Raw genomic sequence first — 144,179 nt, 5'->3', positions numbered from 1 at the left:
CAGCTGCTGGTGTTGGTCCACTGTGTTTCATCAAGGGCAGGGTCAATGCAGCTAGCTATCAGGAGATTTTGGAGCACTTCATGCTTCCATCGGCTGAAATGCTTTATGGAGATGAAGATTTCCTTTTTCAGCACGACCTGGCACCTGCTCACAGTGCCAAAACCATTGGTAAATGGTTTACTGACCATGGTATTACTGTGCTCAATTGGCCTGCCAACTCTCCTGACCTGAACCCCATAGAGAATCTGTGGGATATTGTGAAGAGAAAGTTGAGAGACGCAAGACCCAACACTCTGGATGAGCTTAAGGCCGCTATTGAAGCATCCTGGGCCTCCATAACATCTCAGCAGTGTCACAGGCTGATTGCCTCCATGCCACGCCGCATTGAAGCAGTCATTTCTGCCAAAGGATTCCTGACCAAGTATTGAGTGCATAACTGAACATTATTATTTGATGGTTTTTTTGTTTGGTATTAAAAAACACTTTTATTTGATTGGTCGGGTGAAATATGCTAATTTATTGAGACAGGTTTTTTGGGTTATCAGGAGTTGTATGCCAAAATCATCAGTATTAAAACAATAAAAGACCTGACAAATTTCAGTTGGTGGATAATGAATCTATAGTATATGAAAGTTTAATTGTAATCATTACATTATGGTAAATAATGAAATTTAACACTATATGCTAATTTTTTGAGAAGGACCTGTACAGTAGGTTTTCTGTGGCAGAAAAAAAAAAAAGATGCCACACACAGGACTGGCACTAATGCAGATTTGCCAATCTTAATCTCCCACTTTTACTTTTTTTATGGGAGAATTGTGAAGAAATCAGGCCCACTGTTATACAGTAGGTTTTCTGTGGCAGAAAAAAAAAAAGATGCCACACACAGGACTGGCACTAATGCAGATTTGCCAATCTTAATCTCCCACTTTTACTTGTTTTTCTGGGAGAATTGTGAAGAAATCAGGCCCACTGTTATACAGTAGGTTTTCTGTGGCAGAAAAAAAAAAAAGATGCCACACACAGGACTGGCACTAATGCAGATTTGCCAATCTTAATCTCCCACTTTAACTTTTTTTTTCTGGGAGAATTGTGAAGAAATCAGGCCCACTGTTATACAGTAGGTTTTCTGTGGCAGAAAAAAAAAAGATGCCACACACAGGACTGGCACTAATGCAGATTTGCCAATCTTAATCTCCCACTTTTATTTTTTTTTTCTGGGAGAATTGTGAAGAAATCAGGCCCACTGTTAGACAGTAGGTTTTCTGTGGCAGAAAAACAAAGACAGATGCCACACACAGGACTGGCACTAATGCAGACTTGCCTATCTTAATCTCCCACTTTTATTTTTTTTTCTGGGATAATTGTGAATAAATCTGGGCCACTGTAGTAGAGTATATTTTCTGTGGCAAAAAGTGGCTTGAAGAGATATAACAAAAAAAAAAAAAAAAGGGACTGTACTACAATTACTATCTCCCTACAGTTATCTCAGAAAAGTATGTCAGGCAGCAATAAAAAGGACTGCTGCACACAAAAGTCAAAAGTGTGGACAAACAAACAAGATAGCTGTGCAGAAAGGAAGGAGCAACAGGATTTGTGCTTTGAAAAAAGCAGTTGGTTTGCACAGCGGCGTACACACAGCAACGCAGCTATCAGGGAGCTTATAACCTACAGAGCTGTTGCACAGAAATCGAGCCTCCACTGCCCCAAAAAGAAAAGGTGGTGTTGGACAGTGGAAATCGCTACAGCACAAGCGGTTTAGGGGTAATTTACCCTGCCTAACGCTATCCCTGCTTCTGACGAAGCGGCAGCAACCTCTCCCTATGCTCAGATCAGCAGCAGTAACATAGCGGTCGGCGGGAACGCCCCTTTATAGCCCCTGTGACGCCGCAGAAAGCAAGCCAATCACTGCCATGCCCTTCTCTAAGATGGTGGGGACCAGGACCTATGTCATCACGCTGCCAACACTCTGCGTGCACCGTCATTGGCTGAGAAATGGCGCTTTAAGCGTCATAGGAAACGCGACTTTGGCGCGAAGATCGTGTACCGCATGGCCGATGCCACGCTGGGATCGGGTCGGGTTTCATGAAACCCGACTTTGCCAAAAGTCAGCGACTTATGAAAATGACCGATCCATTTCGCTCAACCCTAACTGCAACACACTAGAGTACCATCTTGAGAAAAGTATGGAAGGAATTATTTAACCACTTTATGACCTGAGGTATTTTAGTTTTTGTGTTTTAGTTTGTTGCTCCCCTTTTTCCCAGAGCCATAACTTTTTTATATTTCTATAAATATAGCCGTGTGTGGGTTTATTTTTTGTAGAACAAGTTGCACTTTTGAATGACACCATTGGCTTTAACATATCATGTACTGAAAAGCAAGAAAAAAATTCCAAGGGCGGTGAACTTGCAAAAAAGTTCAATCCCACAGTTGTTTTTTGTTTTGCTTTTTTACTATGTTCACTAAATGCTAAAACTGACCTGCCATTATGATTCTCCAGGACATTACAAGTTCATAGACACTAAACATATATAGGTTCTTTTTTATCTAAATGGTGAAAAATATTTCCAAACTTTGTTAAAAAAATAATAATAAAATAGTGCGTCATTTTCTGATACCTGTAGCGTCTCCATTTTTTGTGATCTTGGGTTGCGTGAAGGCTTATTTTTTGCATGCCTAGCTGATGTTTTTTATTAAACTATTTTGGTGCAGATACGATCTTTTGATCACCTGTTATTGTATTTAAATGCAATGACCTGGCGACCAAAAGAATGTAATTATGGCATTTTGACTTTTTTCTCGCTACACCATTTAGCGATCAGGTTAATCCTTTTTTTTAATAAATCAGGCGATTCGTATCACGGTGATACCAAATATGTGCATGTTTGTTTTATTTTGAATGGGGCGAAAAGGGGGTGATTTGAACTTTTATGTTTTTTTATTTTTTTATATTTTTAAAAACTTTTTTTTACTTTTGGCATGCTTCAATAGTCTCTATGGGCGACAAGAAGCTGCCATAACCTGATTAGCTCTGCTACATACGGGCGATGATCTGTATGTAGAATTGCTGACTTGCTATGAGCGTCGACCACTGTGCGGTGATAAAGCATAGCAATCTGGCAGTGAAAACATAGAGGTCTGCAGGAGACCTCTGGTTGTCATGCCAACCCATTGGTGACCTTCGATCACGTCATTTTTAGGGGGCGGATTTCCGGTGCACTTGCCGTAAGCGCATGTTATGTACCACTGTCAGAGTTTGACAGCGGCATTTAATGGGTTAACAGCAGTGAGAGGATTGCGATTCCTTCTACATCTGTTAGTGGCACATGTCAGTTGGTCAAAACAGCTGATATGTGCTGGAAAAGATTTGGGCTCACTGCCGAAACCCACATCAAAGGGAGGGTGTCCGACATTGGCATCTTATTACGCCCAATGTCGGAAAGAGGTTAAAGAAATACAGGCTGACAAACATATCAGTTACATGTGACCCAAAAAGGGCCAATATACATCGTATTCAATAGAAACAGTAAAGAAGATCCAATTATCCAATGAGTAGGAAGTTACAACCATATCATCTAGACAAATACAAATACTAACTAAAGACAAAGGAAAGAAACCCATAAGGATATCTGATATATGGATTGTGAATGTTATGATCAAATCAACCATTAGATTGGGCCCAAAATTAGTCCCCAGGGAGCCGATATAGCCTTGGAAAGCTCTATTCTAGCATTTAATGGTGCTGTCATATGTTCCATTCTACGAACATCTGAGATTCTTTGAAGTAAATCACGTTAAGAAGGGGGCAGTATGCTTCCAATAGAGAGCAATAAGACACCTGGCTTCCATTAACAGATGTAAGAGCAGCTTAGCCAAACATCTTACCCATCCCTTATTGGTGAATATAGGATATACAGCTCTGGCAAAAATTAAGAGACCACCACATTAAAACCCTGTCATGGGCAGCCCAATATCTTGACCTGAACCCCAATGAAAACCTCTGGAATGTAATCAAGAGGATGATGGATAGTCACAAGCCATCAAACAAAGAAGTACGGCTTAAATATTTGTGTGTTGAGACTGGTGGAAAGCATGCCAGGACACATGAAAGCTGTGATTAAAAATCATGGTTATTCCACAAAATATTGATTTTTGAGAACTCTTCCTGAGTTAAATGATTTGTTTTTAAATGATTATGAACTTGTTTTCTTTGCATTATTCGAGGTCTGAAAGCACTGTTCATTTTTTTTTATTTTGAACTTTTCTCCTTTTCAGAAAAAAAATACAAAATGTATTGCTTGGAAATTCGGAGGCATGTTGTCATAAGTTTATAGAATAAAATAACAATTTACATTTTACTCAAAAGCATACCTATGAAGAGAAAAATCAGACAAACTGAACATTTTGCAGTGGTCTCTTAATTTTTGCCAGAGCTGTATATCAATGGGTCTTACTGCATGTCAGTATAAGTACCTTTTGAATCAGATTTTTGACCGAATCCCAAAACCCAATCAGACCGGAACAGGGCCAAAAGATGTGCGGCAGAGTAACCCAAAAGGATCCACATTGCCAACAAATATCTGATACCTGTGTATGGAGTTTATGTAATAAATCTGGTGTATGATACCTATACATAAAAATCTCGTATTGGTTATCTTTGTAAAGAGTACACATTGATGATTTTACCGCTTTATTCCATGCTGCCTGTCAGGAATGAGGTGGCAGTTCCTTACCCAGAAAAGATTCCCACTTGGCCATATATAAATGTTTTGGAGAATCAGCCCTCCATTGTACAATGTATCATCCTTTAAATGTCTGAAATCAAACTCTTGGTTATAGGCCCTTTCCGGCAAAGTTTTTCAAACTCTATAAATAAATAGTAAGTGTTGGTCTTGGGCAAGCTATTTATCCAAGGCAGACTTAAGAAAATCTGCTCTGGGCTTTTGTTTTTGAAACAGACTACAGTATGGTAGTGGGGCAGTTCTTTTCCTTCCAGGCCGGATTTTCTATGTGGCCTAAGGCCACAGGTTCCTTGTAAACACCCCTGACGCAGAGGGTTGGGTGTGTCAGTTTGGTTTTGCAAGCGTGCAGAGTAGAAGGCTCTGCAGAGCTCCACCTCTGTGATGTAACACAGGCAAGCGGAGCCAAAAGGCTAAGAGAAGCCAAAAAGCCTGGCACCCACAACGTACACGGTGGTGTACTCAACCATGGCAACCAGATAACGGATTTGGACTGTTTTGTTTCCCGGCTGCGATCCAGAGAATATCGTGTTCTGTGTATTTTCTGTGAATTGGACATTAAAGCACATTTTACTTTGAACTTTGCTGGGTCACTCACTACCTCATCACTGCACAGTGTGGATATCGCTGCACTACAACAGTTAGATATAGAGAATTTAGCTTAGGTTTAGTCAAACCTATGAAACTCCATGGTATTCCCATCTGACAAATCTTAATAAACCAGCCGTGATCCATGGATGAGCCGTGTGTGAGGAACTTGTCTGTGATGAGGCAAGAAAGAGCTGAATTCCTGAGGCCCAATGGCTCTCTAATGATAAAGGCGTCCGATTCTAAAGTAACACTACTTTAATACATTTAGCCATGTTTGGTTATAATAATAATCTTTATATATTCCGCAGCGCTTTACAGTTTGGCACACATTATCATCGCTGTCCCCGATGGGGCTCACAATCTAAATTCCCTATCAGTATGTCTTTGGAATGTGGGAGGAAACTCACGCAAACACGGAGAGAACATACAAACTCTTTGCAGATGTTGTCCTTGGTGGGGTTTGAACCCAGGACTCCAACGCTGCAAAGGCTGCAGTGCTAACCACTGAGCCACCGTCACATTAAGTTTTGCTTTGTAAAGCAAATATCTCTAAGTGTTTGTCCACTGTATATTATTGTAATCATTTCCTTTACTTGTTTATATTCTTCTATGTGCTTTGCAATAAATATATGGTTATGATCATTTTTTTTTTAATCGTATATCCTTATTTCCATGCATGGATTATCATTATTCATTGTATATTTATTATTCAATGTATATTTTATTACTGTTAAATAAAAAGAATAATGAAAGTAAAAAATACTAAACATGTTATAGTTTATGTATTTTAATTAAAGTGTGAAAATCTTTGTAGAAATTTGCACAAAAAAAAGAAAAAAAAATCGCTTCTAATCATTTTTTCCGAGAGCCATAACATTTTAAATTTTCAGGATATGGAATTGTGTGAGGGCTTATTTTGCACCCTGAACCAATGTTTTTATTGACATTATTTTGTAGTATATACAGTATGTTGATTTAATTGCCTCTGCTATATTTTTTTGTGTTATTGTGGCAGCCAAAAAACCACAATTCTGGCATTTTGATTTTTTCTCATTAGGCCACTTACTGATTGGATTAATATATGGTATATTTTCATAGATCGGACTTTTAGAAATGCAGCAGTGCTAAATGCAGTATGCATATCTTTTATTTCTTAATTTTTAATGAGGGGTAATTTCACCCTTTATTTTTCATATTTTTTAGCACTTTTTTTAGTGTTCACTTTATTTATTAGTCCCCTTAGTGAACTTGAACCTAGGATCATCCGATCACTTGTACTATACACAGCAATGCCACAGCACCGTATAGAACAAAAATCATGGCTTCCTGTGAATGCAAGCCACATGCTGGCATTCACAGGAGTGCTATAATGACACACAATGGGGTCTTAAGCAGACAATTGATTGTCATGGCAATCCATTGGCACCGAGTGACCAAATCACAAGCGCACCAATACAGTTACATTCTGCGGCAGAGCAGGGAGAATCGATCTCCCTGCTCTGCCGCTATGGGGCCCCTGAGAAGGTGGGGGGCCTGGTGCCAGCAGTGTGCCCCCCGCCCATATTCCCAAGGTCAGCTGTATCGATATTTAGCTGAAACAGCTGACTGCATTGATGAGGGAAGGAGCACTGCGCTGCTTCTCCCATCATCCCCCTGTCAGCGTCTGACGTCACCGATGCCAACACTGACAGCGGGCGCGATGATGTCACCACCCAGCGCCTGCTGTAAGGAGATGAGCGGGAGCTCAGAGAGCTGCGGGAACAAGGAGGAAGAGAGGTGAGTATTTTTTTTTATGTGGTGCTGCCTTATACCACAGGGTCTGCCAATGGGGTGCTGCCTTATACTACAGGGTCTGCCTATGGGGGTGCTGCCTTATACTACAGGGTCTGCCAATGGGGTGCTGCCTTATACTACAGAGTCTGCCTATGAGGGTGCTGCCTTATACTACAGGGTCTGCCTATAGGGGTGCTGCCTTATACTACAGGGTTTGCCTATGGTGTGCCGCCTTGTGCTACAGGGTCTGCCTATGGGGGTGCTGCCTTGTGTTATAGGGTATGCCTATGGGGGTGCTGCCTTGTGCTATAGAGTCTGCCTATGGGTGCTGCCTTATGCTATAGAGTCTGCCTATGGGGGCTGCTTTGCGCTATAGAGTCTGCCTATAGGGGTGCATTATATAATATAGACTAGGGCTATGGGGAGTGCATTATACTATATTTAGGATGATCTGGTGCATTTTACTCTATGGAGGCTATCTAGGGGCCATCATACAGTGTGGAGATTACAGTGAGGCAGCCATCATACAGTGTGGGGATTATAGTGAAGGAGCCATCATACAGCATTGGAGCCATCAAACAGTTTGGGGGCTACTAAGGGGTCAGTATACTGTGTGGGTGGTACTGTACAGTGAGGGGCATTATACTGTGTATAAAAGAGCATCATTCTGTGTATAGGGGATCTGTACATGGGAGACTCAGGAAATTATTAAATGTAAAGTGGGCACTTATTGTTGTAGGGGAACTCAGGTTACTGTGACTGTCAAAAGAGCACACAGGGCATTATTGCTTTCTAAGGAGCAAAATATAGGCACTGATTTCTAGGGCACTTGCACCCTGCATTACTATATTAGAGAGGGTTCCTTTAGAATTTAGAAGGCACAGAGAACCACAGCAGGTGCAGTAATAGCAACACGTAAGGCAGAAGTGGCTCAGCATTGGGGAATCAGCAGGATGAAGAGTTTGTGCAGGTTGGGAATAGATGGTGATGGCTGGAATATGAGAAGTGAAATGTGTCTTTGTTGTATTCTTTGCAGCCAAGTCCTGCCTGGAAGAAGTTGTCATGTCGGTCTGGGCCAGATGGAAAACACGGGAAAAATGAACGACTCCATCAGAAATAACATCAGCAGTAAGTCATTATCTATAAATGTGCTGTGATCTCTTATATGTTCTGTAGGACTGGTATCTACCACTGACCTTATGGCGGTAATATCTATGTTGGTCTTTATACAGAGATTATCTTCAGTAACAGCGCGGTCATCTGCTGAGGTTCTCCTCCACTATTAGGGTGCGTCACTCAGAAGTTTCGTCCCCCTGAACCAAAACCCTAGCTATGCCTCTGACCTGCAGGCAGAGCTCTGCTCCAGCATGCAGCTGTTGGAGGTAGATGATGGCTGATTAAATCAGGCATCATCTTTCAGGAAATATGTGGACTTGGCTTGAGAGCCCATATTGGAATCATGGAGATTGCATATAATGTACCCTGTATGTTATATGTCATTAATTGGTTAATGATTATTTGAGAAATGTATACTATGTTGAATGCACTGATATAATTCAGCTGTTGTCATGACTTTCCCTGGCTTTTTTCACCTCTCTTTCTTCATGTGCTCAATACTTTTTCCTTTTGTCATGTCTAATTATTACACATAACTAAATTTATAAACATCTATTGTTTGATTTATTTGAATATGTGGATTGGAAGGGTTGTTACTGACATCTGGTCACAATTTCATGTCAATTGCAGCTGTAAACTATTTACTTAGAAAATTGGTGATGTGTTTAATACTAATTTGACCCATTGTTTGTGAAATGTGTCTAGTGTAAGACCGGTGTCTACGATGTGTGTGCCCAGTGACTGAATGGCATTTTTGAGACATGACTATCTGTATCTTTGGTGGCACAAAAGGGAAGATGGCCTAAATTCTAGAAATAAGTGAACAAATTTGAGTGAAATAGAATTCTACTCAAATTTTCTAAAAATTCACATTTGCGAAAATGGGGCATCATTCGCACTGACGTCCTTGGCCGATGTATGAACAGAACCCTGCAGAGCATGAGGATTTTTATTATTTTTTACATATTACTTTTATAATGCTCTGGGATGTAGAGAGATCCAAGGATATAAGAAGGGAAAATACATCTCGATAGGAAAACATGTGAACAGGCAAATTCGAATTGTGATCTGGTCATCTTTCGTAGACACATTTCCAGCAGGCAGATGTCAAGTTGTCAGTATCACCTCTACTCATACTCTTTTGCCAAATGTAACCATTCTGCTACTTTGACAAGGGTGTCCCAACACTGGAAATTTTCCCTTACTTGCATGATTATCAGTTCCATATGTGTTCAATTTAAATAAACACAAGAGGATTAGAGTGACAGCTAGTGAAAGTATACAGTTGTGCTCAAAAGTTTACATACCCTAGCAGAATTTTTGCTTTCTTGGCCTTTTTTCAGATAATATGAATGATAACACCAAAACATTTTCATCGCTCATTGTTAGAGGTTGGGTGAAGCCATTTATTGTCATAATACTGTGTTTTCTATTTTTAAATCATTCTGACAACCCAAAGCATCCAAATTACCCTGATCAAAAGTTCACATACCCTGATGATTTTAGCCTGATAATATGCACAGAAAATAACACAAATGGGTTTGAATGGCTACTAAAGGTAACATCCTCACCTGTGACCTGTTTGCTTGTAATCAATATGTGTGCATAAAAGCGAGTGAGTTTCTGGGATCCAGACAGACTCCTGGATCTTTCATCAAGCCATTAACGTTTGTGAATTGTGAGTCATGGGTAAAGCAAAAGGATTGCCAATGGATCTATGGGAAAAGGTAGTTGAACTGTATAAAACAGGAAAGGGATACAAAAAGATATTCAATGAATTTATAATGCCAGTCAGCAGCGTTCAAACTGTGATTAACAAATGGAAAATCAGGGGCTCTGTAAAAACAAAACCACTGTCAGGTAGACCAACAAAAATGTCATCCATAACTGCCAGGAAAATTGTTCTGGATGCAAAGAAAGATCCATAAATAACATCAGCTGAAATGCAGGACTCTCTGAAAACTAGCGGTGTGGCTGTTTCAAGATGAACAATAAGGAGGCACTTGAAGAAAAATGTGCTGCATGGTCGAGTCGCCAGAAGAAAGCCATTACTGGGCAAATACCACAAAGTATCTCACCTACAACATGCAAAACAGCACAGAGACAAGCCTCAAAACTTCTGGAACAAGGTAATTTGGAGTGATGAGACCAAAACTGAACTTTTTGGCCACAATCATAACCGTTACATTTGGAGAGAGGACAACAAGACCTATGATGAAAGGAACACCATTCCTTCTGTAAAGCACGGAGGTGGATCGCTGATGTTTGGGGGATATGTGAGCTACAAAGCACAGGAATCTTGGTCAAAGTTGAAGAAAAGATGAATGCAGCATGCTATCAGCAAATACTGGAGGCAAATTTGCACTCATCAGCCCAGAAGCTGCTCATGGGATGCACTTGGACTTTCCAGCATGACAATGATACAAAACACAAGGCCAAGTCGACCTGTCTGGCAACAGCAGAACAAAGTGAAGGTTCTGGAGTAGCCATCTCAGTCTCCTGACCTCATTGTCATTGAGCCACTCTGAGGAGATATCAAGCATTCAGGTCATGCTAGACAGTCCACAAATTTAAAGGAACTGGAGGCTTTTTGCCAAGAAGAGTGAGCAGCTTTACCATCTGAGAACATGAAGAACCTCATCCACAGCTACCACAAAAGACTTCAAGCTGTTATTGATGTTAGAGTGGGCAGGGCACTGTATTAAGAAATTGGGTATGTGAACTTTTGATCAGTGTCATTTTAATGTTTTCGGTTGTCATCATGATTTAAAAATAGAAAGCACAGTAGATTGACAATAAATGGCTTCACTCAACCACTAACTGTGAGTGGCGAAAAAGTTTTGGTGTTATCATTCATATTCTCTGAAAAAAGGGCAAGAAAGCAAAAATTCTGCCAGAGTACATAAACTTTTGAGCAAAACTGTATTAAGTGATTACAGAAGATCAATAATGTTTGAAAGTTCCTGGTCAATAATTTCCCTCACTTTTTTTGCTGGGGAAGCATGATATGTAACACAAAGAATTAACATAGCTTTACTTGCGCATGCACACACATACACACACACACACATAGACACACATTCAAAACTACAAAATTTAAAAGGCTGTCAAGTAAAACTATATACCAATAAACCATGAGAAAGGGCACAACGGGTCCACTGCTAGATATATCACTGTGACAAACCCCCTCATTCCCAAATGTTTGATCTGCTACACCTCATACAAAAGTTATTGCAACCAGAGTCCTCAATCCCAATGCAGATGATGGAACGAGTTGTAATGCACTGGTTCGTGGACTCCTTTCTAAGGCCAAGGCAGACTTGGGTTGCCCAAGGAGAGCCTCAGAACGCGGAAGACTTGGTTGGGCAGGTCAAAACTTTTCAGAAGGTTGACATTTCCTTGGGGATGCAACCCACTCCATATTGGGGGGGGAGCAGAAGTTAAAAAAGGGTATGGTGTCAAAAGTCCAAGTAGGTGACAGAGGTCATGCCGGATGTCTCATCGGGGGATATAACTTGCTGACGATGTCATGGCCGAGGTCATATAACTGCCCATTGTCCCCTGATCACTGAGCAAATGTACTTTAGGAAGAATTCCTGTGATCATTTTATTCATATCCAGTTTGCAGGGTGGACTGTCCATCCAAGCTTGTCCTGTAAAAGTGAATGGTCTACAGATGACTAAACTACTAGACTCAGGGAGTTTGGGGACCCTCGTAAGGGCAACACTCTCTCTCCAAGTGATCCTTGGGAAGAAGGTGCAGCTGCATTGTTAGGGATGCTAAAGACTATCTGATGGCCAAAGAGAATATTGAGACAGCCTGAGGTAATGAGTTTATGAGGTTTGTGTGGTCCAGAATTTATTGCCTCAAAATATCATAGGCCAAGACATTTTTTTGGGTCATGTAGGGGAGAGGTGGACACCTCAATTACTTGGGTATTAGACAGGGTGCCCCTAAAGAAGTCTCACCAAACCCAGAGCATGAAGGGTTTTCCTTCTGTGTAACGGTGGGAAATAAGGAAGAAGTATCCTCTGAGGTAAATATTCCTGAGGTGGGGTGATTGGAGTAAAGTTTTGTTTGCCCTTCACAGGGACCATGTTCAATTATAAAATCAGCTTAGCACAGGATCCGGGAGCTGACGCCTGGTTTCCCTATCTCATTTTGAATGGGGGATTTATTGTACCAGGTTACTAAAGTCAAGGAGGAGAATGTGGAATAATTGTTGATACCAAGACCCAATAGACAGAGGGTGTTGGACATGGCTCACTCACAATTCTTGGGTAGTCATCTAGGGATGGACAATATTCAAGAACTGGTCATGTGCAGGTTCTATTGGCCTTGATGTCACCAGGAAAACATAAGGTATTAAAAGTCCTGTCCCACCTGCCAGATAATTGCTCTCACCTCTCACTTCTGAAATCGCCTCGTGCTGATACTCATAAAGGAATGAAGAGAGAGGGACCCCATTGAAACTCCATGTTTTCTGATAAAGCCAGAAGGGAACACTGAAGACGTCACAGTAGTGGAAACAGTGTGGAAGGTCCAAAAACAGTAATGTTGGGAATTGCTGCAGCAGAACCGGGAAATGTTCTCAGATTTGCCAGGGTGTACAGATGACATAGAACATGAGTTTCTGACAGAACTCCATGTGCAGGTGAATTTGAATCCCTACCGAATTCCAGAGGCCTGCTGAATACAGATCTCCAAGGAAGTGGAGCGCATGCTGAATCTCTTAGTAATTGAGGAGCCTAAGAGCAGGTGGTCTAACCTGATTGTCCTTGTTCCAAAACCCAATGGGGAATGGAGAATCGGTATTGATTTTCAGAAACTGAATAAAGTGTCCAAGTCCGGCGCATATCTGATGCCACATGTCAATGAGCTAATTGAGAGACATGAGCTGGCAAGATAAATAACCACATTATATCTGACCAAGGGATTTTGGCTAGTAATGAGAGAACATTAACCCTTTCATGATATGCGCCGTACATGTACTGCGCATGCCGTGTCTCCCCCTTTGATGTGGGCTCCGGCGGTGAGCCCACATCAAAGTCGCGACATGTCAGCTGTTTTGTACAGCTGACATGCGTGCGCAATAGCGGCGGGTGAAATCGCTATTCACCCGCCGCTATTAACCTGTTAAATTCCGCTGTCAAACGCAGACAGCGGCATTTAACCGGCGCTTCCGGCCGGGCGGCCTGAATTGACGTAATCGCCGACCCCTGTCACATGATCGGGGGTCGGCGATGTGTCAGGACAGTAACCATAGAGGTCCTTGAGACCTCTATGGTTACTGATGCCAGCCTGCTGTGAGCGCCCCCCTGTGGTCGGCGCTCACAGCACACCTGCATTTCAGCTACATAGCAGCGATCTGATGATCGCTGCTATGTAGCTGAGTCAATCGAGTGGTGCCAGCTTCTAGCTTCCCATGGAGGCTATTGGAGCATGGCACGAGTAAAAAAAAATGTTTTTAAAAATATGAAAAAAATATAAAAAATATAAAAGTTTAAATCACCCCCCTTTCGCCCCATCCTAAATAAAACAATAAAAAAATCAAACCTACACGTATTTGGTATCGCTGCGTTCAGAATTGCCCGATCTATCAATAAAAAAGAGCAATACCCTGATTGCTAAACAGCGTAGCGAGAAAAAAAATCGAAACACCAGAATTACGTTTTTTTGGTCTCCGCGACATTGCATTAAAATGCAATAACGGGTGATCAAAAGAACATATCTGCACAAAAGTGATATTATTAAAAATGTCAGCACGGCATGCAAAAAATAAGCCCTCACCTGACCCCAGATCACGAAAAATGGAGACGCTTCGAGTATCGGAATATGGCACTTTTTTTTTTTAAGCAAAGTTTTGAGTTTTTTTTCACCACTTGGATAAAAAATAACCTAGACATGTTAGGTGTCTATGAACTCGTAATGACCTAGATAATCACAATGGCAGGTTAGTTTTAGCATTTAGTGAACCTAGCAAAAAAGGCAAACAAAAAACAAGTGTGGGATTGCACTTTTTTTGCAATTTCACCGCACTTGGAATTTTTTTCCCGTTTTCTAGTAAACGACATGGTAAAACCAATGGTGTCATTCAAAAGTACAACTCGTCCCGCAAAAAATAAGCCCTCACATGACCATATTGACGGAAAAATAAAAAAGTTATGGCTCTGGGAAGGAGGGAAGTGAAAAACGAAAACGAAAAAACGAAAAAGGGCCGCGACTTGAAGGGGTTAAAATGCTCATGTACGAATTGCTTAAGTTGAGCAAATAATTATGCTCAGGTGCTCATCCTGAAAAACGAGGATAATGGAAGTCAATGGGAAACTCGGGCATGTGTGTGATGTGTGTGTTTGTTGTGCTCTCGCGGCAGGCACAGTTTCACTTTGTCCACATACTCGACCTCTGCACTCACCATTAGGATCACATCCACTTCTCCATACCTTACCTTGCACCTTGCAAAATGTTAAATTACATATGATACATCCCTGTTGAGAAAATATTGCAGACAGTATTACAATGCCAGCAAAATTTGCCCACTACAGACAGACATATAAGATTGCAGTATCAATATAGCAATGCTAATTGCAACCAAACAATTTTTTTCTGTGTTTTGAGGCTCAACTCTAGCATGATAAATTTCACTGCTCAAAAAAATTGCAGTTTAGCAATACAGGCAAAATGTACCTACTTCACATGAACGAATAAAACTGCATTATCAATATATCAATGCGATTTTTTAGCAAACAATTTTGGGGGGGGCAGTAGGTTTGAGGCCCAACTGCTTCATCTAAATGCCATAGAAGATTCCCCTACTCAAATGAAATTTCAGCATTACAATGGCAACGATGTTTGCTAAATTCAGATGGAGGTACAAGACTGTAGTAACAAAATAGAGCAACACAATTTTTTTTAACAAACTATTTCTGAGGGGGATTTTGAGGACTAACTCTAGCACGATAAGGGCCGTATAAAATTTCACACCTGAAAAAAATGCAGTATTATAAACAGGCAATCCCCACATGTATTCAAGCTGTCTAGCAGTCGCAAATCATGCAGCTGCGTCGACATAAACTAAATCTCCAAGCATGCCAAAATACTCGAAGACCACCCGAGCATGCTTGGGAAGACCCGAACAACGAGTATGCTCGCTCATGACTAGAAGATGGCTTTCTCTTGTTTCCTGTTGGGACTGCAGGGAGCTTCGGTCAGCTTCCAGAAGGCCTTGCATACCATGAGAATTAAACTGCAGCATACATGGATGAAAACGTAATCTTCAGCCTGGGAGGGTGAAGTAATTTGGGAAAGGTCTAGGAAGTGTTGGGTGCACTCAAGAAGGTGGAGATATCATTAAACTTAAAAAAGGACCATGGAGAAGGCCAAATACTTTGAATATGTAGTAGGTAGAGGTGAAATCAAACCCCAGATCAATAAAGTGGATGCAATCTAGAACTGGCCAAAACTATTCTCAAAGAAGCAAGTTAGTGTCTTTCTGGGAATTGCGGGGTACTAGAGGAAGTTCATTCCAAACTTTACCATGGTGGCTGCATGATCTCCTTAGGGGAGAAAATAATGCTGAACTGTCTGTCCTAGGTGGAGATGACCTTTCAAGAACTGAAAGTAGCTCTATGTAAGCAGCCAGTCCTGATTGCCCCTTATTTTAAGAAGACTTTTGTAATGCAGACTAATGCCTCAGAAGTCAAATTAGGAGTGGTCATTTCTCAGAATATACATGGAGAGGAACCTCCAGCTCTCTCAGTAGGAAAATGTCGGCATATGAGAAAAGGTATTCCATTGTAGAAAAGGAATGTTTGACCATAAAGTGGGCAGTGGACATGTTGTGATGCTGTTTCTTAGGGCAAAAACAGTAAATTAATGTCAGACAATGCCCCACTCAAGTAGATCAGGAAGTAAAAGGGAGAAAATGCTTGTGTTAACCACTGGTTTCTATCCCTACAGTATTTCCTCTTTCATGTAGAACATAGCGCTGGAAGTTACATGGTAATGCTGATGAACTCCTGAGAATCCCATGTCTAGAGGTAGAAGGTGCCAAGCCCAAGGCTTTAGGCAGAAGGGGAAGTACATAAGGTGGCTGTTGGATACATATTGGTTTGTAGATAAACTTGAAGTAATGCTTTGGAGCATGTAGGACTAACAGGGGTTAATTGGCCATGACAGATTGATTGTGAGCAGCTGTTGAGTTGGGAGAGACTGCTTCTCACCATATAATCACCATGGGTGTGATTTAATGTTTCAATTGAGAGCTGTTTATCTCTGTACTGAAGTGTGCAGATTTCCTGGACTGAATACCTTTGCTGAAGGACTAAGAAGCAGAGCTCTAAGCTTAGCAGGCTAACCAGCAGTATTGTATGGACTATAGGCTTTATGCTATACTTTGTCCATGATAAGTGTTGTATATCAGTTTATTGTGATGTTCTTTATGAAGACTGCAATAAACCAGACTTTAAATAGAAATGGTTCCAGTAATGCCTCAGATCTCTCAAACTGAGTAGCATTGTTATAGGGGTTAAAAAGTAATCTCTACATAACAAGGAATTTTGATCTATTATGTGTTAAGCCCCAGAATTATTCTACTGCAACAGGTGGATCCCAAGCCTTGTGTCCCATTATTCTTTGACAACAGTGTGGCCTGCTCAGCAGAGACGTCGGTCTCAGTGCCTTGCTCTGACTCACGCTGTTCATCTAGTTACTGCTGGCTCTCCAACTACAGCTATAATAACTAGCAATAGGTGGCAGCGAGCAGATGTTCCTGGGTCTAAGTCCAGGAATCACTCCACTGAGCATGCTCTTGTGGTGACCTCTCATTGGTGGTCGGCCATCAGCTGCTCAGGTCCTGTGCCGGCTCCTTATTGGTCCGTGAGCAAGGTCCTCTCTGATTGGCACAATCTATAAAACAATCTTTGGTGCACCCGTTGGTGCACTAAGATCATTTATGTTACATGCGTGTGTGGAACACTACGGTAGTGTTGACTTGTTTGCGTGTGCACAGGGCAGGCCAATAGCCTTTAAAATTTCGGCTTCTACAAAGAGGAGTTTGTGCGTGTGTCAGGCCGAGCGTATAGCCCTTAGAATTCTGGCACCTCCGGAGAGGAGTTCGTATGAGTGCATAAGCTGTGACTGTGTCCACTACCTGTTCCCTTGCCCCTGAGAGGGTAGCGCTCTTCTGTGCAATAACAGGAGATTTCACATAGCGTCATTTCAACTAGGGTGGCATACTGTTTCTACTACTCTGTGAAGCTAATAGAGGTGGGTAATTACTTTCTGTTTCACACAGGGCAACATTTAACCCAGTGTGCTCTCAAGATCGCTTGCCGCAAGCTTCCACCATTGTTCATTAGCTGCGGTTTTACATCTCCGCACGGTGGACCCCAGGTTGCGATTGCGCTTCATCTTTACTTATATTTAGTGCAATCCGCCAACCCTAACAGTATGAGGTTCTGTTTTAAAATGGGAATGGAAGATGTAAAATAAAATCACCAAAAAATCTTGAAAGCACCACTCCAGCATTTTGTTTGAATGCAAACCTAGACTAGTGCTTGTAATATAAAGCCCTGTCCCCAGTTTTACACTTACAATTTCTTCACTTTCTATTGCCTCCAATCCCGCTAGTCATCACCAGTTTGTGTCCTGCTGTATCACTCCAGTGTGCTGTTGGGGCGAGCAGGAGGTCACTTTCCAATGCAAGCCTATGAGATTCTCATTCTGACTCTCACTGATGTCCATGAGAACCTGTGACTATTATTTCTGACATCTGTTATGTGAGAAGTTACTATCACAAAATTGCCCTGCAGTACGGGAGCGGCACCAATAAAAGGTGAACACGATGGCATATAATTATAAGACTATGGGCATGGATATTAGAAAGCCTACTCTAGCACTGAAAAAAAACTTGCTGGCCTGGTGCTTTAAATATAGGTTTAACATTAAAACTTGATTTAAACAATTGGTCACTTTTTATTTTATATATCCTTTACATGTTTATGTTGTTTTTCTTTTAGTAGCAACACGATTTTACCAAAAATATTATATTTTACTAAATCTTATGACTTGTTAAAGTCAAGTGTTCTAGCACTGTCCACGATATTCTGAATCCAGACATCCCAGTTGTCTCATTAGTATTTTAGAGTAGAAGTAGTTTAAAAAAAAATAAATGGTCCCCTATGGCAATCTAAAAGCCCTAAGGAAAATTTATTCTTCACCCCAGTAGAAGAAAAACAGAATTTCTCCCTTAAACCACAAATAAATGAGATCCTGAGCAACGCGGTACATTGTTCAGCATTCCCCATGAGCTTACAAGATATATTTTGAAATTCAAATACTTTATTAAATAGTATCATTTCAACAAAAAACATGTTTCACACTTTAATTACTGCCCATAAACAAGATAGGTGTAACAGCACATTATTTATTTGTTGTGTGGTTCTTAAAAAAAAATAAGAGCAGTATACTTTTTTTTGCATTAGTTTAAGACACCAAAAATCTATGTTATTAAATTATTTTACACTTCTTCTTAAAACATAAAAAAAAATAATAAATAATGGAAAAGCATTTGCTATAGATCCATTTTGTAATGATTTACAATTAAAGGGAAATGTTTAATAATATGAGAGCATAAAAGAGAAATAAAATTATTATTGTTATTTATGTGTAGATATATATTATTTAAAAATAATTTCTATATAGCACCAACGTATTCTGCAGCACTTAAAACAAGAACAATCAGGCTTTTGAACTTCAGAGCAATTGAATTTATGTGAAAAAAGAGGTGTCACTAAAGCCATTACTAGTAGTCAAAGAGATATTACGCATAAAGCTGCATTAGCCAATCATGCAAACATTATTGATGGATTGTTGTATATCCATCCACTTAAAAGGGCTACCATTGACAATCATGACACTAGACATTCTACTTACCAGGTCATATGGGCCCTATGGTGCCCACCATTTCACTCATTTACAAGGATCTGGCCAACATTACTGAAGTATCTGTGAGGTATATGTTGAAGAGCTGCTGGTCCATTAAAGCACAGCTCCACTGTTTTCTTCTATTTCAGCACTGGAGTGGTGTGACTAACATAAGGTCCCTGGGCCTAGTGTTATATTTGCCAGATGCCATCTTCAGCTCTTCAGGCGCCAGTCTCATCCCGATCTACCATCTTGTGACAGAAGCTTCTAACTGATCAGACGTCAGAGGTAAAAGTTGCGTGCCCTGTATGTAAGTCTATGAGAGCTTTGTTCTATCTCTCATAGACTTACAATGTGTAGTGACTTCTGGCTGGTCCAGTAAACACTGGGGTGATCCGTAGGGAGCCTCACCCATAATAGATGAAGATGGTGGCTGCTGAGTATAATACTAGGAGCAGGAAACTCAAATTTGTGGCACCACCAGTGGTACATTTTAAAAAACAATAGAGTGGTGTAAAAGTGAGTTGAAGGAAGAAATGTAAGCAAGCCCAGAGAAAAACATAAGGGCCTGGAAACAATAAAATTCCAATAGCAGTTTGCAAATTTTCCCTTTCCCCTACGCTGACTTACTCACCGCCCAAGCCCCACAATGTGGTCTCCTGGCATGTTCCTTCTGCTTCCTGGTGTGCACACCACAGTTCTGGCTGCACGCCTAGTATGCATATGCACATTTTTTATAATGTAGTGCACTTGCAGAATGGCTCATAGCCCGTAGCTGAGATGCATGTTGCATAAAATACTCACTATCCACTAGGCCCTTTTCAATAGGGAGTCTTCAAGTAATGTGTAAAGTCATTAATGAGTAAGATGTATTACTAGTGAGTTGTGAGATCCCCTGATCCTGGTGCAGCCAGTGACCTGTACCTGTATACCTGGTCCTTGTGCCGACAGTTCTGTATTCATGGTCCTCTGGTCCAGGTGTGTCCAGTCCTATATCCGAAGTCCCTTAGGCCTGGTGTAGCAAGTTCTTTATCCATAATCCCTTAATCCTGGAGCTGCCTGCACCTTAATCTCGTTCCATGGTCACAAAGTAGTCAACGCCTGTACCTCATCCCCTGGTTTCAGAGTGGTCAGGGCTTGAACATTGTCCCTTGTCCCAGATCGGCCAGTGCCTGAACATTGTCTCCCGGTTCATTTCTCTGTTCCAGTATCCTAGACCAGAGTGACTGAACTTTGCCTTAGCCCTTATCCGTGTCAGGGTTAGCAGCTACAGTACCAGGTACTGCCCAGAAGTGGTACCTGGCAGCTACGTCTGTCTCCACCATCAGGATCTCCAGTGAACACCAGGTATCTCAGTTATGCCCTTTCCTGGGCAAGCCTGGCCATGTGGCGCAATTGATGCACAAATCCACATGCGAGACTCCCTCGTCAAAGCTGAAGCGAAACGCACGTTGGGCCGTGCGGGTCTATCACCCGCAGTATGGAAGATCATGGCAACAATATATTTTATTACAATCATGTTTAATGCAACAATTTGGTGCGCTTTGTAGTAATTAGGCTTTATATCATTTGTTATTCCCCATCTTTATATTTATTATTGCTTTATTTATTTATAATTGTTTGGGGTAATATAGTACTGATGCACGGCACTCACTTTATTCTGGGTACTTACCTGATATATGCACTTAAAGCTAGAAATGTGAATATTGAGTGCACTTTAGCCTTTTACTTACATCTAATCAATGTTTGATTTGTTGCATGGAATTAAATAACAATAGTGATCATCTCCATATCTATATTTATTAAAATTTATTATCAATTTGATGAACATATTTATTATCCATACCCCCTGATGGAACCTTGCACTCTATTGCCACCTGGTGGTCTGTTCCCTAATTTTAATATTGTGATTATTATGTAAACAATAAACTATATACCGTATATACTCGAGTATAAGCCGACCCGAGTATAAGCCGACCCCCCTAATTTTGCACAAAAAACTGGGAAAACTTAATGACTCGAGTATAAGCCTAGGGTGAAAAATGCAGCAGCTACCGGTAAATTTCAAAAGTAAAAATAGATACCAATAAAAGTAAAATTAATTGAGACATCAGTAGTTTAAGTGTTTTTGAATATCCATATTGAATCAGGAGCCCCATATAATGCTCCATAAAGTTTGATGGGCCCCATTAGATGCTCCATATTAAAATATGCCCCATATAATCCTGCATAAAGGGTAATAAGGGCCCCATAAGATGCTCCATAGAGATAATTGCCCTATATAGTGCTGCACAAGTGTTATGGCCCCATACAGATGCTCCATACAGCCACTTGCCCCTTATAGTGCTGCACAAGCGTTATGGCCCCATACAGATGCTCCGCACAGCCACTTGCCCCTTATAGTGCTGCACAAGTGTAATGGCCCCATACAGATGCTCCGCACAGCCACTTGCCCCATATAGTGCTGCACAAGTGTTATGGCCCCATACAGATGCTCCACACAGCTACTTGCCCCTTATAGTGCTGCACAAGTGTTATGGCCCCATAAGACGCTCCGCACAGCCACTTGCCCCATATAGTGCTGCACAAGTGTTATGGCCCCATAAGATGCTCCGCGCAGCCACTTGCCCCTTATAGTGCTGCACAAGTGTTATGGCCCCATACAGATGCTCTGCACAGCTACTTGCCCCATATAGTGCTGCACAAGTGTTATGGCCCCATACAGATGCTCTGCACAGCTACTTGTCCCATATAGTGCTGCACAAGTGTTATGGCCCCATAAGACCCTCCACACAGACACTTGCCCCATATAGTGCTGCACAAGTGTTATGGCCCCATAAGATGCTCCGCGCACCCACTTGCCCCTTATAGTGCTGCACAAGTGTTATGGCCCCATAAGACGCTCCGCACAGACACTTGCCCCTTATAGTGCTGCACAAGTGTTATGGCCCCATACAGATGCTCTAGACAGCTACTTGCCCCATATAGTGCTGCACAAGTGTTATGGCCCCATAAGATGCTCCGCACAGCCACTTGCCCCATTTGCTTTTGCTGCCATAAAAAAAATCACATGCTCACCTCTCCGTCGCTCAGGACCCCGGCACTTTTACCTGCTCCTCGTGCGGCTCCGTCTTCGGCACTGACGTTCAGCAGAGGGCACGAACTGACTACGTCACCGCGCCCTCTGACCTCAGTGTCACTGCCACAGGACGATGAAGACAGAGCCGCACTGGAATGAGGAGGGGTAAATATCGCGCTGCTCTGCGCTCCCCCTCCCCATATACTTACCTGCTCCTGGCGCTGTGTCCCTGCTTCTTCCCCGGCGCTGCATCTTCTTCCTGTACTGAGTGGTCACCGTTACCACTCATACATTAATGAATATGCGGCTCCACCTCTATGGGAGGTGGAGCCGCATATTCATTTCTGTAATGAGCGGGACCATGTGACCACTCAGTACAGGAAGAAGCTGCAGCGCTGGAAGAAGCAGGGACGCCCAGGGACCGCGCCGGGAGCAGTTAATTATAATTACACAGCCCCCGCCCCCCCTCACCTGCCGACCCCCGGGTATGACTCGAGTATAAGCCGAGAGGGGGACTTTCAGCCCAAAAAAATGGGCTGAAAATCTCGGCTTATACTCGAGTATACACTCACTGGCCACTTTAGGTATACCTGTCCAACTTCTTGTTAACACTTAATTTCTAATCAGCCAATCACATGGCGGCAACTCAGTGCATTTAGGCATGTAGACATGGTCAAGACAATCTCCTGCAGTTCAAACCGAGCATCAGTATGGGGAAGAAAGGTGATTTGAGTGCCTTTGAACGTGGCATGGTTGTTGGTGCCAGAAGGGCTGGTCTGAGCATTTCAGAAACTGCTGATCTACTGGGATTTTCACGCACAACCATCTCTAGGGTTTACAGAGAATGGTCCGAAAAAAGAAAAAAAATCAAGTGAGCGGCAGTTCTGTGGGCGGAAATGCCTTGTTGATGCCAGAGGTCAGAGGAGAATGGGCAGACTGGTTCGAGCTGATAGAAAGGCAACAGTGACTCAAATCGCCACCCGTTACAACCAAGGTAGGCCTAAGAGCATCTCTGAACGCACAGTGCATCGAACTTTGAGGCAGATGGGCTACAGCAGCAGAAGACCACACCGGGTACCACTCCTTTCAGCTAAGAACAGGAAACTGAGGCTACAATTTGTACAAGCTCATCGAAATTGGACAGTAGAAGATTGGAAAAACGTTGCTTGGTCTGATGAGTCTCGATTTCTGCTGCGACATTCGGATGGTAGGGTCAGAATTTGGCGTAAACAACATGAAAGCATGGATCCATCCTGCCTTGTATGGAGCATCTTTGGGATGTGCAGCCGACAAATCTGCGGCAACTGTGTGATGCCATCATGTCAATATGGACCAAAATCTCTGAGGAATGCTTCCAACACCTTGTTGAATCTATGCCACGAAGAATTGAGGCAGTTCTGAAGGCAAAAGGGGGTCCAACCCGTTACTAGCATGGTGTACCTAATAAAGTGGCCGGTGAGTGTATACGGTACTTTTTATGAAAATTCTTTGGTTTGTGTATCATATTTGTAGGTATTGCACTAGCCAACCCTGATAATTTTGCTGGTAAATAGTATTTTTTTTTACTTTTAATACATTTATTTTAATATTCTAGGCTAGGGGGCACACACACTACTCAGCAGAAGTCACAAGCAAAGCATTCTCGGTGATAACCAATACCAAAGCTCAACCCAAAAGTCCATATTACCTCTCCCAATGTCAGCTTCACCAACAGGAATGGTGTGTAACAGTTGAAGCATTCAGCAGAAAACAGAAAAGCATGTTACATGTGTGCAGCCTATTGTGCTGCAAAGAGTGCTATGGATATTGTTAATTGAAAGGATCGGGTATTGAAGAATAATGTAAAAGAGAAGGTAAATAGAAAGGCGTCTGATTGTTTAAGCTATTTGCCTGAAAATTGTGATGCCAAGCCCTGAGATGGGATAGTCGGTGAGTCCGAGATCAAAAGCCAGGAAGGTATATAATAAACAGAAGTAAGAGATGAATATTTGATCCCTCTGGCAAACAAGACTTAATACTTGGTGAAAAAAAGACTTGTTCGCAATCACTGCAGTCAGACTTTTTTTTGTAGTTGATGATGTGAGGAGGAATTTTGGTCCACTCTTCTTTGCAGATCATCTCTAAATCATTAAGATTTTGAGGCTGTCAATTGGCAACTCAGAGCTTCAACTTCCTCCATTAATTTTCTATGGGATTAAGTTCTGGAGACTGGCTAGGACACTCCTTGACCTTAATGTGCTTCTTTTGAGCCACTCCTTTGTTGCCTTAGCTGTAAGTTTTAAGTCATTGTCTTTTTGGAAGTAGAGATGAGCGACTTTGTTCAGAAAACATAAATTCGGCACAAATAAGGTACATTCAGATTCGTGATCAGTAATGCAAGCATTTTTCTTAAAATCAGAAAAAGTCGGTGACATTCGGTAACAGATAGAATAACAGCCATCAATTCATGTGCCGCGTTCACTAAAATCACAGTGTGACAGGTTAGAATAGAATAAATAGAATACATAAATCTGTAGATGTCAGTGACACATATGTGTGTGTATATACATATATATATATATATATATATATATTCACACACAGTACAGACCAAAAGTTTGGACACACCTTCTCATTTAAAGATTGTTCTGTATTTTCATGGCTATGAAAATTGTACATTCACACTGCAGGCATCAAAACTATGAATTAACACGTGTGGAATTATATACTTAACAAAAAAGTGTGAACCAACTGAAATTATGTCTTATATTCTAGGTTCTTTACAGTAGCCACCTTTTGCTTCGATGACTGCTTTGCACACTCTTGGCATTCTCTAGATGAGCTTCAAGAGGTAGTCACCGGGAATGGGCTTTCAACAATCTTGAAGAAGTTCCCAGAGATGTTTAGTACTTGTTGGCCCTTTTGCCTTCACTCTGCGGTCCAGCTCACCCCAAACCATCCCGATTGGGTTCAGGTCTGGTGACTGTGGAGGCTAGGTCATCTGGCATAGCCCTCCATCACTCTCCTTCTTGGTCAAATAGCCCTTATACAGCCTGGAGGTATGATTGGGGTCATTGTCCTGTTGAAAAATAAATGATAGTCCAACTAAACGCAAACCAGATGGAACAGCATGCCACTGCAAGATGCTGTGGTAGCCATGCTGGTTCAGTATGCCTTCAATTTTGAATAAATCCCCAACAGTGTCACCAGCACAGCACCCCCACACCATCACACCTCCTCCTCCATGGTTCACGGTGGGAACCAGTCATGTAGAGTCCATCCGTTCACCTTTTCTGCGTCACACAAAGACACAGTGGTTGGAGCCAAAGATCTCAAATTTGGACTCATCAGACCAAAGCACAGATTTAGACAAGTCTAATGTCCATTCCTTGTGTTCTTTAGCCCAACTAAGTCTCTTCTGCTTGTTGCCTGTCCTTAGCAGTGGTTAAGAGATTTGTGTTGTACAGTTGTTGTAGACTTGTGTCTGCTGCTAGAACTCTGTGTGGCATAGACCAGGGCTCTAATCTGAGCTGCTGTTAACCTGCAATTTCTGAGGCTGGTGACTCGGATAAACTTGTCCTCAGTAGCAGAGGTGACTCTTGGTCTTCCTTTCCTGGGGCAGTCCTCATGTGAGCCAGTTTCTTTGCAGCGCTTGATGGTTTTTGCCACTGCACTTGGGGACACTTTCAAAGTTTGCCCAATTTTTCAGACTGACTGACCTTCATTTCTTAAAGTAATCATGGCCACTCGTTTTTCTTTACTTAGCTGCTTTTTTCTTGCAATAATACAAATTCTAACAGTCTATTCAGTAGGACTATCAGCTGTGTATCCACCAGACTTCTGTACAACACAACTGATGGTCCCAACCCCATTTATAAGGCAAGAAATCCCACTTATTAAACCTGACAGGGCACACCTGTGAAGTGAAAACCATTCCCGGTGACTACCTCTTGAAGCTCATCAAGAGAATGCCAAGAGTGTGCAAAGCAGTCATCAAAGCAAAAGGTGGCTACTAGTGATGAGCAAACGTGCTCGCCACTACTTGTTACTTGCCCAAGTATCGCTATGCTCGGCATACTCGGCGAGCAGCTAGCATTTCCAGGATTATTCAGCGGTAAATGCAGTCTCCAGCCAGCAGTTTTCCTGGACTTTAGAGACCCAAACACAGTGCAGGGATTGTCTGCCAGGCCATGAAACACCACAGCCATCTTTGTTGTGGTCGTGCAGTGATTGGCTGGCCACACAGCATCATCCCAAGTATAAGAGATCTGGTGCCGCCCTGCTCAAAGCATTCTGTTCCTGTTTCAGGGAGAGTAGGGAGAGCTGCTGCCGAGATAGGGTCAGAATCGTGGTTTTAGAGTTAGTGTAGGTCTGCAACTCTTACATCCACAACTCCTCAGAAACCAAAAGTCCTTTTAGGGCTAATTTGTGGGTCCCGATAATGCAGCACTAGGTAGGCAGGGCACAGTATATCCACATCAGTGCAAGGCCTGCAGGCACTGTATGTGTGTCCATTGGTCCCACTGCATCCTTCCAAAAGCTCCATCACTGCCTGCTGCTGATGCTGCAGCTTATTTACTGTCTATACACTTTTTTTTCTCAAAAATTCCCCCCCCAAAAAAACCAAATATACAGTCTGTTCTGCCAGACTGAGGCCTGCTGAAAAATTATAGTTTGTCAGGCATACGCAGCATAGTTGTGTGTGCTACCCCTGTGCCCCTTTTTTTTTTTTTGCTGTTTTAAATTCACTGAAAAAGGCCTCATATATCTGCGAGCCCCAAGTTTGGTCATTGGAGGCCGGTGTATTTTTTTTTTTGGCTGTCTGATAGTCAAATTCTATACAGCAGTATTTTGCCTAAAAAAATTGAAAGGCCACAGATTTGCCAGTGTGGTATTTCTGTTACAGCCGTCATATATCTCTGCTCCAAGTTTTGGCATTGGAGGCCAGTGTACTTATTTTTGGCTGTGTGATACTCAAATTCTAGGCAGCGTTATTCAGACTAAACATTTTTTTAAAGGCCACAGATTTGCCAGTGTGGTATTTCTGTTATAGCCATCATATATCTCTGCTCCAAGTTTTGGCATTGGAGGCCGGTGTACTTATTTTTTGGCTGTGTGAACCTCAAATTCTATACAGAGCTATTTAGCCTAAAAAAAAATTGAAAGGCCACAGATTTGCCAGTGTGGTATTTCCGTTACAGCCATCATATATCTCTGCTCCAAGTTTTGGCATTGGAGGCCAGTGTACTTATTTTTTGGCTGTGTGATACTCAAATTCTAGGCAGCGCTATTTAGCCTAAAAAAATTTGAAAGGCCACAGACTTGCCAGTCTGGCATTTCTGTTACATCCATCATATATCTCTGCTCCAAATTTTGGCATTGGAGGCCGGTGTACTTATTTTGTGGCTGTATGATACAGGCCGCAGATTTGCCGGTGTGGTTTTTCCGTTACAGCCGTGAACTGTCATATATCTCTGTGCTCCAAGTTTGGTCATTGGAGGCCGCTGTACTTATTTTTTGGCTGTGTGATACTCTAATTCTATACAGCCCTATTTGGCATAAATTAGCTTTAAAAAAAATGAATACAGTCTGTTAGGTCAGGCTAAGGCCTGCCTGGTGTTTGGATTTGAAAAATCATAGATTTGTAGGCATACTGATCATATATTATTTCGCTAGTAATAAAGACATTTGTGTTGAGCATTTGAAATAGTGCAGTAATCCATTTAAAATGGTTAAGGCAAGGGGCAAGGGATGGGGAAGTGGACGTGATGCTGATGGTGCATCCGGAGGACGAGGCCATGGGCAAGTTGAAAGTGGGCAACAACAAAGACCCACATCTTCTCGCTCGACCTTCCTGTCCCAGTTTCTGGGGGACCACAGCACACCACTATTGAAGCCAGAACAGTGTGAAACGGTTGTTGCTTGGATAGCGGATGATGCTTCCAATCACTTAGCCACCACCACCAACTTGTCTTCCACACGTTCAAGTCTGAGTAGCCATGAGTGTGGCCAGGATATTACTCACCCTGATCCTCCTTCCTCCCACCATGCTGAGTGCCCTGAGACAACAGATCCCACACTTGGACACTCTGAGGAGCTGTTCAGTTTTCCATTTCAAGATTCAGAAATCTCTGCCGGTCAACTTGAAGTGGGGAAAGATGAGATCGCATGTCGAGCTGCCCAAAGCTTTGAACAGCCCCGGTCACATGAAGGCAATGGTGGGAAAGTGTCACAAGAGGTGGATGATGATGAGACACAATTGCCAGAAAGTCAGGAGGAGGAGCAGGGTGCGGATGTGGAAGACGAGGTGGAGGATGACATAGTGACTGACCCAACCTAGTAGGAGGACATTTTTTTTTTTTTTTTTATAACCCTGTTGAAAAAGCCACGCGAAACGCGCGTCCGGGGTGCCAAGTGAGGTGGGGGTACGAACCCTGACTACCAATGGGTAAGCAGCTATTGTATTTAACTATGTGACTGTTTATATGGTGGCCGTGATTTTGGTAGTATTGGATTTAATGTGTGATATATATAGTCATGGCCATATAGATAAGGATTAATGCTGCAACCAGAGGGGTACATCTCTGTGCTCCCCCTCTAAACTTGGCCACTGTCATGTTCTCCTTGTAATGCCTCCTGCTTTATGTTTGTGCTGACAGCATGCACATTTGTGTACTTTGTACTTTTGTATTTATGTGATTTATATATAATAAGGTGATTATAATAAACTTATCTGAATATTTTTATAAATATGTTGATGTGGACATTTTTGCTCCGTTTTTTAGTTTTGATAGTAGGAAGACATGCATAGCGAGGACAGCAGCACAAATGGGGAAAGAGGCAAATCCCCCCAACAGGCAGGAAGACACAGTGTGGTGGCCATAGACAGAAGGCATGCATCCTTTCCCCGTAACACCAACATGAGTGAAGTTGGCATTCCACCTGTGAGATTTTCCCAAGTTTGGCTATTTTTTAAAGACTCTGCTGATAACCCCAAACAGGCCATTTGCAGCACCTGCCATGCCCGCATCAGCAGGGGTAGCAAAACAACCAGCCTGACCACCAACAGCATGATCAGGCACATGCAAGCAAAGCACCTGACTTTGTTGGCCAAATCCCAGGCTCCAGGACCACTGCCTGCTGGTCACACCACTGCTTCTTCCACTGTTTTGTGCGAAAGCCAATCCCCAGTACACCGTGCATGTGAAGATTCCTGTAGCCTTGCACTTGTTGTGGCCCACAGTCAAGCAGCACCATCAGCAAGCGCGTCCACGTCCTTGTCCCAGCACAGCGCTTAGTTGTCTATATCTCAGTCTTTGGAATGCAAGCGGAAATACCCAGCCAACGCCCCACAGGCCACAGTCCTCAATTCTAATATTTCTCTTCTGCTTGCGCTAAAAATGCTGCCTTTTAGGCTTGTTGAGACAGAAGCTTTCCGCAACCTGATGGCGGTTGCCGTCCCAAGGTACTCGGTTCTCAGGCGTCACTATTTCTCCCGGTGTGCCGTACCGGCATTACACCAGCATGTGTCCCACAACATTACCTGTGCCCTCAACAATGCTGTTACAGAGAAAGTCCACCTAACCACGGACACGTGGACAAGTGCTTGTGGACAGGGATGGTACATCTCAATAACGGCACACTGGGTTAACATAGTGGAATCCGGGACCCAGTCAGACCTTGGGATGGAACACATCCTCCCCACGCCGAGGATGGCCCTACATCAATCAGGATTTCCCCCACAGTCTACAGCTCCTGCACCTTCTCCTCCTCTTCATCCTCCATGGCTGAAATCAACACATCAGTCAGAAGCTAGAAGCACTGCAGCACTGCCTCAGCCCAGCGGCAACAGGCTATGCTGAAGCTAATCTGCATAGGTGACAAACCGTACAATGTAGGAGAGTTGAGGACAACGCTGAAAGAGCAGTCAGATGTTTGGATGACACCGCTGAACCTACAGCCAGGCATGGTTGCATGTGACAATGGCCGTAACCTGGTGGTGGCTCTGAGGCAAGGTGAGCTCCCACACATACCTTGCTTGGCCCATGTGCTTAACCTCATGGTTCAATGTTTTCTGAAAAGCTACCTGGAGCTGCCGCATCTGCTAGTGAAAGTATGCCTGCCTGCTCATTTCAGAAAGTCAGCTATAGCTTTAGCTGCCCTTGCCGTGATTCATCAGTGGTTTCAGCTTCCAGCTCACCGACTGTTGTGTGATGTCCCCATGCACTGGAACTCTACGCTGCATATGTTGGAAAGGATTTGTGAGCAGAAGAGGGCCATTGTTGACTACCAACATCAACAAAGCCATCCAATTTCAGGTCAGACTCCACACATAAGACCTCGGGAGTGGACATAGATGTCAGGCATATGTAACATCCTCCAAAACTTTGAGGACTGCACCAAGATGGTGAGCAGCAATGACACCATCTCACTTCTCAGCATTCTGAAAAACTCTCTGCTCACAATCATAGAGGATGCATTGCAGGTGGAGCACGAGGACATGGACCAAGGAAACATACAGGGGGATTACACTCAGCCCAGCCTCATGTCTTCTCAATGTGGATTGGTTGGCAATGAGGAGGAGGAGGAAGAACAGGAGCTACTTTCATGCGCTATAGATGGTACTACAAACACTTAGATTCTGAGATTAGATTCTGTTCAGTGGGGATGGCCTGAGGACAGGGAGGAGGAGGAGGAGGATGAGGATGAGGAGGATGACAGCATGGTCAGTCGTCCTGTTGGTGAGGACACGGAAGTCTTTCCTGTTAGCAGTCTGGCATGCATGGCTGACTTTCTGTTGCGCTGCACTTCACATGACCCTCGGATTATCAAAATTTTGGGTGACACTCATTACTGGTTGGTGACTCTTCTAGACCCACGCTACAAGGAGAACTTTCAATCTCTTCTGCCTGAGGCAGAGAGGTGTACAAAAATGTTGCAGGCCCTTGTAGCGAAATTAGTTAGAAAATTCCCATGTGAGAACGCTGGCACCCGACGTTAGAGTTTTATGTAGAACCAAGGACTCCAAGCAAGAGAGACAGAAGTACAATCCAGCTCAGGCAGCGGAACAATTGCCAAGTTTTGGGACAGTTTTCTCAGACCCTTTCATTGTGGTGGCACAGAGGCAAGGGGTGCTGTCACAAGAAGTGGAATGTTTGGGAAGATGGTGAGGGAGTAACTTGCAGATTGTATAAACATCCTCTGTGATTCTTCTGTGCCTTTTAATTATTGGGTATCCAAGTTGGACACATGGTATGAACTGGCTCTCTATGCCTTGGAGGTCCAGGCCTGCCCTGCTGCTAGCATTCTGTCAGAGAGGTTTTTTAGTGCCGCTGGTGGAATTATAACAGATAAGTGCATCCTCCTATCAACTGAAAATGCTGACCGGCTGACTCTTATCAAAATGAGCAAGGCCTGGATTGGGAAAGACTTCTGTACACCACCAAGTGAAACAACGAAACATAACCTCAAATACATTCTCTCTTTTGGGGAGCTGTATTCTCATGCACCTCTTCACAACCACACATGGGTATACACTTCCAGATTTGGTCTGTTTGTTTTTATCATCCTCCTTATCCTCATCCTCCTCATCCAGAACCACTATATCACCAGGGTGAACGTGGTCTGTAGGGTGCATTTTGGCCAAGGGTGCTGTGATGGCACTCTTTTATTTTTTTAAAAAAGGACAACACATTGGGGAAATGGGCATGGCATTACTTTGGGCTGACTTCTTAACTCGGTCTCCTGCAATTTAAAATGTACCTGCCACTAGATCACCAGGTTGAACGTGTTCTGTAGGGTGCATTTTGGCCATAGGGGCTGTGATGGCGCTCTTTTATTTTTTAAAAAAAGGACAACACATTGGGGAATTGGGCATAGCATTACATTGGGCTGACTTCTTAACTGAGTCTCCTGCAATCTGTCCTGTACTTGCCAGTAGATCACCATGGTGAACGTGCTCTGTATGCTGCATGTTGGCCTAGGGGCCTGTGATGGCACTCTTTGATTTATTTAAAAAAGGATTCTACATTGGGGAATTGGGCATGACATTACATTGGGCCTACATCTTAACTCTGTCTCCTGCAAACTGTCCTGTTCCTACCAGTAGATCACCAGGGTGAACGTGCTCTGTACAGTGCATGTTAGCCAAGGGGCCTGTGATGGCACTGTTATTTTTTAAAAAAGGAATAACACATTGGGGAATTGGGCATTACATTGGGATGACTTCTTAAAGGGACTCTGTCACCTGAATTTGGAGGGAACAATTTTCAGTCATAGGGGCGGGGTTTTCGGGTGTTTGATTCACCCTTTCCTTACCCGCTGGCTGCATGCTGGCTGCAATATTGGATTGAAGTTCATTCTCTGTCCTCTGTAGTACATGCCTGCACAAAGCAATCTTGCCTTACGCAGGCGTGTACTATGGAGGACACAGAATGAACTTCAATCCAATATTGCAGCCAGCATGCAGCCAGCGGGTAAGGAAAGGGTGAATCAAACACTCGAAAATCCCGCCCTATGGCTGAAAATTGTTCCCTCCAAATTCAGGTGACAGAGTCCCTTTAACTCGGTCTCCTGCAAACTAAAATGCACCTGACACTAAATCACCAGGGTGAACGTGCTCTGTACGGTGCATTTTGGCCAAGGGGGCTGTGATGGCACTGATTTATTTTTTTTAAAATGGACCCCACATTGGGGAATTGGGCATGAGATTCCATTGGGCCAACTTCTTAACTCGGTCTCCTGCAATCTAAAATGTACCTGCCACTAGATCACCAGGGTGAACATGCCCAGTACTGTTATAGGCCATTGAAGTTTGGGCTAGAGGCATGCAATGACACTAGTGTATTTTTAAAAAAGGTACCCCCATTGGGGAATTGTTTGGCAGATCATGCACTGCATTAAAAGTCTGAGAGACCCACAACACTACATTGGCCCTAATTCTTAACTCTGTGTCCTGCAATGTTTCTTCCTTATCTCCAACAACATGACCAGGGTGCACGTGCTCAGTACTGGTATAGGCCGGTGATTTTTGGGCACATGGGCTGTGAAGGCACTATTTAATTTTGTAAAAACAGAACCTCACATTGGGGAATTGGGCATTACATTACATTGGGCCTACTTCTTAAGTCTGTCTCCTGCAATGTGTCCCTTAACTGCCACTAGATGACCAGGGTGCACGTGCTCAGTACTGTTATAGGCCGGTGAATTTTGGGCAAGTGGGCTCTGATGGCACTATATTTTTAAGTCCAAAAACGGCAACACATTGGGGAATTGGGCAAGACATTTCTTTGGGCCTACCTCTTAACTCGGTCTCCTGCAATCTGTCCTGTACCTGCCAGTAGATCACTAGGGTGAACGTGGTCTGTATGGGGCATTTAGGTCTAGTGGGCTGTGATGGCACTATTTTAATCAGTCCAAAAAGGACCCCACATTGGGGAATTGGGCCTGTCATTCCATTGGGCCTACTTCTTAACTCTTATGTAAAACCAGAACACATGAGCTGTGCGCACAGTGAACAAGCCAGTAGAAACATGTTCACACCACCAAGAGACTTGAAAACCCAAAAAAGCACAGTAAAACCAAAAACACTCTGTTGCAAAAAAAATCACAGTGGACAGCAAGTGCTAGTAAAAAGATGGAAAAAACAGGGTATTTGGTTGATAAGTTTTTTGCAAAAAATGTATATTAAGCCGCTCTACCAATCGCCAAGGTATACCCATATCAGAGCAGTCCTAACTAATATATGTAATCCCTATCTGATGTATTTAAAACCTGGTCATATGTACAATACCTGTATGAGCAGGATTCAGAAAAGGAATGTCCATGAGGACACCCTGGACAGAACGGCTGTGCGCACAGCTCAAAAAAAGAGGGGTGGAGGCCTCTCCAGTCTTGTGGAAACAAGAAAACAATTACTTCTTCTTACTACTTCTTAACTCTGTCTACTGCAATATCTCTTAAATAACTGCCACTAGATCACCAGGGTGAACGTGCTTTGTAGTGTTATAGGCCGGTGAAGTTTGGTCAAGGGGGGCTGTGATGGCACTAGTCTATTTTTACAAATGGTACCTCCCATTGGTGAAACCACATCCTTCTTGGAAAACAATTAACAACATTTGTGTACCTTAAAGATTTCACATGAAAAGCTCCATTTTGTGATGCCTGGTTGCTAACATTGGACACAATACACTTCATATAAATTTGATAAAGCAATGCTGTTACTTTGCCTCAGTAGTTCATTAAAAATATAGCTTTGTCCACTATATTTGTTTCTCTCCTTGTGAGCCTTAACTTTGTCTGCCTCAAATGTACAAATGGAGAATATACACTCACTGGCCACTTTATTAGGTACACCTGTCCAACTTCTTGTTAACACTTAATTTCTAATCAGCCAATCACATGGCGGCAACTCAGTGCATTTAGGCATGTAGACATGGTCAAGACAATCTCCTGCAGTTCAAACCGAGCATCAGTATGGGGAAGAAAGGTGATTTGAGTGCCTTTGAACGTGGCATGGTTGTTGGTGCCAGAAGGGCTGGTCTGAGTATTTCAGAAACTGCTGATCTACTGGGATTTTCATGCACAACCATCTCTAGGGTTTACAGAGAATGGTCCGAAAAAGAAAAAAAATCCAGTGAGCGGCAGTTCTGTGGGCGGAAATGCCTTGTTGATGCCAGAGGTCAGAGGAGAATGGGCAGACTGGTTCGAGCTGATAGAAAGGCAACAGTGACTCAATTCGCCACCCGTTACAACCAAGGTAGGCCTAAGAGCATCTCTGAACGCACAGTGCGTCGAACTTTGAGGCAGATGGGCTACAGCAGCAGAAGACCACACTGGGTACCACTCCTTTCAGCTAAGAACAGGAAACTGAGGCTACAATTTGTACAAGCTCATCGAAATTGGACAGTAGAAGATTGGAAAAACGTTGCTTGGTCTGATGAGTCTCGATTTCTGCTGCGACATTCGGATGGTAGGGTCAGAATTTGGCGTAAACAACATGAAAGCATGGATCCATCCTGCCTTGTATGGAGCATCTTTGGGATGTGCAGCCGACAAATCTGCGGCAACTGTGTGATGCCATCATGTCAATATGGACCAAAATCTCTGAGGAATGCTTCCAGCACCTTGTTGAATCTATGCCACGAAGAATTGAGGCAGTTCTGAAGGCAAAAGGGGGTCCAACCCGTTACTAGCATGGTGTACCTAATAAAGTGGCCGGTGAGTGTACAAATGGCTATTTGTAAAAAAGATTGAAATACTGTATACCGAATGCATTCAAACAATCACATAGCTGCATTTCTTGTAAAACATTTAGAGATATGACAGACAATGCTTATAATGATGCAATCTTGTTAACCCCTTCATGACCCATCCTATTTTGACCTTAATGACCTGGCCGTTTTTTGCAATTCTGACCAGTGTCCCATTATGAGGTAATAACTCAGGAACGCTTCAACGGATCCTAGCAGTTCTGAGACTGTTTTTTCGTGACATATTGGGCTTCATGTAAGTGGTAAATTTAGGTCGATAATTTCTGCGTTTATTTGTGAAAAAAATTGAAATTTGGCGAAAATTTTGAAAATTTCGCAATTTTCACATTTTTTATTTTTATTCTGTTAAACCAGAGAGTTATGTGACACAAAATAGTTAATAAATAACAATTCCCACATGTCTACTTTACATCAGCACCATTTTTGAAACAAAATTTTTTTTTGCTAGGAAGTTATAAAATTTGGTTAAAATTTGACCAGTGATTTCTCATTTTTATAACAAAATTTACAAAACCATTTTTTTAAGGACCACCTCACATTTGAAGTCAGTTTGAGGGTTTTATATGGCTGAAAATACCCAAAAGTGACACCATTCTAAAAACTGCTCCCCTGAAGGTGCTCAAAACCACATTCAAGAAGTTTATTAACCCTTCAGGTGTTTCACAGCAGCAGAAGCAACATGGAAGGAAAAAATGAACATTTAACTTTTTAGTCACAAAAATTATCTTTTAGCAACAATTTTTTTTATTTTACCAAGGGTAAAAGGAGAAACTGGACCACGAAGGTTATTTTTCAATTTGTCCTGAGTACGCTGGGAAGGAGCGCCAATTGACTTTTTGAATGAAAAATTGGCTCCAATCTTTTGGTGTCCCCATGTCGCGTTTGGAGAGCCCCCGTGTGCCTAAACATTAGAGCTCCCCCACAAGTGACCCCATTTTGGAAACTAGACACCCCAAGGAACTTATCTAGATGCATAGTGAGCACTTTAAACCCACAGGTGCTTCACATATTGATCCATAAAAATGAAAAAGTACTTTTTTTTCACATAAAAATTATTTTAGCCTCAATTTTTTCATCTTCACATAGGTAACAGGATAAAATGGATCCTAAAATTTGTTGTGCAATTTCTCCTGAGTACACTGATACCTCATATGTGGGGGTAAACTACTGTTTGGGCGCACGGCAAGGCTCGGAAGGGAAGGCGCGCCATTTGACTTTTTGAATTGAAAATTAGCTCCAATCGTTAGCGGACACCATGTCGCGTTTGGAGAGCCCCTGTGTGCCTAAACATTGGAGCTCACCCACAAGTTACCCCATTTTGGAAACTAGACCCCCCAAGGAACTTATCTAGTTGCATAGTGAGCACTTTAAATCCCCAGGTGCTTCACAGAAGTTTATAACACAGAGCAGCGAAAATAAAAAATAATTTTTCTTTCCTCAAAAATGATTTTTAGCCCAGAATTTTTTATTTTCCCAAGGGTAACAGGAGAAATTGGACCCCAAACGTTGTTGTCCAGTTTCTTCTGAGTACGTTGATACCCCATATATGGGGGTAAACCACTGTTTGGGCACACGTCGGGGTTCGGAAGGGAAGTAGTGATGTTTTGAAATGCAGACTTTGATGGAATGCTCTGCGGGCATCACGTTGTGTTTGCAGAGCCCCTGATGTGCCTAAACAGTAGAAACTCCCCACAAGTGACCCCATTTTGGAAAATAGACCCCCAAAGGAACTTATCTAGATGTGAGGTGAGCACTTTGATCCCCCAAGTGCTTCACAGAAGTTTATAACGCAGAGCCGTGAAAATAATAAATACGTTTTCTTTCATCAAAAATAATTTTTTAGCCCAGAATTTTTTAATGTTCCCAAGGGTAACAGGAGAAATTTGACCACAAGAGTTGTTGTCCAGTTTCTCCCGAGTATGCTGATACCCCGTATGTGGGGGTAAACCACTGTTTGGTCACACGTCAGGGATCGGAAGGGAGAGAGCACCATTTGACTCAAGATTGGCTGGAATCAATGGTGGCGCCATGTCGCGTTTGGAGACCCCCTGATATGCCTAAACAGTGGAAACCCCTCAAATCTAACTCCAACACTAACCCCAACACACCCCTAACCTTAATCCCAACCCTAACCACAACCCTAACCCCAACACACCCCTAACCCTAGTCTTAACTCTAATTCCAACCATAACTCTAATTCCAACCCTAACCCTAAGGCTATGTGCCGACATTGCGGATTTGTGTGCAGATTTTTCTGCACCGTTTTTGAAAAATCTGCAGGTAAAATGCACTGCGCTTTACCTGCGGATTTACTGCAGATTTCCAGTGTTTTTTGTGTGGATTTCACCTGCGGATTCCTAATATGAAGCAGGTGTGAAACGCTACTAAATCCGCACAAAGAATTGACATGCTGTGGAAAATACAACACAGCATTTCCGAGCTGTTTTCCACACCTGTGGCACAGCGGATTTGGTTTTCCATAGGTGTGCGTGGTACTGTAAATGTGATGGAAAACTGCTACGAATCCGCAGCGACCAATCCACTGCGGATCCGCAGCCAAATCTGCACCGTGTGCACATAGCCTAATTCTAACCCTAATTCCAGCCCTAGCCCTAATTCTAACCCTAACCCTAATTGTAACCCTAACCCTAATTCTAACCCTAACCCTAATTCTAACCCTAGCCCTAAGTGCAACCCTAGCCCTAAGTGCAACCCTAGCCCTAAGTGCAACCCTAGCCCTAAGTGCAACCCTAACCCTAAGTGCAGCCCTAATCCTACGTGCAACCCTAGCCCTAAGTGCAACCCTAGCCCTAAGTGCAACCCTAACCCTAAATGCAACCCAAACCCTAAGTGCAACCCTAACCCTAAGTGCAACCCAACCCTACCCTTAACCCTAACGGAAAAACCAAAATAAATAAATTTTCTGTATTTTATTATTGTTCCTACCTATGGGGGTGATAAAGGGGGGTTTATTTACTATTTTTTTATTTTGATCGCTGTGATAGGTTCTATCACAGCGATCAAAATGTACAGGGAACGAATCTGCCGGCCGGCAGATTCGGCCGGCGAACTGCGCATGAGCCCACCATTTTCCAAGATGGCGGCGCCCATGCGAGAAGATGGAGGACACCCGGAGGGACACCGGGACTAGGTAAGTATGGGGGGTGCGATCGGACAGTGGGGGGTGGAGGAGAGGATGGGGGAGGGTCAGAGGGGAGAGGAAGGCACTTAGGACAGGATGGAGGGGTAGGGAACACTGATGGCGGCTGCAGATCGCTGCCGTCAGTCGGTGGGGGGGCCAGATCGGGGTCTCCAGCCATGGCCCATGCTATTGCAGCATCGGCCATGGCTGGATTGTAATATTTCACCAATTTTCATAGGTGAAATATTACAGATTGCTCTGATTGGCTGTTTCACCTTCAACAGCCAATCAGAGCGATCGTAGCCACGGAGGGGCGAAGCCACCCCCCCTGGGCTGAAGTACCACTCCCCCTGTCCCTGTAGGTCAGGTGAAATTGGAGTTAACCCTTTCACCCAGCCTGCAGGAACGCGATCATTCTGTGACACAGCATATGCGTCACAGGTCGGATTGGCACCGACTTTCATGACACATACACTGTGTCACAGGTCGGGAAGGGGTTAAATGTTTGTTTATTCACTTCACAAACAGTTCTAAGCCTCTATATGTTTGCTGTTTGTCATTGTAAAACATTATGGTTTACTGAAACTATGCCGGTGGTGGTTTGATCTAAATCCTTGTGGCTTTTATTTTCTAGGGGTTTATGGCCCCTCGTCTGATGACTCCATGATATCTCAGTTTCATCCAACCTTGAAAACTGGCCACTTGAAGGTGTGGGTGAAACTAGAGTTACTACATAGTGTTATTCACTATGTAAGACCAGAGAAACATTACTTAGACAGATGCCAAAACTGGGGTACTTGTATATGTACAGTATGCTGATATCTGCATAATTGGGGACGCCCATGCAGTGTAGGTAATCTCCCAGGGGTTCTCTGTCTTGGTGTTGTTTCTCTGATATTCTAGACGGCTGATGTTTAAAAGCCTCTTGGTGATGATCTAACTATACTGTATGTAGTTAATCTTCATATATACATAATCACTATATTTATTTAATCCTTATATGTACTTATTAACCTGTGTATGTTAACACATACACAAGTGTACGCACTCACACTATTCAATCATACTATTCCTTGAATTTTGTAGCTTGCAATAAAATTGCCTTGCATTGCAAGTATTTGCCTTTTTTAAAGCCGTATCTGAACCTTAGTGTTAAAATCGTGTCAAATAAAATTACCAAATTCTCCTGTAAACAATTGTGCAAAGAGGGAACCATCATACCATTAAAAAATACGAGTGAATTTTCATGGGCCCTTCCAGTATGTGGGTTCCAAGGCCTAATGGGGTGCATATGACTGACTATGAAGCAGGGCTGGCCTTTGCCACCAATGTGTAAAACCAAGGAGTACGGGAGTGCAAAATGCATATTGTGAAGTGGATTTTCCTGGGCCCATCCAGTATGTGGGGGTTCCAAGGCCTAATGGGGTGCATATGACTATGCAGCAGGGCGCTCTTTCCTGCCAATGTATAAAACAAAGGAGTATGGAGCACAAAATGCATATTGTGAAGTGAATTTTCCTGCGCACAACCAGTATGTGGGTTCCAAGGCCTAATAGGGTGCTATATGACTATGCAGCAGGGCTCTCCTTCCTGCCAATGTATAAAACAAAGGAGTATGGAGCACAAAATGCATATTGTGAACTGGCTTTCCTTGGGCCCATCCACTATGTGGGTTCCAAGGCCTAATGGGGTGCATATGACTATGCAGCAGGGCTCACCTTCCTGCCAATGTATAAAACAAAGGAGTATGGAGCACAAAATGCATATTGTGATGTGGATTTACCTGGGCCCATCCACTATATGGGTTCCAAGGCCTAATGGGGTGCTATATGACTATGCAGCAGGGCTCGCCTTCCTGCCAAAGTATAAAAAAAAGGAGTGTGGAGTACAAAATGCATATTGTGAAGTGGATTTTCCTGGGCCCATCCACTATGTGGGTTCAAAGGCTTATTGGGGTGCATATGAATTGGTAGCAGGGCAGGCCTTGAATTCAATGCAACAGTTTTTCAGGATTCCCCCCTGGATATCTTATGACAGGGGTATTTTGGTACGTCTTAATTCTTGGCAGCCCATCCACTCACAGCATAGGCTACAACAGCTTAGGAGACCCACTGTTTCATAATGGCCCTTAAAGAAGATTAATGCCACCTGATGCACCAGTAAAAATAGGCTCTGTCACTTTAAGAGTCCCTCGTTCGTAAATGAAACAAGATAGGTCTGCTTATATGTCACACACCACATCACCAGCTGGGGGTGTTAAATGTTACAATGACATTTCCCAGTGAATGCATTTGTAGTGGTTGAAAGCAATGTTAAAGTTGAGAAACACTTCAAAAACGTTGCGTCTGAACTAAGCCTAAGTGGGAGAGGAAATTTTCAGTCTGGGGTTAAATATTTGGCCTTTCTGGCAACTCATTAACCTGCAAAGGATGTACCTTGTCATATTTCCAAGCAAAATCCGTTTTGGTTTCGTTTTCATGTGTTTTTTGTGGCACCGGGAAAAAATGGCATGAATCTCAGAAAAAAATTAATAAGGCTATGTGCACATGTTCAGGATTTCTTGCAGAAATTTCCTGAGCAAAACCAGACATTTTCTGCAAGAAATCCTTTTTTGTGCATTTTTTTGCGTGTTTTTACGCGTTTTTTCCGGAGCTTCCCAATGTATTAAATAGCGGGAAAAATGCGAAAAATCTGCAAAATTAATGAACATGCTGCATTTTTTACCGCAATGCATTTTTTTTTTGCGGAAAAAAATGCATCATGTGCACAAAAATTGCATTCTAAATGATGGGATGCATAATGTATGCTTTTTTATATCGAAAAAATGCAAAAAAAAATGCGAAAAATCCGCAACGTGTGCACGGCCTAAAGCTGTGAACTAGCAGTCTAGAATGCTTCCAGGGGCGATCCCCGTGAGGTCCCTGTGTCATTTCAGCAGTGTTTCCATCATTTTCAGACATTTTTAGACCTTAAAAGGACCCCCGGGGGGGGATCGCGGTAAAAATACTCGGGTCTCCCATAGACTTACATTGGGCTCGTTCTGGCCGAGTACCCGCGTATTCCAATTTGCTCGACCCAAGCAACGAGCACTGTTATGATCCTTAATGGCTGAGGATCACAAATAGACCAGCAAGTGAATAAACTAAGGACGAGCTCTAGGGAGATGGTAACTGGACTGATCGCAAATCTGAACCTATCCAACACAACTAGAGGTAGCCAGTGAACGTGCCTAAAAAATTCCTAGACGTCTCGAGCCAGCCTGAGGAACTAGCTACCCCTAAAGAGAAAGAAAAACCTCGCTTGCCTCCAGAGAAATAATCCCCAAAGATATAGAAGCCCCCAACAAATATTAACGGTGAAGTAAGAAGAAGGCACATACATAGGGATGAAATCAGATTCAGCAAAAGAGGCCCACTAGTACTAGAAAGCAGAAAATAGAGCACAGGTCTATGCGATCAGTAGAAAAACCCTTACAAAATATCCATCCTGAGATTTCAAGAACCCACACACCAACTAACGGTGTGTGGGGAGAAACTCAGCCCACTAGAGCAACCAGCAAGCGAGGGAATTACATTTTAGCAAGCTGGACAAGAAAACATGATAAACACTGCTGATCAAAAAATGAGCAAACAAAACTTAGCTTATCCTGGATGGACTGGGAGCAAGGTAGTCAGAAGGAATCTGAGTAGCACTGATTACATCGACAGCCGGCAACAAGTGAAAGAAAAACAGAGCTATATAGGAACCTCCCAGACGATAACGAACCAGCTGATGGCCAGAGACCAGCAGGATAACAGACAAAGCCACCAGGGGGAGCCCAAAGCAAAAGTCACACCATACCACCAGTGACCACAAGAGGGAGCCCGAACACAGAGTTCACAACAGTACCCCCCCTTGAGGAGGGGTCACCGAACCCTCATGAAAACCACCAGGGCGATCAGGATGAGCAACATGGAAGGCACGAACCAAATCGGCTGCATGAACATCAGAGGCGACAACCCAAGAATTATCCTCCTGACCATAGCCCTTCCATTTAACCAAATACTGGAGCCTCCGTCTAGAAATACGAGAATCCAAGATCTCCTCCACCACATATTCCAATTCTCCCTCAACCAGCACCGGGGCAGGAGGCTCAACCGGAGGAACCACAGGCACCACATACCTCCGCAACAACGAGCGATGGAACACATTATGAATAGCAAATGATGCTGGGAGGTCCAGACGAAATGACACAGGGCCAAGGACTTCCAGAATCTTATAAGGACCGATAAACTGAGGCTTGAACTTAGGAGAGGAGACCTTCATAGGAACGAAGCGAGACGACAACCACACCAAGTCCCCAACGCGAAGTCGGGGACCCACACAGCGACGGCGGTTGGCAAAGAGCTGAGCCTTCTCTTGAGACAGCTTCAAATTGTCCACCACATGATTCCAAATCTGATACAACCTATCAAGCACAACATCCACTCCAGGACAGTCAGAAGGCTCCACCTGACCCGAGGAAAAACGAGGATGAAACCCCGAATTACAAAAGAAAGGAGAAACCAAAGTAGCAGAACTAGCCCGATTGTTAAGGGCAAACTCGGCCAATGGCAAAAAAGTAACCCAGTCGTCCTGATCAGCAGAAACAAAACATCTTAAATAAGTCTCCAAGGTCTGATTAGTTTGCTCGGTTTGGCCATTTGTCTGAGGATGGAAGGCCGACGAAAAAGACAAATCAATGCCCAATTTAGCACAAAAGGTCCACCAAAATCTAGACACAAACTGGGATCCTCTGTCAGAAACAATGTTCTCAGGAATCCCGTGCAAACGAACCACATTTTGAAAAAACAGTGGAACCAACTCGGAGGAGGAAGGCAACTTAGGCAAGGGCACCAAATGGACCATCTTAGAAAAACGATCACACACCACCCAGATGACAGACATTCTCTGAGAGACAGGGAGATCTGAAATAAAATCCATGGAAATGTGCGTCCAAGGCCTCTTCGGGACAGGCAAAGGTAACAGCAAACCACTGGCTCGAGAACAGCAAGGCTTAGCCCGAGCACAAATTCCACAAGACTGCACAAAGGAACGCACATCCCGCGACAAGGAAGGCCACCAAAAAGACCTGGCCACCAAGTCTCTGGTACCAAATATTCCAGGATGGCCCGCCAACACCGAAGAATGAACCTCGGAGATGACTCTGTTGGTCCATCTATCCAGGACAAACAGTCTCTCCGGGGGACAGCGATCAGGTCTATCCGCCTGAAACTCTTGCAGCACACGTCACAAATCTGGGGAGATGGCAGACAAAATCACCCCTTCTCTAAGGATACCAGCCGGCTCTGAATCTCCAGGAGAGTCAGGCACAAAACTCCTAGAAAGAGCATCAGCCTTCACATTCTTCGAACCAGGCAGGTACGAAACCACGAAATCAAAACGAGAGAAAAACAACGACCAACGAGCCTGTCTGGGATTCAGCCTCTTTGCCGACTCGAGGTAAATCAAATTCTTGTGATCAGTCAAGACCACCACACGATGCTTAGCTCCCTCGAGCCAATGTCGCCACTCCTCAAATGCCACTTCATAGCCAACAACTCCCGATTACCGACATCATAATTCCGCTCGGCAGGCGAAAACTTTCTTGAAAAGAAAGCACATGGCTTCATCACAGAGTCATCGGAGCTTCTCTGCGACAAAACAGCCCCCGCTCCAATCTCGGAAGCATCAACCTCCACCTGGAAGGGAAGTGAGACATCTGGCTGACATAAGACCGGAGCCGAAGAAAACCGGCGCTTCAGCTCCCGAAAGGCCTCCACAGCCGCAGAGGACCAATTAGTCACATCAGAACCTTTCTTGGTCAAATCCGTCAAAGGCTTAACAACACCAGAAAAATTAGCTATGAAGCGACGGTAAAAATTAGCAAAACCCAAGAACTTCTGAAGACTCTTAACAGATGTAGGCTGCGTCCAGTCATGAATAGCCTGAGCTTTGACCGGGTCCATCTCATGTGTAGAAGGGGAAAAAATGAAACCCAAAAAAGAAATCTTCTGGACTCCAAAAAGACATTTTGAGCCCTTCACAAATAAAGCATTGTCACGCAGGACCTGAAAGACCATCCTGACCTGCTTAACATGAGACTCCCAATCATCCGAAAAAAACAGAATATCATCCAGATACACAATCATAAACTTATCCAGATATTCACGGAAGATGTCGTGCATAAAGGACTGAAAGACTGAAGGAGCATTAGAAAGTCCAAAAGGCATCACCAGGTACTCAAAATGGCCTTCAGGCGTATTAAATGCAGTTTTCCATTCATCACCCTGTTTTATACGCACAAGGTTATACGCACCACGAAGATCTATCTTGGTGAACCAACTGGACCCCCTAATGCGAGCAAACAAATCAGTTAACAATGGCAAAGGATACTGAAATTTGACCGTGATTTTATTCAAAAGGCGATAATCAATACAAGGTCTCAGGGAACGATCCTTCTTAGCCACAAAAAAGAATTCTGCACCAAGAGGGGAAGAGGATGGGCGAATATGTCCCTTCTCCAAAGACTCCTTTATATAACTCCGCATGGCAGCATGCTCCGGCACAGATAAATTGAAAAGTCGTCCCTTAGGAAACTTACTACCAGGAATCAAATTTATAGCACAATCACAGTCCCTATGAGGAGGTAGAGAATTGAGTTTGGGCTCCTCAAATACATCCTGGTAGCATGACAAAAACGTAGGGACTTCAGAAGGAGTGGACGAAGCAATTGACACCACAGGAGCGTCACCATGAATTCCCTGACAACCCCAACTTGACACAGACATAGCTTTCCAATCCAGGACTGGATTATGAGTCTGCAACCATGGTAGACCCAACACGACGACATCATGCAAATTATGCAATACAAGAAAGCGAATCACCTCCTGATGAACAGGAGTCATGCACATAGTCACTTGTGTCCAGTACTGAGGTCTATTCGTAGCCAATGGTGTAGAGTCAATTCCCCTTAGTGGAATAGGGAATTTTAAAGGCTCCAAATCAAAACCACAGCGCCTGGCAAATGACCAATCCATAAGACTCAGGGCAGCACCTGAATCTACAAAGGCATTAACCGGGTAAGATGACAGGGAACAAATCAGGGTAACAGACAAAATGAACTTAGGCTGTAAAGTACAAATGGTGACAGATTTATCAACCTTTTTTTTTGCGCTTAGAGCATGCTGAGATAACATGAGCTGAGTCACCACAGTAAAAGCACAACCCATTTTGCTGTCTATAATTTTGCCATTCACTTCTGGTCAGAATTCTGTCACATTGCATAGATTCAGGTGTCTGTTCAGAAGACACCGCCAAATGGTGCACAGGTTTGCGCTCCCGCAACCGCCGATCAATCTGAATGGCCAGAGTCATTGACTCATTCAGACCTGCAGGCGTAGGGAACCCCACCATGACATGCTTAATGGCTTCAGAAAGACCTTCTCTGAAATTAGCAGCCAGGGCACACTCATTCCACTGAGTAAGCACCGACCATTTCCAAAATTTCTGGCAGTACACCTCTGCTTCATCTTGCCCCTGCGAGAGGGCCAATAATGCTTTTTCAGCCTGGTTCTCAAGACTAGGTTCCTCATAGAGCAATCCAAGGGCCAGAAAAAACGCATCTACACTAAGCAATGCAGGATCCCCTGGCGCCAATGCGAAGGCCCAATCTTGTGGGTCACCATGCAAAAAGGAAATGATAATCTTAACTTGCTGAACGGCATCACCAGAGGAACGAGGTTTCAAAGAAAGAAACAACTTACAATTGTTCTTAAAATTCAGGAACCTAAATCTATCTCCAGAAAACAACTCCGGAATAGGTATTCTAGGCTCAGACATAGGACTGTGAACAACAAAATCCTGAATACCTTGAACCCTAGCAGCAAGATGATCCAGACTGGAAGCCAAGCTCTGGACATCCATGTCAACAGCTGAACTCAGAGCCACACCAAGATTAAGAGGAGGAGAGAAGCTAGCACAGCAGCTAGACACACGGCAACAACAAGAAAAAAAATAAATTCTCAAGGCTTCTTTTCTCCTGCTTCTGCCATGCAATTAACACTTTGTGGGCCGGCTGTACTGTTATGATCCTTAATGGCTGAGGATCACAAATAGACCAGCAAGTGAATAAACTAAGGACGAGCTCTAGGGAGATGGTAACTGGACTGATCGCAAATCTGAACCTATCCAACACAACTAGAGGTAGCCAGTGAACGTGCCTAAAAAATTCCTAGACGTCTCGAGCCAGCCTGAGGAACTAGCTACCCCTAAAGAGAAAGAAAAACCTCGCTTGCCTCCAGAGAAATAATCCCCAAAGATATAGAAGCCCCCAACAAATATTAACGGTGAAGTAAGAAGAAGGCACATACATAGGGATGAAATCAGATTCAGCAAAAGAGGCCCACTAGTACTAGAAAGCAGAAAATAGAGCACGGGTCTATGCGATCAGTAGAAAAACCCTTACAAAATATCCATCCTGAGATTTCAAGAACCCACACACCAACTAACGGTGTGTGGGGAGAAACTCAGCCCACTAGAGCAACCAGCAAGCGAGGGAATTACATTTTAGCAAGCTGGACAAGAAAACATGATAAACACTGCTGATCAAAAAATGAGCAAACAAAACTTAGCTTATCCTGGATGGACTGGGAGCAAGGTAGTCAGAAGGAATCTGAGTAGCACTGATTACATCGACAGCCGGCAACAAGTGAAAGAAAAACAGAGCTATATAGGAACCTCCCAGACGATAACGAACCAGCTGATGGCCAGAGACCAGCAGGATAACAGACAAAGCCACCAGGGGGAGCCCAAAGCAAAAGTCACACCATACCACCAGTGACCACAAGAGGGAGCCCGAACACAGAGTTCACAACAGAGCACCCATTGCAATAAAAAGTGTAAAGGTGATGTCCAAACCTCCAAAGTAGAAAATCAGAAAAAAACAGGCAGCACTCCAAAAATCAAAATGAAAAATCGTGGCTTTACTGATCCATTAGAAGCAACGTTTCAGCAGATTTCTCTGCCTTTCTCAAGCAGTGGACAAACATCAAGTGAACATTTAAATAGCGTTTCCATTGTATACCATCCATCAATTATGTTAAACAGTGTTAATTAATAAATCAGGTGCTCATACCAGCTCATTCATACATGTGAACAAGTCACACAGTTGATATACATCTGTTTATATAGTGCAGCAGTGTAATAAAGTGCCAATGAGCTCATATGAAGAAAGATACCATATTCATATGGGGGTACTAAAAACAGTCACATTACAGGAAAAAATCTTACTATACATCTATGTTGAAGACACCTCCATCACCCACACTGCATTCAGCTTATTCACTGCCTTAATGAGCATATCTGTGATGTCACCTCAGAACCAACCAATTGGTACAGTGTGCGTGAGCATGCACAATATTCATCTTCCATGGCCACCATTTTGCTAAAGGGCAAGTTTGCCCACAACATTCTGGCTCACAATACATGCATACTGAAGCTTAAATATAAATCAATTAGACCACATAGATCATATTAAGAGTGCAGCTAGCCCTTAGCAGTGCAGGATAGGATGTTATGGATGGATTACAATATTCCTAAAAAAAATATTCGTAAAAAAAGAAAGGACCTACCTGTACCTAAGTACTTTTGTTAAAAAGGTCATTTGGAAAAGGAATTGAGATTCCGTATTATTGATCATGTGCCCATACATAGGAGAGGTGGTAGCTGCACAGAGATTTTTTAAAACGTTAGAACTCAGGTGGATTTATGAGCTTAAGACTCAAGCCTGAAGGACTTAATATTGAATTTAAATTACATACAATAGTATATATCCCTCCTTGATATGGGCGCCATATGCTTTGGTTCTCTGCGTATGAGGTTGTTGAATATTTTATGTCAAATGTTTTATGATATATTTTATGATATATACTCACATATTTTTAGTTTTGTCTTTTTTCAGATATGTGAAAAAGAAAATATCCATGGAAGTATGGCTGGTACTAATATTATGTATATAATGTAATAATATTGAATAAAAATTACATTATAAAGTCTTTTTGGACACTCCCGTGCTGCCTTAAGCGGTTGCAGTTTTGTTGTCTAAAGGGCCATTATATATGGAAGGCTATGGAGTGGTGTATACTTGCTTTGGAGATTTTTGTTCATATGATTATACTGTACATAAGGCTTCTTTCACACTTGCGTCGGTACGCGGCCATCGCTAAGCGTCGGTGTGACGTACCGACGGACGTTGTGAAAATTCGGCACAACATGGGCAGCGGATGCAGTTTTTCATCGCATCCGCTGCCCATTCTAAAGTCCTGGGGAGGAGGGGGTGGAGTTCCGGCCGTGCATGCGTGGTAGGAAATGCAGGATCCGACGTACATATTTGCAGGATGCATTTTTTTTCCCAAAACGACGCATTGCGACGGAGGCCAAACGACGCAAGTGTGAAAGTAGCCTAAGGCTGCCTGGAGATGTGGAGGGAGTGTGGATGTAATCCATCCATAACATCCTATCCTGCGCTCCTAAGGGCTAGTTGCACTCTTAGGCCGGAGACACACTGGTGCGAGATACGGCCGAGTCTCGCTGGTTAAAAGCAAGCTATGGCACCTGCATTCTGGAGCGGAGCGTGCAGCTGCATAGCAATACATGGAGCCGCACGCTCCGCTCCGGAGTGCAGGTGCCATAGCTTGCTTTTAACCAGCGAGACTCGGCCGTCTCTCGCACCAGTGTGTCTCCGGCCTTAAAGGGAACCTGTTACCCCCCAGGGCATTTTTAAGTAAAAGAGCCACCTTCAGCAGCACTAAGGCTGCATTCTGTGAAGGTAACTTCTATGTTTCTTATCCATAGGAACGCAGAAATAATGACTTTTATAAATTTCCCACCATACCTCCCAGAGGCATGTCTTCTCCCCTGGTGTCACTCGCCTCAGAGCCATGAATCATGTCTCTCTTGCATCTGTGCGCCGCCTCCTGTGTGCCTTTTACATACCTGGCGCCTGTGCTCTGCAATCAGTTCTCGGGCATGCGCCGTGCACGCTACCTGTGAACGGACCCTTACCAATGCAAGGGTGAAAGAGGCCTTTATGAGCGTTGAATTTAAAAAAAAAAAAAACAGAAAAAAACGGCGTGGGCTCCCGCGCAATTTTCTGCGCCAGAGGGGGAAAGTCGACGGCCGGGGGCCAATATTTGTAGCCTGCTTAGAATATCAGCCCGCAGCTGTCTGCGTAGCCTTTACTGGCTATTAAAATAGGGGGACTCCCCCAAAAATGACGTGGGGTCCCCCTATATTTCATAGCCAGAAAGGCTACGCAGACAGCTGCGGGCTGATATTCATAGCCTAGAGAGGGGCCATGGATATTGCCCCCCCCGGCTACAAATACCAGTCCGCAGCCGCCCCAGAAATGGCGTATCTGTAAGATGTGCCAATTCCGGCACTTAGCCCCTCTCTTCCCACTCCCGTGTAGCGGTGGGATATGGGGTAATAAGGGGTTAATGTCACCTTGCTATTGTAAGGTGACATTAAGCCGGGTTAATAACGGAGAGGCGTCAATAAGACGCCTATCCGTTATTAATCCAATAGTAAGAAAAGGGTTAATAAAACACGCACACATTAGGAAAAAGTATTTTAATTTTCTTAATTTAACCATACTTACCATACTTCAGCGCCTGCAAAAAACGTAAAATAATAAACCGCATACTACCTGTCTGCCGTAGTCCAATTAATAACGAGTGTCCCACGACGATCTCCCCTATAGAACAGTGACATCGGGTGATGTCACTGCTCTATAGGACCCTCAGTGACACACTGACAGGAGACAATGGCTCCTGCAGTGCATCACTGAGGTTACCTGAGTTCAAAGTGTCACTTTATGGCAATTGCTGAATGGGAAAATGTCTCATACAGCAATGCCATAAAGTGAGACTAGGGACTTTTTTTTTTACAGCGGTGGAGAAATACAGTGGCAGAAGGATACCTTCCTCCCGTCATTGTGTTCCTGGAGCCCCTGGAGAGCAGTCAAATTATCTGATGCTGCTGCTCTCCACGGGAGATCGTCGTGGGACACTCGTGGATTTCTGCGGACAGGGAGTATGTTGGTTGCTTGTTTTTTTCACATTTTTTACAGCTGACACTGGCTTCGGGGAACAAAGTGACAAGTAATGGTGAGTATGAACTCTATGTTATATGTACTGTATGTCTATATGTATGTATTGTATGTATGTATGCAGTATGTATGCATGTAGTATGTATGTAGCATATATGTATGGATGTATGCATGTATGTAGTATGTATGTATGTATGTATGCATGTAGTATGTATGTAGCATGTATGTAGTATGTATGTATGTATGTAGTATGTATGGATGTAGCATGTATGTAGTATGTATGTAGCCTGTATGTAGTATGTATTTAGCATGTATGTATGTAGCATGTATGTATGAATGTAGCATGTATGTATGTAGCAGGTAGCATGTATGTATGTAGCATGTATGTATGTAGTATGTAGCATGTATGTATGTAGAATGTATGTATGTAGCAGGTAGCATGCATGTATGTATGTAGCATGTATGTATGTAGTATATAGCATGTATGTATGTATGTAGAATGCATGTATGTAGCATGTATGTAGTATGTAGCATGTATGTATGTAGCGTGTATGTATGTAGAATGTATGTATGTAGCATGTATGTAGTATGTAGCATGTATGTAGCATGTATGTATGTATGTAGCATGTATGTATGTATGTATGTAGAATGTATGTATGTAGCATGTATGGAGTATGTATGGAGTATTTTTTTTTTCATTCAACACATTAGCCGGATGATGGGACTACTACTGTCCCATCATTGGCTAATGTGTCAATCACTGTCAGTGTAGCAGGCATAGCCCGATGGGACTTGTAGTCCCATCGGATGATGGCCGCACTGAGACCCCCCATATGCCACAGAGACACCCCCCATGCCGCATAGACCCCCCCACGCTGCAGAGACCCCCCCAGCACGCCGGAGAGACCCTCCAGCATGCCACAGAGACCCCCCAGCAAGCTGCAGAGACCCCCCAGCACGCCGCAGACACCCCCCAGCACACCGCAGAGACTCCCCAGCACGCCGCAGAGAGCCCCCAGCATGCCGCAGAGACACCCCCCACGCCGCATCAAGCCCCGGCACGCCGCATAGAGCCTGGGCAGCCCGGATACAGCACCAGCCACATAGAATGAGATCCCTGGCAGGCCCGCACAGACCCTGCCCGCACACTCAGACACTCAGTGTCCACCCACGCACCGCCCACGCACCACCCACACTCTTCCCCCCTCCAGAACCTCATATAGAAGGACAGAAAGGGCTGATTTACATTCCGATACTTGTGTCCCATTCACTTGTATTGGTATCGGGTATCGGTATCGGCGATATCTGATATTTTTTGGGTATCGGCCGATACTATCCGATACTGATACTTTCAAGTATTGGAAGGTATCGCTCAACACTACTAGTTACTTATTTGGCCCTACTCACTGTGTCAGCCTCTCATTACAGTTGTCCTCCACTGAACAAAGCAATGCCGCCTGGTTAGTCCTGTTACCAATTTTGAACTGCATTTAGGCCACTTTATTATTTGGGCCTATATCTGTGTTTCCTCCTGATCCTGCCCATTGCCCAGCCACTGCTAGATTAGCCTGCTGGTACATTGACCCAGACCACTACATTCCCCTTGCACTCTACACAGCCTGAATCTGACCCTGCTGAAAGTCTGGTTCCTCCTCCCGCATACTATACCACCTTACACAGGGACAAAGAGGAAGGTGCAGGTGAAAGTGCAGGTTCCTTCATCAGGTGGGGGGGCCCACTCGTTGGCGACGTCACTGGCACAGGGCCCCTCATAGTATGCAAAAGTGTCGCTGCCGGTGGGAGGCACCCCCACCGTGCAAACACACCGCCAGACTGTGAGAGGCCCTGTGCCAGTGCCAATGCGAACGAGTGGGACCCCCTGCTTGCTCAGGATCACAGCACTTGCGACGTTGCAATACTTACCTCTAACTGCTCCACCGCCGTGACGTAGTCCACGTTTCCTGGGCCCACTAAAAACTTGAACCAGCCCTACCCCCCACAACTTTAGCCAAATGACCCCCCAATTTTCAATAGCTACCTATTATTGTAAGGTAAATTAAGATTGACAAGCTTAAGTAACAAGAATTGATGTTTTTGGCATTAAAATGGGCACTGTAGGTGTTTTCCTGGCCTCCACTCACTGCCGACTATGCTTCCCCATTGACTTGCATTGGGTTTCGTGTTTCGGCCGAACAACGACCCCGACTTTTCAAGAAGATCGGCCGATTTCACTCGACTTGACTTTTGACAAAGTCGGGTTTTGCAAAACCCGACTCGACCCCAAAAAAGTAAAAGTCGCTCAACCCTAGTCAGCACAAAAAGGGTCCTTGTTCATACCTGGGCTCAGTGGTGGGGATGGGACACTTATTACCGATTCACCGAGAATTCTAAGGATTTTGAGGGCCTTTTACACTAACTTGTATTTCTCTCATTTTGGGGCTTCCACGGAAGAGCTTGTGGACTTTTTAGAAGCCGCCAGGCTCCAGAAACTTTCTGATACGGATAGAGCTTTGTTAGATGAACCTTTGGGTTTAGATGAGCTTGAAGAGGCTCTGAACACTATATCTAATAACAAATCACCGGGGGTGGATGGCATACCAGTGGAGGTCTATAAAAATATAAGTCGGTTCTACTCCCAATATTATTGACTACAATTAACGATAGCCTCGGGCGTTGGGGTCCTTCCGCCTTCTATGCAGGAAGCTATTATTACTGTCTTACCAAAAAAAGATAAGGATCATACCCTCCAGGCCTCGTATAGACCAATCTCCCTTCTGACAGTGGATGTTAAGCTATTAGCAAAGGTGTTGGCCATTCGTCTTTCAAAAGTCGTGGAATCTCTAATACACTCGGATCAGACGGGATTCATGCCTCGTAAGTCAAAGGCCCTAAATGTTGGAAGACTATAACTCAATATGCAAGTGGGGGTGGACAATGTGGGGTGGAGGGCAGTTCTGTTCCTTGATGCCGATAAGGCGTTTGACAGCGTGGAATGGAAATAACTGTTTGCTACGCTTCAGTGCATGGGTTTTGGTCCAGGCTTTATTGGTTGGATTAAGCTTTTGTACTGAGCCCTTAAATCTGTATAGGGGTACAAGGCAGGGTTGTCCTCTGTCTCCACTACTTTTTGCCCTGGCGGTGGAGCCTTTTGCTTCGAGGATAAGACTTAGCCCAGAAATTGAGGGGTTTAGATACGGGACATTAGAGGAGAAAGTGGCTCTCTATGCCGATGACATTCTCCTGTTTTTGGCTGACTGACGAATCGCTCAATGGAGCAATGTCACTTTTTGCTGCGTTTGGGGCTATATCGGGTTTGGCCATAAATTGGGAAAAGTCTACTATTTTACCATTAGACCCAACTGTGGTTAGAGCTCCACAGGTGCCAGTAGTGCATTGTTTTAAATACCTGGGTATCAATGTATCAAACAACATATTAGATTATGAACGCTTAAATCTTTCCCCACTTGTGGCTAGGATTAAACAGAAGATTAAGGCCTGGACTAAGTTACATTTGTCAATAGTTTGGAGAGTAAACCTGTTGAAAATGGTGATTATGCCTCAGCTTTTATATGTTCTTCATAACTCTCCAATTTGGCTTCCCCAAAATAGGTTCTTTAAAATTAATGCACTGTTTAGGGAACTTATATGGTTGAAAAAGGGTGCGAGAATTAAGTTAGAGCACTTACAATGGAGTAAGGAGGAGGATGGGTTGGCATTGCCTAACCCTTGGCTATTTTTTTATCTTGCCAGTGTCAACATCTGGCAAGTAGAATGGAGGACACATCTGTGGAAATAGGGGGAGGTTGAGGGATTCATCAGTTTCTGGGGGGTCGGGGGTCCCCTATTGTCTAAGTTAGAGGCGAACAAATTTAAACCGTGGGTGTCTAAATTTCCGATGGTAATGCTTATGGTCAAAGTGTGGGGTAAAATTAAAAGTTTAACCCCTTAGTGACAGAGCCAATTTGGTACTTAATGACCGAGCCAATTTTTACAATTCTGACCAGTGTCACTTTATGAGGTTATAACTCTGGAACGCTTTATCGGACCCCGCTGATTCTGAGATTGTTTTTTCGTGACATGTTGTACTTCAAGTTAGTGGTAACATTTCTTCGATATTACTTGCGATTATTTATGAAAAAAATGGAAATATGGCAAAAATTTTTAAAATTTTGCAATTTTCAAACTTTGTATTTTTATGCCCTTAAATCAGAGAGATATGTCACAAAAAATAGTTAATAAATAACATTTCTCACATGTCTACTTTACATCAGCACAATTTTGGAAACAATTTTTTTTTTGTTAGGGAGTTATAAGGGTTAAAAGTTGACCAGCAATTTCTCATTTTTACAACACCATGTTTTTTTTAGGGACCACATCACCTTTGAAGTGATTTTGAGGGGTCTATATGATAGAAAATAACCAAGTGTGACACCATTCTAAAAACTGCACCCCTCAAGCTGCTCAAAACCACATTCAAGAAGTTTATTAACCCTTTACGTACTTCACAGGAACTAAAACAATGTGGAAGAAAAAAATGAACATTTTACTTTTTTTTGCAAACATTTTACTTCAGAACCATTTTTTTTTATTTTCACAAGTGTAAAAACAGAAATTTAACCACAAATTTTGTTGTGCAATTTTTCCTGAGTACACCGATACCCCATATGTGGAGGTAAACCACTGTTTGGGCGCACCGCAGAGCTTGGAAGTGAAGGAGCACCGTTTGACTGTTTCAATGCAGAATTGGCTGGAATTGAGATCGGACGCCATGTCGCGTTTGGAGAGTCCCTAATGTGCCTAAACAGTGGAAACCCCCCACAAGTGACACCATTTTGGAAACTAGACCCCCCAAGGAACTTATCTAGATGTGTGGTGAGCACTTTGAACCCCCAAGTGCTTCACAGAAGTTTATAACGTAGAGCCGTGAAAATAAAAAATCGCATTTGTTTTCACAAAAATGATTTTTTCGCCCACAAATTCTTATTTTCACAAGGGTAACAGGAGAAATTAGACCACAAAAGTTGTTGTGCAATTTCTCCTGAGTACGTCGATACCCCATATGTGGAGGTAAACCACTGTTTGGGCGCACCGCAGAGCTTGGAAGTGAAGGAGCACCGTTTGACTTTTTCAATGCAGAATTGGCTGGAATTGAGATCGGATGCCATGTCGCGTTTGGAGAGTCCCTGATGTGCCTAAACAGTGGAAACCCCCCACAAGTGATACCATTTTGGAAACTAGACCCCTTAAGGAACTTATCTAGATGTGTGGTGAGCACTTTGAACCCCCAAGTGCTTCACAGAAGTTTATAACGTAGAGCCGTGAAAATAAAAAATCTCATTTTTTCTACAAAAATGATCTTTTTGCCCCAAAATTTTTATTTTCACAAGGGTAACAGGAGAAATTAGGCCACAAAAGTTGTTGTGCAATTTCTTCTGAGTACGTCGATACCCCATATATGGGGGTAAACCACTGTTTGGGCGCACCGCAGAGCTTGGAAGAGAAGGAGTGTCGTTTTACTTTTTCAATGTAGAATTGGCTGGAATTGAGATCGGACGCCATGTCACGTTTGGAGAGCCGCTGATGTGCCTAAACAGTAGAGACCCCCCACATATGACACCATTTTGGAAACTAGACCCCTTAAGGAACTTATCTAGATGTGTGGTGAGCACTTTAAACCCCCAGGTGCTTCACAGACGTTTATAACGTAGAGCCGTGAAAATAAAAAAATCGCATTTTTTCTACAAAAATGATCTTTTTGCCTCCAAATTTTTATTTTACCAAGGGTAACAGGAGAAAATGGACCCCAGAAGCTGTTGTACAATTTGTCTTGAGTACGCCGACACCCCATATGTGGGGGTAAACCACTGTTTGGGCGCATGGCTGAGCTCGGAAGCAAAGGAGCGCCATTTGACTTTTCAATGCAAAATTGACTGGAATTGAGATCGGACGCCATGTCGCGTTTGGAGAGCCCCTGATGTGCCTAAACAGTAGAAACCCCCACAAGTGACCAAATTTTGGAAACTAGACCCCCTAAGGAACTTATGTAGATATGTGGTGAGAACTTTGAAAGCTCAAGTGCTTCACAGAAATTTATAATGCAGAGTAGTGAAAATAAAAAAAATATATTTTTTTCCAACAAAAAAGATTTTTAGCCCCCAAGTTTTTATTTTCACAAGGGTAACAAGAGAAATTGGACCCAAAAGTTGTTGTCCAATTTGTCCTGAGTATGCTGGTACCCCATATGTGGGGGTAAACCACTGTTTGGGCGCACGGCAGAGCTCGGAAGGGAAGGAGTGCCATTTTGGAATGCAGACTTTGATAGAATTGTCTGCGGGCGTTATGTTGCGTTTGCAGACCCCTAATGTACCTAAACAGTAGAAACCCCCACAAGTGACCAAATTTTGGAAACTAGACCCCCTAAGGAACTTATCTAGATATGTGGTGAGAACTTTGAAAGCTCAAGTGCTTCACAGAAATTTATAATGCAGAGTAGTGAAAATAAAAAAATATATTTTTTTCCAGCAAAAAAGATTTTTAGCCCCCAAGTTTTTATTTTCACAAGGGTAACAGGAGAAATTGGACCCCAATAGTTGTTGTCCAATTTATCCCGAGTACGCTGATGCCCCATATGTGGGGGTAAACCACTGTTTGGGCGCACGGCAGAGCTCAGAAGGGAGGGAGTACCATTTGACTTTTTTAGCGCAAAATTGGCTGTCGTGTTTGGAGACCCCCTGATGTACCTAAACAGTGGAAACCCCCCAATTCTAACTCCAACCCTAACCCCAACACAGCCCTAACCCTAATCTCAACCCGATCCATAATCCTAATCACAACCCTAACGATAATCACAACCCTAACCCCAAAACAGCCCTAATCTCAACCCTAACCATAACCCTAATCAAAACCCTAAATCCAACATACCCCTAACCCTAATCCCAACCCTAACCCTAATCCCAACCCTAATCCCAAACGTAACACTAATCCCAACCCTAATCCAAACCCTAACCCTAATCCCAACTCTAACCCTAACTTTAGCCCCAACCCTAACTTTAGCCCCAACCCTAACCATAACTTTAGCCCCCGTCGTCACAAAAAAAGTTCAATGTAACCTTTTTTTTGTACGTCGCGTCCGCCATTTCCGCGGATGCGTGGCCGTAACTCTGCCCCCTCCTCCCCAGGACATAGACTGGGCAGCGGATGCGTTGAAAAACTGCATCCGCTGCCCACGTTGTGCACAATTTTCACAACGTGCGTCGGTACATCGGGCCGACGCATTGCGACCGCCCCGTACCGACGCAAGTGTGAAAGAAGCCTAAGGCTACTTTCACACTAGCGTCGTACTCGGCCCATCGCAGTGTGTCGGGCCGACGTACCGACGCTAGCGTTGTAAGCGCCGCACAACGGGTGCAGCGGATGCTGTTTTTTCAACGCATCCGCTGCCCCATTGTGAGGTGCGGGGAGGCGGGGGCGGAGTTCCGGCCACACATGCACGGTCGGAAATGGCGGACACGTCGCACAAAAAAGTTACATGTAGTTTTTTTTGTGTCGACGGTCCGCCGAAGCACGACGCATCCGTCGCACGACGGATGCGACATGTGGCAATCCGTCGCAATGCGTCGCTAATGCAAGCCAATGGAGAAAAAACGCATCCTGCAAGCACTTTTGCAGGATGCGTTTTTTCTCCAACGACGCATTGCGACGGAAGCCAAAAAACGCTAGTGTGAAAGTAGCCTAACCCTAACCCTAGCCCTAACCCTAACCCTAAATTTAGCCCCAACCCTAACCCTAACTCTAACCCTAACTCTAACCCTAACCCTAACCCTAACCCTAACTCTAACCCTAACCCTAACCCTAACTCTAACCCTAACCCTAACCCTAACCCTAACTCTAACCCTAACCCTAACCCTAACTCTAACCCTAACCCTAACCCTAACCCTAACCCTAATTTTAGCCCCAACTTGTCTTCTCCTGCCGGCCGGCAGATGGCAGCAGATGGCGGGCGCACTGCGCATGCGCCCGCCATGATGAAAAAGCCGGCTGGCAGGAGAAGACAGAAGAGGACCCAGGGACCCCGGGTGAGTATGATAGGGTCCCCGAATCCCCCTATTTCTCTGTCCTCTGATGTGCGATCACATCAGAGGGCAGAGAAATAACTGATCGCTTTTTTTTTTTTTTTGCGGTCGCCGGTAAACTGTTAATTACCGGCGATCGCAAAGCAGGGGTCGGTGCAAACCGACCCCGATCATGTTCTTTGGGGTCTCGGCTACCCCCGGCAGCCGAGACCCCAAAGAACATCCGGGTGCCGGGCGGCGGGCATTTTTTCCCGGAAGAAAGATGGCGGCGCCCATGGGGAGACACGAGGAGCACCGGGGGAGGTAGGTAAGTATCGGGGGGCTATTGGGGGCCATCGGGGACCACATTTCTCTGTCCTCCGATGTGCGATCACATCGGAGGACAGAGAAATTAAACGGCAAATCGCGTTTTTTTTTTTTTGTTGCGACCGCCGGTAAACGGTTAATTACCGGCGATCGCAACTCGGGGGTCGGTAAAACCCCCCCGAATCATGTTCTCTGGGGTCTCGGCTACCCTCGGCAACCGAGACCCCAGAGAAAATCCGACTCTGGGGGGCGCTATTCACTTTTTCCACAGCGCCGTTAATTAACGGCGCTGTGGATTAAGTACCCTTAGCAGCCGCCGTTAAAAGGCGTATCGGCGGTCGTTAAGGGGTTAAGGGAATTACTGGGCTCACGAGGTATACCCCTATATGGGATAATCCATATCTGCCGCAATTGAGGACATTGAAGGGGTTTGCGCAATGGCGACGAGTGGGTATCTGGTGGCTCTCACAGCTGAAAGATGGGGGTGTCTTTAAATCATTTGAGGACTTACGAAAGGAGTTCTCTCTTCAGCATTCTATATTTTATCAGTATTTACAAGTAAGACACGCTTATATAATGCAGACTCATATACACCCTATTATTATACGTCATGATACTGTTATTAATAGGCTCGGTTTACAGGCATCTACAAGGGGACTAATTTAATTCGTGTACGGGGAGCTTCTCCTGAGGGTGCTATTAGGTCACCCGGTGACTGCATTAGCGAAATGGGAACAACAAGTGGGGGGGATTTTGGTCGATCAATCGGAGTCAATAATGCAAATGATCCCTAAGTTGTTCCTCAGTGAGCCTAACCGTCTGTCTCAACTATATATCTTTTATAGGGTTTATAAGACTCCTAAGTGGCTGTTTGATTTGGGTCTAAGGCCAAATTCAAAATGTCCCAAGTGTACGCTCGATAATGCAGATATCCTACATATGTTCTGGACGTGTCACTGTATACAAATATTCTGGATTATAGTTCTCAGCTTAATATATACGGCCACAGAGCAGGATATTCCCAGAGATCCTATTGTCTGTGTGCTTGGATATGTTGAGGAGGACATGATTATTCACAAATAGCTGTTGCCAGAATGCTTTTTACTGCTAGAAAATTAATAGCATATCACTGGATCTCAGATAAAGTTCCTATGAGGAAAGAATATGTAAATAAGCTAAACCTCATACTATGCAGAGAGAAGGCCATTTATCTTAAACGGCGTAGACCCGCAGTGTTTGAGAAAATTTGGGCAGGATGGTTGAATGTTCCGGGCTTACCATCTGTAAGTTTATTCTCGTGATACCATGTTTATATCACCCTGAAAGTGATTTAGTTGTACTCCATGACTGGTGCCTTGGGATACGTGCCTTACCTATGTCTGTATTTTTCTTCTGATATATTTTATCACTGGACCAGGGTTGGGTGGGGGGAAGCAATTGGGAATGGGGAAAAGATTGTGGGGTATTTTGGAAAAAATTCTGTTATGTTCTGAAAACTTTAACAAAAAATATCTGATTCAAAAAAATAAATAAATATTTTTACACATTCTAATACTTTTTTTTTACTTTTTTACATTGTCCAAGGATGTCACAGCTCTGCAGAGTATTAGATATGTGATCTGACAGGCAGGGAGGGAGGCATGCTGGTGCCTGCTCTCAGCTGGTGCTCACAAGCCACCTCCCTGCAGAACCTGGAAGGGCCCCATTTCCATCTTGGAGCCTGGGGTCACCATGGAGGCCATCATGGCCAATGCGATTGCCACCTCCCTGCGTGATGCTTCAATCGTAGACATTACTGCGAGGTGTCACATATAGCTGACACCAGCACCCGATCGACGCGGCAGTTAGCATGCGGCTGTGCGATTGGGGCACTGTGCTAGTACTGCTGTTTGCGGGAATGCAATTTCCGCAGAGCAGTAGTAGTCTGGAACATGTCAGGAAGGGGATAATGAGCTAGAGACTACTGCCTATGAGAAATGGTGCAAGATTCTTCAGGAAGGCTACAAGGGGATGATGTTGGACTATACATCATATTTGCAGCAAATGAAAGCAATCAAATGATCTCTAGAACTTGAGAGACTTGTCATGAAGGGACTGAATAATTCTGAGATTGCAGTCATCATTATGAGTGATATTTAGTGTTGAATTTGAATAAACCACTCTGCAGTGCTGATTATATTTTTCTTGGTTTATTGAATTCATACAAACAACAGTTTGTAAATGTTGCTAATAATCTAAATTTGCAACAGGGCTTCAATAATTTTGGTTGCAGCTGTGCGTTATTTTATACAGGTCACATATTTAAAAAGTTTTCTTTCCTGAAAATCAACAGTGCTTTACAATGATAACCTTGCAGATGAGATTTTTACAAAATTTCAATAACACACTACACAATCTACAGGTTAAAATTGACTGGCACTGTAGATTTGGTATTCATTATCAATTTGTTCTGTGGATTTTCATCAAGGGTTTTTACATTTTCACTATTTAATTTAGGCTATGTGCACATGTTGCGGATTTGTGTTCGGATTTTTCTGGCCATTTTTGAAAAATCCGCAGGTAAAACGCACTGCGGTTTACCTGCGGATTTCCATAGGATTTACAGCTGATTTCCAGCATTTTTTGTGCGGATTTCAACTGTGTTTTACCACCTGTGGATTCCTATACAAGAACAGGTATAAAACGCTGCAGAATCTGCACAAAGAATTGACATGCTGCGGAAAATACAACTTAGCGTTTCCGTGCGGTATTTTCCGCACCATGGGCACTGCGGATTCGGTGTTATTTAGGTTTATATGGTTAGTCACATTGCAGTTGCAAGTGTGACACCGGCCTAAAGATAATTCTTTTCATTGCAATTCCTACTGTTCTGCTACTTTTTTAAAACTCTCTAAAGGGAATCTGTCACCCCAAAAATCTTATATGAGCTAAGGCCACTGGCATGAGGGGCTTACCTACAGCATTCTGTAATGCTGTAGATAAGCCCCCGATGTAACCTGAAAGGTAAGAAAAACAGGTTATATTATACTCACCCAGGTACGGTCCCGCTGCGGTCCGGGACCGATGGGCGTCGCGGTCCGGGTCCGGCGCCTTCTATCTTCATACCATGAGGTCCTCTTCTTGTCTTCCTGCCATGGCTCCGGCACAGGCGTAATTTGTCTGCCCTGTTGAGGGCAGAGAAAAGTACTGCAGTGCACAGGTGCTGGGCCTCTCTGACATCTTAACTCATTCCAAAGTTTTATTTGCCTAGCATAGCTACACACCTGATCTATAACCTTTATCTTATAAAGAATACTGAAATTTGATATTTATTTCATCTATGTATTAACTTTAACAAAGTCTTAAAAATTGTTTAAAGGTATTGACAAAATAAACTTATCCATGTTTTTACAAAAGTAATTTCCATTAATTCATGTTCATGTTAAGCTGCCAGATTCCGGCAAATCTTTTGTTCTTCCGATTTGCAATGTTAGTGATAGTCATATGATATTTCTAAGGAATAATAAAGTATCCCCTTTCCAAAACAAACGCACAGCAAACATTTATACTTTGTATTCTAAAGCATATTTACTCCTCCACAAGTTATTCAGTGAGATCACAAAATTATATTAACTGGTAAATGGAATTCTGTCTCCTGTACAACACTTCACTATTGTCTAGACTTTCATCTACTTATGAGGTTTAGATGAATTAGAAACGCTGCTATGGAATTTCCCTCTCATATCAGCAATATACACATAAAGCAAGTAACTATTTCAGCGGTTTATTAATCAATCGAAGTAAGCACATGTTATAGCTGGAACATATTTACACCCAGTGCAAGCACAAATTGTGAATTATTATTCACAAGAACTAATATTGTGTAATTATTTTAATGTCACTGCAGCACTTACTTAACCATGTATTCAGTTCAGCAGTGCCATTAATATAACACACACGGCTAATCATATAGTGTGTAATATATTCACTGTAATCGTGCCCAAATGTATCAAAAATAGAAGAATATGTGTAAATAGAAATATAGCAATAGCTTTGAACATCCGCTTGAATCTGTGCCCCGCAAAAAAAATATAATAAATCAAAATGTCATATGTACCCAAAATTCCTCCACCTGTAAAAATCATGCCATGTCTATATTGATGAAAAAATGAGAAACCACGACAATTTTTTAATTGGTGAAAAAAATGTTGGCAGCGTGTACAGGAAAGCCAGGTAGGAAAAGGTGAAATTCTGGCACTTGTGTCCTGATTACATGCACCTGGCTATCTATATCTAGAGCCAGACCATGTGTTCATTTTGTGGACAATCAGCTGAAGGAGCTGAGGAGAATGGGTTGTGTTGGAGCAGCAGATTGACAAGCCAGAATCTCTAACAGAGGAGACTGCACAGGTCATAGGTAGTGTTGAGCATTCCGATACCGCAAGTATCGGGTATCGGCCGATACTTGCGGTATCGGAATTCCGATACCGAGTTCCTATATTTTTGTGATATCGGAAATCAGAATCAGAAGTTCCCAGTGTATGGTTCCCAGGGTCTGGAGGAGAGGAGACTCTCCTTCAGGCCCTGGGATCCATATTCATGTAAAAAATAAAGAATTAAAATAAAAAATATGGATATACTCACCCATCCGGCGGCCCCTGGACCTTACCGATGTAACCGGCAGCCTCCGTTCCTAAGACTTAGGAGTTTAGGACCTGCGATGATGTCGCGGCTTGTGATTGGTCGCATGAGCGGTCACGCGACCAATCACAAGCCGCGACGTCATCGAAGGTCCTAAACTCCTCATTCTTAGGAACGGAGGCTGCCGGTTACATCGGTAAGGTCCAGGGGCCGCCGGACGGGTGAGTATATCCATATTTTTTTATTTTAATTATTTATTTTTTACATGAATATGGATCCCATGGCCTGAAGGAGAGTTTCCTCTCCTTCAGACCCTGGGAACCTTCCAGGATAGCTTCCGATACTTGTGTCCCATTGACTTTTATTGGTATCGGGTATCGGTATCGGCGATATCCGATATTTTTCGGGTATCAGCCGATATTATCCGATACCGATACTTTCAAGTAAGGAAGGTATCGTTCAACACTAGTCGTAGGCACAAAACTGCAAGTATCACTGGTTGCTGTGAACAATAGCCAATTTGTTTGACTAAACTGGGACTAGCTCAGATGTGTCTGAGTCACCAGTGAATGTGAGCTGTTGTGAATTTGGATTCTGGGCTCCCCCGGTGGCTACTGGTGGAATTGAACTGGTGTCTTCATCTTCTCTGTTCACCTGTTCCCATCAAGATGTGGGAGTCGCTATATAACCTTGCTGCTCTGTTAGTTGCTTGCCGGTCAACAATGTTATCAGAAGCCTCTCTGTGCTTGTTCCTGCTCCTAGACAACTACTAGATAAGTTGGACTCTTGTCCATGTTTGTTTTTGCATTTTGGTTCCAGTTCACAGCTGTAGTTTCGTTACTGTGTCTGGAAAGCTCTTGTGAACAGGAATTGCCACTCTGGTGTTATGAGTTAATGCCAGAGTTTTAAAGTAATTTCTGGATGGTGTTTTGATTAGGGTTTTTAGCTGACCATGAAAGTGTCCTTTCTGTCTTCTGCTATGTAGTAAGTGGACCTCAAATTTGCTAAACCTATTTTCATACTACGTTTGTTATTTCATCTTAATTCACCGCCAATACATGTGGGGGGCCTCTGTCTCCTTTTGGGGTATTTCTCTAGAGGTGAGCTAGGACTAATATTTTCCTCTGCTAGCATTATTTAGTCCTCCGGCTGGTGCTGGGCATCTAGAATCAACATAGGCATGCTACCCGGCCACTGCTAGTTGTGTGTTAGGTTTAGTTCATGGTCAGCTCAGTTCCCATCTTCCAAGAGCTAGTTCCTATATATGCTTATGCTATGATCTCTTGCCATTGAGATCATGACAGTTTGACCGGCCGCCTAAAGGGTTAAAATCCTTGGCTGAGAAAGGAGAGAAATAAGTAGTCTGCTGAAATTTTTTTTTTTTTTTTTTTCTCTCCTTTGAATGGCTCTGTGTCCACCTGTTTGTAATGGATCTTCAGAGTGTAACTGCAGGTTTGAATAATCTCGCCACGAAGGTACAAAATTTGCAAGATTTTGTTTGTCATGCACCTGAATCTGAGCCGAGAATTCCTTTGCCGGAATTTTTCTCGGGGAATAGATCTGGGTTTCAGAATTTTCGAAATAATTGCAAATTATTTTTGTCCCTGAAATCTCGCTCTGCCGGAGACCCTGCACAGCAGGTCAGGATTGTGATTTCCTTGCTCCGGGGCGACCCTCAAGACTGGGCTTTTTCATTGACACCAGGGGATCCTGCGTTGCTCAATGTGGATGCGTTTTTTCTGGCCTTGGGGTTGCTTTATGACGAACCTCATTTGGAGCTTCAGGCAGAAAAAACTTTGATGTCCCTATCTCAGGGGCAAGATGAAGCGGAAATTTACTGCCAAAGATTCCGTAAATGGTCTGTGCTTACTCAGTGGAATGAGTGCGCCCTGGCGGCGACTTTCAGAGAGGGTCTCTCTGATGCCATTAAGGATGTTATGGTGGGGTTCCCTGTGCCTGCGGGTCTGAATGAGTCCATGACAATGGCTATTCAGATCGATAGGCGTTTGCGGGAGCGCAAACCAGTGCACCATCTGGCGGTGTCCACTGAGAAATCGCCAGAGAGTATGCAGTGTGATAGAATTCTGTCCCGAAGCGAGCGGCAGAATTTTAGACGGAAAAATGGGTTGTGTTTCTATTCTGGTGATTCTACTCATGTTATATCAGCATGCTCTAAGCGCACTAAAAAACTTGGTAAATCTGTTTCCATTTGCACCTTACCGTCTAAGTTTATTCTATCTGTGACCCTGATTTGCTCTTTGTCATCTATTACCACGGACGCCTATGTCGACTCTGGCGCCGCTTTGAGTCTTATGGATTGGTCCTTTGCCAAACGCTGTGGGTATGATTTAGAGCCTTTGGAGACTCCTATTCCTCTGAAGGGGATTGACTCCACCCCATTGGCTAATAATAAACCACAATACTGGACACAAGTAACTATGCGTATTAATCCGGGTCACCAGGAGATTATTCGCTTTCTGGTGCTGTATAATCTACATGATGATTTGGTGCTAGGATTGCCTTGGCTCCAATCTCACAACCCAGTCCTCGACTGGAGAGCTATGTCTGTGTTGAGCTGGGGATGTAAGGGGGCTCATGGGGATGTACCTGTGGTTTCCATTTCATCATCTATTCCCTCTGAAATTCCTGAGTTCCTGTCTGACTATCGTGACGTCTTTGAAGAATCCAAGCTTGGTTCGTTACCTCCGCACCGAGAGTGCGATTGTGCCATAGATTTAATCCCGGGTAGTAAATACCCAAAGGGTCGTTTATTTAATCTGTCTGTGCCTGAACATGCTGCTATGCGAGAATATATAAAGGAGTCCTTGGAAAAGGGACATATTCGTCCATCGTCATCTCCCTTAGGAGCCGGTTTTTTCTTTGTGTCAAAAAAAGACGGCTCTTTGAGACCATGTATTGATTATCGGCTTTTGAATAAAATCACTGTTAAATATCAATACCCATTGCCGTTGCTGACTGATTTGTTTGCTCGCATAAAGGGGGCCAAGTGGTTCTCTAAGATTGACCTTCGTGGGGCGTATAATTTGGTGCGAATCAGGCAGGGGGATGAGTGGAAAACCGCATTTAATACGCCCGAGGGCCACTTTGAGTATTTAGTGATGCCTTTTGGTCTTTCTAATGCTCCGTCAGTTTTCCAGTCCTTTATGCATGATATTTTTCGCGATTATTTGGATAAATTTATGATTGTGTATCTGGATGATATTCTGATTTTTTCGGATGACTGGGACTCTCATGTCCAGCAAGTCAGGAGGGTTTTTCAGGTTTTGCGGTCTAATTCTTTGTGTGTGAAGGGTTCTAAGTGTGTTTTTGGGGTACAGAGGATTTCCTTTTTGGGATATATTTTTTCCCCCTCTTCCATTGAAATGGATCCTGTCAAGGTTCAAGCTATTTGTGATTGGACGCAGCCCTCTTCTCTTAAGAGTCTTCAGAAATTTTTGGGCTTTGCTAACTTTTATCGTCGATTTATTGCTGGTTTTTCGGATATTGCTAAGCCATTGACCGATTTGACTAAGAAGGGTGCTGATGTTGCTGATTGGTCCCCTGATGCTGTGGAGGCCTTTCGGGAGCTTAAGCGCCGTTTTTCCTCTGCCCCTGTGTTGCGTCAGCCTGATGTTGCTCTACCTTTTCAGGTTGAGGTCGACGCTTCTGAGATCGGAGCTGGGGCAGTGTTGTCGCAGAAAAGTTCTGACTGCTCCGTGATGAGGCCTTGTGCCTTCTTTTCCCGTAAATTTTCGCCCGCTGAGCGGAATTATGATGTTGGGAATCGGGAGCTTTTGGCCATGAAGTGGGCTTTTGAGGAGTGGCGCCATTGGCTTGAGGGGGCCAGACATCAGGTGGTGGTATTGACTGACCACAAAAATTTGATTTATCTTGAGACCGCCAGGCGCCTGAATCCTAGACAGGCGCGCTGGTCATTATTTTTCTCTCGGTTTAATTTTGTGGTGTCATACCTACCGGGTTCTAAGAATGTTAAGGCGGATGCCCTTTCTAGGAGTTTTGAGCCTGACTCACCTGGTAATTCTGAGCCCACAGGTATCCTTAATGATGGAGTGGTATTGTCAGCCGTTTCTCCAGACCTGCGGCGGGCCTTGCAGGAGTTTCAGGCGGATAGACCTGATCGTTGCCCACCTGATAAACTGTTTGTTCCTGATGATTGGACCAGTAGAGTCATCTCTGAGGTTCATTCTTCTGCGTTGGCAGGTCATCCTGGCATTTTTGGTACCAGGGATTTGGTGGCAAGGTCCTTCTGGTGGCCTTCCCTGTCACGAGATGTGCGAGGCTTTGTGCAGTCTTGTGACGTTTGTGCTCGGGCCAAGCCTTGTTGTTCTCGGGCTAGTGGATTGTTGTTGCCCTTGCCTATTCCTAAGAGGCCTTGGACGCACATCTCGATGGATTTTATTTCAGATCTGCCTGTTTCTCAGAAGATGTCTGTCATCTGGGTGGTGTGTGACCGTTTCTCTAAGATGGTCCATTTGGTTCCTCTGCCCAAGTTGCCTTCTTCTTCCGAGTTGGTTCCTCTGTTTTTTCAAAATGTTGTTCGTTTGCATGGTATTCCTGAGAATATCGTTTCTGACAGAGGGACCCAATTCGTGTCTAGATTTTGGCGGGCATTCTGTGCTAGGATGGGCATAGATTTATCTTTTTCGTCCGCTTTCCATCCTCAGACGAATGGCCAGACCGAGCGGATTAATCAGACCCTGGAGACATATCTGAGGTGTTTTGTGTCTGCTGACCAGGATGATTGGGTTGCTTTTTTGCCATTGGCGGAGTTCGCTCTCAATAATCGGGCCAGCTCTGCCACTTTGGTGTCCCCGTTTTTCTGTAATTCGGGGTTTCATCCTCGATTTTCCTCTGGTCAGGTGGAATCTTCGGATTGTCCTGGAGTGGATGCTGTGGTGGAGAGATTGCATCAGATCTGGGGGCAGGTGGTGGACAATTTGAGGTTGTCCCAGGAGAAGACTCAGCTTTTTGCCAACCGCCACCGTCGTGTTGGTCCTCGGCTTTGTGTTGGGGATTTGGTGTGGTTGTCTTCTCGTTTTGTCCCTATGAGGGTCTCTTCTCCTAAGTTTAAGCCTCGGTTCATTGGCCCGTATAAGATATTGGAGATTCTTAACCCTGTTTCCTTCCGTTTGGACCTCCCTGCATCCTTTTCTATTCATAACGTTTTTCATCGGTCATTATTGCGCAGGTATGAGGTACCGGTTGTGCCTTCCGTTGAGCCTCCTGCTCCGGTGTTGGTTGAGGGTGAGTTGGAGTACGTTGTGGAGAAAATCTTAGACTCTCGTGTTTCCAGACGGAGACTCCAGTATCTGGTCAAGTGGAAGGGATACGGCCAGGAGGATAATTCTTGGGTGAATGCATCTGATGTTCATGCCTCTGATCTGGTTCGTGCCTTTCATAGGGCCCATCCTGGTCGCCCTGGTGGTTCTGGTGAGGGTTCGGTGCCCCCTCCTTGAGGGGGGGGTACTGTTGTGAATTTGGATTCTGGGCTCCCCCGGTGGCTACTGGTGGAATTGAACTGGTGTCTTCATCTTCTCTGTTCACCTGTTCCCATCAAGATGTGGGAGTCGCTATATAACCTTGCTGCTCTGTTAGTTGCTTGCCGGTCAACAATGTTATCAGAAGCCTCTCTGTGCTTGTTCCTGCTCCTAGACAACTACTAGATAAGTTGGACTCTTGTCCATGTTTGTTTTTGCATTTTGGTTCCAGTTCACAGCTGTAGTTTCGTTACTGTGTCTGGAAAGCTCTTGTGAACAGGAATTGCCACTCTGGTGTTATGAGTTAATGCCAGAGTTTTAAAGTAATTTCTGGATGGTGTTTTGATTAGGGTTTTTAGCTGACCATGAAAGTGTCCTTTCTGTCTTCTGCTATGTAGTAAGTGGACCTCAAATTTGCTAAACCTATTTTCATACTACGTTTGTTATTTCATCTTAATTCACCGCCAATACATGTGGGGGGCCTCTGTCTCCTTTTGGGGTATTTCTCTAGAGGTGAGCTAGGACTAATATTTTCCTCTGCTAGCATTATTTAGTCCTCCGGCTGGTGCTGGGCATCTAGAATCAACGTAGGCATGCTACCCGGCCACTGCTAGTTGTGTGTTAGGTTTAGTTCATGGTCAGCTCAGTTCCCATCTTCCAAGAGCTAGTTCCTATATATGCTTATGCTATGATCTCTTGCCATTGAGATCATGACAGTGAGCCCACTGAGCCTGAGACAGCACCTGAATTACCATGTAGGAGAGACCCTGTTATTGCTTTGCCTTAATTGGAAACTGTTATTTACATTGTTAGGTATGTACCGTATTGGCCAATTCATGTATGCCCATCAACCACAGCAAGCTGACCTCCCTCTGATGGGTCCCTGCTCTACTGTACATGCCTTCTCTTGGTTTATCAACCTACAATTTTGGACACTCATGTCTTCTCCTGGGTTTAGCCTACAATTTATGGGCAAGTAGAGCTGATTACGGCCACATGCAGATCAGTGGGAGGAGTGTAGAATCCGGCTGGATGCAGCCAACATCCAATAGCTAAATATACAAAAAGACTTATTAGCACCTCCTAAGTGTGAACATGTGCAAGCTGCCAGACTGCATTATATAGAAAAAGGAGAGCACAGCAGCATTATGCATAAGTTTAGGCCATGTGAAAACACAGAAAAACATTAAAAACATAATCTATATACAGTATATATACCGAGTCCATTGAAAATTAATTTAAAACTGTCACTGAACACAAGATCAATTTGCCAAATTTTGACTAGGTTTCATAAAAAGATTACTTTAGAAAAATACATGGTGCCTGCAATGTAACATGGTGGTGGCAATGTCTTTACGTGGGGCTGAAAAAGTGACATTGTAGTCAGGTAACTACATTTCATTGCAGGTTTCATGAATAGAGATGGGTGACAATTTAGAAAATAAGTCGCACTACCATACCCAAATACATAATATAGGTGCTATATCCAGTAGTAAAACAGTAAAGCAAGAATCAGAGAGAAAAAAGCACTATGGTATGATATGCACACTGCAAGTTAGATCATAATATCAGAAAAAACTATATTAGCACACAATCAAACATAAAACATAATTAAAAACATGTAAGTCCCACAGTCCTAGCCCATGCAATGCATACAGTGATATCAATACAAGAACTATATATCCCCCAATCCCATACATAAATTGACTCCGAGTAGTAGACTGACACTCCCAGTGTCTATTAAAATATAGTGGATAAACAGTGTTGCACTTTGGATCCTGGAAAAAGTCCCTAAACAATACGGATAAATACCTGGGGTCACAATACCCCCTATACATAGGATATTTTAATTATGTTTTATGTTTGATTGTGTGCTAATAAAGTTTTTTCTGATGTTATGATCTAACTTGCAGTGTGCATATCATATAGTAGTGCTTTTTTCTCTCTGATTGAATAGAAATGGGTGGACACCTGGATGTTCGGATCCAGCAGGTTCAACTGAACAGTTGCAATAAAGTTTGGGTTCTAGTACCAGAACAATTCATGGGCCTGAATCTGGACCCCTTTCCCTTAAATGGGAGCCCAAACATCCAGCGTTTGCCACACTGTCATGGGCATGACAGCGAGGCAAACACCGCTTCTGATCTGCAGTAAAATCATCACCGCTGGTCAGACAGCCGCGGTTCCCGTGCTGTCAAAAGACAGAGTGAGTGCACAGCTATAATTGGAGGTATAAAGTTTACCTCCAGTCACTGTTGTGAACTGATGGGACTACAGCTCCCATCAGCCGATACCTGCTGCTGCTAATACACAGTGAGAGCAGGTGCGGCTAATGGGTGTATTCATCAGCCGGCGCCTGCGCTGTAAATGATTAATTTAAAAAAAGGCATTGGTTCCCCTCTTTTTTTGATAAGCAGCCAGGCAAAACTCACAGCTTGGGGCTGTAATCCTCAGCTGTCAGCTTCAACAAGGCTGGATATCAAGACTAGATGGGTCCCCATGCCACATTTTTTAATGATTTAAATAAATAATTTAAAAAAAACTGTGTGGGGTCCCACCTATTTTTGACAACCAGCCAAGCTAAAGCAGACATCTGGGGTCTGGTATTCTCAGGACAGTAAGGGGCCATGGATATTGTCCCCCTCCCTAAAACAAATCAGCCCGCAGCTGTCCAAAAAAGGCAAATCTATTAGAGTAAAGCCTTTTATTTGAAATAAAACAAAACACTTTTACTTTTTTATTTAAAAATAACAAGCACAGTTATACTCACCTAATGCTCTTATAATAAAACAAAAATAAAAAAACCAACAATATCCCTCATATGTGCGTCATTCTGTCCCACGCCATGCCTGGAGGATAAACAGTTTGACAGCATCAGAAACACCCGATATTTGGGGGGCCGAACCCAAACAGTAATATGGACATCCTGGTGAAGTACGTGTTCAGTAGGTGATCGGTGCGGACGCCGAACTTTACTGTTCGGGGTCTCCCATCTCTAATCATTAATTCACAGATCTGTTACACTATAGTGAAAGGAGATGCTACCATCACTTCATGCTCTTTGTAGATGTGCATTTTTTCTTAATTAATTGTGCCTATAGTGAAACATGTTTACGGCAGTGTGGAGCTGCATGAGTGTTGCTGCTGTTTGAAAGCTACATTTTATTTACGATATCATGAATTCTCAAATGTACTCCTCTGTATTAAAAGAGAAGATGCTGTCATCACTCTGTGCCCTTGGCAGAGGTGCACTTTTCCAAAATGACAATGATCAAAAAGATACAATTATTGCATTTCTGAAGAAGAGAGTAAAAGTGGCCAAGTATGTCTCCTGATCTTAACTGATCTGAGATAGAGGGCATCATTAATCTTACTTTCATGTTATATGTTAGAAAAGTATTCTATGAAACTCAGTCTTGTCAAACATTTTCTATTGCTTTTGTTTTCAGTGAGATATTGATTAAAATCATACTTTTCAAAGGGCATATGTACTCATTTATGCTGAACATTGTATGTAAATAATATTTATATTAGAAGTTATAAATTCGATTTTACACCAATTGAATTCAAGTCAAATTTTATTGAAATTTCATTGCAATTTGATTTGCTTGAATCTCCCCCAAATTGCTTGCCACTTTTTTTTTACATATTTCTGAGATTTGCATCAGTCGCAAAAGGCTGTTAAGGAGCCTGGCACGATAAATTTGACTTTCCTATAATGCCTTGCAGCTATCACATCACATATTATTGCTCAGCCAATCAATCTATCATAGCCTGTATAAGAGCCAAGGCATTGAATGCAGCAGCCATTTTAGGCTGATTTTTAGAATCATGAGAGTATGTCAGAATTCAATATTTAGTAATAGAAATAGTAAGAGAAAATGGTAAGGCATTATACAAATACTCAATTCAGCAATATATTGTAAAACTGCAGATAAGAACTAAAGTAAACAAATAATCCAGATTCAATTGATTTGGGAGAAAAAGATAGGAGAGCTCCCGATAAACCGCATGCAGACGCATGCAAATGCAGTGTTTTTTAGATGCATAAGGTATCGCATGCGGTAAAAAAACGCAACGTTTACACGCTTTTCCATGCGTTTAGCACGAGTTTGTGGTTTTTTTTGCATGGTGGAAAATTTAACAGGAGAAAAATCTAGATAAACAGATACCACCAATGGGACTACAGTGGGCGTGTATTATGGGATATTTTTATATAGATCCTTGTACTGCTGAAATCTTCACAGTTTGCTACTGTATCCTGTGACATGATGAATCTTCGCATGGAGAGCTTTTATTTCAACCTGGATTTAAATATCAAGCTGTTTCTTGCTATGCATTTGCTTGGGAGCAACAAAAAAAATCAAGAAAGACAGAGAAGGACACGTCGTTGATGTTTTTGGAGACACCCATTATTGAACTCCGGGAGAGTCATGGAGCCTACCGCACGCTATATGGCGAGCTTAATGCCAACCTGGACAAATTCCCGGAATATACCAGGATGTCTCAAGAGACTTTTCAGAATTTGCTTGGCCCTGTCCAAGGAGCCATCCGGATACAGGACACCCAGCTCCGTAAAGCGATTCCTGCAGAGGAACATCTCCTGGTCACACTAAGGTACGTAATAATTCTAAACAAATGCCTGTCATAACTATTATTGGTCTGCGATGTATTATTTGTATTTTCCTTTATGTGTTAAGCTAAATAAAACACCACCATAAATAGAATTGTTCATATTGTTTTCTTTTTTTTCTCTTTTAGATTCCTGGCTACTGGAAAGAGCTTATCATCGCTCCACTTTCAGTACCGGCTTGGAATTTCAACCTTGTCTGGAATAGTTGCGGACACTTGCCGGGCTTTGTGGAACGTACTCTGGGATGAATTTATCCCCCGACCCACCTTGGATATGTGGATGGAAATTGCCGACAAACTCTGGAGTGTGTGTAATTTCCCCAAGTGTTTGGGAGCGGTGGATGGAAAGCACATACGGATTACCAAACCTGCCAGATCTGGATCCAAGTATTTTAACTACAAGAAAAAAATTTCTGTAGTGCTCCTGGCAATCGCAGATGTGGATTATCGCTTTATCACCGTGGACATTGGAGCTTTTGGCCTTGGCAATGCCTCCCAGACTTTCAAGAACTCGGATATGGGCCGACGTTTGTATGGCAAAAATTTTAATTTTCCCCTGCCACGACCTCTCCCCAACACTCAAGGCCCACCGATGCCATTTGTTATGGTTGGGGTAGAGGCCTTTCAGATGTGTGAAAACTTACTGAAGCCATATTCCAGTCGGGACTTGAACCACACTAAAAGGATTTATAACTACAGACTGACCATGGCCCGAAGAACAGTTGAGTGTACCTTTGGGATTCTTGTCTCAAAATGGCGCATTCTTGGGACAGCCATTAATCTAAAAATGTAGACAGTCGATGAGGTTGTCAAAGCCTGTGTGGTTCTCCACAATTACATAATGGCTAAGGAGCGACCCAACATTGAACTAGATGAACCAGTTGCAAACCCTTTGCCAGATTACCAATATCACCCTCTGCGGTCAACTGTTGAAGTTGCCCAGATGCGAGACCAATTTGCTGCCTATTTTGTTTCTGACATCGGACGTGTGCCATGGCAAGATAATATTGTGTAAAATGCGCTGTTGGGTGTGGGTCTGTACCAGTTATGTTTTAAATGTTACTAATATTTTTGTTAATAAACAACATGTTTTGATACCTATACCGAGTCTCCTATGTCTTTCCTCTAAAAACCACTTAAGCTGTTAGTGGTAAGGTAGTTGACATCATTACATCCTGAATCTCTTCTGCAGTATCTATTGCATGCAGACTGAAGAGTCAACGGAGGTGTAATACAAAGCAGGTCTATACTCACCAGTTCATGTGTGAGAAATAATGACTTCATGATGCACAACCCAGCCCCATGAATTCACTATTTCTGACACCTATCCAGGTGAGTATAGATGTGCCTTGTATGACCTCCATCGTCTCTTTAGTGTGTATGAAATAGATTAAGTAGACTGAAGAGAAAATGGAGGTTATGCAAGGCAGTTCTCTACTCACCAGGTCAATGAGTTCAAGACACAGAGTTTTGTGCATCATGAACTCACTATTTATGACACATGACCTATTGAGTATAGATCTGCTTTGTATTACCGCCATTGTCTCTTCAGTCTGTGTCACATAGATTAAGCAGACTGAAGAGATTATGGAGAAAATACAAGTAATATTAGTTTTTGACAACTCATAGCTTCAAACATACAAAACTGCCATGTTCTACTTAATAACTCCTGGAGCTATGAGGTGGCAAAAAAACAAAGTGTACAGCACAGTGTGTTTATTCGGTGCATGGTGTGTGTAGCCGGCGGCAAAATACACCAATAACCAAACAGTATTGGGGCAAAAAACTATTAACATTTATTTTAACAAAAAAAAATTTACTGCGCCGGCTTGGGGTAGAGTGACGGAACTGGGGTGTGTGTAGCTGTGAGGCCTGGCTGGCTGAAGACAACGCAGGGGTTGCAGGAGAAGGGGCAATTAAACTAGTGGAGTCAGGGAGTTCATGGATGGTGCTAGAGGCATGGGAACGCAGAGAAACACTGGAAGGATGAGACAAACCTGACATCACAGACACATTGGGAGGTGAGGGGGGAGGGATAGCAATAGTCCCTGCTCTTTATTTTTCCCTTTCACTTTTTAGGATTGGTGCTGCAGTCTGGGGAACCTCAGTGGGCTCATTTCTTGCAGCCTGGTCATGGGGGCTGACCTGTCATGGTCCGTGTGCTGCTGCATTGTGGTGGTGGTGGGGAAGGCCATGCCAGGGTGTGGCTGCAGCTGCTGCATGGTGGTGGTGGGGAAGGCCATGCCAGGGTCCGGCTGCTGCTACATGGTGGTGTTGGGGAAGGCCATGCCAGGGTCTGGGTGCTTCTGCTGCTTCCTGGTGGTGGTGAAAGCCATTCCAGGGTCTGGGTGCTGCTGCTGCATGCTGGTGGTGAAATGCATGCCAGGGTCCGGGTGCTGCTGCTGCTGCAGCTGGGATCTGGTGATGGTGGCTGACCTGTCCTGATCCAGGTGCTGCTGTTGCATGGTGGTGGCAGTGGAGGATGTCCAAGCAGGAGCAGCAGTTGGCATGTTGGGGCGGTGGGCTATCCAACAGCACTCGGCATGGTTGTGGCACTGTAGTGGTGCCTGGCAGTGCTTGGAATGTTGTTGGCCTTGAATTGGTATGCAGCAGAGCTTGGCATTGAGGTCAAGCATGACAGTGTTGGCACTGGTGGAAATGCCACCTCTGGCTGCTGAAAATACAGAGTCTGCTTCATAGCCTTCACATAAGCAGCATTGCAGGCCTGCATGACACTAAGCTGGAGATCAGGAGTAAGGTATTCTGACATGCCCTGTTCAATTTGATTGAAAAAATCATGTGCTGGCCTCTGGAGGTCGGCTTTCACTTGGTCAAGGCTTCTGATGACATCCTGGATAAGTGTATTCATATAGTTTAAGCCACGATCCAGTCTGTCTCCCATCTCCTTGAATCCATCATGAAAGATCAAGCTCAAGTGCAAAAACTCAGGCATGAGTGACCTTTCTGAGGCCCTCTGCTGCTGCCGGGAAGAGCCCGCCAAAAAAGAGGCAGAGGACTGGGACAGGGGAAGACCAGATGGACCAGCTTCCTGGTCTCCAGTCTGTGTTGCATGCCCGCTTGCTGCTGCACTGCTGGATGGCTGGGACGGGTCCGTGGCTGTTTGATGAAGGACCGCTCCAGAACCAGGGTCAAGAGTGCTGCTCCAGGTGCTGTGAACAAAAAACAAAAAAATATTAGTACAAAACATTTAGAATAGTAAAAGCACCCACTCCTGTGGAATTGAAAAATACAAATTAGGCAATACAACACAATCCAATGGAACACAAAAATACTTATGTTCTCTGGGCAAGGACCTGTCTCAAAAATGCCAGCATGCGGTTATGCTTATGTTTTCTGATCCTTGCTCCAGAACCACTGGAAACCCGGCTCTCTTAATGAAGGTCCTTGTTGAAGCGATCCTTCATCAAACGCCAACGTGTTCTGACTTTGAGCACTGTTAAAAAATAAAAATAATGGTTAGACAATGCACTTTTGGCCGGGATCACAGTTTCTCTCATAACACACAGTTGTGTCATCCCAGCCAAGGTCACTGCTGCATCACACCGCATTGCAATGGTAACATTGCAGTGCGGACCCGAGCCGGGGTGTTGCCCCAGCCATCCCCCTTCGCTTGGGCCACCTCATTGCATAGCCACCGGATCGTCACGTTGTCTGAGTGCTGCAGAACCCGAGTGTCCCACAACAGGACTCGCTCATGGACCAGGGAGATGAGGATATCATTATCAATGAGGTCCTCATCCCGTTCTGGAACCTAGAAAATAAAAAATACATTAATGTGGGAGATATTAACATAAGGAAAAGAAAGAAAACAACAGAGACAGAAAACAGGCAAGAATATTCAAAGTCAAGAAAAAAAAAAGAGTCAAGAGGAAAAAGGTAAAGGAAGAGCAAAGTAATGAAATGAACAGTCAAGAATAGTAAAGTCAGGATACAATAAACAGTGTCCAATCAGTCAGGTATACTTATATGCCAAGAGAAGAAAATGTCCAGCTTCACCGAATCCGTGAAAAAAAGTTTTCTTTATTCACAAACTTAAACATGGAGGATACAAACTTTAGCACAAACCATATGGGTAAGAATCTCAACGCGTTTCTGGAGACTAAGCTCCCTTAATCATGACAACACTTATACGCCGCCTTACCACACCACCATGTCGACGCTGCTGCTGCTCGACCTCTGTCGCAGCTGAAGAATTGTTCTGAAAAAGAAAAAAACAATTGTGTAGATGTGACAGAGAATACTTACCAATCTGCAGAGGTGAGTACTCACTTCACTGTCATTTCCACCTTATTGAGGCCCAAGACGCTCCTCAGAAGAAGACAATGACATTCTCATGCGTGCAGCAAGAAAAAAAGAGACAGAAATTATTAGGACATATAGAGAGAGAAAAAAGAAAAGAAAGACATTGGCTTTGATACTCACATTGTCCAAAGTGTAGATTCCTCCCAAGTTCTTTCCAGCGTCTGATCTGCTTCCCAGTCTGCAAATTTGTGGACTGCCAATGCCCACTCCCTCCTTTTATCAGTTTGTATGTGGAGGGTGGCTAATAAGTGTCTAGACAGGTTTTTCTATGGTAAAACGCATGCGTTCACAAATGCAAACAAAGGCATGTGCTTGCGAACGCATGCGTTCTCATAGACTGAAATGCATGTTTTCGCCGCATTCCTTCCGCTAACAACTGGATATGTTTCTAGGCGGCAAATTCACACCTCTGAAATTGCAGCATGTAGTGTTTACAGCGCCAAGCCGCAGACAACGAAACGACACATGCGTCGTCAAGCACGGCTAAACGCATCCAATCGCAGGCACCTGCATCCCTAGTGTTAAAGGATAGGAATACACAACACATTTGGAAAATTGCGGCATAAACGCTGCGGACACAACCGCAAATGTGAAACCATCCTTAGCTTGCCATAAGCAACTGAACAGAGTTTTTATATTTCTTATGCAAATGTTTTGGTGATGTGGCAATACTTGCTTTTAAAAATAAAAAATAAAATTTTACAAAATTGAAAGCATTTAACTGAGTCAGTCTACCTCTCATAATGTGTGTGTGTCACAAACAATTTTTTTTCATGTCTGTTTTACTAGTCAAATTTTACATTCATACACATCACACCGATCTGTTGCAGCTGATGGCCTTTTGGCTGTGTATCTAAAAAAATTTATTTTCTCATTTTTGGGGGAAAAAGTTGAATATTGTTCTAATTATTTTCATTAACATTATTATTATTAATTTTATCGATCTGTTAATTCTAGGATGCTGCATATGTGAAGAGGTACAGATAGATAGATAGATAGATAGATAGATAGATAGATAGATAGATAGATAGATAGATAGATAGATAGATAGATAGATACAATAAAAATATACCATGCCATGAAAAAGTATTCATTCCACTTGAACGTTTCTACATATTTTTTACATTAAACCCACAGACCTAAATGTATTTTGTTGGGCAATTTCATGTGATATTTGAACACAAAGTATTTAGAGTATTTGTGAAATGTGAAGGAAATTATACTTGGATTTCAAATTATTTTAAATAATTTTAAAAACATAAATCTGAAAATTATGATATCCTTAACATCAAGCAAAATGTATGACTATCCCCTTACTGACCTCGGACAAAATAGTGCCCACACCTATTAACTAGTTAAATGCCGCTGTCAAACTCTGATAGTGGCATTTAACAAGTGCTTTCTGCCATAGGTCCGGAAATGCATGCACCGCTGACCCCATGTGATCAGGGGTCAGCGGTGCGTTGGCATATCAACCAGAGGTCTGGTTAATGTTTAATGTTTTTAAAAAGGTAAAAAATAAAAAAATATAAAAGTTTAAATCACCCACCTTTCACCCTATTAAAAAAAAACTATAAAAAACCCATACACATATTTGGTATCTCCCCATTCAGTATCGCCCAATCTATCAGTAAGAACAGGATTAACCTGATTGCTAAATGGTATAACAAGAAGAAAGTAAAAACAGCAGAATTATGTTTTTTTGGTCACAGCGACATAGCATTAAAATGCAATAAAGAGCGATCAAAAGTTAGTATCTGCATCAAAATGGTATCATTAAAAACATCAGCTTGGCAAGCAAAGGATAAGCCCTCAGACAACCCGAGATCACTAAAATTGGTGACGCTACGGGTATCGGAAACTGGCACAATCTTTGGAATTTTTTTTCACCACTTATATAAAAAAGAACCTAGATATGTTTGGTGCCCATGAACTCATAATGAACTGGAGAACCTTAGGAAAAGGTCAGTTTTAATATTTAGTGAGCATAGGAAAAAAGTACAAACTTGTCCTGCAAAAAGCGAGCCCTGACATGGCCATTTTGACCCAAAAATAAAAAAGTTATGGCTCTGGAAAGAAGGGGAGCAAAAAAAGAAAATCATAGAATCATAGAATGGTAGAATGGAAGAGTTGAAAGGGACCTCCTGGGTCATCTGGTCCAACCCCCTGCTTAATGCAGGATTCACTAAATCATTCCTGACAGATGTCTGTCCAGCCTCTGTTTGAAGACTTCCATTGAAGGGGAACTCACTACCTCTCGCGGCAGCCTGTTCCACTCATTGATCACCCTAACTGTCAAAAAGTTTTTTTCTAATATCTAATCTGTATCTCCTCCCATTCAGTTTTATCTCATTACTTCTAGTCTTTCCTTGTGCAAATGAGAATAAAGATAATCCTTCTACAATGTGACAGCCCTTGAGATATTTGTGGACAGCTATTAAGTCTCCTCTCAGTCTTCTTTTTTGCAAGCTAAACATTCCCAAATCCTGTAACCATTCCTCATAGGACATGAATTGCAGACCGGTCACCATTCTGGTCGCTCTTCTCTGAACTTGCTCCTGTTTGCTGATGTCTTTTTTAAAATGTGGTGTCCAAAACTGGGCACAGTATTCCAGATGAGGTCTGACCAAAGAGGAGTAGAGGGCAATAATGACTTCATGTGATCTAAACTGTATGCTTCTGTTAATACATCCCAGAATTGTATTTGCCTTTTTTGCTGCCGCATCACACTGTTGACTCATGTTCAGTCTGTGATCTATTAATATACCCAAGTTTTTTTTCACATGTGCTGTTGCTTAGCCCTATTCCTCTTATTCTGTATATGCTTTTTTCATTTTTATTGCCCAGATATAGTACTTTGCATTTTTCCCTGTTAAAAACCATTCTGTTAGTTGCTGCCCACTGCTCCAAACTATTTATATATTTTTGAATCCTCTCTCTCTCTCTTCTCTAGAAATCCCTCCTAGCTTTGTGTCATCAGCAAATTTAATCAATTTACCCTCAATTCCTTCATTTAAATCATTGATAAAGATGTTTAACAATACAATACAGGGCCCAGGACAGAGCCCTGTGGTACCCCAACTGAGACATTCTTCCAACTGGATGTGCAGCCGTTTATGACCACTCTTTGGGTCCGATCACTAAGCCAGTTATGAATCCACCTAATAGTTGCCTTGTCCATTCCATACTTAGTTACTTTTTCAATAAGGATTGTGTGAGATACTTTATCAAATGCTTTGCTCAAGTCAAGATATACTATATCTACAGCATATCCCCAATCCTCCCAGTCAGTGATTCTGTCATAGAAGGAAATTAAGTTAGTCTGATATGACTTATTAGTTACAAACTCATGCTGACTCTGTTTAATCACTTCATTCTTATCCAGGTACTTACATACATGTTGTTTAATAATTTGTTCAAAGATCTCTCCTGGTATAGATGTCAGACTCACTGGCCTATAGTTCCCTGTGTCCACCTTCTTCCCCTTTTTGAAGATAGGAACAACATTTGCTCTTCTCCAGTTTTCTGGGATTTCTGTTCTCCAAAAATTTTCAAAGATTATTGTCACGGAGTGACTGACCCGAATAAAATTACCCAACCGTAGGTCTGTCACGAACAGCACAACACACAATTGAACACCGGGGACACAATTACAATGGTGGGTCCTGTCGGTAGGGACTGGGGGAATGGGCACCTCCTGCACTGGCCTGCAGATGTGCCCTGATCTTGCTACCATCCCTATATGGGTTCTTTCAACCCATTGCTGACCAGGATACCTAGTCCCTCACTTGCCCTGCACCTATCCCTAATTAGGGAACTGGCAGGTGAGAGCACTGGTCCCACCGCTGCACTAATACAACACGTAAGGAAATACAAACAAGGTAAAGGAAAACAACGCTTAGCTTAATGCTGCAAGGCACAGCACAGCAGGAAGTAACACCAGATTCACCGGACACAGCAGTAGAACAACGGTTCCTAGCAAGCTCCTACTCCGTCTTGGTCGCTGAAGAATGAACTAACACCGACAGTCAGCTGATAATCCAGGTGACCTCTTAAAGGATGGAGGGAGTGGTCACCACAAACATCAGCTGACCCAGCAGCAATGCAATAACACCAGCGGCCACCGGGCGGAAAACTGCTTTAACCCCCGATGACCAGAAAGGGAAAAAAGTTCTTAAACTGAGGTAAACCAGATCTGCCACAAATCCAAAATTGGATTGTGACAATTATTGAGAGTGGTTCAAAAATTTCTTCTGCTATCTCTTTCAGTACTCTGGGGTGTAATTCATCTGGACCTGGAGACTTGAATTCATTTATGTTAGCTAAGTGTTTCCTCACTATCTTTCTGTTTATGGATATCATGGATTCTTCTATTCCCTTAATAGGACAGTGAAAATCATTTGATGTTACATTTCCTTTCTGAGAGAAAACAGATGCAAAATAGGAATTTAAAAGTTCAGCCTTCTCAACATCCTTTCTTACCATTTCAGTATTTTCATCCTGTAAAAATCCTATAGCATCTTTGACTTTTCTTTTAATTTTGACATATCCCCAAAATCCTTTTTTTTTTTATTTTGACATCTCTTGCAAGCCTTAATTCATTGTCAGCTTTAGCTAATCTGATTTGTGCCCTGCAGGTTCTGCAGACACCATTATATTCTTCTTTAGATATGCCTCCCTCTTTCCATTTGATAAACATTTATTTCTTCTTTTTTAGTATGTGTGTAAGTTCTGTGTTCATCCATCCTGGTTTCCTTAAATGCTTTCTAGTCTTCCTTCTTTTCAGAATTGTTAACAATTGTGCTTTGAGAATCTTCAAGATTTCCCATCCTTCCTGGACATTTTTGTCCTTAAGGATATCCAGCCATTGGATCCCTCCGATTCTCTTTTGGAGTCAATTAAAATCTGCCTTTCTGAAATCTAACCTTGATGTTTGAGTCTTCACAGGTCTTCCTCCTCTAGTTATTCAAAATTCTAAATGGTCGCTACCTACTAGGGTCCCAGCCACTCTTACCTCCTCAACCATTTCCTCCCTGTTTATAAGAATTCGATCCAAAGTAGCAGATCCCCTTGTTTTCTCCCCTACCCTTTGGAAGGTAAAATTGTCAGCAAGAGAGGATAAGAATTTGCTTGACCTGTTAGTTTTGCCTGACAGAGATTCCCAACAAATGTCTGGATAGTTGAAATCTCCCATGACAACTATGTCATAGTTTTTGGAGAACTTGGCCATTTGATGCATAAAGAGTTCATCCATATCTTCAGCTTGCACAGGCGGCATGTAGTAAATGCCTACAATCGTGTCCTTTCCATTGTTCTGTCCTTGTATTCTTACCCAAACAGTTTCCACAGAACTCCCAGTCTCTGAAGCTTCAATCTCTGTGCAGATATAAGCTTTTCTAACATACAATGCGACAATAGCGGCGAGTGGAATGGCGATCCACCCGCCTCTATTAACTAGTTAAATGCCGCTGTCAAACGCTGACAGCGGCATTTAACTACAGCTTCCGGCCGCGAAGCCGGAAATTAGCGCATCGACAACCCCCGACACATGATCGGGGGTCAGCGATGCGTTGGCATAGTAACCAGAGGTCTCCTTGAGACCTCTATGGCTACTGATGCCGGCTTGCTGTGAGTGCCACCCTGTGGTCGGCGCTCATAGCAATCCTGTAATTAAGCTACATAGGAGCGATCTGATGATTGCTGCTATGTAGCAGAGCCGATCAGGCTATGCCAGCTTCTAGCCTCCCATGGAGGCTATTGAAGCATTGCAAAAGCAAAAAAAAATGTTAAAAAAAATATGAAATAAATTAAAAAAAAAATATCTGGATCTAAGAAGCATCGTTTCTCCTTGTGGAGAGTGACATGATAAGCATGTCGAGGTGAGGAGACTTAAAGCCGCAATGCTCCTCTAGGAAATATGCAAATTGTCTCTCCAGAGAGGAAGAGGACTAGAACTCTAGTGCCACCTATTGGAAGTAGCAATCCTAACAGTCAATGTCGACCCTTTAGCGAGCCTTGTCACATGACTTAGGATAATAGCCAAACCAGAATCTCAATTTGCAGACACTGTGTTTTGGGGTACTGCCCCTCGTCAGTGCAAAGTGGAGATCTAGTTTGGCTGATTGAGAGGCGTCTGACCGGGATCCAAGAAGTATCGTTTCTCCTTGCGGAGAGTGACATGATAAGCATGTCGAGGTGAGGAGACTTAAAGCCGCAATGCTCCTCTGGGAAATATGCAAATTGTCTCTTCAGAGAGGAAGAGGACTAGAACTCTAGTGCCACCTATTGGAAGTAGCAATCCTAACAGTCAATGTCGACCCTTTAATGAGCCTTGTCACATGACTTAGGATAATAGCCAAACCAGAATCTCAATTTGCAGACACTGTGTTTCGGGGTACTGCCCCTCGTCAGTGCAAAGTGGAGATCTAGTTTGGCTGATTGAGAGGCGTCTGACCGGGATCCAAGAAGTATCGTTTCTCCTTGTGGAGAGTGACATGATAAGCATTTCGAGGTGAGGAGACTTAAAGCCGCAATGCTCCTCTGGGAAGTATGCAAATTGTCTTTTCAGGGTGGAAGAGGACTAGAACTCTAGTGCCACCTATTGGAAGTAGCAAGTCATGTGACAAGGCTCTGGGAAGGAGGGGAGCAAAAAAACAAACACAGAAAAATGGAAAATCACAAGGCCATGAAGGGTTTAATCAAGAAATCACTTAAATGGGACCTGCCTGACAAAGTGGAGTAGACCAAAAGATCCTCAAAAGCTAGACATCCTGCCATGATCAAAGAAACTTTGGAACAAATGAGAAACAAAGTAATTGAGATGTATCAGTTTGGAAAAGGTTATAAAGTATTTTTTTAAGCTTTAGGACTTAAATGAACCACAGTGAGAGACATTATTTACAAATGGTGAAAACATGGTACAGTTGTGAACTGTGGCTGTCCTACCAAAATTACCCCAAAAGTGCAATAACAACTCATCCGAGAGGTCAAAAAAGACCCCACAACAACATACAAATAACTGCAAGCCTCAGCAACTTCAATTCAGGTCAGCGTTCATGACTCCATCATAAAAAAGAGAGTGGGCTAAAATTGCTTGCATGGTAGTGTTCTAAGTCAAAAACCATTGCTGAGTAATAAGAACATAAATGCTCATCTCAATTTTGCCAGAAAACATCTTGATAATCTTCAAGACTTTTGGGAGTATACACTGTGGACTGATAAGACAGAAGTTGAACTTTTTGGAAGTTGTATGTCACATTACATCTGACATAGAAGCAATACAGCATTTCAGAAAAAGAACATTATACCAATAGTAAAATATGGTGGCAGTAGTGTGATAGTCTGGGGCTGTTTTGCTTCTTCAGGACCTGGAAAATTTGCTGTGGTAAATAGAACCTTGAATTCAGCTGTCTACCCAAAAATCCTGAAGGAGAATGCTCAGCCATCTGTTCGTGATAACAAGGTGAAGTGCACTTGGTTTATGCAGCAGGGCAATGATCCGAAACACACCAGCAAGTCCACCTCTGAATGGTTTAAGTAAAACAAAATTAAGACTTTGGAGTGACCTAGTCAAAGTCCTGACCTTAATCTAATTGAGATGCTGTGGCATGACCTTAAAAAGGTGGTTTATACTCGAAAACCCTCCAATGGGGCTGAATTACAACAATTATGCAAACATGAGTAGGCCTAAAGAGATGGAATCATTAGAGTTTGGGATATTTGTTTTAACCCAACCCTGACTTCAACTTCTAAAAAACATTGTCCTGATTTGTTTAGAGCTCTTCTTGGTCTTCATGGTGTTGTTTGGATAGTGGTGCCTCTTGTTTAATAGTGTTGCCACCTCTGTGGCCTTTTAGAAAAAGTGTGTATATATTGACAGACCATGTGACACTAAGATTGTACACAGGTGGATTTCCTTTCACTGAGCTTGTGACTTATAAAGGTAATTGCTTGCACCAGAAACTTCTAGGAGCATCATAGCAAAAGGGAAGAATGCAGACGCACATGCCAATTTTTAGTTATTTGATTCCATGATTTTAATTTACGTCTTACATTTTTCTCACTTCACTTCACCAGCTTAGACTATTTAGTGCTAATGCCTCACATAAAAATTAGATTATAAAAATATTTAAACACAGGTTGTAGTGTAACAAAATGGGTAGTGAATACTTTCACAAACCACTGTAGCCTTGTGCTCCTCTGGTTAAGTCTCTTTAGTTCAACTTCTTATTGTGTTTGTATTCTGTTTTTGACATTTGCTTGTTTTTGACTATATTCACATATTTCAATTTTGTACTTTTTCCTGCCCTCTTGTTTCTGCCCTGGCTACTTGACCACTTATTCCAGCCTGCATCATTTTGCAGCAGCCTATGGGCTATTTAAGACTAAATCCCTGTATAGTGGTTAAAGGTTAAATGCCAGGGAAACCCCTGGGATCTGGTAAGCTGAGTGGTTTGAGCTAAGCCCGTCCACGATAGCCATTTTAGATCTGCAATTAGTACACGACCGAGCCACTTTACAATTGGCCATCATTTTTGTCAATATATTTCCACCAAAGTACATGTTAGCATTGTTCTAAAATAATAAACAGTATATTTATATCATTGCCTAGTCCCTGATGCATCAACACAGCTATTACAAATTGATAAACTCTTAGAGATTTGCTTTTAATCCAGTTAATGATTTAATAATCAATAGTTAGAGTTCATCCTCCTTTATAGCTCTCTTTTATCAGTATTTTATCCTCCCACTTTACTATAAAGAATCATGGAACACACTCCAATATGAGAGAGATATAAATGTACATAGTTATTAAGGTTGAAGGAAGAATTTAAGTCCATCTAGTTCAACCCATAGCCTAACCTAACATGCCCTAACATGTTGATCCAGAGGAAGGCAAAAAAAAAAACATGTGGCAAAGAGTAAGCTCCACATTGGGGAAAAAAATTCCTTCCCGACTCCACATACGGCAGTCAGACTAGTTCCCTGGATCAACGCCCTATCAAGGAATGTAGTGTATATACCCCATAACATTATATTTTCAAGAAAGGCATCCAGTCCCCTCTTAAATTTAAGTAATGAATCACTCATTACAACATCATACGGCAGAGAGTTCCATAGTCTCACTGCTCTTACAGTAAAGAATCTGCGTCTGTTATTATGCTTAAACCCTCTTTCCTCCAGACGTAGAGGATGCCCCCTTGTCCCTGTCTCAGGTCTATGATTAAAAAGATCATCAGAAAGGTATTTGTACTGTCCCCTCATATATTTATACATTAAAATAAGATCACCCCTTAGTCTTCATTTTTCCAAACTAAACAGCCCCAAGTGTAATAACCTATCTTGGTATTGCAGACCCCCCAGTCCTCTAATAACCTTGGTCGCTCTTCTCTGCACCCGCTCTAGTTCAGCTATGTCTTTCTTATACACCGGACACCAGAACTGTGCACAGTATTCTAAGTGTGGTCGAATTAGTGACTTGTATAGAGGTAAAATTATGTTCTCCTCATGAGCATCTATGCCTATTTTAATACATCCCATTATTTTATTTGCCTTTGTAGCAGCTGCCTGACACTGGCCACTGAATATGAGTCTGTCATCCACCCATACACCCAGGTCTTTTTCATTGATGGTTTTGCCCAGAGTTTTAGAATTAAGCACATAGTTATACATCTTATTACTTCTACCCAAGTGCATGACCTTACATTTATCCCCATTAAAGCTCATTTGCCATTTATCAGCCCAAGCTTCTAGTTTACATAAATCATCCTGTAATATAAAATTGTCCTCCCCTGTATTGATTACCCTACAGAGTTTAGTGTCATCTGCAAATATTGAAATTCTACTCTGAATGCCCCCTACAAGGTCATTAATAAATATATTACAAAGAAGAGGGCCCAATACTGACACCTGTGGTACCCCACTGCTAACCGCGACCCAGTCCGAGTGTGCTCCATTAATAACCACCCTTTGTTTCCTATCCCTGAGCCAGCTCTCAACCCACTTACACATATTTTCCCCTATCCCCATTATTCTCATTTTATGTATCAACCTTTTGTGTGGCACCGTATCAAAAGCTTTTGAAAAGTCCATATACACTACATCTACTGGGTTCCCTTGGTCCAGTCCGGAACTTACCTCTTCATAGAAGCTGATCAAATTAGCCTGACATGAACGGTCCCTAGTAAACCCGTGCTGATACTGGGTCATGAGGTTATTCCTTTTCAGATACTCCAGAATAGCATCCCTTAGAATGCCCTCCAGGATTTTACCCACAGTAGAGGTTAAGCTTACTGGCCTATAATTTCCGAGTTCAGTTTTTGTCCCCTTTTTGAATATTGGCACCACATTTGCTATACGCCAGTCCTGTGGTACAGACCCTGTTATTATGGACTCTTTAAAGATTAAAAATAATGGTCTATCAATGACTGTACTTAATTCCTGCAGTACTTGGGGGTGTATCCCACCATACTTCCTTCTGGGTTAAGCAGGTGACACTTAATGGGGAATTTTTGTTATCACTGATCATATTGTCTGCCATGGAATTTTCTTGTGTAAATACTGATGAAAAAAAGTCATTTAGCATATTGGCTTTTTCCTCATCCTCATCCCCCATTTCCCCCAGACTGTTTTTAAGGGGGCCAACACTATCATTTTTTAGTTTGTTACTATTTATGTAGTTAAAGAATATTTTGGGATTAATTTTACTCTCTCTGGCAATGAGTCTCTCTGTCTCAATTTTTGCTGCCGTGATTTGCTTTTTACAGAATTTATTTCATTTTCTGTATTTATTTAATGTCTCATCACTACCTACTTCCTTTAATTCTCTAAATGCTTTCTTTTTGTCACTTATTGCGCCCCTTACAGCTCTATTTAGCCATATTGGTTTCCTCCTATTTCTAGTATGTTTATTCCCATACGGTATATACTGTGCACAGGTCCTATTCAGGATGCTAATAAATGTCTCCCATTTTCTTTGTGTATTTTTATGTCTCAGGATATTGTCCCAGTTAATTGCACCAAGATCATCTCTCATCCATTGGAAATTTGCCCTCCTGAAGTTTAGTGTCCTTGTCACCCCTCTACTACACATCTTATTAAAGGATACACGAAAACTTATTATTTTGTGATCACTATTCGCCAAGTGACCCCCAACCCTTATATTTGCTATGCGGTCTGGCCTGTTGGTTAATATTAGGTCTAGCAGTGCCCCCCTCCTTGTTGGGTCCTGAACCAGTTGTGAAAGGTAATTGTCTCCCATAGTTGTCAAAAACTGATTACCTTTGCTGGAACTGCAGGTTTCTGTTCCCCAATCTATTTCAGGGTAGTTGAAGTCCCCCATAATAATGACTTCTCCTTGAGTCGCAGCTTCATCTATTTGCTTTACGAGGATATTCTCCATTGCTTCCATTATTTTTGGAGATTTATAACAAACCCCTATCAGTAATTTATTATTTTTCCCCCTCCCCTTATCTCCACCCACAGGGACTCTACATTTTCATTAAATTCACCTATATTATCACCCCGGATGGGTTTTAAGGACAATTTTACATACAGACACACCCCTCCCCCTCACTTATCTGTACGGTCATTTCTAAAAAGGCTATAGCCCTGCAAGTTTACAGCCCAGTCATGGCTCTCATCCAGCCATGTTTCAGATATCCCCACCATGTCATAATTATGCTCCAACAACATTAATTCTAATTCGTCCATTTTGTTGGTGAGGCTTCTGGCATTAGTATACATGCACTTGATGTTCCTCTCTGTACCTCTATTCTTTCTTAAATTATTAACTGTTCTAACCCCACCCCCCATGCCACCGCCACCCCCAACTTCCTTATTTGTGCCCAGGTCTCTATCTGCCCTATCTTCCCCTCCTATAAATTGAATACCCTCCCCCCCAAATCCCTAGTTTAAACACTCCTCCAACCTTCTAGCCATTTTCTCCCCCAGCACAGCTGCAACTTCCCAATTGAGGTGCAGCCCATCCCTAGCGCAGAGCCTGTAGCCCACTGACAAGTCGGCCCAGTTCTGCAGGAACCCAAACCCCTTCTTCCTACACCAATTCTTGAGCCACTTATTAACCTCCCTATTCTACCGTTGCCTCTCTGGCGTGGCACGTGGTACAGGCAGTATTTTGGAAAATACCACGTTGGAGGTCCTTGCTTTCAGCTTGCAGCCTAATTCCCTGAAATCATCTTTAAGGACCTTCCACCTACCTCTAACTTTGTCATTTGTGCAAATGTGCACCATGACCGCTGGGTCCTCACCAGCCCCTCCCAGTAATCTGTCCACCCGATCAGCGATGTGTCGGACTCGAGCACCAGGTAGGCAGCACACCATCCGACGATCCCTGTCTTTGTGACAGATTGCCCTATCTGTTCCCCTAATAATTGAGTCCCCCACTACCAGCACCTGTCTGGCCTGTACTGCTCTCCTATTTCCCTCCTTACTGTAGCAGTCACTCCTCCGGCTTTCAGAGGACATTCCTGGCTGCAGCAGTGCTACGCCTGTATAAAATACTTCCTCTTTTAGGGTGGTATATATTGCTAATGCACATACTGTAATTATATGGAGACCAAGTACAATATACTGTAGTTGTGAGAAATTAATTCTCGTGCAATGCACATTGTTTAAATATAATCCAATACTACAACACAAGCAACAATTGCACAAATATATAATCAATGTTACTATTCAAATGAGGAAATTATTTGGACTCGGCCATTTGCAATATTTAAATACTTATTATAACATCAATTAAATTGACAATTTACTCAGTTTATGATTGTATTATTCAGCTTGTAGTATTCAGATTTTAAAAGTGCAATAATAAACAGGTAAAAATACATTTTTGTTTAGATAAGAGATAGGCTTTGTGTGGTATCAGACAATTAAAGGAGTGCTACTTGAGAACGTCACAATGAAGATGTTATACTGCAACCCAGTTTATGTTTTATAATTGTCAAACCCTAATAATCACAACAGTGAATTTACAGTACAAAAATGCCGATGTGTAACTTACCGTAATATCAGGTGAATAAAACAAATGGTTATACAGATAGACAACCACATATTGACCACTTTTTCCCTCAACATGTAAATTTTGAAAAGCAGATGGCACATTACTCAGACAAAAATGCATCAAAATATTATTTGCATCACAAAGATCTAGTTTGGTCAACCAATGGGCTCCCAATGGTTGGATAAAGAGATCAAGGATAAATGGCAAACAATACTGATTCTTTACAGTAAACTTATGTTCCTGGTAGTCAATATACATTCTAAGACCACCATTTTTCTTATCATAAAAAAAGAAACATTTGATTACTGGTGACATGGAAGGTCTGATGAGACTGGAGTTTGGCACCAAATGAATGGAGCCATCATGAGCTATGCGTGGTGGTAAATTTTCAGATTCAGACTCTGAGAATACATCAACAATTTTTTTAAATATTTCAGGTAAATTTCTGGTTATGACTTTAGACAGATTCCCAGATAAAGACTTTCATATGACTACAGCAGTATCATCTCCAGCAATATAATATAACCCTGCTCCCAGTCAATAGTCGGGTTATGTTTATGTAACCAATTCATGCCCAAGACTATACTCACTGACAGACTATAAGGGACAAAAATGACCGATTCTAAATGTAAGGCATAGTGTTGAGATGATTTATTCAAGATAAATTGAATTTTTCTCTAGTTTTACAAAAACCAGCACTCAACAAAATGCTATTTTTTTGTAATTTTATCCTGCATGGATTCAGCAAGATGGCAGCCGGATGGCTACAATTTAGCTATAATGTAAAAACCATCAAAAGGTTACAAATAAAAAATACTTATAATACACTTAAAATTAGAGATGAACAAACTTGTTTGAAAAATGTTTGCCAATTTCAAGTCATCCCAAACATTGCACATTCGGATTCATGTTCAGATTCCTGAGCCTCTCCCCTAAAAATCAGCAAAAGTCGGCCAATTGTATGGTAAATAATCGAGTTCACTAAGGGCTCTTTCAGATGTCAATGTTTCCGGTAGCAGCACTGGCTGTAAGACGTTCCATGCACATGCCCATGGATGACATCCGTGTGTCATCAGTGTGACACATACTGGTACCTGGTAATCAGAAGTACTGTTCACGTTGTTCTCTGGCAGCAGGTGCTGATGTGAAGACAGCTCACATCATCATCCCCTGATCACTCTGCAATGTGGCAAACTCATTGAGGTCACTGCAGTTCAGGGGCCCAGCTGGGAACACAGTGTCATTGACATATGGTAACCTCGATGAGGTCACCACTGGTCACTGATGTTGTGCTTGCAACAGCTCATTCCTCAGTCGTTCTCAGCCTGGACGGTCATATCTTGGCACCGTCCAGGTTGAAAACTGTTTATCCCCAGACATGCATTACGATGTGGGACAGAACGTCGGGCAGGTGAGAGATATTGTTGCTTTTTATTGTTGTTTTATTACAGGAGACGAGGGATTCAATGGTATGGGCATTAGGTGAGTATAACTGTGTTTGTTATTTTTAAATAACAAAGGAAACATGTGTTTTGTTTTTATTTCAGTATACAGCACTTTATTCTGGGTGTGTGTTTATTTACAATAAAAGTATAGGATTAGTAATGGATAGGTGAATTACAGATGCTTCTCCATTAGTAATTAGTGGGTTTGATGTCATCGGACAATGCAAAGGTGACCTCAACCCCCCCAGATATGAACCCCACTTGCCGCCAGTACAGGGCAAGTGGGAAGAGCTGAGCAAAGCAAACCCTCACCTGTCACTTTGTGTGACTGCATACTTATGAATCCCCTGTGATAGGTTGACTTATTCAGCTGCTCTAGACACAGGTAGAGACAGGAAAGCTACTTGATTTAATCTTCTGCTGGTTTATTAAATATGACATAAACCATTGCAGGATTTAACAAAATATACATGACCTTTCTGGCACAATGGCTAAACAAAAGATAACTTACAGCACAGTTCATATGCCTATGGGATTCACCTACTCAGGATTCAGTAACCTTCAACTCCCACTGAAGCAACCAACTGGAGACTTTCCTGTCTCTAAACATCCAGCAGAGAAAAACACAGCAGCTGTACATTTAACTTCACCAACCACATGCTTGGGGAGGAGATATGGTGCATCGCCTTCCCATTTCTTCCAGCCACTCCCAAAAAAAACAACTCTGTCATGGCTGAGTAACCCCTTAGCACATAACATAATGTAGGGAAACTTGTTTGTTTCACATCACGGAAGATAGCACACTTCGTGACACATATCACCCTTCACATACATTGCCCTTGACACTGTCACACATCCCCAGTGCCCGCACAGTATGCTGCAAGAATTCGCTGGTTTCTGAGCCAGGAACAGCTGTAATGTATGCATTATACAAACTCCTGGACAGAACCCATTTACCGGTCGTGGCTTCTCTCCAGTCACTTGTATTGACATAGGCCTCACCCACTAGTCAGGCTCTGGCCAGGTGTATGCATATTGAAAACTACCACTGTTCTGAGCTCAGAAACATGTGAATGTTCGCTACACACAGTGCATACGCTGGGGGAATTCAGAATTCTGCAATCACACAGAGTGACTGCAGACCTTCCTTTTAGACCTTTAAAATTTGCCAGCATGTCCTCAATTTGCTCAGTCAAGTTTTAAGCTAATATATGGAGTAATTCACCAGTTACTCTTTGCTTCAAAAATGCAGAAATTTTATTTATTCAAATGTATAGCAAACAGACAAAAGGGTGAAGGGAGAAATGTGACAATAATTTTATAATATTTCGACCCTTCTTGGGCCTTGTTCACAATGTCGCTTGGGAGAAAACGAAAACACTTAGTGAGCATCAAATATACAAAGTGGTTACATAAAATTATTACACAAAAAAATCAAGTGGTCATACATACATAATATACAGATCTATGGTGTTACCCATAAAGACTTGGAGGTATAGCAAGCTAAATATTTGTGTCTCACATCATTAGTGTCAGTTGTGGTTGGCATACAAATCAGCAGGACCATCAATTAAAGTGACCATACAATATTTAGAAATTAAGTAAAGCACCTTTGTCCCACAGCACTGGTAGCATATCTGATTTGCATATATAAGTAGTACCCATAGCATAAAGGTGACAAATTTAATTTATGTATATATCATTCACTTTGCCAACTTAGTCTTTTTAGTTCTGGTGGCTCACACACAAATCAAATTACAAAAATGTTTAAACACGGGTTGTAATGTAACAGGATAGGTAAAAAGCCAAGGGGTTGAAACTTTTGCAATCCGCTGTATAAGGAGCATAGAGATGACAAAGCAGCATACCCACATATACTCTCCATTCAACATTTAGCAAACAAATAAAATACATGTGTCTCACAGCACTTATAGACTGAGTGCATGTCAATCTGACCTCTTCAGCATGAAACTGATGCAGAAGAGCCTAGTCATTCCACTGTGAATCTGTGGCCCAGAGCTAAAATTCAGCACAGTACTGTCTTGAGGTGCTGCAGTTACTTGAGCCTGAACAGCTTCATGGTGATTAAACTTCTCTGCAAGATGCTGAACTAACTGGGCCACATTTTATATCTGATCCACTAAAATTTGGAGTGGATTTATAATTTGTTTTGGGCTAGATGTAATGTAATTGTGCATTGCCTGCTCTAAAATGGCTAAAATGGCTACTTTGTGTAAGCCACTCCATTTACCATATCCTAGGGGTTTACCTCAGATTCAACCCAAGTAGAGGGATCTGGACTTACTCAGGGACACATGAGTAGGGGCAACAGAGTCAGCATCTAGCCAATGGTGCAGGATAGCAGCGTTCAATGAGCTGGGTCAGCATCTAGGTAATTCTTCAATTAATATATTTGGACCAGGGAACCAGTCAAAAATCATATATAAAAAGCCCTTACTTAAAAAATGCTTTTATTATTAAAATCAAGGCAACCAAAAAATGACCACAAAAGAAAAAACACACAACCCAAAAATAATGTGCTCAAACCAAAAAAACAAAAACACTCAGGGGAAAAAACCTAGACACCCCTAGCTCCAGCATCTATAATAACCCCTACCTGTCTGCGGAGGTTGACACCCTAGGGGGAACGTTGTGGCGCCCCCGCTCCTCGATGGCTGACCCTAGAGGTCCTGATGCACCCTACCACCGCTAGTGAAAAGCCTCTACCCTCAGGCTATAGGGTCCTCTCACACTAGACAGAGAGCTGCCTATGCTAGGGAGAAGCTAGGTCCCCAAACATGTGAAATATAAAAACACTGTATGAACACTTGGCGCATAAACATTGGGTAACAGATGAAAACCGCTCAGGGAGAGCTATTATTCAAGTCTGAGTGATTATCATGCCACTCTCATAGATATCACCAAAATGCTGTATGCTGCATTTAGATAAATATAGTGCAGGAGACTACTATAAATGATTATATGGATATTTCATTAGTTTCATTTCCTGCACATTAGTCTGGCGCTGCAAACCAAGACACATTGCATACAGGTCAAAACAAATGGGATATAATTGTACTCATCTCAGGATGTACTTGCGGTAATTTCCCAAACGCCATTCCTAGTTCGCACCTCACGCGTTTCACCCTTTAAGGCTCATCAGGAGGCCGATACAAAGATAATATGTGTCATATCCAATGATCAGTAAAATTTGGAGTGGATTTATAATTTGTTTTGGGCTAGATGTAATGTAATTGTGCATTACCTGCTCTAAAATGGCTACTTTGTGTAAGCCACTCCATTTACCATATCCTAGGGGTTTACCTCAGATTCAACCCAAGTAGAGGGATCTGGACTTACTCAGGGACACATGAGTAGGGGCAACAGAGTCAGCATCTAGCCAATGGTGCAGGATAGCAGCGTTCAATGAGCTGGGTCAGCATCTAGCCAATGGTGCAGTATAGCAGCGCTTAATGAGCTGGGTCAGCATCTAGCCAATGGTGCAGGATAGCAGCGCTCAATGAGCTGGGTCAGCGTCTAGCAAATGGTGCAGGATAGCAGCGCTTAATGAGCTGGGTCAAACCTAGAAGGACAGTTAAGCTACAAAAGCAGAATTAAAAAAGACTGGTTGGAAAAAAAGCTACTGTGAGACAACAGGAAAATAAATAAGCAAGCTGAACCGGCTTATAACTAACTGTATCTGACAGCAAGCATCAGTAAGCTTGAATCTTTAATAGAGGGTTGGGCTTACCAGTTGGATCAAGCAAGATTACTCCAACTGGACAGTACACACCCCCATACTGCCAGATGGATGGCACTACAGTTCTCAGATACCCTAATCTCAATGGCTGGAAAAATCCTGAATGAATACGCCATCTTACGACGGAAGTAGATGTCACATGAGCAAATCCTGAAAAAAAGGTAACATACATACTTTCCTGTTGATCCATGTATAATGTGTCTGTACCTGCACTGCTGATGAAGATTACAGGATATAAAGATTTCCTTAAGAAACTTTTATTTGAACAGGGTTTTTTTAAAGCAACACAGTTTGAAGTCATGCAGGACCTCTTCCTCAGGACAAAACCTAACGGGTAACATGTTAAGTTGGAGACATTTTATATGCGGTCTTTTTGAGAAAAGAAAAACACCAAACAGGGCACATGATATGTCAAAGTTAGTGTGAAAGTGCATCAAACAATTATAAATTATCGTTTATGAAAACACAAAAGCCAACTACATACATTGATTTTATTAAAATGTACCAATGAACTAAGTGAGGTCACCTAAAAGAAAGAATAAAAAAAATGTGTGAACTGGGTTAAAATGTTCTTACTATTAAATTAAATATTTGTAAATGGTTTTATTTAGTTATGTCAGTATTTTCCTGTATGGGATGCGATCTGTTGTTCAGTGAACTGCTGCAGTCAGAGATATATTAGTATAAAGCTGTGCGTCATTAGAGAACTCAGTGGATCGGAATTGGACTGAAAAGATCACAAACATTTTTTACTCATTCTTTTAGGTGACCTCACTTAATGCAGCTGTACATTTTAAGGTAAGCAATGTATGTAATTGTTTTTTGTTTTTTCATTTTATCATTGTTTGGCGGACACCCATATGAATTTTGACATATCATGTGCCCTGTTCGGTGGGTATGCAAAAAGAAAAAAATGCAAATAAAACATGTCAAACTTTACGTTACCCATCAGGTTTTGTCCTGAGGAAGAGGTCCTGCGTGACTTCGAAATGCGTTGACTTTAAAAACCTGCTCAAAAATAAAATTTTTAAGGAAATTTCCATATCCTGTAATCTTCATCTGCAGCACAGGTGCGTAGACATTATACCTGGATCAACAATACTCCTCGGTCTTTGGACCTGTGTCCTGCAATAAGAAAGGGGCAACTTTATCAGCTGAGCGTAATGCTCCCCTATTTTTTATCAAATCTCCTTATCAGTTAAGATCCTATTTTACACTTGTTTGCTCCCCAGTATCTCGACTACATACATATTTTCTTGCCAGTTAAAAGCTTTGCCATGTTAAAATTCTCAGCAAATCAATTTGATATAAGGAAAATTAATTGAATACGATGAATACTTATTTCAAAGCATATGATCATACACAAATTCTTTTAATTATTATGATAATTTACACAAAGGAAAATTCAAACAAAGTATCTTATCTATTAAGTAACTAAGATACAAAATTAAATAAACCATTTCCATGCAGTAATTTTACAAATACTTAAAATGAAATGTATTCATACTTCAGTAAACAGACTTTTTTTTATATATAAATAAGCCTTTTAAACTAATTTGGTTGGTCTCACAATTGCTTTTATTCAAGAACATATTTTTTACTAAATAAAATAATTATGCTATGTAAGGGAAGTATGACATTTGTCAAAATAAGAAATTCATCTGGTATATTCTTAAAAGCATTTTTTTCAGTAAGCTTGGGAATGTTTAAGACAGGGAGTATGAATGCAGCAGTAGTTTAAATTGAACTCCCGGACACGCACCAATTCTGAAAAAATCTTGCCTTATAGCTACAATCTTTCGTGATTTCTTATGGTCAGTTCATGATTAACTTAATTAAAACAGTTGCCTTAGACTGCTGGGGATCCCTATAGACTAATTATAAAGATGTTGCAGAGGACTAGAGACCTACAGAGTTGAAAATAGTGCATATCGAGCTGCTACAATTATGAGTACTCAGCGAAGTTAGATTATCTTTTATAATAAAGGAATTAGCACACTGAGAAGTAGATTGGCTTCTGAAATGCTTTGTGGGGACTTTTGAGACTTATAGGGATAGTCACCATGGTATTATTACATTACTATATAATATTTATTTTGCAAAATTTGTATTTTTCCAGTAATTTAAAATTCTACCATAATATATTTATAATTGTATCTTAATAATATTAATGATAATCATTTCCTATTCTAATTATTAGCAATGATAATAATATGAATATTTTAATCTATTTTACCTACTGTATGCATTCATATAGCACAAACATCTTGGGGCCGCAGATTTGTATTTTATTAGGTCCATAAGGTTCCCATAGCTCACGTGTTTTTGTGGCAGTTTTTTGAGCTACGTGAAAATGACATGTTTTCTGCCATGGAATTGTAAGGCTAGGTTTTCACAATCAGCATTTAGTGCATTTTTTGCTGCCGCATATTTTAGCTACTGAAATGCAGCATATTACAGTTCAAGCTAATTGATTGTGACTTGTAGAACTGTCATGTCCACTGTGCTTTCTTTATTTAATGAAAAATGGCCTTCAAGTGCATTTTTAAATTCTGCAAAATGTCAATTTCTCTAGGAGTAAAAATGAGTTTTATTTTTGGGTGTTACCTATAAACTTGAATGATATGAGGAAAAACTGCAGATACATTTTTATTCTGTTTCCTCAGTGGAAATGCACTAAAAACACTTGTAATCCACTCCCGACTTTATCAATTAAGTTTTGTCCAAGCTAAATAATAGGGAATATCCAAAATATATGAATGGGAGAACATGGAGTATACAGTGGGAATGGAAATTATTCAGACCCCTTTAAATTTTTCACTCTTTGCTTCATTGCAGCCATTTGGTAAATTCAAAAAAGTTGATTTTTTTTTTTTATTAATGTACACTCTGCACCCCATTTTGACAGAAAAAAACAGAAATGTAGACATTTTTGCACATTTATTAAAAAAAGGAAAACTGAAATATCACATGGTCATAAGTATTCAGACACTTTGCTCAGACACTGATATTTAAGTCACATGCTGTCCATTCCCTTGTGATCCTCTTTGAGATGGTTCTACTCCTTCATTGCAGTCCAGCTGTGTTTAATTAAACTGATAGGGCTTGATTTGAAAGGCACACACCTGTGTATATAAGACTTCACAGTGCATGTCCGACCAAATGAGAATGATGAGATCGAAAGAACTGGCCAAGGAGCTCAGAGACCGAATTATGGCAAGGTGACAAAAGAATTTCTGCCTTAAATGGAAGAAGCTTTGAACCATCAGAAGACTTCCTAGACCTGGCCGTCCAGCCAAACTGAGCAATTGTGGGAGAAGAGCCTTGGTGAGAGAGGTAGAAGAACCCCAAGATCACTATGGCTGATACATTAATGAGAAAAAAAATAAAGTGATCTGAATACCTTTCATACCCACTGTAATGGTTAAAACAGTACATTTTTATGAATGAGCCAAATGGCCATGTAAAAAATGAAAAAAGACAAACATATAAAACAGACAAGTGTACGTGTGTTCTTGAACACGTGTACGTGTGTTGTTTGAACTTTCTGGGTCACTGCATCTTCACTGCATATGGTGCTACCGCAGCATTACAACACCTACACGGAAATCCTAAAACCATGGCACCACACATATATTTGAGATATTGATCGTTCTTGTGCAGGAGTGCCCGCCCAGAGTTGTATGACAAAATAGACCCAGCATATCATGATCACAGCCAGTGGGATACATCCTGGATGTAAATCTGCCACCAGATGTATCCAAATTATGAAGTGAGTTCATAAGAGGAGCAAGCTATCATGACTATGTACCCCAAAAACATTAGAATGTGTATTTTTGTATGTTTTAGATGTGTTTTTTCATTGGTTTAGTTAAACAAACAGCAGCGTATTAAATGTATAAATTTTCAAAACTGTAACTTCATAGCTGTACATCAGCACAACATAATCACTTTATATTAGTATGGGCACACTTTCACACTTTTCCAATGAGTTGTGTCATTTCAAGCATATTTTTTTTTATTTAGCTTCATCTGTTTATTTTTTTGTTTTTTTAATGCAACGATAATCGCAATCATTGTTATTAAATGTATGTTCCTTATTTTTTATTTTAATAATTAATTTAAATTAATGTTTTCTTGTTAAACAGTGAGTGATATCACTCGATTCTGGCGCAGCTGTCAAGAATGCAACCCTATTTATGGACTGCCTGAATTTTCTTGCCCCCATTATGGACATAAGACCATACGTTATGGCTTGTTTAACCCTTGCACATTATTATTCTTAACGTATTTAATTTTGTATTTTCAGCAACTTTACATTTTCTGTCAATTTCAGAACTGAATCCAACTTACGGGACTGAGAGATGGCCTCTGAGTCAGAGGCCATCGTGTTGAGTCCGGAGAGGAGGATGGGCCAGCAGTAGGGCAGTTATCTTACTATGGGACAAAATCTGCACCACCACTGGCAGCAGCACCAGCATAGGAATTTGAAGGACACCTCAGCAGCAGTCTAACCCTTCCTCTTGACAACTCCCCTGTAACAGCACCCATCCCATGAACGGTTAGGCACACTAGGGAACTCCCCATCATCATCATCAGGCATGAGATAGTTAGCGAGCTATTAGACTATCTGGCGACTATAGTGAATGATGATGGTGAAGAGGTTTTAACACACGGAGCAAGGAATCTGTGATATAGACAGGCCTGTGCGGCTGCATGTGAGAAATGCATTCCATATAATATTTGATGCCTGCACGAGCCCTAATAATTTTTGGGTGTGTTTGATATTAGGTGTCGAGTTCCCGCCGCTGCACAAGGGGAATCTTGAACCATGTTCTCTGCGGTCTCACATTCTTCCCCAGCCGCAGTGGAGTCTGCTTAGCAGAGACATTAGTCCCAGCAGTCGCCCCAGGATCAGCCTTTGTAGCCAGCATTGATCAGCTGCGAGCAGACGTTCCAGGGACTAAGTCCTGCTTTTCATCTACTGAGCATGCCCATAGGATGACATCTCATTGGAGATCAGAGGTCACATGCCCAGGTCCTGTAGCGGCTCCAATTGGACCACCAGGAAGGTCCCAGAAGGCTACATCTATAACAGGCTCGCATGGCCGCTCCACCATGTGCTAGTATAATTCTGAAATCGTGTGTATGTGGATATATGACTGAAGCTGGTGACAGCTCCTTAATCATTACCATCCCTAGTGTTATTGAAAGTATTGGGTGATTGAGCTACTTAGCACCAGATTGTGCCATCCAGAACTAGACACAAATTACTGCATTTATTAGCAGCCACCACCAGTGCAACGCCGTGTGCAACCAGTACGCTTTCCTAGTTCTAGTTAAAGTGGTTAGTGGTGTCCGCCAGTGCGGCGCTGTATGCACTCTGTGCGGTAAATCTTTTGTTAGTCCTGAAAATCAGTCAGTGTAGGGTGGGAACTCCCGCTTGGACTCAGCATCTGACTCAGGGCATCCTCAGGCGCAGGCTCAAAAGCCAACGAGGGTCAGAGCGAGTCCAATCACCAGCAAAGAGGGGGTGAATCATAGGGATCCCACCAGCATCCACCAGCTGCACCTTGTGACTATTAACATGGCACAGCATTCATTTAAATGACACTATGAAGCAACAGAGTTCACTTCCATTCACACTGGGTGAGGTCTAACCCACGTGTGAGCAAGAGTTCATCCGCCATTACTCAGCAGCAGGTTCCATCTCTGCACTGTGGACCCCGGGCTGCAAATGCACCTTATATCTCCCTTTATATTATTTGGTGCATTCCTCTAGCCCTAACATTTGATTGTCTTGAAAATTGGCACAAGTCGGATCAAAATCGTCTGCACCCGGCAGATGAAGATGAGGCCTACAAAGGTTCCTCACTACAACACCAGTTCCCTACTTCTCAAGCAGCACCAACTGTGGTTCATCAACAGTTTATTGTGACCGAACACATTAGTGGGCGAAGGCAACTGCAGTGGGCTGGTATTGGAGGACAAATGGCTGGATCCTTTGGGGCTGATAGGCCACAACCATGGTCCAGGCATTGTCCTACTGAGGGTGACCATTATTCAGGTGTATGGTGGACAATACCATCATCCACCAGAGCCCCAGACCCACAGGTCTCCTTTGCACTTCCTTTCAGGGTTGCATATCACACAGATAATGGCCCCAACCTATTCCACATAACCAACATCTTGGTTTGGTAGTGTTCCACCATCCCAGCAAAGGTCACGGTTTAAAGTTTTGATTATTGTGTAGATATGAACTAATATGTAAGCATTAGAAAAAACTTGTAAACAGAAAAGTCATGTTTTTTTAATACACAAAACAAAACATTGAAGTTCAACACATTATTAATTCAAGGAACCATAACTTATGAATAATGCCATGGTGTTTCACCCTCTGGAGTGGTGAAATAGAAGGCAAAAAGATCCCGAACCCTAATGGCAGAAGACTGTAGTTGTGATTTCAGCCTTGATGGAGCCTGAATGGTTATAGCTAGTGTTGAGCATTCTGATACTGCAAATATTGGGTATCAGCCGATATTCGCTGTATCGGAATTCCGATACCGAGTTCCGATATTTTTGTGATATCGGAAATCGGAATCTGAAGTTCATATAAGTTCCCAGTCATCTTCGGTGTGTGCGGTGCGTATGGTTCCCAGGGTCTGGAGGAGAGGAGACTCTCCTTCAGGCCCTGGGATCCATATTCATGTAAAAAATAAAGAATAAAAATAAAAAATATGGATATACTCACCCTTCCGACGGCCCCTGGCTCTCAGCGGTGCAACCGGCAGCCTCCGTTCCTAAGAATGCAGTGAGTGTAGGACCTGCGATGACGTCGCTGTCTTGTGACTGGTCACGTGACCGCTCATGTAACCGCGATGTCATCGCAGGTCCTTCACTCACTGCATTCTTAGGAACGGAGGCAGACGCTTGAACCGCTGAGGTCCAGGGTCTGTCGGAGGGGTGAGTATATCCATATTTTTTTTTTATTCTTTATTTTTTACATGAATATGGATCCCAGGGCCTGAAGGAGGGTTTCCTCTCCTTCAGACCCTGGGAACCATCCGGGATCGCTTCCAATATTTGTGTCCCATTGACTTGTATTGGTATCGGGTATCGGTATCGATGATATCCGATATTTTTTGGATATCAGCCGATCCAATCCGATACCAATACTTTTGAATATCGGAAGGTATCGCTCAACACTAGTTATAGCTGGTGATGAGCGAATAGATTCAGCACTATTCATTACTCGCAAGAACAGTATGCTATTTGGGCTATTCGTTATTTGGCTAGTAATTTTCTATTCACCTCGATATATTTGAGTGACCCGTCCAGCATGATTGGCGCATTATTTGCAACCAATGAACATGCTGGGCTTGCTTGTCACTCACAGTATTGCCAGCACCAACTTTAATGTGGCTTTGCTGTAATTGGCTGGCCTTACAGCATCATAGGGGATATTTAATCCCTGCCGGCACCATTTTGCGCACATTGCAGCCAGAAACAGAATATTGAAAGCATGTTGTGAGTGTAGAGAGAGTGAAAACAGTGTATAGACAGTTTGTGATTCAAAACAGCTTTTTTAAGAGCTGCTGAGGGTGAAGATTAGTTATTTGTTAGGTGGAGATGGATTAGGGAGAGGTATTTAAAACGAGGGGAAGTGAATGGCAGGCACCTGGGTATCATCATTGCAAGTACATGCTGGAGATCTATACAAGTTTGCATTTTGTTGTATAGTTTAGAAACAGGCTGTGGGATTAGGGAGAGACAGGCAGGGTTTCATCCACTACCATAATATACAAAGATTATCTCGCTCGAGAATCGCAGCAATGTTCTCCGTATGGTGATCCGTATGTAATCCGTTTGCAATACGATGATGCGATTTTCTCACATTTAGTATCTTTATAACATCTGTATGCAATCCATATGCAATGCGATTTTAACATGATTTAACATTGATACATCATTTTAAAATGAAATATTCTTCAAAACATATATACAGGGTGGGCCATTTATATGGATACACCTAAATAAAATGAGAATGGTTGGTGATATCAACTTCCTGTTTGTGGCACATTAGTACATGGGAGTATATGGGAGTGGGAAAACTTTTCAAGATGGGTGGTGACCATGGTGGCCATTTTGAATTTGGCCATTTTGGATCCAACTTTTTTTTTCCAATGGGAAGAGGCTTATGTGACACAGCAAACTTATTGAGAATTTCACAAGAAAAACAATGGTGTGCTTGGATTTAATGTAACTTTATTCTTTCACAAGTTATTTACAAGTTTATGACCACTTATAAAATGTGTTCAAAGTGCTCCCCATTGTGTTGGATTGTCAATGCAACCCTCTTCTCCCACTCTTGAAACACTGAATGAAGAGCATAAAGTACTCTAACATTTCCTGGTAGATGGCTGCACTGACTTTAGTCTTGATAAAACACAGTGTACCTACACCAGCAGATGACATGGCTCTCCAAACCATCACTGATTGTGGAACCTTCACACTAAACCTCAAGCAGCTCTGTCTGTCTCTCCACTCTTCCTCCAGACTCTGGGACCTTGATTTTCAAGGTCCAGTTTGAAGTCTCCACAATAATTGATTGTTTCGGAAGCCATGTCATCTGCTGGTGTAGGTCCACTGTGTTTTATCAAGACCAAAGTCAGCATAGCCGTCTACCTGGAAATTTTAGAGCATTTCATGATTCCCTTTGCCGACAAGCTTTTTGGAGATGGAAATTTAATTCTCCAGCAGGACTTGGCACCTGTCCACACTGCCAAAAGTACCAATACCTGGTTTAAAAACAACAGTATCACTGTGCCTGATTAGCCAGCAAACTTCTCTGACCTTAACCCCATAGAAAATCTATGGGGTATTGTCAAGAGGAAGATGAGAGACACCAGACCCAACAATGCAAATGAGCTGAAGGCTGCTTTCAAAGCAACCTGGGCTCCATAACTCCCCAGCAATGCCACAGACTGATCACCTACATGCCATGCCACATTGATACAGTAATTGATGCAAAAGGAGCCCCGACCAAGTATTGAGTGCATTCACTGAACATACATTTCAGTAGGCCAACATTTTTGGTGTTAAAATCATTTTTTCAAGCTGGTGTTATATCAGCACGGTGGCGCAGTGGTTAGCACAGCAGCCTTGCAGCGCTGGATTCCTGGATTCAAACCCCACCAAGGACAACATCTGCAAAGAGTTTGTATTTTCTCTCCATGTTTGCGTGGGTTTCCTCCGGGTATTCTGGTTTCCTCCCACATTCCAAAGACATACTGATAGGGAATTTAGATTCGCGATTCTCCGTCTGCGCACGCGCGGCCTCCCGCGGCCATTTTCCTGAAGCCCTGGGACGCAGAGTAGTGAATCTGCGCATGCGCGGCCTCGGCAAGATGGCCGCCGCCACCGGAAAATACCGTAACTCACCAGCGCTGCTGCTCTCCATCAATACCGGGCCGCGGATTCACCTCAAATATGGATGGGACCTGCTCACGCCATACAGCTCACCGTGCCACATCATGCCAGCACCTCTGTCGCCGCCACAATGCCGGTAAGCCTGTGTTCCGAATATAAGACGCACCCCCCATTTTCCTCACAATTTTTTGGGGGAAAAAGTGCGTCTTATATGCCGAAAAATACGGTATACACTGCTCAAAAAAATAGAGGGAACATTAAAATCCCACATCCTAGATATCACTGAATGAAATATTCCAGTTGTAAATCTTTATTTGTTACATAGTGTATTCCAGTTGTAAATCTTTATTCGTTACATAGTGGAATGTGTTGAGCACAATAAAACCTAAAAATGATCAAGGTAAATCACAACTAATAACCCACTGAGGTCTGGAGTTGGAATGATACTCAAAATCAAAGTGGAAAATTAAGTTACAGGCTGATCAAACTTCAGTGGAAATGCCTCAAGACAAGGAAATGATGCTCAGTAGGGTGCGTGGCCTCCATGTGCCTGTATGACCTCTCTAGAATGCCTGGGCATGCTCCTGGTGAGGTGGTGGATGGTATCCTAAGGGATGCCCTCCCAAACCTGGACCAAGGCATCCGCCAACTCCTGGACAGTCTGTGGTGCAATGTGACATTGGTGGATAGTGTGAGACATGATGTCCCAGATGTGTTCAATTGGATTCAGGTCTGGGGAATGGGCGGGCCAGGCCATAGCTTCAATGAATTCATCTTGCAGGAACTGCTGACACACTCCATCCACATGAGTTCTCTCATTGTCCAGCATTAGGAGGAACCCAGGGCCAACCGCACCAGCATATGGTCTCACAAGGAGTCTAAGGATCTCATCTCGGTACCTAATGGAAGTCAGGCTACCTGTGATTAGCACATGGAGGAATTTGCAGACCTCCAAAGAAATGCCACCCCACACCATTACTAACCCACTGCCAAACTGGTAATGCTGAAGGATGTTGCAGGCACCAGATCTCTCTCCATGGCGTCTCCAGACTGTCACATCTGTCACATGTGGTCAGTGTGAGCCTGCTTTTATCTGTGAAGAGCACAGGGCACCAGTGGCGAATGTGCCAATCATGGTGTTCTGTGGCAAATGCCAAGCATCCTGCAAGGTGTTGGGCTGTGAGCACATCCCCAGTCTGTGGACATCGGGCACTCAGACCATCCTCATGGAGTCGGTATCTAAGCATTTGTGCAGACACTTGCACATTTGTGGCCTGCTGGAGGTCATTTTGCAGGGCTCTAGCAGTGCTCCTCCTCTTCCTCCTTGCACAAAGACTGAGGTAGCCATCCTGCTGATGGGTTTTTGCCCTCCTTCGACGCCCTCCATGTCTCCTGGTGTACTGGCCTGTCTCCTGGTAGCACCTCCAGCCTCTGGACACTACGCTGAGAGACAACAAACCATCTTGCCACAGCTCACATTGATGTGCCATCCTGGATGAGCTGCAGTTCCTCAGCCACTTGTGTGGGTTTTAGAGTCCGTCTCATGCTACCACGAGTGTGAAAGCAGAATCAACATTCAAAAGTGACCAAAACATCAGCCAGAAAGCATTGGCACTGAGATGTGGTCTGTGGTCCCCACCTGCAGAACCACTCCTTTATTGAGTGTGTCTTGATAATTGCTAATAATTTCCATCTATTGTCTACTTCATTTGCACAACAGCATGTGGAATTGATTGTCAAACAGTGTTCCTTCCTAAGTGGACAGTTTGATTTCACAGAAGTTTGATTTTCTTGCAGTTATATTTTGTTGTTTAAGTGTTACATAGTTACATAGTTACATAGTTATTAAGGTTGAAGGAAGACTGTAAGTCCATCTAGTTCAACCCATAGCCTAACCTAACATGCCCTAACATGTTGATCCAGGGGAAGGCAAAAAAAAGTGTTCCCTTTATTTTTTGAGCAGTGTATATGTGTCACTGATATATATATATATATATATATATATATATATATATATATATATATATATACACCTATTCTATTTGTGTCTATCAATATTGATTTTAATGTAGCTTCACATAAATTGCCGGCTTTTCAAAGGACATCGGTGTGTATTTCTCTGAAGTCACACGGATGGTCCGTGTGGTGTATAATTTTTTTCTAGCACCCATAGACTTGCATTGGCAAGTCTCGGCCTATATACGCACACATTCACAGCGTGCTGTGATTTCTCTCGCACATACAATATGGTCGAGAAAAAAATGGTGATCTGAGCTGCCCCATTGATTATCAGCGGTCCGAGTGCTATGCAATTTTTTTCACACATAGCACTTTTGCGTATTCAATGCTAGTGTGACTCCAGTCTAAATCTGCTGTCGGCATGTTTCGTAAAGGTGATCTAAAAAAATTAGAATTTTTTATTGGTTATATGTATCTTTATCCAGCAGTTGTGCGACTGACTTGAACACTGCATATATAAGCAAACTTCCCAATTAACCAGTTGCAATGATTTTCCATAATCTGCTGTTGGTGTGTGTCATAAAGATGATCTAAAAAGAATTATAATTTTCTATTGGTTAAATATATAGCATATCTTTATCCAGTAGTTGTACAACTGATGCAAACCCTGCAGAAAAACGCAAACGTCACAATTTACTAGTGGCAATAATTTTCCTTAATCTGTTGTTGGCATGTGTCATAAGGACGCTATAAAAAATGTTGAATTTTTCATTGGTTAAAAAAATAGCATTTTTTTATCTAGTAGGTGTGCGACTGACACAAACCCTGCGGAGATATCAGAGATATGAAAATGTCACAATTTACCAGTGGCAATAATTTGCCTTAATCTGCGGTTGGCATGGGTCAGAAAGGCGATATAGGAAAATTTGAATTTTCTATTGGTTAAATAGATAATCTTTATGTAGCTTTTGTGCGACTGGTGCAAACCCTGCCGAGATAAGCAAACATCACAATTTACCAGTGGCAATGATTTTTCTTAATCTGCTGTTGTCATGTGTCATAAAGGCGGTTTAAAAAAATTAGAATTCTTTATTGGTTAAATAAATAGCGTATCTTCATCTAGCAGTTGTGCGACTGGCGCAAACCTTGCAAAGATATGCAAACATCACAATTTACCAGTGGCAATAATTTTGCTTAGGCCGGGGTTACACTTGCGAGTGCAATGCGAGAAACTCACACGAGTCTCTCGCATCAATACTCAGCACTGCTGCTGGCACTCGTGACCAGTGCATGCAAATGCATGTATTTCTATGCAGTCACAAGCTCCGGTCCCAAGTGCCGGCAGCAGTTCTGGGTATTGATGTGAGAGCCTCATGCGAGTTTCTCGCATTGCACTCGCAAGTGTGACCCCAGTTTTACTCTGCTGTCCGCATGTGTAGTAAAGGCGATATAAAAATAGGATTTTCTACTAGTTAAATAAATAGCGTATCATTATCTAGCATTTCTATGACTTATGCAAACTCTGCAGAGTTATGCAAACTTCACAATTTACCAGCGGCAATAATTTTCCTCACCTGCTGTTTAACGTGTGTCATAAAGGCGATATAAAAAATAGAATTTTCTTTTGGTTAAATAAATAGCATATCTTTATCTAGCAGTTGTGCGACTGGCGCAAACCCTGTAGAGATAAGAAAATGTAACAAATTACCAGTAGCAATAATTTTCCTTAATATGCTGTCAGCATGTGCCATAAAGGCAATTTAAAAAAATAGAATTTGCTTCTGGTTAAATAAATCACGTACCTTTATCTAGCAGTTGTGCGACTGGTGCAAGCCCTGCTGAGAAACGCAAATGTCACAATTTACCAGTGTGCAATAATTCTCCTTAATCTACTGTTGGTGCATGTCTTAAGGTGATATAAAAAATGTTGAATTTTCTATTGGTTAAATAAATAGCATATTTTTATCTAACAGTTGTGTTACTGGCGCAAAGTCTGCTGAGATACGCAAACGTGTCTGTTTACCTGTAATTTTCCAGAGTCTGCTGTTGCTGGGTGTAATAAAGATGATATCTGGAAAAAAATACCCACACATTAATATTTACAGGGAATTTGTACAAAACACCTCTGTGAGGGTACTTGTGAAAAATAAAGCCATTATTTTTTTTTCTTAATGCATTCAATATGAGAAAGGGTGATGTTAAAGTACATGTATGTGGATGTGGTGGTGCCTGCCATGCTATATGACAAATCAGAAGGTGACTGTCCTCATTCTAGCTTTTTGTCAAAATTTGGTCAGTGTGCTACACCACTGTCGAATTCAGACAAGTGCGAGAAAGTAGTGGGTTGGATGGCAGGCAAAGGCTCCAGTGTATTAACAAGCAGCAACACAAAGTCTTCCACATGGTCCAGTCTCAGTAGCCAAGAGCCTGGGCCTCTGAATCCTCAACCTGGTCCTCATTCCTGCCCCATCAAGAGTCCCAGGAGACATGTGACCCAAGCCCTAGGCAATCCAAGGAACTGTTTACGTTTCTTTCTAATTATTCATGCATCTCATCGTGCACCATTAAAAAGGGTCATGAGGAGTAGGAGTGCAGTGATGCCCAAACATTAGAGCACCCATGGCCTGGAGAAAGTCTCTTTGGGGAAAGTCAATTAATGTCTGAAGAGGTGGAGGATAATTAAGATGCACAGTTGCCATGAGGTCAGCCTCAAATCGCAACTCAGAAGGAGGATCAGATTGAGGAATTGGAAGGCGACGTGGTCAATGATGAGGCCATTGATCCAACCTGGCATGATGGCACGCCTAGCGAACACAGCAGTGCAGAGAAAGTTGGATCCATAGCGCAAAAACAGGCAAGAGGAGGTAGTGATTTGACCAGATTGAGAATTTGGTCAACTGTGCGACAGAGTGCCCCCACTCAGCTAGATAACAAGCCAAGGGTTCATTGTTCCCCTCCATGGCAGTTTTTTCAGAAAATCCTTCAAACAAAACAACTGTAATTTGCAGCATCTGCCATACAAAGCTGAGAAGAGACAAGAACACTGCCAGCCTCAGCACCACCAGCATGCAGAAGCATATGGCAGCCAAGCATCCCAGTAGGTGGGTGGAATGCCTGGGTACAAAAATCTGTGTCTGATGGTGAAACCACTGCCCCTTACCCAGTGTTACATTCTTCCCAATCTGATGTCCAGGAAGCAGGTGCTGATGCCTGGGATGTACATGTTGTTCAAATGTGATCAAGGGTGAGGATGTCATACACCCCCACTCTGGGAAGAGATATACTGTTTCTAATGACACTATATTATATATGAGTTTAACTTTTTGTATTGAATAACAGAAATAAATGAACTCAGTAATTGAGACCGTATTCCAGCTCTAAAGGCTAATTGGAGAATATCTGCAGGAGGAATAAAGGGTCTTAGTACGAGCGTATAACACGGCCGAGTGCTATCTGATGTTTTATTGGATAGCACTCTGCCCAATGTTATACTATGTTATATACTATACAGTATATATGTTATATACTACTAAAAATCTGTGATTTTTTTCCACAGACCAAATTGGTCGGTGGAAAAATTGTCTGCAGTATGCTGAGATTTGAGTGACTCTGAAAGTCAGATCGCATGCACCGACTCAAGTCTATGGGTGAGTGTGAAACATTGGACTGTGTTCAGCTGTCACCTGAGTGCAGTCAGAGATCTACAGCCTCAGATAATGGAGAAGATGGAGAAATTAAGTTCTCCATCATCTCAATGTGCTCCTTTTCTCTCATTCAAAAAAATCGGATCACAATAAGATGACACTCGGATCCTGCTGACAGGTTACCTTTAAGAAAAAATAACCTCTTTAACAGGTATAATGGGTACCACAAGAAAACAAGCTCTTTTATGCATGTCAGCTTAATAATATAGATATGTCAAAATAATAATAGCATAGGCTTCTTTCACACTTCCGTCGGGCGTCAAGAAGCGTCGGCGCGACGTACCGACGGAAGTGTTTGCTTTCACATTTCCGTCTGGGTTGCCGAGCAGGAAAGATCATGAGAGCGATATTTCCTGCTGGGCATGCGCACTGTGAAACATTGGATGCGACGTACGGAAAAACGTTCCTTTGAACGTTTTTCCAAGATGACGGTCCACCAAAACCCGATGCATCCAGTGGATGACGCATGCAATGTATGGCCATACGTCGCAATGCATCGCTAATGCAAGTCTATGGAGAAAAAACGCATCCTGCGGGCAACTTTGCAGCATTGCGACATTGGCCAAATGATGGAAGTGTGAAAGAAGCCTAATTTATAGTTCTTGAAAGTGGTGAGGGGTGGAACATCAGAGCAAAAATAAAATAAATTGGTTGTGGTAAGTACGAATTAAAATTCAACACTAATTTGATTGTGTAGTTTCAGTACATCTGTATAATTACATGAGTGAAATCATACATAGGCTTGCCAAAAACTATTATAAATGGCTTTAATTTTTTTTAATGTGTAGAACTTCTTTCTTGAAGAGGCGTTATGGTACGAGGGTGTTTCTGCTATTTATTGGCTAGCAGCAAATACACTAGTCAACATTTTATTTCTTTATTCATTTTATTACTTTGCATTTTCCTATAAAACATTAGGTTTTCTAATGAGATCCTAGCAATATTATAAAACATATCTTTCTAATAGCAATACAGTTTTTAGTGTCAATTTTTTAGATTTATCTATGAACATGTACATTTCCTTGGTTTAGCTGCTGTCAAATGAATATTATATATGTTGTTTTCAGGTTATACAAATATCAGAAAATAAAACATTTATGTTGCATCTGTATGTAGTAGGTGATTTAAGTTTTTTGAAAATACCAAATTTGAAAGACAAACTGTCAACCTATGCTCACATCAGAGAATACATAGATCTCTCTTTGATTTCATACAATTTCCATGCACCTTTGTAGTCCTTTATATTTTTTAAAAGCAAATGGACTGCTGCCTTCACTTGCCTTGTTTATTTATCTACTTTAACTTTATTATTATCACTATTTGGGAAGGGTCACACAACCGTTTTCTCCACATCTGAGAAAAATGATCCGAGTGTTGTGATCAAAGTTTGAAAAGTGTGGCATCAGTTTTTCTAAGTTCTCTTTCAGAGGTCAGTGTGTCTGGTATATGTGGTGACAGTTTTCATGCATATCAGAGACACATACACATGTAAACACATTAAAATGTATGTTGATGTGCACATGTCAGAGTGTTTCCACAGACCGTGTGTCCGTGTGACCCACATGTCCAGGAACATCTGTCCTGAAGGCTGCAGGTTCGCACCCAGGTGTTAATATGTATTTTCCTGGGACAAGTAGAATCCTGTCTCCAATCTCACCAGGGGGTCCTGCTGGAAGCCAAGAAGAAAGGTAACATTTGACACCTCCTAGCTCTTGGAAGAGAGATGTTAATTATGGCCTGATAGTAGCTCTGTGGGAGCTTTTACACAAAGGATCTCAAGAGAAAATAATATATTCATTAGGGGGCACGGCCGTGGTCCAATCAAAAACCAAGAAAATTATGATATTAACTTGAGGGGCTGGTCTAGAAACCTGACCTTCAGACCAAAGCTATAAATTAGACAGGTATACAGAGAAATGTGTTCACATAATGGGGGCAGCCGAGCTGGTGTGATCCAATCTACCTTCATCCTACCCTCAGGGAGCAGAAAGCAGACTACAAGTTAGATGATTTCTGTAAGTTTTTCTCCTGTTATTTTATACTGTTTTGCATAAGTTGTATATCTTTTATTATCATATTTTTAAACCTTTTCTTACTGTAAGCACTGAACCCTTTTTGTATTAAAGTATAAAACTTTAACAAGTTGAACCTTAAATGTTCTAAAAGAATCCATAGCCTAAGGTGTGTGAGACTTATGAGTGGTAGACATTATTAGTATTATTATTTCTGGGACTCATCACCCGTTTGTTCGATGAGTGGTGGCAGCGTGTATGAGCCGGTGTGTGGCCTGGGTCGGTGTGTGATTTATGCTCCCATTACAGCATAGGACAGAGGTTGAATGCTGGACTGAGAGTGGGGAGATAGATTAACCCTTGCAGACACAACCCAAGTCACGTGCTGAGAGAGGGCATGTGATGAATTAGTTACACCACGGAGAAGGGATCCATGACAATTGGGATGTCATCTGTGTGACACATCACGGTGCCTGCGAAGCAGCGGTATATTTAGTGCTGCTGCCAGGAGCAGGATGCTGAAGATGGCTCTCATAATTCTTCCTGCACTGTCGGCAATCAGCGTGGTCATTGAGGCTGCGTTCCCACTTGTGCTAAACTGCAGTGACCTCAGCACAGTGGGAAAAAGTCAGTGATGTCACCGTGATCTGCTGTGAACTCAATGTGCTGAACTGTGGTGACCTCATTGCTGACTTTTGTGTGTTTTATTTTATTTCTAATAAAGGAATTTATACTTGCTGTGTCTTTATTTACCATATAACTGTAAAATTAGTAATGGAGAGGTGTCTTATAGGGAATACCTTAGGTTGATGAGGGTGGTCCCTTTAAGAGGGAGGGAGTTTGTGCACTCAGGGCCTACAACTGAACCTTGGAGTACACCGACACATAGAGGGTGAGATGAGGAGGTGGTTTGTGAGTAGGAGACACTGAATGTCCTGTTAGGTATGAGGAGATCCAATAAAGGGACAAGTCTGTAATGGCAGCAGATCAGAAAGTCTGAAGTAAGAGGGAATGGCCCATGGTGGCAAAGGCAGATGACAGGTCCAGGAGAAGAATGAGGACAAACTCAAATCACTTTCATTTGACAGTTAGCAGGTCATTAGTGACTTTACTCAGAGAAGTTTCAGCGGAATGTTGTGGTCTGAAGCCAGATTGTAAGGGGTCAAAGAGGGAGCAAGAGGAAAAGTGGGAGGACAGTTCAAAATGGAAATGTTCTTCCAGTAGTTTTGAGGCATAGGGGAGAAATGAGACGGGGCAATAGCTAGACACAGAGGATGGGTTAAGGGTGTGCTTTTTGAGGATGGGTTCAATCTGGAGGGAAGACACCAGTTGTTAGTGACAGGTTGAAGAGGTGGATTAGGCTTGGGATGAACACTGTGGTAAGGTGTGGAATGAGGTGGGATATTATTATGTCAAGTTCACAGGTGGTGAGACCAAGTTTTCAGCTGAGATGAGAGGAGAGGGAGGGGGAGCTGGTGGACGGAGGAGAGAATTGAAAGTACTGAATAGTTGTTTAGGGTTGTGAGACAGGTATGATATGAGGGATGTGAAGTAGGTTTGTTTTGCTTCAGTGAGCAATTGCGCAGCATTTTTAGAACTTATGTTTTTTAGAAATGCATTTTTAGAACTTCTGTTACTGGACGGGATACTCCACTCCTGTTATTTCGCAGCCGCATAACTGTACACTTTGCAGAAGAGGGCCAGAAAGAACATGTGCTCCAGTAGATGGCAAGCACTGCATCAAGTTGCCTCTTCTCCTCTTCTTCCACCTTACCATAACACACAGTTCAGTCCTCAGTGGTGGCACCCTAATTACCCTTGTTTTCCCCCACATCACAAAACCCCAACTGTCCAACTGACTGTTGAGAACTACAGATGGCTAGGTCTGCAAATCTGTTCACACATTGTATGTCATGTGCATCGCAAATGTACTCCAAGGATTCACAGAGTCAAGAGGAGGAAATTATCTGCACTGATGGCCAATTTTTTTCTCAGTGTGGTACAGTACAGAGTGATCTATTTCAAGTGTTTATTTCTGTTTATGTTGATGATTATGGCTTACAGCCAATGAAAACCCAAAAGTTGTTATCTCAGTAAAATAGAATACTTTATAACCCCAGCTTGAAAAATTATTTTAAAATCCAAAATGTTGGTCTACTGAAATGTATGTTCAGTAAATGCAACAATACTTGGTCAGGGCTCCTTTTTCATCAATTATTGTATCAGTGCAGAAAGTCATGGAAGCAATCAGCCTGTGGCGCTGCTGAGGTGTTCTGTTTGATAACAGTCGTCAGCTCATCTGCATTGTTAGGTCTGGTGTCTCTCATCTTCCTCTTGACAATACCCTATAGTTTCAATGTGGGGCTAAGGTCAGGTGGGTTTGATGGCCAATCAAGCACAGTGATACCATTGTTTTTAAACCAGGTATTGGTACTTTTGGCAGTGTGGACAGTGTGCTAAGTCCTGCTGGAGAATAAAATTTCCCTCTCCTAAAAGCTTGTCAGCAGAGGGAAGCATGAAGTGCTCTAAAATTTCCTGGTAGATGGCTGCACTGACACTTGTCTTGATAAAAAACAGTAGAACCACACCAGAAGATGACATGGCTCCCCAAACCATCAGTGATTTAGGAAACCTCACACTAGACCTTAAGCAACTTGGATTGTATGCCTCTCCACAGTTTTTTCCAGACTCAGGACTTTGATTTCCAAATGAAATGCAATTTTTTTTTCTTATATGAAAACAACACCTTGGACCACTGAGCAATAGTCCAGTTATTTTTCTCCTAAGCTCAGTTAAGATGCTTTTGGAATTGTCTATTGGTCCTGAGTGGCTTGACACAAGGAATGTGACACTTACAGCCCATGTCTTGGACATGTCTGTGTGTGGTGGCTCTTGAAGCAATGACTCCTGCAGCAGTTCACTCCTTGTTAATCTCCTCCAAATTTTTTAATGGCCTTTTCTTAACAATCCTTTCAAGGCTGCATTGACAGCGGTTGCTTGAGCACCTTTTTCTAGCACATTTTATCCCTCCTCTGAACTTTAAATTAATAAGCTTGGATACAGCACTCTGTAAACAGCCAGCTTCTTTAGCAATAACCTTGTGGCTTACCCTCCTTGTGGAGTGTGCCAATAACTTCCTTTTTGATATCTGTCAAGTCAGCAGTCTTCCCCATGATTGTGGAGCCTACTGAAACAGACTAAGGGATCTTTTTAAATGCTAAGGAACCTTTTTCAGGTCTTTTTTTGTTAATTATTCTAATTTACTGAGACAATGACTTTTAGGTTTTTATTGGTTGTAAGCCATAATCATCAACATTACCCCTTAACCTCTGAGGGTGGTTTGCACTTTAATGACCGGGCCAATTTTTACAATACTGACCACTGTCTTTTTATGAGGTAATAACTCTGGGACGCTTCAATGGATCGCTGTGATTCTGAGAATGTTTTCTCAAGACATATTGTTCTTAATGGTAGTTGTAACATTTCTTTGATATAACTTGCACTTTTTTGTGGAAAAAAATGGAAATTTGGTGAAAATTTTGAAAATTTCACAATTTTCCACCTTTGAATTTTCATGCTCTTAAATCACAGAGATATGTCACACAATATACTGAATAAGTAACATTTCCCTCATGTCTACTTAACATAAACACAATTTTGGAACCTCATTTTTTTTGTTAGGACGTTATAAGGGTTAAAATTTGAACAGCGATTTCTCATTTTTACAACACCGTTTTTTTTGGGACCACATGACATTTGAAGTAACTTTGAGGGGTCCATATGATAGAAAATACCCAAAATTGACACCATTCTAAAACCTGCACACAAACAACATGCTCAAAACCACATTCAAGAAGTTTATTGACCCTTCAGGTGCTTCACAAGGATTTTTGCAATTTTTTTTTTTTAAAAATGAACATTTGACTTTTTTTTCATAAAAATTTATTTCAGATCCAATTTATTTTATTTTACCAAGGGTAACCAGAGAAATTGGACCCAAATAATTGTTGTGCAATTTGTCCTGAGTATGCTGATACTCCATATGTGGGGGTTTTCCACTTTTTGGGTGCATGACAGAGCTCGGAATGGAAGGAGCGCCGTTTTACTTTTTCAATGCAAAATTGGCTTGGATTGAGATCGGATGCCATGTTGCGTTTGAAGAGGCCCAGATGTATTTAATAAGTGGAAACCCCCACTAGTGAAACCATTTTGGAAACTACACCCACCCAAGGAACTTATCTAGATGTGTGGTAAGCACTTTGAACCCCCAAGTGCTTCACAGAAGTTTATAACGTAGAGTCGTGAAAATACAAAATCATATTTTTTCCACAAAAATAACCTTTCGCCCCAAATGTTTTATTTTACCAAGGGAAACAGGAGGAATTGGACCCCAAAAGTTGTGCAATTTTTCTTGAATACATCAGTATCCCATATGTAGGGGAATACTACTTTTGAGGCACAGTGCATCAGAACCCCTCATAAGTGACCCCATTTATTGAAATACACCTCTCAATGAATTCATCTAGGGGTGCAATAAATATAGTGACACCATGGGTGTGGGGTGTGGCACAGAATTTTATACCATTTGGCAGTGTGACAAAATAACTACATTTTTACCACCAAAATTTTGTTTTAGACAAAGATTTTACATTTTCACACAAGAAGTGGGTAAAATGGCATCAAAATTTGTCCCACAATTTCTACTGAATGTTTCAATACCCCATATGTGGCTGTACAGTACTTCTTAGCGATATGGAGAGACTCAGGAGGAATGAAGCACTCTTTGCCTATTCAAGTGAATGGGTCTGTGCACAAGTTAGTATGTTTTCACGGACCATGTGTCTGTGGGCAAAACACGCTGACATGTTCGTTTTTAATGTCATCATGGGCCACAAAACATTTCGCACATGGGCATATGCATAACACACATGGATGTCATCCATGTGACATGCATCGGTCCCGGGGAGGAAGCGTTACAGTAAGCGTTGTTCCCCAGCGCCTTGTGCTGAACATGGCTCTCATCATTCTCCCCTGCTCTGCCGGGGATTGGTGTGAGCAAGGGTAAATGATAAGAGATGCATTTAAGTGATAAAAGAGACAACAGGCAGCAGCTGGTGGGACTATTACTCTCATCAGCCATTCCCTGCTGCTGCTAATAACAGTGACATCAGGAGTGGCTGATGCTGTTTTCACACACTAAAACACGCTTTTTATTGCAAAAAATAAGTTTTTGCATCACCACATTTTGAGAGCTATTATTTTTCCAGATATTTGGCACACAGAGTCACATGAGGTCTTGTTTTTTGCGGGACAAGTAGACGTTTTTATTGGTACCATTTTCGGGCACATGACATTTTTTGTTCGCTTTCTATTCTGTTTTTTGGGAGGCAGAATATACAAAAACCTGCAATTCATGAATTTCTTTTGAGGGCATATGCCGTTCCATGTGGGGTAAAATTGAAAAGGCAGTTTTCTTCTTCAGGTCAGTGCGATTACAGCGATGCTTCATTTATATCTTTTTTTATGCTTTGGAGCATTCATGCAATAAAAACTACTTAATAAAAATAATTATTTTTGCATCACTGTACTCTGAAAGCTATAACTTTTTTATTTTTCCGCTGATGGAGCTGTGTGGCAGCTTGTTTTCTGCAGAACTAAATGACATTTTCAGCGGTACCATGCTTATTTATATCCCTCTTTTTGGTTGCGTGTTATTCCACTTTTAGTTGGGTAGTATGATGATAAAGCATTGTTTTTTGCCGTTTTTTATGATGTTCAATAAAGGGGTTAACTACTGTAGTGGGAATGTTTTATAGGTCTGGTCGTGGCAGACTCTGTGATATAAAATATGTGTACTTTTATTTTTTTTATTCAAATATTTCTTTAGAGATAGAATATATATTGATTTTTTATTATTTTTGATTTTTTTCTTAAATATATTTACAATTATTTATTATTTATTATTTTGTACTCTGTCCCACTATGAACATAGAAAGAGGATGTGGAGACCACAAACACGAATACGACCAAATAAGTCCATTTGTATAAAAATAATAGTTTTTGGGGGGTTAAAGTGCCGAGAGTGGTCTGTGACTGCTCCTGGCACCTAGTGCCATGTGTCAGCTGTCAGAATCAGCTGACACCTGGAGGCGATCGCTCGCTCACCCCCGGTGTGCAAGGGTGATCGCAATGATGTAACGATCCGTCCATGGTAAACCCAGGGCACATGAACAGATCATTACGTCCATTGTCAGAAAAGGGTTAACAGAAATTAACACTTGAAATAGATCACCCTGTTTGTAATGAATCTATATAATATATAACTTTCTCTTTTTCTATTGAAAAACTTAAATAATTTAACTTTTGATCATATTCTAATTTTATGAGAATCACCTGTATATAGTTTATTTTTATAATTACATGACATCTCTGAAAGGTGAATCTATTTGTCAGCTATAAATACTGATGACCTCAGTGTACTGATTACCCCCTTCACCACCTGCAGAGAAGGATAAGACTGCTGTGCCCAATCGGTTCCCTGACAGGACACAGAAGCTCAGTTCTGAAGACTGAACATTTTCAGAGCAGTTTGGAGAGTCAATGACACCTGTAGGAATCTTTAGAGGGGGCTGCTGTTTCCTGTCAGGGGGGATATTGGGCTCAGCCAGCCTTATTCTTCTCGCAGTAGGTGAGGGGTGACCGGCACAGACCGTGCTGTGCTCTTATCAGTATCTATAGCTGACACAGACAGGGGTCAAGACATAACAGCATCCTCAGTGAGCCAGCTGCTGTGCTGATAGTATGGCTGATGAGGTCACTGAGCACACCAGCCAACTCACTGACAATGTGTCTGCTGCACCTGTGGACTGAAGCCTGTCAGGGCACCATCCACTAGCACAAGCTCAGGCACTCACCCCGAGGGGGGGGGGGCTGCACTGCTCCTACTGCTCTGTAATGACTGACTGGGAATAATATTGCAGGAGCACAGGCTCAGCAGGGATTGGGTGGTCGAGTCCCGCCCTCCAGTGGCTCAGCATTGGCTGCCTCGCTCAGCTATTGGTCACATTAACACTCCTCCTACTGCTCCCTCCACACACCGCTCCTGTTTATGAAAACTCTGACACCAGGCCCCCCAGCCATACACCAGTAATGGTCGTAATACCCTGATGGTGGCCCTAGCCATGGGGATGAAAATATAATATACAAGCACATCCAAGACTCTTGGATGACACCTGAATATGTTTGGATATGATGTTATTCAAGCATGTTCACTCATCACTATTGAGGATGTCAGTCTTAGGTCATTAGTGGAAAAGAGGAAACAGGTAGTGTGATAGACTGTAGCGTTGGTGTTCTTGCATGCCTCCTCTCCTTCCCTTGGCAAGGAAGCCGCCCATCCATGTCTCCTGCCTCTGCTCATGCTCCCCTGGACCTGTGAACCTCTGACAAATCTGGCAGTGTTCTTAGGGCACACACATGCTTCCTGTCTCTTAAAGAGACAGTGCACCCTCTCCTAAAGCATCCCCAACTAATAGCTGCAAGACTCTTACTACTTAAAGCACCTACACCTCTCAGGAGGTGCCTGAGCAATGTTTGCAGAATGTTAGCATATATATATATATATATATACTTGCCTGCCTGCTGTTATGTCCCTTTGTCTGCTTTGTCTAATATGACCCTGCTTTGTTTAACCTGTATTGCAGTTGCATTTATGACCTATCTGCTACTCAGAAGCTGCACAGTTTGAATTGTGCCAGTGACCATCCTCTCTGCTATCCATAAACTGCACAGTCTGAATTTGTCCCAGTGACTGTTCTCTCTGCTATCCAGAAACTGCACTGTCTAAACCTGTTACAGTAGCATTCCTGTGTGCTATCCTGAAAGAGCACAGCCTGAACCTGTTCCACTACCTGTCCTTTCTGCTATCCAGACACTGCACTTTCTGAAGTTGTACCTGTGCCTGTCCTATCCTGTCTGGAGCACACAATCCAAACCAGTTTCTCTGATCCTTGGGGTCAGCTGCTACTGCTACAGACACTGCCCTGGAATTCCACCTGGCAGCTATGTTCTGCACACACCTGACCTCACCATCAGAGGCTCCAGTGAACCCCAGGTAGCTGCTTAGTTCCACCCCTTCAGAGTAAGCTGGCTGCAATGGGTCCATGAATCACATGTGTTAGACAGAGATGAGGGAGGAGATGTAGTGTGATGCAGAAATGTGGGTGGGAGTGATAAGTTTATATTGGAATCTGTAGTGGATAAGCACCCAATGCAATGACTAGTAAAAAATAGCAGAAATGCTGTAGCAGTTGGAGAGAAATATGATCCCGGCATCTGGATTCAGGATGGATTAGAGAGGGTAGTGTTTAATAAGATGGAGAGTGTTGCTATAGTCCAGAAAAAATGAATAAGAGCATCAGAAATAATTTTTCCAGAGTCAAAGGTAAGAAAAGGTCGAACTTGAGAGATGCTTTTGAGGTGTAGATGACAAGAGCGAGTGAGTGATCAGATATAGGGAGTGATGAAAGATATCAAAAAGTTGAAGTAACCAAATTGGTACTAGTAAAAACTACTTCTTATCTCATAAAAAAACCCTCATGCAACTTTAGCAACCCCCCCAAAATTTAGATGACTCTTGGTTCTTGTCACCATATTTTCATAAGTACTTATGCTATGCCACTTGGAAGGCAAGTAGTAACAAACAAAAGTGAAAACATGGCTGTATTTCCAAGGGGTTAATGCTTTAAATATGAATTAATTGTGACTTGTGTCTATCTAAAAGACCAAAAATGCCTTGAGCCATGTACACATCAAAACATAAATTCCTTTTTTTGTTATAAAGTTTGTTTGCTGGTAATTTGGAGGAGCATTAAACCCACAGTTTTCATATGTTTATGTAGTACATATTCTGAATAATCTGACAGGAAATTTTGTAATATTGGTATATCCATTTTTTATAATAAACTATAAAAGAGTACAACACGCTAAGTTAATGTCTTTTGAAAGTGTGATAAGAAACCTTTTTCCTTGTGATACATTTCAATAGCCATGGTATTCCCAATATGCTATTAACATTCTGTTCTTAAGATCAAGTTGATACATTATATCGCTTTTCATATTCATTTCATATTAATCTCAAGACAGGAGATGAAAAAGAATGCATGAAAGAATTTGTGCCATCACCATAAACAAAAACAAATGAATCTAGAATTGCACTTAAAATTCTCCCCGTGAAAACTCACAATCAGTTTATTGAAAGAAAATTATCAAGAAGAGACAAAAAATATAATTTTTGAGAATACATAAAAAGTCTTCAAACCAGGGCTCATTCATATTTAAAAATCATTCACTAAATAGAAAGTTAACTTTAGCAGAGATGTGCCTCTGCTGAGCACAGAAATTAATTTCAGAAAGTCAGATATTATATAAAAAGTACAAAAACATACAAAAAAAGCAAAATATATCAAATAAGCAAAAATAACATTAATCATTAGGATAATACTTTTACGCTATGTTAATAGTTGCTAAAAATCTTCTATTGAAAATGTCATTTTTCAGTGTTTGTTCTCTGTTCCTTATGCTGCAGTTTACTTTCTCCATTAGTATTTAGTTGACTAAAATTATCAATTCATCACATGACATTCCTGCAGCTCTTTTTCAGTAGATGCTTTCAGATTTGCAACTATTGCAGGTATCTGGACTAAATGAAACATTTGGAGGGATTATCATTTACACTAGTGTAGGTTAAAGAATTGTCTTCAATTATACAAAAATAATCAGACTATCCTGAATCTATTTTTTTCTTAATTCACTCACCACTGGGGTCGGTCAGCAGACGGTATGGCAAACATACAACGGGATGGAAAAGGGGTGAGGAAGGCCCTACTAATAGGAAATGATGGAATGGTCACCTCCTGCTCAATCTTGAGCCTGTCCCTGCACTCTACTAACACCCTTAGTGGGTCCTTCCCCCACCACCACCAGGAACCTCATCCTTCGCTGTCATCTCACACTGCCCTGGCTAGTGCAACGGCCGGCAAGGAACGCTAGCCTCACCACTGCAGATGGTACCACCACGGGGATAGTGAATAACACAAAAGGGACAAGGAGCAGACACAGCACTTAGCTTCCAGACACCGATGCCAAGCTCCACACATCAGATAGCACAGGACTCCAAAACACCAGAAGTGGCTGACACCAGAGAGCTGCTCCTGCAAATCTGGTCTCCACAGAGAAACTCTATCACCAACAGTCAGCTGATGCATCAGGTGACCATTTAAAGGATGGTGGGAGTGGTCACCACCACATCGGCTGAGCCAACAGCACTGCAGTTTCTGATCAGCTGTGAAATCATCCCCATCGGTCAGAGAGCCGCGGTTCCCATCCTGTCAAAAGACAGCGTGAGTGCTCAGTTGTGATTGAAGGTATGAAGTTTACCTCCAGTCACTGGTGTTAGCTGATGGGACAACTGCTCCCATCACCTGATACTTGCTGCCGCTAATAACAAGAGCAGTAGCGGCAGATGGGAGTATTCATCTGTCACTCCTGCGCTGTAAATAAATAATTTAAAAAAAACTGGCATGGGTTCCCCTGTATTTTTGTTAGCCAGCCAGGCAAAACTCACAGCTGGGGGCTGCAACCATCAGGTGTCAGTTTCAGAAAGGCTAGTTATCAAGAATAGAGGGATCCCCACTAGTGATGAGCAAGCATGCTTGCCACTACTCGTTACTTGCCCGAGTATCACTCTGCTCGGAGTACTCAGCGAGCACCGAGCATTTCCGAGATTATTCGGTGGGAGCTTGGGTCTCCTCCTTTTAATTTTGGCACTTTTTAGAGCGTCAATCAACATGCAGGGATTGTCTGCCATGCACTGTAATACTGCAGCCATCCTTGTAGTGGTATTACAGTGATTGGCTGGCCGCACAGTGTCATCAGGTCTATAAGAGACCAGGCGCCGCCCTTCTCCAGACTCAGCTAGTGTAGGGAGAGCTGCTGCTGAGATAGGGTTGGATTCGTTCTTTAATTAATTAGTGTGGGTCTACTAGTGTTCAATCCACAAATCCTGATAAACATCAGTCCTTTTAGGGCTAATTCGGGGGTACATAGATTGCAGTGCTAGATAGGCAGGGGAGTCTATGTACACATTTCCACATCAGTGCAAGGCATGCAGGCACTGTATGTGAGTATATAGATCTCACTGCATACCTCAAAGGCTCCATTACTGTCTGCTGCTGCGTATTTTATATATACGTAGCAGCAGTTATCCGTGACTAGGATTTTTTTTAATTTTGCACCTTATACCTGCTAATTTTAATACAGAGCAATCCATAGCCCCCTTTTTTCTACATTTACTTGCTTGGTCACACAGCAGACTACAGCCAGGTCATTTCAATAAAAGAGAGTGAAAATCTAACAATATAAAAAGGTTTTTTTGTCCCAGACATCAGATGATTTTTTTTTTGGTAGTGTAGTATTTTTTGGAGTATCTCACAACATTTTTGGACATCATTTCGCTGACCAAAAAATCTGTAGCTGGCCCAAAAATATTTAGCTACAGTTCTTACATTTATCACTGTGATTTGTACGCCACACGCTTTTCATATAATTGCGCTAAATATTTTACAAATACAGTACTCCAATTTTTTTTATATCATGGCCTACTTATTGACACAATTTTGGTGGGCACAAAAAAATCAAGGCCACATTTTGATCAGTCTGTTATCTCAGTCCGATGCCTGGTCTATCTGTGGTCTCCAAATACTTGATTTTCAGGCATACATTCCACTTTTTTATCTGTCTGCTACCCTTGTTCTATACAGTATTTTGTGGTTAAAATTTTTTAAATAAACTCCAGGCCACATATTGAAACAGTATGTTATCTCAATCAGATGCCTGGTATATCTGTAGTCTCCAAATACTTGCTTTGAAGGCATACATTCCACTATTTTGCCTGTCTGTTACCCTTGGTCTATACAGTATTTTGTGATTAAAACATTTTAAAAAAATCCAGGCCACATATTACAACAGTCTGTTATCTCCGTCCAATGCCTGGTCTATCTGTGCTGTACAAATACTTGCTTTTCAAGCATACATTCCACTTCTTTGTCTGTCTGCTACCATTGGTCTATACTGTATTTTCTGGTCGAAAAATTTTAAAAAAATGCAGTCCACATATTGAAATAGTCTGTTATCTCAGTTAGATGCATGGTCTATCTGTATTCTCCAAATACTTGCTTTTCAGGCATGCATTCCACTTTTTTGTCTGCTACCCTTGGTCTATGCAGTATTTTGTGGTTAAAAAAATTTAAAATACTTTTTTATTTTTTAAATCCAGGCCACATATTACAACAGTCTGTTATCTCAGTTCAACACCTAGTCTATCTGTGGGCTACAAAACCTTGCTTTTCAGGCATACATTCCACTTTTTTGGAATTGTGCTAGCCTACTATGTGACAGTAATTTTGTTTTCAAAAAATAAAAAAGGCCACATATTGAAAATTGTTTATCTGTCAAAAGCCTCCTTTTTCTGTGGTTTAAAAATTGTTGCATTTGAGTGCTCCTTTGAACTGGTTTTGGTGTGTCTTACCCTAGTTATTAATAAAATTTGTTAAAAACAAAATAAAAAAAACCAACATTCCATTGAATTTAAAGTGTGTTTTTTGACACACTGATCGCATATAAGTTTTCTCAAAATTAATCAATTTGTATTGAACTTTTAAAATATTTCATTAGTCCATATAAATGGGCAAGGCAAGGGTCAAGGGATGGGAAAGTGGAAGTGATGCTGATGATGCATGCAGAGGGCAAGGTTGTGGCCAAGCTGAAAGTGGGCTACAACAAAGACCCAAATCTCCTCGCTCGACCTTCCTGTCCCAGTTTCTAGGGGACCACAGCACACCACTATTGAAGCCAGAGCAGTGTGAAACCGTTGTTGTTGGATAGCGGATAATGCTTCCACTCACTTAGCAGCCACCACCACATCTTCCACACGACATATGCCACCATGCCGAGTGCCCTGAGACAACTGATCCCACACTTGGACAGTCCAAAGAACTGTTCAGTTTACTCTTTAAAGATTCGGGACTCTCAGCCGGTCAACTTGAGGTGTGGCAAGATGAGATCGCATGTAGCCATGCCCAAAGATTTGACCAGCCATGGTCACACGAAGGCGATGGTCAGAAAATGTCACAAGAGGTGGACGATGATGAGACACAATTGCTGGAAAGTAAGGAGGAGGAGAAGGGTGCAGAAAACGAGGTGGTGAATGACATAACTGACCCAACCTGGCAGGAGGACATTATTTATTAACAGGATCATGAAGCACTGTAATAGAATAAAAAAGAGAGCAGACTGAACTAGCTCTCCCCGGGCACTCAACAGGTGCCAATGCAGCAGGACAGCTCCGAACAAGGAACAGCACAGAAAAATGGAGCAAGAACATCCATAACATCATAGTTAAGAAATGTATATAAAGTTTATTTTCATCAAATACAAAATATCCACACCATAAATAGGTGCTATATGCATAGTGCACAACATGGAGGGCAATGAAGAGAGGACATGACGGTAACCAGGTTCACAGCAGGGAGACACAGAGTAAATCACATAAATTACATAAATTACATGGATTTGCAAGCAAAATGGCCCCTATATAGCATGGTCCAACTGGTATCCACACATCAATAATTAGCATCAACAGCATACAATATCCATGCCGTGACAGAGGTCACGCTTACCCATTATTGTGTATCCAAAAAGAGTGTCCCCGGCTGGCCTGGTGCCCCTGGACGCGCGTTTCGCGTGATCGCTTCCTCAACAGGGTTGGCAGGAGGACATGTAGAGCGAGGACAGCAGCACACATGGGGAAGGAGGCATAGCACCCCAACAGGCAGGAAGAAGCAGTGTGGTGGCCGCAGATAGAAGGCGTGCATCCATTCCCTGTAACACCAACATGATGGAAGTTGCCATTCCAACTTTTAGATCTTCCCGAGTCTGGTTATTTTTAAAAACTCTGCTGATAACCACAAACAGCCCATTTGCAGCACCTGCCATGCCCACATCAGCAGGGGTAGCAAAACTACCAGCCTGACCACCACCAGCATGATCAGGCACATGGCAGCAAAGCCACTTTGGGGCTGAACCCCAGGCTCCAGGATCACTGTCTGCAGGTGACACCACTGCTTCTTCCACTCTTTTGCGTCCAAGCCAACCCCCAGTCCATGTTGCATGCAAAGATGTCTCGTGCCCTGCACCTGTTGTTGCCCACAGTCAACTAGAACCATCATCAAGCCAGCCAACATCCTTGTCCCAGCGCAGCCTTCAGTTGTCTATACCCAGTCATTGGAATGCAAGCGTAAATTCACAGCCATTGCCCCACAGGCCACAGTGCAAAATTCTCACATTTCCCTTCTGCTTTCACTCAAAATGTTGCCTTTTAGGCTCATTGAATTGGAAACTTTCCACAACCTGATGGCGGTGGCCATCCCAAGGTACTGGGTCCCCAGTCACCACTATTTCACCCGGTGTGCCATTCTGGCATTACACCAGCACGTGTCCCACAACATTACCCGTGCCCTCAACAATCAGTTACTGAGAAAGTCCACCTAACCACGGACACGTGGACAAGTGCTTGTGGGCAGGGATGGTACATCACACTGATGGCACACTGGGTTAACATAGTGGAAGCTGGACCCAGTCGGACCTTGGGATGGAACACATCCTCCCCATGCCGAGTATTGCGGGCCCTACATCAATGAGGGTTGACCCCACAGTCTACAGCTCCTGCACCTCTTCCTCCTCCTCCTCTTCAGCCTCTATCTCTGAAATGAGCACAGCAGTGAGAAGCTGGAAGCACTGCAGCAATGCCTCAGCCAAGGGGCAACAGGCTGTGCTGAAGCTAGTCTGCATAGGTGACAAACCGCACAATGCTGAAGAGTTGTGGACAGCGCTGAAAGAGCAGTCAGATTTTTGGCTGACACCGCTGAACCTACAGCCAGGCATGGTCATGTGTGACAACGGACGAAACCTGGTGGTGGCTCTGAAGTAAGGTTAGCTCTCACGTACCTTGCCTAGCCCATGTGCTTAACCTCATTGTTCAACATTTTCTCAAAGGCTACCAGGAGCTGCCGGATCTGCTAGTGAAAGTATGCCACCTGTCTGCCCATTTTAGAAAGTCAGCTTAAGCAGCGTTTGCAGCTTCTGGCTCACTGACTGGTGTGTGATGTCCCCACGTATTGGAACTCTACACTGCATATGTTGTAAAGGATTTGTGAGCAGAAGAGGGCAGTTGTTGACTACCACCATCAACAAGGCCATCATTATTCAGTTCAGATTCCACACATAAGACCTCAGGAGTTGACATGTATCTCAGATATATGTACCATCCTCCAAAATTTTGAGGACTGCACCAATATGTTGAGCGGCAATGATGCCATAATTAGCATCACCATCCTGCTTCTCTGCATTCTGAAAACCCCTCTGCTCACAATTAAAGAGGATGCATAGCAGGCAATAATGAGGACATGGAGCAAGGAACCATGCAGGGCGAATACACACAGCCCAGCCTCATGTTGACCCAATGTGATTGGTAGACAATGAGGAAGAGGAGGAGGAGGAAGAACAGGAGTTGCTTTCATGCGCTATAAATGGTACTACAAGCACAGCTGTCATACGTCTGTTCAGCATGGATGGCCTGAGGACAGGGAGGAGGAGAAGGGCAGCTTGGGCAGTCATCCTGGTAGTGAGGACACGGAAGTCTTGCCTGTTAGCAGTCTGGCACGCATGGCTGACTTTATGTTGCACTGTATTTCCCGTGACCCTCATATTATTAAAATTTTCAGTGACACTCATTACTGATTGGTGACACTTCTACGCTACACCCACGCTACTGGAAAACTTTCAATCTTTTCTTCCAGAGGCAGACAGATGTACTATAATGGTGCAGTACCAGAGGCCCTTGTAGCGGAATTACTAAAAAACTTACCATGTGAGAAAGCTGGCAACAGACATCAGAGTTTGTTGTACAACCAAGGAGCACAGGCGAGAGAAGCAGATGTACAATCCAGCACAGACAGGGGAATAATGGCAAAGTTCAGGGACAGTTTTCTCAGACCCTCCCATCTCGCCGACACAGAGGCAAGGGGTGCTGTCATAAGAAGTGCAATGTTTGTGAAGTTACTGAGGGAGTACCTTGCTGATCATACAAATGTCCTCCATGATTCCTCTATGCCTTTTAATTATTGGGTATCCAAGCTGGACACACGCTCTCTTCGCCTTTTTGGAGATCCTTGCCTGCCCTGCTGCTAGCATTCTGTCAGAGTGGGTTTTAGTGCCCCTGGTGGAATTTTAACTGATAAGTGCATCCACCTGTCAACTGAAAATGCTGACAGGCTGACTCTTATAAAAATGAACAAGGGCTGGGTTGGGCAAAACTTATGTACACCTCCATATGAAAACTGAAATATAACCTCAAATACATTGTCTTTTTTGTGGAGGTGTATTCTCATGCACGTCTTCACAACCACACATGGGTATACGCTTCCTGATTTTGTCAATTTCTTGTTGTCCTCCTCCTTATCCTCATCCTCATCATCCAGAACCACTTTAACATCAGGGTGAACGTATTCTGTGATGCAAAAGTCACTCAATTTTTGTGCAAGGGAGTTTTTATTATGCTCGTTACTACTTTGAAACCAAAACATTTTTTACTCCCCCAGGGGGAAACGCTTGTCAGCCCATGCACTTAATGTATGGGCATTACGAGTGTAGGAGACTTGCTTCTTTAAATTGGGCCCTTTTTTAATGAGGCCTTCTTCCACGTCTCATCATCCACCACCACTAGAATACCAGGGTGAATGTGTTCTAAGCTGCTACAGCCAGTCAATTTTTTGTCAAGGGAGTCTATGATCCCCATAAAAAATTTAAAAATGTTTTACCCCCCATGCTGAAATATTTGTCAGCCCGTGCAATTCGTGTATGGGCATTATGAGTCTAAGAGACCCGCTCCTTTAAATTGGGCCTATTTTTAATGAGGCCTTCCCCACGTCTCATCATCCACCACCACTAGAGCAACAGGGTTAACGTGTTCCGTGCTGCTACAGTCAGTCAATTTTTTGGAAAGGGTGTCTATGATCCCCATAAACATTTTTAAAAAATGTACCCCCGTGGGGAAATGTTTGCCAGTCCATACACTTACTGTATGGGCATTACGAGTCTGGGAGACGCGCTCCTTTAAATTGGGCCTATTTTTTAATGAGGTCTTCCTCCACGTCTCATAATCCATCGCTACTTGATCGCCAGGGTTAACATGTTCTGTGCTGATACAGACTGTCAATTTTTTGGCAAGGGTGTCTATCCCCATATAAATTTTTCAAAAAATCTACCCCCATGGGGAAATGTTTGTCAGCCTATGCACTTAGTGTATGGGCATTACGAGTCTAGGAGACCAGCTCCTTTGTAATGTGACAGTTTTTTATGAGGTTCTCCTCCTTGTTACATCCCAAGGGGGATTGGGGTGCGTGCATAAGGAAAGAGTATGGCAGGACCAAGTGAAAAATATGAAATGGGTTTTCCTTGGTCTTCCAGTACCTGGGTTCAAAGGCTTATTGGGGTGCATATGACTTGGTAGCAGGGCAGGCCTTGCAGTCAATACATAAAAATAGTATGGGAGTACAAATGAATAATGTGAAGTTGGTTTTCCAGTGGCCAACCAGCACCTGAGTTCAAAGTATTCTTGAGGGGCATATGACTTGATAGGAGGGCAGGCCTTGTATTCAATGCAATATTTTTTCAGGAAGACCTTCTGTACCTCTCGTGCAATTGGTATTGGAGTGCGCCGTAATTCTTGGCAGCCCAGCCACTCACTGCATAGGCAATAACAGCATAGGAGACCCACTGTTTAATAATGGCCCTTTAAGAATATTAATGCCGCATGATGCCCTTCTAAAAATAGGCTTTGTGACTTTAAGAGTTCCTGCTTCATAAATGAAACAAGATGTGTCTCCTTATGGGTCACACACCACATGGCCAGCTAGGGTTGTTAAATGTTACAATGACATTTCCCAGTGAATGCATTTGTATTGGTTGAAAGCAATCTTAAAATTGAAAAATGGATCAAAAACGCTGCGTGTGAACATAGCCCAAGTGGTGGAGGAACATTTTTGTCTGGGGTTAATTATTTTACCTTATATACAAGTCATTACTCTGGAAAGGATGTACCTTAACATATTTCCCAGCAAAATCCATTTTGGTTTTGTTTTGGTATGTTTTTTGGTGCACTTGTAAAAATGGAGTCAAACTCTGACAACATTGCTTACAGCTGTGACCTAGGAGTCAATAATGCTTCCAGGGGCGATCCCCATGATGTTACTGTGTCATTTGAGCAATGTCTCCATCACTTTAAGATGTTTTTAGACCTTAAATGGACCCCCGGGCGGGATTGTGGTAAAAAGCTCAGGTCTCCCATAGACTTACATTGGGCTCCTTGTTCTGGCCAAGTAAGTCTACGTTCACATTTGCGGTCTGCGCCGCAGCGTCGGGCGCCGCAGTGTCACCGCATGCGTCATGCGCCCCTATATTTATCATGGGGGCGCATGGACATGCGTCGCACTTGCATTTTGCGCCGAATGCGTCACTGCGGCGCACGCGTCCGGGCGCAGAGGACGCAGCAAGTTGCATTTTTGCTGCGTCCAAAATCAATCAAAAAAAGGACGCATGCGGCACAAAACGCAGCGTTGTGCATGCGTTTTGCTGCGTTTTTGTTTGCGTTGTGCGTTGCGTCGCCGACGCTGCAGCGCACAACGCAAATGTGAACGTAGCCTAACCGAGTATTCCAATATGCTCAACCTGAGCAATGAGCACCTGAGCATTTTAGTGCTCACCCATCACGAGTCCCCACCTCATATTTTTAATTATTTAAATAAATAATTTTAAAAAATTGTGTGGAGTTCCCCCCATTTTGACAACCAACCTTGCTAAAGATGGCCGCTGGGGGCTGGTATTCTCAGAGTGGTAAGTAGCCATGGATATTGGCCTCCCCAGTCTAAAAATAGCAGCCTACAGCTGCCCTGAAAAGGCACATCTATTAGATCCGTTGCTAATCCTATAGTTGTATTATAAATAAAGACCGTGCTAGAATAAAGTCCTTTAATTGAAAAAATGACACAGACTCCTTTAATTATCTCAATTAAACCATACTTATGACCTCACCTAATTCCCTGAAGCCCTCGATCTCCTGTAATAAACCAAAAATAAAAAAGCAACACTATATCATACCTGTCCGTCGTTGTGTCCGACACTGTAATATTGGCTCCAGCCACCAAAAATTAGACAATTGTTCTGAGATTTTCTAAGATTTTCAAAAACACACATAAATGCCCACTTATTATTTCATGTAATGTGAGCTACTAAAAAATCTGTGTTACCATGCTAAATTCATGTACATATTCATTCTTTAACCCCTTCACCCCCAAGGGTGGTTTGCACGTTAATGACCGGGCCAATTTTTACAATTCTGACCACTGTCCCTTTATGAGGTTATAACTCTGGAACGCTTCAATAGATCTTGGCGATTCTGACAATGTTTTCTCGTGACATATTGTACTTCATGATAGTGGTAAAATTTCTTTGATATTACCTGCGTTTATTTGCAAAAAAAATGGAAATTTGGCGAAAATTTTGAAAATTTTGCAATTTTCCAACTTTGAATTTTTATGCCCTTAAATCACAGAGATATGTCCCACAAAATACTTAATAAGTAACATTTCCCACATGTCTACTTTACATCAGCACAATTTTGGAACCAAAATTTTTTTTTGTTAGGGAGTTATAAGGGTTAAAAGTTGACCAGCAATTTCTCATTTTTACAACACCATTTTTTTTTAGGGACCACATCTCATTTGAAGTCATTTTGAGGGGTCTATATGATAGAAAATACCCAAGTGTGACACCATTCTAAAAACTTCACCCCTCAAGGTGCTCAAAACCACATTCAAGAAGTTTATTAACCCTTCTGGTGCTTCACAGGAATTTTTGGAATGTTTAAATAAAAATGAACATTTAACTTTTTTTCACAAAAAATTTACTTCAGCTCCAATTTGTTTTATTTTACCAAGGGTAACAGGAGAAAATGGACCCCAAAAGTTGTTGTACAATTTGTCCTGAGTACGCCGATACCCCATATGTGGGGGTAAACCACTGTTTGGGCGCATGACAGAGCTCGGAAGCGAAGGAGCGCCATTTGACTTTTCAATGCAAAATTGACTGGAATTGAGATGGGATGCCATGTTGCGTTTGGGGAGCCCCTGATGTGCCTAAACATTGAAACCCCCCACAAGTGACACCATTTTGGAAAGTAAACCCCCTAAGGAACTTATATAGAGGTGTGGTGAGCACTTTGACCCACCAAGTGCTTCACAGAAGTTTATAATGCAGAACCGTAAAAATAAAAAATCATATTTTTTCACAAAAATTATCTTTTCACCCCCAATTTTATATTTTCCCAAGGGTGAGAGAAGAAATTGGACCCCAAAAGTTGTTGTACAATTTGTCCTGAGTACGCTGATACCCCATATGTGGGGGTAAACCACTGTTTGGGCACATGGGAGAGCTCGGAAGGGAAGGAGCGCCGTTTGACTTTTCAATGCAAAATTGACAGGAATTGAGATGGGACGTCATGTTGCGTTTGTAGAGCCCCTGATGTGCGTAAACATTGAAACCCCCCACAAGTGACACCATTTTGGAAAGTAGACCCCCTAAGGAACTTATCTAGAGGTGTGGTGAGCACTTTGACCCACCAAGTGCTTCACAGAAGTTTATAATGCAGAACCGTAAAAATAAAAAATCATATTTTTTCACAAAAATTATCTTTTCACCCCCAATTTTATATTTTCCCAAGGGTAAGAGAAGAAATTGGACCCCAAAAGTTGTTGTACAATTTGTCCTGAGTACGCTGATACCCCATATGTGGGGGTAAACCACTGTTTGGGCGCATGGGAGAGCTCGGAAGGGAAGTAGCACCGTTTGACTTTTCAATGCAAAATTGACAGGAATTGAGATGGGACGCCATGTTGCGTTTGGAGAGCCACTGATGTGCCTAAACATTGAAACCCCCACAAGTGACACCATTTTGGAAAGTAGACCCCCTAAGGAACTTATCTAGATGTGTTTTGAGCGCTTTGACCCACCAAGGGCTTCACAGAAGTTAATAATGCAGAGCCGTAAAAATAAAACAAAAATTTTTTCCCACAAAAATTATTTTTCAGCCCCCAGTTTTGTATTTTCCTGAGGGTAACAGGAGAAATTGGACCCCAAAATTTGTTGTCCAATTTGTCCTGAGTGCGCTGATACCCCATATGTGGGGGGAACCACCGTTTGGATGCATGGGAGGGCTCGGAAGGGATGGAGCGCCATTTGGAATGCAGACTTAGATGGAATGGTCTGCAGGCGTCACATTGCGTTTGCAGAGCCCCTAATGTACCTAAACAGTAGAAACCCCCCACAAGTGACACCATGTTGGAAAGTAGACCCCCTAAGGAACTTATCTAGATGTGTGGTGAGTGTTTTGACCCACCAAGGGCTTCACAGAAGTTAATAATGCAGAGCCGTAAAAATAAAACAAAAATTTTTTCCCACAAAAATTATTTTTCAGCCCCCAGTTTTGTATTTTCCCGAGGGTAACAGGAGAAATTGGACCCCAAAAGTTGTTGTCCAATTTGTCCTGAGTGCGCTGATACCCCATATGTGGGGGGAACCACCATTTGGATGCATGGGAGGGCTCGGAAGGGAAGGAGCGCCATTTGGAATGCAGACTTAGATGGAATGGTCTGCAGGCGTCACATTGCGTTTGCAGAGCCCCTAATGTACCTAAACAGTAGAAGCCCCGCACAAGTGACCCCATTTTGGAAACTAGACCCCCCAAGGAACTTATCTAGATGTGTTGTAAGAACTTTGAACCCCCAAGTGTTTCACTACAGTTTATAATGCAGAGCCGTGAAAATAAAAAATCCTTTTTTTTCCCACAAAAATTATTTTTTAGCCCCCAGTTTTGTATTTTCCCAGGGGTAACAGGAGAAATTGGACCCCAAAGGTTGTTGTCCTATTTGTCCTGAGTACGCTGATACCCCATATGTTGGGGTAAACCCCTGTTTGGGCACACGGGAGAGCTCGGAAGGGAAGGAGCACTGTTTTACTTTTTCAACGCAGAATTGGCTGGAATTGAGATCGGACGCCATGTCGCGTTTGGAGAGCCCCTGATGTGCCGAAACAGTGGAAACCCCCCAATTATAACTGAAACCCTAATCCAAACACACCCCTAACCCTAATCCCAACAGTAACCCTAACCACACCTCTAACCCTGACACACCCCTAACCCTAATCCCAACCCTATTCCCAACCGTAAATGTAATCTAAACCCTAACCATAAATTTAGCCCCAACCCTAACCCTAACTTTAGCCCCAACCCTAACTGTAGCCTTAACCCTAGCCCCAACCCTAGCCCTAACCCTAACCCTAATGGGAAAATGGAAATAAATACATTTTTTTTATTTTTCCCTAACTAAGGGGGTGATGAAGGGGGGTTTGATTTACTTTTATAGCGAGTTTTTTAGCGGATTTTTATGATTGGCAGCCATCACACACTGAAAGACGCTTTTTATTGCAAAAAATATTTTTTGCATTACCACATTTTGAGAGCTATAAATTTTCCATATTTTGGTCCACAGAGTCATGTGAGGTCTTGTTTTTTGTGGGACGAGTTGACGTTTTTATTGGTAACTTTTTGGGCACGTCACATTTTTTGATCGCTTTTTATTCCGATTTTTGTGAGGCAGAATGACCAAAAACCAGCTATTCATGAATTTCTTTTGGGAGAGGCGTTTATACTGTTCCGCGTTTGGTAAAATTGATAAAGCAGTTTTATTCTTCGGGTCAGTATGATTACAGCGATACCTCATTTATATTATTTTTTTATGTTTTGGCGCTTTTATACGATAAAAACTATTTTATGGAAAAAATAATTATTTTTGCATCGCTTTATTCTCAGGACTATAACTTTTTTATTTTTTTGCTGATCATGCTGTATGGCGGCTCGTTATTTGCGGGACAAGATGACGCTTTCAGCGGTACCATGGTTATTTATATCTGTCTTATTGATCGCGTGTTATTCCACTTTTTGTTCGGCGGTATGATAATAAAGCGTTGTTTCTTGCCTCGTTTTTTTTTTTTTCTTACGGTGTTTACTGAAGGGGTTAACTAGTGGGCCAGTTTTATAGGTCGGGTCGTTACGGACGCGGCGATACTAAATATGTGTACTTTTATTGTTTTTTTTTTATTTAGATAAAGAAATGTATTTATGGGAATATATATATATATTTTTTTTCATTATTTTGGAATTTTTTTTTTTTTTTTTACACATTTGGAAAATTTTTTTTTAACTTTTTTACTTTGCCCCAGGGGGGGACAATACAGATCGGTGATCTGCCAGTTTGCATAGCACTCTGACAGATCACCGATCTGCGAGAAGTGCAGGCTGCTTCACAGTGCCTGCTCTGAGCAGGCTTCTGTGAAGCCACCTCCCTCCCTGCAGGACCCGGATCCGCGGCCATCTTGGATCCGGGTCTGGAGCAGGCAGGGAGGGAGGTAAGACCCTCGCAGCAACGCGATCACATTGCGTTGCTGCGGGGGGCTCAGGGAAGCCCGCAGGGAGCCCCCTCCCTGCGCGATGCTTCCCTGCACCGCCGGCACATCGCGATCATGTTTGATCGTGGTGTGCCGGGGGTTAATGTGCCGGGAGCGGTCCGTGACCGCTCCTGGCACATAGTGCCGGATGTCAGCTGCGATAGGCAGCTGACACCCGGCCGCGATCGGCCGCGCTCCCCCCGTGAGCGCCACCGATCGCGCTGGACGTACTATCCCGTCGGCGGTCATACGGGCCCACCCCACCTCGACGGGATAGTACGTCGGATGTCAGGAAGGGGTTAATAAACTGCTCCCATTTGAAGAATTTTTCTGCATAAATTTAAGTATAATTTCCTGCAATTTTTATATGTAGAGGAGCCACAGCCCAGTCTTGATCATTGATTTTACAAGCTTGGTAATTCACCTTTCACCTTTTAATCCTTCACAACAGGGGAATATTCTCTCATTCCAAGATAATCAAGGTAATTATGCTAATTGCACTCTGATCAAACTATGTTTAAAGTGTGATCACAGTGTGCTCTGATTTTCTTGGATGAGGCGAAGATATCCACTTTCTTCACTGTGTTAAGGCCCCATCTCACTAAGCGACGCTAAAGCGATCCCAACGATCGCTGCTGCGATCTCACTGTTTGACATCTCACCAGCGACCTGTAGCGACCTGTACAACGATGTCACATGGGAGCTATTATGACGATTCAGTGTCTGAGTCGTCAACGAGGTCGTTGGTAAGGTGTCAAACACAGCGATGTGTGCTACCCAGCCGGACCTCAACGATCAAAAAAAGGTCCAGGCCATTCCGACACGACCAGCGATCTCACAGCAGGGGCCTGGTCGCTGCTACGTGTCACACATAGCGAGATCGCTACTGAGGTCGCTGTTGCGTCACAAAACTTGTGACTCAGCAGCGATCTCGCTAGCGATCTCGCTTAGTGAGACGGGGGCTTTAGTCTGTGAAAATCGAACTACACTCAGACGTCATCCAAATGCAGTCTGATGTTTTTCACGGACTCATTGACTTGCTTGGCCCAGTGTGATCTGAATATCGGATCAAACTTGGACATGCTGCTATTATTTTCCCAGATAGACTCTCTAACAGGAAAAAATTGGACGTATATAAGGCCAGATAGAAAAAAATTGGTTCTAGTGCAATCTAATATTTTGTCAGATCGCATTCAGACTGAAAATATGGTAATTTGCACAAGTCTTAACAGTAAAGTCAAAAGTATGTATTTTTTCTTATGCCATGCCACCTTCCTTTTCCAATGGGGGCCACTTGTAAGAATTTTAAAATTGGAACTTGTCATCAGGATCTACCCATAGAAGGTATAAGAAGGGTTTTATCAGCTGCATAATACCCTCTCTAATGAAGTCTTTTTTAGCCCTAAATGCCAAATGTATGCCCTTAAAAACTAAGTAAAATTTTCCCTGTTTTCCCTTCTTGTGGTCAAGGAACTAGTATGCATCTACTGTCTATCAATGCCACTGTGCAGGGGAGGGGATAGCATGTCAACAAAAATATTCAAGCATGCATGGGGAGAGCAAAGAGGAGGATGAGAGGGATTTCATATTCCTCACCTCCCTGCTCTCCGTGAACATGTCAGGATGTTCTGTATCTGAAAAAAACAAAACTCTGATTCTTTATAAATAAAACAGCACAAAATTTTGGATTTATTACTATCACTCATTTTCAAGATAGGACAATTCACTCATTAAATAATATTTGTTATGATTATAATAATTATGCTTATGTGGGGTGTTTTCAGCAATGTAAAGAAGATGGGAGTATAAATAATGAGAAAACATTAAACAGGCTAAAAAGAAATTGTACGCACACTGAGTCTAAAAAAGTCACCAAAAATGTACACAACTGGGAAATATGTTTACTATCATTCATAAAGGTATTTTATCACCACTTTAATCTGTTACATTTACTAAACAATATTTCAGTTGTATTTAAAAGTTACACACAGAGTTTGGATCAATACTTGACGTTTATAGAGACTCCCGGAAATTTTAACATCTTTTCATAAAGTTATATAGCTGTATAGCAATACAACAGTGTGATTATAATGGTGGGTAGTTCTCACACAGTTGTGGATACTATAAAGCTAAAGAATTTGCAACATTTGTAATGTGCTCGATGTAATATTATAAATTGTGCCTGTGAAAACCAATATGTTAATTATATAATATTTAATAGACAAACCCTGTTGATCGACCAGGTGAAGATTAAATAATAAAGTAATACAACAAAGGAATACATGGTAAATGTGGTATCTATGTCAGTCACTGGCCTTTCTGCCTCTGCTTCTGTCGCCTGGCAGTGCAGCACTGTCATTGCAGGTAACGCAGGGAGATAGTTCTAGTTTTGTGTTCTCTGGGACTTGTAGTCCCATCCGTACTGGGAAACATAGAGTTATCTGCTGTTTGGTTTGGGTGGGGACGCAAGCTATTTAAGATCTGGAAATCCTGCTGTCCACTGCCAGTAATAATCTGACCTGCTCCTTGTAACTTGCATGGCTATTATCCCAGTTGACAGCTCTGACTTTTTACTGCAGCTTGATTTTTGACTATTCTCATTCTTTGTGATTTTGTCCCTACATCAACCTCCTGGTTGTGACCGATTACATGAGAAGCAACCCTGCTACCCAGTTATTCTCTTGCCTCTGGTTCGCTCCTCCAGATAGCTCTTCCATGGAGGCAGTGGACCCTGTTTTCAGTCCAGATCTTTAACAAGGGTTAAAGAGTAAAGTGAAATCAAGCTCCGGAAGTAAAATCAAGAATTCTTTAATTCAAAATTTTAAAAACAAAAGAAGAAAAAAGGAAAGACAGCTGCTGGACATGAGCCCGGTGATTACCGGAGGATAAATGCTGTAGGTAACAGAACACGTTTCGAACACATGTATTGTTCTTAGTCCTCAGTGACTACTACACGTGTTCGAAAAGCGATCAGCTACTTACGGCATTTCTCCTCCGGTAATCACCGGGCTCATGTCCAGCAGCCATTTTTCCTTTTTTCTTTTTTTGTTTTTAAAATTTTGAATTAAAGAATTTTTGATTTTACTTCCAGAGCTGGATTTCTCTTGTTTCCTGTTATGGCATTCAGCGTGTAGCAGAGACCCTTGTCCATGCTCGGATCTGTTTCAAGGGCAATGAAAGCATCAAAAGGGGTGAGCTGAATTTTCCTTTTTTTCTCTTAAAGAGTTAAGTCCAGTGTTCCTCTTGAATTTGCCAGATGGAGTGGCTTGCGCAAAGTCTGTACAAGATAGCCATTTTGAGCCAGTGGTTTCTGACAGATATAACCATAAAGAGTAAAGATTTTAAAGAGAACTAAACAGTGTGAACTATGTATGTGAATAAGTTTAACTATGTCAAATTATTAAATACTTTTGAACATTAGAAGGGAATCATTTCCTTACGTACATCATTTTATATAGTTTTAATCCAAAAATAATCTTTGCATGGTGTCGTTAAGACATAGTTAGACTGATGTTATGCTCTTTTTGAAAGCCAGGTCAAACGAGAACAGAAAATCAAAGGAACATAACACTGTGAAGTAACTTCAATCAAAGAAGTGGACATCGAGAACTATTAAAACCCAAAATGCTTACAATAACCTGGATAAAAATGACCACTCTAATCAAAGTAAAATACTTAATCTCACTTTATTAAATATACAAAGACAATAGTCACAATCTAATTAAACTTACAAACGCATAGACATGATTAAAACCAATTGGCAGGGAATGAATACAGCTTAAAATGATAAAAGTAAATGCAATATAACATTTATCATCTGTCGTGGATACTACTTTAAATATGAAGCAAAGTGGACAGATATAAACGATTGAGTATGCTTGAAATGATATAATGAGAGACAATGGAAATAACATTTATAATATATTCAGATAAAATGGCACCCTATATGAAGCAAAATAGACAGATGTAATGGGAAGAAAAATATTACGCAATATAATATGAACCGATATACACACTCATGTAACCATGGTACCCGAGTCTAAGTTTTGAAACAGAAATGCCAATAAAAGGACATAAATGAAAAAGGCATATCATATTGTGAAAAGATAATACAGTGCAGAATCTGGACAATAATTATGTAGATTAAAGAGTAATAACTGTCTTGAAACAAAAAAAAAATATTGAGTTGGTCAGGACAGGTAGAAGTCTATGCACATTATATTACAAAAAAGCAGTAAGTTAAAGTATCATAGAAGGAGCAGGATAAGTGTGAGGAAGCTTGTAAGTCATAAAATTCTCTTCTAGAAATTAATTATGCAAATTGCCTCTTCAGAGAGGAAGAGGACTAGAACTGTAGTGCCACCTAATGCAAGTAACAATCCTAAAAGCCAATATTGACCCTTTTAAAAAGCTTTGCCATTTGACTTGGGATAAAAGCCAATACAACCAGCCCGATCTAGTCCTCTTGCTCTCTGTAAAAGACACACACTAAAGTTCCAAGATACAGCAGGTAGCAATATCTTCTAGTGTGCATGACCGTAAACAATTGAGATAACAGTAAATTAACACCCAGGATATTCACAGTACAGATGATGCTATGTGTCATTCATCTTCCTCTCCAATGGTGTCTTTATGCCATAAACCAGCCTATGTGGGAAATAAGGATCCATTTTGTCTTCTCACCAACAATTTATTCTAAACCTATCACATTGCGCTTTTACACAGAACTCCCCTATGCATTACTAATTCCTTTGAAACTGCATCAAACCACACACTTAGACACATTTATTTCTAAATCCCAGAAAACAGTTGCTTGCTTATTGACATAAAGCCCTTCCTGTTCAGGGTTGTGTATAAACCTCAACCGCATTTCATTAAAGTGGAATGTCTTGCTGGACACTGTGCTATTCATTGGTTCTTCATTACATTCATCACAACACCTCTAATCTGGCCTTGCACATCAACTTTGGTTAGCCAGTTGCGCCCACAGTAAATTTGGCTCCCGAAATTGACTGAACAACAATTACTTCCATCTGGTCCACTTTGATTGATGTCTCCCAGAATGTTCAGATAAAGTGGCCACGTACAAACACCAAGGTAAGAAACTTTTTCTTACAATTCATATATTTCTACCTGTTGATGCTTTCTGAGTTTGGTGAGCTGTATACTAAGTCCGGTCAGTTATCCTGTATTAAAACAGATTTGATGAGTTAGTAAATGTCGCATTTCTCCCAGCAAATGATTGCCGCTGTCTGCTTTGTTGGTTTTAATTGTACTAGCATGTTTTTGTTTGTCATTGGTCTGTGGAGTACGTAAAATAATAGCTTAAGGATTCCCACCCCATAGAATTTTGCATTGGTTGTGAATAAGGGTAGAAACTCCCCTTGGTTTCACTCTGTGAGGCAGATGTACAAAAAGCCTAGATAGCATGAGAAGGGAGAAGGAAGGTGCAATAGCCCTGCAGCTGTTAGCATTGCTTTGAAATTCCAGAATAAGATTGCTGTGAAAATGGATTCAGTAAAGGAATCTGTGCTTAAGTAAAGAATAAAGCAAGATGGGAAGAAATCCGCTGATGGAAGAAGATGAGAATGAGAATAAAATTGTTGGCAATGCATATCAGATATCTGAGAAAAGGAAAGGGAGCAGTGGAGAAATGAGGAAAGTGGTGTTTAAAAATGATGTAAAATGGGAAAGTTTTGTAAAGAATAATGGTGGTAGGTTGAAAGATCATGTCTTGGAGGGCACATCCCAGTGTTGTTTGAAAGTTTCAAAAGATGTGTAGAGTGGTGGTTACAAAGAAGTTTGTAAGGGCGATAAGTTTTGTTATCATGTGTATGACCCTTGAACAAATTATCAAGTAGTATTGCTGCCAGTGCTACTTCACAGGTGCCTTTCCTATACAATGGACCTGCAATATATACATGTTGGAACTTTGGAAATCAACACTCAGACTGCAGAGACACTAGCTGTGGTGTTCCACAACATAAGATGGAGAAAGGTGTACACCTGACAAATACTGAACGTCCTACCTATTGTACACCCATGTCATAAAAACAGATTCCCAACAGCACAGACTAAACATTTCCTCCTCCACTGCTTCAAAAACTAGCCTATATCATACAGGACTTCCACAGATCATGGTGAAAGATGAGACATCTATCACTTATCAGAAACCCAAACTGATGTGGGCTAGAGGTGACACAAGAGAGGTTACGGTGACTGAATACCATCCATGGAGTTCAGGGCCATGCTAAAACAGCTCCCAGACTCCAAGAACAGCCTAACAGCATTTGCCAGAACTGTATGGCAGAAACGAGTGATCTATGCCTATACCTGGAGGGATTTAGAAGCGCTGACTAAAGTAAAAGCACAAGTTTTAAGTTATGCGACACCGACTACCAATTACTAAATTTTTAGAATTGAGAGTCCTCAGCGGTTGATACCTTTTAATGGCTAACTGAAAAGATGGTAACAAATTGCAAGCTTTCGAGAATACTCAGGTCCCTTCAGAAGGAGTATAGAAATGTTTTTCTATCTACTGGCTAACACAGTACAAAGATATATGTCTTCCTGTACCAATTACCAGGCAGAAGACTACATTGAGTGGAATCTTACCAGAGATAGTGTCAAATAATTTTGCTCACTAATAAAAAAGTGGGTGGAAAAAAACAAATGCAGCAATCTGGAACTTTGACTGATGTCACACAAAAGAAGGAATAAACAGTTGAAAAATATTTTACTAGATTTCAGATGGATTGGTTTGACATGGTATTTTCAGTTCACAGCCCTAAAGAGACGAAGATACTGACATCAGCATTTGTACAGTAGTGTTCAAAATTATAGCAGTCCAATATGACTAACCAGATTAATCACTGTTTTAAGTATTCAGACCCCTTTAAATTTTTAACTCTTTGTTTCATTGCAGCCATTTGGTAAATTCAAAAACAGTTAATTTTTTCTCATTAATGTACACTC

Source organism: Ranitomeya variabilis, chromosome 1 (assembly GCF_051348905.1).
Source record: "Ranitomeya variabilis isolate aRanVar5 chromosome 1, aRanVar5.hap1, whole genome shotgun sequence".
Classification (NCBI taxonomy): domain Eukaryota; kingdom Metazoa; phylum Chordata; class Amphibia; order Anura; family Dendrobatidae; genus Ranitomeya; species Ranitomeya variabilis.
The sequence above is the reverse complement of the archived record's forward strand: the minus strand, read 5'-3'. Positions refer to the sequence as shown.